The sequence below is a fragment of the Drosophila busckii genome, chromosome 3L (genome assembly GCF_011750605.1).
Source record: "Drosophila busckii strain San Diego stock center, stock number 13000-0081.31 chromosome 3L, ASM1175060v1, whole genome shotgun sequence".
NCBI lineage: Eukaryota > Metazoa > Arthropoda > Insecta > Diptera > Drosophilidae > Drosophila > Drosophila busckii.
Genome location: NC_046606.1, coordinates 17,306,400 through 17,430,989, shown reverse-complemented (window position 1 = coordinate 17,430,989; position 124,590 = coordinate 17,306,400). Strand labels below are relative to the sequence as shown.

The following is a 124,590-nucleotide window of genomic DNA, read 5'->3' as shown; positions in this document are numbered from 1 at the left end:
AAACGCAACAGGCAACAAACAAGATATGCTGTAGACAGCAAGTTGAAGTAGGTGCACATGTGATGTGTGATGTGGCGCCCTAAAAAAATTCAATATAAAAATTCAAATCATTCAATTATCTGCGGCTCAGCGCGGCTTCATAGAAAAGGCAAAAAGTTGAATCAATTTGGCAATTGAATTTTCTAACAAGCAAGCAGCAAGAGCGGCACAAGCATATTCGTTATAAATAAGTAAAATAAACGGCTTTTATCAGAAACAAATCAAATTTCCGCTTGCAACTGAGCAGCCTAGCAAATGTACACGCTGTAAAGGAAGTGGGCGGCACCGCCCACTTTGAAGCAAATTTCGGCCATTTAAAGCGAGCTGTGTACAGCAAACAACAGTGGCAACTAACTATATAGCAAACATTTTCTTTTTTTTTTTTTGGCAAACATGTTTTCAATTTGGAGCCACATGGGAGAATATATATATGTATATATATATAGTATGAAGGATATGTGTGCTGGTTAAACAATGCGCTAAATAAACAATAAAACGGTATTGCGTTTAAAATTGGAAGCTAGCGAAAATCCAAGCGAGTGAACGTGCATTGCTTTTATTAGCTTTTTATATAGAATCGGCACCCGTATTGCTCAGTTGAATGTTATCTACGGCCATTGTCAGTCATTGGGCGTAATGAGCACGGGCAGGTAAACAGAGGCTATGATTAGTAGTAGTTATGTTTGGGTGATTGAGCTATAGCAGTCTGCGTAAACTGGCAGTGCGCGTGAGAGTTGACAGTTGTTGCTGCTGTGTTGTTGGCTTAATCGACAACAATCCATATGTGTGCGCTGCGGTTTGGCTGTCATTATGCCACTAGCAACTCTTGACTCAACCCCAGCGCAACAATGAACAGCGCAGCGACTGCAGACACAGCAACTGCCAACTTGCTGTTGGGTGTGAGCTGAGGCAGCTACTGTGTATCTTTGTATCTGCAGTGCGCGCTATCTCTATCTGCATATCAGTGCCCGACTGAGCCTCAGCTTAGTGCGCTTGCATAAACAATGCGCGTGTGTAGCAACTGCAAATGTAACTGGGTGTGTGTGTGTGTGTGTGTGCTAAGCGGATTTGCTCGTTTCATTCGACAAACGCATCCTTTACAGTTGTCGCTGGTAAGTATGCTATGCTAGCATAATTAGATAAACATAGCAATATTGCACAAGCTGTCAGGCTGTTATTTGTACCCCACGGCTGCTGCTTAGCACAATTTCATTAAACTTAAAGCAATTTGCAATGAAAACCTCTCTGGGGTCGCGCCAAATTACAAAGAAATCAAGTTGTCACGACAACCGCTGCTGGCTGAAAGTCAAAGCCGTCGTCCTCGTCGTCACATATGGCTGCCCAAGGGAATCAAGACTTTGACTTCGATTTGCACTGCCTGTTGGCGTTCGCATTCGCATTCGCGTTGGCGTTAGCGTTGGCTGGCAACCACTAGTTGCGTTTGGAGTGTAAACAATAAGCGAGCGACTGGAAGTGGATTTTATGCCAGCGCATGCGCTGCTGTGGATTTCAAGCGATTGGTTAAAATGCCAGCACATAAGCCAAGCATAAACAGTTCCTTGCGCGCTTTCAACTGTAACGGTACTGCTACGGCTCTGTGTTAGCCACAAGTGTAACCAACTAAAGTTACGTATCTTAGCACAAGCTAGGCTAAGCATTGATATCTTGGCAATTTGGCGCACAAAACTGTGTGAAACCTGCTTAACTTTTAATGTGCGTGACGGGCTAATTTTATGAGCACTGCGCTCTGGCCAGACTGATAACAGCGATAAGAACGAAAGTGAGCAAATCAGTAAAGGCGCTCGTAAAAGGCGCCAAGTGTTGAAATTTATGCGTTTTGGCCAGCACCAAAGCAATCGTAATTGAATTTTATGTGAAAAGTTGGTGGTGTCAAATCGGTTTTGTTTTGTCGCCCCGTCAGCAGCAGCAGCAGCAGCGATAACCACTGCACATTAACCAACAAAAAATACAAATCCCAAAGCAGGAAAAAAAGAAGAGAAAGCGAAACATCAGCATTTTATATATTCAGGTAAATTTACGCAAAATTTATATTATTTATTATGCGCCATAAATTTGGCAATTTTTCGGCTTGATTTAAACTGATAAAAAATGTTGAATAATATGTTAATCATAATTATGCAAAAATGTTGCTGACTAAAATTGGTTGGTGCAGTAGCAGTTGCAGTTGCAGTTACAGTTTGCCGTCGCCGGCATCAGCTATGTGTTCGCCACCTTGGCTGACACTTTGGCTGACTTTAGCGCAACACTTGTCGCATATTAAAACGCATCGAAATACATCGCACAAAGTTTCGCAAAGCTGTAAAGAAACTGCAGCGAACACGGGTTCCAGTTGTTGGTTAAAAGTTTGTTAGTCGTGCGAACAAACTTGTCAGCGGGTCGCGCGTATTGCGGCCTCCTAATGCTTGTTGCTCTCACACTGTTGCCAAAGAGTTCTTGTTAAGCTGTCAACATGTTTTGAGTGAACTCTCAGTCCTTGCTGCGTGGCCAATATTTTCCGCCTGGCTATGGCAGACTGAAATTAATTATAAACAATGCACACAAATGCTTTGAAAAGTTTATAAATTTGTAGTTAAGCGAACAGAGAACAATTTGTTTGATGAAAGCAAGATTACAATTATTAAATTTTACAAGAAACTAAGTTTAGCATACAAAGTGTAAAATAGATTTGAAATTATAAATCTGCTGTAAATTATTAATAAAAAAATAATCGAAATATTTTGTGTTGAGAAATTAATTTTTCTAAATGTATTTAATGTGGTTTATTATATACAGATATAATTAACAATTAATTTTCAGAAAGTGTTTCAAAAAAAAACCTTAATTTAGTGTATATCTTTTTGAATATATTTTTGGAAAACTAATTTATTTGAATAGTGTTTTGCGTATTGCTGTGCTATAAATAAGAATTTGTTGTTGTTTTTGTGCATTTGTCAGAACATTAAATTAAACTGGTGAATTGCTTAAATGTTTAATTGCATTTTGACATGCGTTAATTTCGCAACTCCACTGTGAAATTTTAGTCAGAGGTGCGAATTAACCAACGCGCTTTAACGCAACGCAACGCCATAAAGCCAAGCGTTGGTGGTTAGCAAAAGGAAATGTCAGCGTGGTTTGGCAGCCGCATAGACAAGGGGCTGGTGGCGTAGTGGGGCTGACAGGTGTTGCCTGTCAGTTGCAACAAAAACCAGCTAGCTACAAAGCCAACCAAGCAACCCACAAGCGCTGCCACAGGAAGCCGCCACCGCGCTTCCTGTCCTTGCAAGCTGGTGTCAAGTTAATCAGCGCGCGTCAGTTTTTCTATGTGGCTTTTTCAGCAACGGCTTTTTTATAGCTGTGGCGCAGTCAGGCAAACTTTTCATAGAGCACGTTAATAAGGTGTACAAAGAGTGTAACGAAAAGCAGAATAAGAAAAACAAAAGCTTGCCATAAAAATGGCGGCTGTTTGTTTAGCTTGGCGCTGCCTTCAACACTTTTATTTGCAAAAAGCTGAAAAAGTGTTTTCTATTTTTTTTTCTGCTGCTGCTGCTGCTCTTGGCAATGACTTTGCCAGCTTAGCCCATTCGACTAGCCCAGCAGCAGCAGCAGCAACAACAAGTGAAAGGCAACAGCATTTTTAAGCACTTGCAGTTCGGTTAGGAGCTGTTCACCTAAATGAAAAATCTTGCTTTGAAGCTTTTAAGTAAGCGGCTTCAGTTTCGCCTCACACACACACACACACACATACACAGTCAAACATGTCTATACATGTGCAATAATTCACAGCTTCAGCTTTGGAGTTGGCGCTGGCAACAGCGAAACGCTTTCAAGCGTTTGTCTTTTCTTGTTTGCCTTGTTTCTTTCCTGAGCGCGGTTACGCCCACCTGCTGCGTTACGCCCTCCAGTGAAACGCTTAAGCTACTACACCCTGCTGTTGCCGCGGCGTTGACATTTTCATTCATCGTCTTGGCAACCGTAATTAAAATCGTTTTAATTTACTTTTGCTGCACAAACACACGCACACTCACCCCACACACACATATGCAGTAACTCACACACACACGCCGTCTTGTGTATATATGTAGCATACTTATCTGGCTCTAGCGCTTTCGCCTGGTTTATGTTTATCGACTTTTGTTAGTCGACTGTTTGTTGCTGCTGCTGCTGTTATTATTTCAGTCGTTGCCTGGCGGCGCCTAGCAGCTGCCTCCAGCCCCCTCCAGCTACCGTGCTGCCGTCCGTTACAGGCTTGCTCATTATGTGGGCGTGCAAATTGCTGCATATTCATTTACCGTTATCTCTGCGTCGTCAAGTGAAACATACACATTTCACAGCGGCAGCAACAACAACAGCACCCAGCAGCAGCACCAACAGCTGCTACTGCCACTGCCTTAGTTACAACATGTCCCTTGTGTTATGCTTTAATAACATAAACTTCTTTTCTCTCAGCGCTCGGCTGAGTTGAGTTAATGAAGAATTTCCATGACGATGTCGCGCTGCCTGTCCTCGAGTATCCTTTTTGATAAGACGGCTGCTGCTGCTGCCCACCTGCTTCAGCTCATTATATTGCCATTGCTGTCTTTTTTGCCGTTGGCTCTGGCAACGAGCAAAACGTCTACAAATTTCCCCCAAGCCTCGGCGCTTAGCTCGAAAGCGCACAAAATGATTGTCGATAAGATTTGATCTTTGTTTGCTTGCCTGCTTCAACTTGTGGCACAATTGCAAGTAGCTGCTCACTTGCTTGCCATGGATTTACTTTGGAGTGTTCACCTTTCGGCATTTTAATGAAAATTTTCAGCTCTTCGAGTCGCTTTCAACTGCACCTCTCTAAGCGGCTTAAAATTGCCAAGTTTATATATGAAGTGTATGTGTGTGTGTTGTTTCAATACAAGTGTGTGTGTCTGTGAAATGAGCAGCTCATGTGATTTAAGTAGGTAAGCCCAACATCAAAATGCCCAGCCAACGAATATACGCAACAGCAGCAGCAGCAATTGTTGCCAGCAACATTTGTGCCTAACACACAGCGCCCAAAAACACACTCACACACACATACACTTGCACTTGACTACAGAATTTTGGCGTCTGTGTGCGTTACACCCACACACATTGAATAATTCGCACCAGGCGCGCAGCAAACAGCGAGCAATGCGCGAAGTGCCAAACAAACAAGCTACGCACTGCATACAGGCACACGCACACACACTCATACTTACATACACACACACACACACATATGTATGTTTATGCGACACACATACAAATGGCGTAGGACAGGCGCGCAAAATCGCAGCGCAGGCTGCTGAACAAACTAAGACGCAAATACATAGCGAGTGCTCTCTGTCTGGCTGTGTTGTGGCGCAGGATGCTGAAAGAGGACAACAGCGACACAAACAAGGTGAAGCGCACACATATAAACAGCACACATACATATATACAGCGCGAAAGGCGGACATTGAAACAGTTTTGGTTTTGGCTTTTGCTTTTGTTACGCGCTACTCATGAATTGTTCGCGGTCTGCGCAGAGTTGAGGCTGTGTGAGTGTGTGTGTGTGGGTTTTTTTTGGGCGAGTGTCTGTTAATTTTGCAACTTTTTGACGCGCATAATAAAGTTGATATGGCCAGACACTTTGAATATTTGTGCGCCTGTTGCCAAAAGAGCACCAAAAAGTAGGCAACGCTTTTTATTTGACTTTAACAGCAACGCAATTATTTTCAAGCATGAACAGCAGCAGGCTGTTAAAGAGTAGGTGTGTGTGTGTGTGTGAGTGTGTATGGGTGCTTGTGAAAGCCACAACGCAGCTGCTACAGACAATGTAATGAATGCGTCAGTAGGCTGGGAAAAGATGACAGCAAGTTGTCTGGCCTTTTTTTGTTTTAGCCTGAAAAGCGTGTCAAATAAGTGGAGCAAGCGAGCTTAAAGCGTTGTTTGCTGGGCCTGGCTTGGGGTTGATGTTGCCTGTGACGCATATGTCTGCCTAAGCGCTGTCATAAAACAAATGAGCTTTCAGCATGAGTTTGTCATTTGTTGCCTGCTGCTGCTGCTGCTCGCCGCAATTTTAAAGCAGTAATTTATGAAAGCGAACGCAGCGAGAAAGACTATGCACTAAATTTTCTTGATTACAATGCGAACAATGCACAAAAGACAGCCAGCCAGAGAGCTAGAGACTAAGGAGTGGTCGCTCAGGTAGCTGCGAAGCATTCGTCTGGCGCCATAAAATGCAAAATGTAACACAAAGTGAAGCTGCAACAGCAGTAGCAAAAACTTTTACCAAGGACGTAGCCAAGTCATTGCAATTCGCACGTTGACTGGCCGAGACGCTTTTTATGGTCAACGTAATTAATGCATACCTCAAGCATATTACGAGCAGACTGCAGCAGCAACAACGACAAAGACTGCACAGACAATAGTTAAAAGTAGTAAAATGAAGTTGTTGAGTAAATCCAGGCGACTATAGGAGTCAACTTCTTTGCCTGCTGGCAAAATCAAAGTGAGGCATTTTGGCCCAGGGCAGACTTTTGTCTATCTTTACTGAGCTTAATGCAACTGCCAGTGCCAGTGCCAGTGACTGTAGTTTAATATAAAAAGCTGCATAAAAAGTGTGGTGCATGCAAAGAGGCGTCAAAATGTGCAAATGCAGTTTGTGCCACACACACGCACACACACGCATACACTTGCAGCTGAGTGGCAAGCGCTTTTGTAAGCCATATTGTTACTTTTTCGTTTTCTGCATAAAACAAATGAATTGCCTGCTTGTTTTTTGTTGCCGTTGTTGTTGTTGTTGTTATTGTTGTTGTTGGCACTGTGGCAACTCAACTGCCAAAAAGTCAACTTCCAAACTGACTGCCTGTTCTGATAAAACTAAATGAAAGTACACTACAAAAACGATTTTAAAAATCAAATTTTAAATACAACATTTGTAAGCAAACACTTTTGTGATGGAAGCGCCAGATTAACAGCAACGTGCTCTGTTATTTAACAGTGTCAAGCACGCAGCGTTAAGTTAACAGAGCAGCTGCAGAGTTGTATATGCTTCTTAAACTTTTTTTTCGAGTGTAAGATACACACATACGTCTGCATAAATATCCGCATGCATGTGTGTGCACATGTATGTGCTACATACAATTTGTATGCTCTGCCTCACGAGCTGACTTATGCACTTTGAATGCAGTTGAGTTGCCAACAATGTGTCTTTCTGCCTGCGCTGCCTGCTATGCTCTCAAACTTTTTGCATGCCTTTTGGGATAAAAAATAACAAAACGAAACAAATGTAGCAACAACAAGTTAAAGTCACATTCACATTTTTGTTGTGGCTGGCTCTGCGGCTCTGACAAGTGAGAGGCGTGCTCTATAGTTTCATATGTTCTTACTTGCCCTTGTATGCGTTTCTATATTTTGCGTCACGCCTGCAAGTTTGGGTTGCGCCAGTGACACTGCACAGCTGCTCGTTGCGAAAGCTGTTCGTTATAGCGGTTGGCCACTGTGCCAAGCTCCTCATAATGCTCTCTAATGCATGCGCATTAATCTATGCGGCCAGCAGCATCCCTTGCGCCCAAGCCGTACCTGGATGGCCTTCGGTTTTTTCATGCTCGCTTCCGTTTCCGTTTCCGCTTTGCATTTCCATTTGCAGTCAGTTTTTGGCATTCACACGCCTCGTCGCCTTGGCACTTAAGTAATTTCAACTTGGCAACAACTACAACGAGCAAGCAAGCAGGCAACAAACACAAATACAGCAAATGTCAAAGTAGTTGTTAACATTTCCGCTTGCTGCACACCCCCCTCCCCTCCCTTGCTGCATTCAGCACTGTTTTCTGGTTTTCTGGTCTTTATACTTTGCTCTCGTTTGTTGCGGGTGCGAAAAACTTTACCCTAGCCAAATTGTAAGCCACAAGAAATGCAGTCAAGTAAAGCTGCTAAAGTTGCTGCTGCTGCTGCTGCTGCGCCACTTTTAAATTACTGACTTAATTATAAAACATGAAAGCAGTGCTGTGGCCACCCGCTCATCCACGCAACTGCAGTTGCGAATAATTTACATAAATAACTTTTGCAAGCGCATTTACATGAAGGTTACAAATCGCCACAGAGCCATCAAATGCTTAAATGCCATTTAAGCGCTTGACTTTGGTGCCAAAAAGAAATCGTAAAATGTAAAATATGAAGCGGGTCAACTTTAAGTCGAGACTTAAGCATAAACTTCAAGTCGTTCTTCCCATGACGCAGTTCATCTGTTGCTTGTCACTGGCAGCTACTGTTGTATTTACATATGTACATCTGTGTGTGTAGCTGCTTTTGACTGCAGTTGCTCATTGGTGTCAACACTCACTTCACCACAGCGCAGGACCTTGCAACGCAGCTGAGCAGAGGTGTAGCCCAGAGAATAAGACTATAAAAGGGTGCATAATAAATCAGGTCATTATAATGTAAGCTATTATATCAGTTAAGAGCTATAATACGTTATCGATACAACAGCATCGATTCTTGATCATCTATAGCGATTTTGAGAGGCAACATAAGCTAGATTGACGGACAAAATAAGTTAGAATAATCTAGATTCTAAATTTGCGTCAAAATTCATGTGAAAACCTAAAAAAAAATATCTAAATAAATGAGAAACAAAGAGCAGTGCTTGCAATTTCTTTCAATTATGAAGACATTTGACCAAAATGTAAAAAAGCTAGATTTCAAGCCATAAGCGATATCCAAATTCTATAAGCTATTTCAATTTCAAAAGAGCTAGATCTAGCTTATAATAAGCTAATATGGCAACACTGATCTAGACTACTGGCCTTCAAAAAAAATTTTTTAAATGGCATTGCTAGAATTCAATTGGTCCCCCCTTTCCTAAACTACGCTTATGATTCTGACTGTTGCTACAGTTGCATTCGTTGCATGATGTGCTCGAGCTTACTTGGCAACCACCGCATCGTTGTCCCATGTGCCGCTGACATTTTGCAAGCTTTGCGCTGCGTTGCGTTGCGCTGCTTACAAGTGCAGCTGAGCGTTGCCAAACATTGACTTTGACTTGCGTTGTGTTAATTTTCAAGTAGCGCAGTTTGCACTCCACTTGTTATCAGTCTGACTGAAGGCTGCAAAAAAAAAAAAAAAAAAGAGCCCAAGCAACATTTTAATGCTTACTCAAGTGAAGCAAATTTAATGCGTTCTTAAATTGCATGCAGCCTTTAAAATGTTTATTAACTTGTCGCCTCTGTGCCAAAAGCAGTTTATGACAGACAACGCTTGTCCTTTGCTTGCCAAACAAATTGACCCCTTGGCCTGCGTCTACTCTAATACTGTGTATGCCTGTGTGTGTGTGTGTGTGTGTGGGAGGATTTGTGCTGAGCTGTTCGGACTTTGTTGCTCTACAATTTGTCACCTCTTTTGCGGCCTGAGCTTGCAGCTTGTTTATCCACAGTAACCACGCCCACAGCTTAAATGAATATTAATGCCGTGTTTGCTGAGACGGTTTTGATATTGAAATTAGTACGTGTGTATGTGTGTGTGAGATAAGCGGCATTGGCTACACGGCTAATGAAATCGTTGGCTTGGGCATATTTGCATAAACGATTTCAGTGGCGAGCGTCGATGCCAAATATTTGAATATCAACTTAATTGTCAGTTGATGGTTAAAGGGTTGAGAGTTTGAAACTTTGTTCCAAGCGAATAGTTTGCGCTGCTTTAATATGCCAAGTCATCATCAAGAACAATCTTATCAGCCGCCTGCTTTGCTCTTAGCCCACATCCAATCAGCATAACGAATACCACCCCTCGCATAACAAAAGCTGCCCGGAATCATTTTCAATTTCATGCCTAAGCCAGCTTAACGGGCGGCCGCAAGCAGCCCCAAGTGTGGGTTGTGGGTGGTGCGACAAACCCCCATTAGTTTGCTTTGTCATTTTATTGAAGCAACAAAAATGATAATTTTGTCAATACAATGCGCTGAAGGGCACTGCGAAAGAAGAAACCACACACAGAATTCATTGAATTCGCATGAATTTCAATTTCGACTGCCGACTGGATTTGCACACACACTAACAGTTAATGATCGAACACATTTTGCCCCGAACGCTAGTTGCGAGGATTTCCATTCACAATGTAAATATGAGCTTGCGGCCTCGGGAGGGGGAGGGGGCAGGGACTGTACTACCAAACAGGCCAACGTTATTGATACTTGGTGATTGCCTTTGGTTATTTAACTTTTATGCAGACATGTGATATCCTCGTTCTGCGACTACTTCTTTCATTCTTTTTTTGTGGTCGTCCATTAGCGCAGAGCACGCAACCCAATCGGCACACCCCCAACTACCAAGCTGCGTTTCTATCTCTTGAGCTTGTTTGCCATTGTTGAGTAATTGGATTAGATTTCCAATGCTACCTGGCTTGTAAGCTGCCTGCGCTTTGTTGATAAATTTTCGTTCCTCCCTTCACCCTGTGGACCGCCTGTCAGACTTGATTGATGGATGATGTCAATATGCTCAACGCAAAATTTTCCTTTTTCGCTTTATTAAATTTGGTTTTAATGGTCGCGCAACTTGCAGCTGCCAAAAGTTATATCTTGTGCACTTTTTTTGTTGCTTTGCTACACGCAGCTTTGGGCTATAATAATTTTCTGCTTGATATCTGCAAGGCTATTAAATACGCATAAGCATTTTCCCACACATACATTACTGGCGCTGTTCTCTCTTTTTGTTGTTGCCTGGCAGCCAATGGAAAATCATAAAAATTTACGACTGCAATAAATTCATGAATTAAAATACAGTAAAACCAACAACTACTTGCTTGTGGTTTTTTTTTTGGCAACCAGCTATCTTGGGTGCTGCTGCTGCTGAAATTGACATGAAATTATGAAAAGTAAACGAGAGACTTTCAGCAGCATTGCGTATACGCAACATTGGCTGGGTGTTGTTTTAATGATGTCGTTGGTTGAGTTGGCCTGGCAGCTCTTGCGGCTGATTGACAACATTGAGATAAATGCCAGCTTTCAAAATGGTTATAAAGCGCCAACAAATTGTGGGCCACTGACAACAATTTCATGTTGTGCTCAAGCAACAAATTTCAAGTTCAGCCCACAGGCCGCATGTCTATCAACGCAGTCCGATCTGTGGCAACGCTGATAATCCAGCCACAACAACAACGACCCAAAGGGAGAGGCAAAGGCAAAGGCAAAGGCAAGACAATGCCATTCACATTGGCCCAGTTTTCGAGTAGGAGCTGTAGCCTTAAAGGCGCAAGTAGTTACAGTTTTGCATGACTATTTATTTATCTTGTTCGTTGCCAGTAAAAGTCTATTCTGTGTGTTTGTGTGTGTGAGTGTAGCATCATAATGAGCGCTTTGCACGCCACATGCCACGTTTTGGCGCATCGCCTGCGTTGAACGCATAAATTTCAAGGACGCGCGCGAGTGCTCAGCTGGCAACAGACGCAGTGTGGTGTGCCAAGCCGTCACAGGCGCTGCGTGGCGAGCATCAGCATACACAAAAGCGGAGCAAGCGAATTGTGTGCCAAGTGCGCGCGCGAGTAACAAATTGACAGCCTGGAGGTATGCAACACTTTTTTCGCTTTCTCCCCCCCCATTTGACCTAAATTCGAGCTCTCAACTAACGAGCTGTTGTGCTTGAGCCATATGGGTTGCTTGTTTAAGCCATAACTAGAAATGCATTATGGCCAACAACAAAGCGACTTTAATTGGCGGTCGGTTGTTTTAACATGCGTATGAATTATTAATGATAATACATTAAGAGTCGCAGTAGTGAAGCGCAGCTTCAATTTCCAATTTACGCATTACGCATATCACAAATGTCATTAATTGCCAGCAAATAAATCTTTGATGCAGTCGCCAGCAAAAATCAATTAAACGTGAAATGCACAATGTGGCAACAACATTAACTACAACAACCAGAGCAATGACAACAAATGCAACTGTTTTTTAATATATGCGTGTGAAATTCATATTTTAACAATGCCATGAATTCGGGTGTTAATGCGCTCAAGCATTAAAAATAATATTTAATTTGCGCTTATCATTGATGGTTAAGCTTAACTCAAAAACTTTAACTGTTGAGCTTTAAACTGTTTGCCAGCAACTCGTTCGACAGTTCAACTGCTGCGACGTGTATGCAATTTCCTTTGCGGCAAGTCTAGTACAGAGGGATGTGGAAAAACTATGCTGGGGTCATTCATCCTGCAAAGTGGCGACACGCCAAAGCGCTGGCCCGCCCCAAATGACTAATGGGCCCGAAAGAAAAGAGCTGGAACGAATTGGAGAGCACAGAGCAAGCCCCAAATAGCTGCAAGGGCTACAGGCTAGGCTTTGGCTACTGCTTACAGGCTGCTGGCAATATGCAAAATTTTGCAATTTGCCATGCCAGACGACGGCAACAACAAGGGGCCCAGAACAAGACACAGAGTACGACAGCCCAGGGCCAGTTGTTTGCTTATTCCTGCTTGCTGCTGCTGCTGCTTCTCGGCATTTATTCGTTTCGACGTTTGACTATTTTTATGACCGAATTGCGTTTTATTGCTGCCCAACAACGTCGATTTCTAGTTTGCGAAAAAATGGGGCAAGTCCAAGCGTTGCGGCTGCACTGCAGCCTCTCCCTTGAAGAAATGCTCCGTTCTCTCATCCATTACTCGACTGCTCGACATTCAAAATTAGTTGACATTTTGGTTAGACTTTGTTGTTAGGTATTCTTGGGCATCCCTTATTGATTTCTAGTTTTTTTTATTTTGTGCATAGCAAATCGCTGCCTTAAGCTGCCAAGAATTCAACTTATTCCTGCTTGCGATTTGTATAATATTGCATGTGTGTATGTATGTGAGTTGCCTTTTCTTAGACTGAGTCGCAAACGCTTCAATTGATTCGAACATTTATTGCTTGGGGTAATGTGCGACGGCGTGGGAGCTGCCCAGACAGACTGGACCTCGAGCTCCTGTTGCCCCAGAGCCGAAAGGTAGTCACATTATTTTGTTGCCTGTCCGGGCATATAAAATAGTTTTACTTTGTATGCTGTCCTTTTAAATTTGCCAGCACTGAATTCTTTGGCAGTTCAGTTTAGTTTATTGTGTCTATGAACTGTCGTTCAGCTCTCTGCTCTGTGTCATTTTGAGCACAAAACAAATTTTATGGCAACGTAAAATTGCACAATTTTTAATCAATAGTTGTGCATATTTTTCGCTCCACACCAAGTCACGTTGCAACTAAAATTTGTCTAGAATTTAAACTATTTTAAAGCATTAGCTAAGTAATTTATATTTATTTATATAATATTTAAAGATAGTTAGACAGTTGCTAGCAGCAAGGCAGCTTAACGAGCAGCTTAAGCAAGAGCAGAAATGTAAAATTTACATGCATTACGATAGTAATCGATAATTCAATAATCTTCTTATCCAACTATCTAAGCGCTTAAAGTGCACTCAAATTTTAATCACTTTGTTTGTTATTGCAACATAACAAAAGCAACGAAACTAATTAAAAATTTAAATTTTCTTTTGTTACGCTTAATTTCTCTTTTCAAACCAAATAACAAATGCGAATATTCAAATAATTTCAAACAGCGCAACAACAACATAGCACAGCTTGAAATTTTTTTTAATTTTTCGACTCAACTCGACACCTTTTTTTTTTGTTTTGGAGGGTGGCTTGCAAAAAATGTAAAACAAAAACAATAACAAAATTTAGGAGGAAGGAAATCACCCTGCACCGCCTGCTCTTTGACGTGCTGGCATTTTGTTGTTGTTGCTTTTTGCCCTGCAGCCAAACAATTTCGAAAAAATTCACATAATGAACTGAAAGCTTGGGGATGTGAGAATTTAAAAAAGGGGGCCTGACGATAAGAGCTCAAAAATACGAAAACAAGCAAACTTTAGCTCAGCTTAGTCGAATGGCATAAAAATCGCATGCCAGTTGGCAGTTTTGTTCGCTGGCGAAAATAATTATTTGCCGTGTGAAGCGCACATTATTCACTTGGGCCGGGCCACAACAGGCAAAGGCGTAACAGCAACAGAAACGGCAACAGCAACAACATTAAATATGTTAAATAACTGAGTAAAAGGCAGAGTTGGAGAACACGTTTGTGCAAGTCGAAGTAAAAGTAAAAGTGTGTTTCCAGTTTAGTGCCAGGCTTTTCATTCTTTTTAATGTTTGTCATTTCGGTGGCGCTTTGTTTTCGGTTTGCTGTGTTTTTTTTGTTGCTGATTTACTTGCGCGATTCGTGCTCGTTTTGCATGTAAATTTGTTGCCTAATTTCGGGCGCAGTGCGATTTATGTCCTTGCCCCACACCGGGCCAGAGCAGTGGCGCTCTTACTCTTTGTCGTTTGCCTTGTAATTTATGAAATTTTGCTGGCATCATCAACATGCACTCACGTTCGCTAAATTTCAACTCGCTGCTTTCTCATTGACATTATGAATGTTTTTCAATTTTATTTATGACATAAATTGTTAATAAATGCTGTTGCTGCTATCTCTGCCATTTCCTTAGCTGCTGGCCGACGTGACTGTGCGTCTTTGGGCCATGATTAATGCCAGGCATAAACGAATTGCATTGTAAATAAATTATTACGCATACGCAGCGTTATCGCCAGCTGCTAATGATGCCAGCGGCTATTTGCCAGCTTAAGAAAAACTTTTGAACCCATGCACAGCTGCCGCCTAAAAAGCATGTCAGACACAACTCTTTTTTCTTTTTATTTTGGTTTTGCCTTTTTGCACGGCTTGGGCTTGATTAAAATTTCATTAACAAAAAGTTGCGGCATACTTTAAAGCGTGTGCAAGAAATCTGCGGTGGTGTTGCCACACACACACACACACACACACGCATGTATATAGTTAACCGCACACATGTGCAGTGGCACATAAAACGCTTTGCTTGTTTTGGCCTGGCTTGCTTCACTCGCTCCTCACTACAGTTTTTTTTTATATTCATTTTTTTTGCGTTGGCTTTTTGCGCTTGAACGCTTCGTTTGTTTGCCAACTGCCTGACGCCTCTTTCAAGGATCTGCTGGCAAGGCAGTCTCTCTTTCTAGCATTTTATCGCTCTGCGTGTGCGTGTGTGTGTGAGTGCCTGTTAAATTGCTTGTTTATGTTTGCCTGCTTGCCGACAGGCTCTATGGCAATCACTTGAAAATGTGCTCATATGATTTTGATTTTGTTTTAATTTGCTTGGCGAAAAAATGAATAAAAGCGCGCGCGCTCTGAATCTTTTGTTTACTTCAGCTGAAATTACAGCTAAAAGAAACATTTTTGCCGAGCAAATGTTTTTGTTAATGTTTGTTGATTTTATTACGCAAAGCTGTTGCGATTGCTTCACTCACTTAAGCAAACGAGCGTACTTAATATTTGATGTGCGAAAAGAAATGTTAACGGATGCTGCCTTTTGCAGTTTATTAACAGTTTATGTTAATTGCAAGCATTTTGATTATTTTTTGCGCTTTTTGCTTTACACTCCGTCAGTTGCAGGGCAACGTCATAATAATTATAATGCCAACATCAGCGTTAATTCACCTCAAACCCCAAGCGCAATCCGCTTGTCCAGACCGCTAATCCAACTCAGTCAGCTACTCACACCCAGAGGCATGTCAAGCATTTAATTACTGGCCATCAGTGCAGCTTAAAAATGCTCGTCCAGCTGCCTGCCGGCAAATCCACTTCGTTAAAACAATATTAAGCTGCGACGCAGGGATGCCAAAGCCGGAGCCAAAGCTTGGAATTCATCAGCGTGCTGCGTTTTGCTCTTTGAAATGTTACGCAAAATATTTTCATTAAAATGTCAAAAATATCTGAAAATATTTTGCGCAGACACGCAAAACGAAGCAAATAAAAAGGAGCACATAGAGAAAAAATTGTAAATGGCAAAAGGCAAACGAAAAAGGATTCTATTTGTTTAACGTGCGCTGTGCCTGAATATTTTGGGTTGGGTCGCCCCCCAGTAAATCGTCGAGAGAGTCGTTAAATTGTTTTCATTATCCTTGTAAGCCAGGCTAGGCCATGCCAGGCCAGGGCAGGCCAGCCAGACCAGTCCAGGCCCAGACACAGCGCCGCAGTGGAGCAAGCTGTGCGCTCCCCTTCTCTCTCTCTTTGTCAGTTGTATTGGGGTTGCCTGGCAATTAAAACCGCAATGCAAATGAGCTGTGCTTAATGCCACTGTGTATATACATATCTCTGAGTGTATGTGTGCGTGTGTGTGTGTGTGTGTGTGTGTACACTCTACTAATAGTTTGTGGCGCGCGCATAGAAAAATTTTAATTGCGCTAGCGGGACGCATTGTTTGAAGCAGCGTTTATCCAGTCATCAGTTTAGCTGAACCCAAAGCTGCTTAAATTTCATATTGAGTTGACCTCTCACACACACGCACATAAATTACGCACAAACACACGCACACACACACACACATACACAGACATGTGTGTATTACACGCAGCAATCAACATGCGAAACCTTCGTTTGCTGCAAGCTTTGCCGTGTTTCCGTTTCATTTGTAATTAATTAAATTACTTCCGCTTAAAGTGCGCTGCCGACATGACGCTGCGGTCCAGGCTGAGACGCTGGTTACCCAATCCCTCGCCCAAGCCCAACCAATTCCAATCCCAGACCGTCGACTTCTCAATTACTACACGCTGCTGCAGTCAGGCGAACCCCAGGCCGCCTCATCCCACGCATTCTGTCGTTCAATTGGCGCTGGGCGTGCTCTCTCTCTCGCTCTCTCCCGCAAACTCTCTGGGCGACTGCCTCTGTTCATTGCGAAGTAATTAAGAAGACATTTCACCCGGGCATCCTTTAATCTGTGCGTTTTATTTGCGGCGCTCCGTTGGCTACAGCTACATCTACAGCTTCAAGCTTCTTCTTCTTCTGCTTGTTGTTTACTCCGTTATCCAACGCACGGCTGCACTGTGTTTATGCCCAGGACGAGACAGTGCTCAGTTCCTTCTGATCTTAGACTTGTATGCCTGCTGCTGTCGCTGACGATTTGCTCGGGTTTTCAACAATTCTTGTGGAAGCTCCAGCTTCAAGCTGTACACGTTGGTGTGAGCCTGTGAGATTGCCTGTGTGTGTGTGTTCAGTACTAAGCTGGTTGTTATTTCTTGGCCGGCACACGCTTGATTAGTCGCCTAATGAGGTGTTGACTATGGGCGTCTCTAATGATTGTCTTCCCCACACAAACACAGTTGACTACACAGCCTTTAAAGTCAGCTTTAATTACATCTCTCTCTCTCTCTCTCTCTCTCTCTCTCTCTCTCTCTCTTTGCTTCTTTTCGTTTTTCTCTTTGCAGCTTGCCAGCAAACGTGGCCTAGAAAGAAGACCAATGAAAAGTCTGGTTGCACTGGAAGCAACGTAAGTTGATTAGCTATAAAGCAATTACAGTTCACATTTAACTAGAGCTGCATTGTTTATATGCATTGAAATTTGCATTTAACTCTCACTAAGCTGCTTGGCCCCCGAAGTATGCAACGAAAATTCGCTTTCATTGCACTAAATGCCAAGCAAAAAGTTTCAATGCAATATAAATGCAAAGCAAAAGTTGAAAAACAAAAAGATATAAATAAATCAATATTCACATGTCTGTTTTTTTTCTTCGACTTTATTTACATGAAATTTGGCCAACACATACTGTATACACTCACAATTAAAATCCAACTATATGTTGAACTACAATTGGCTTAAACAACAACTACAACTGGCATCAAAATTGGCAACTAATTGGCAAAAAATGTTCAACTGTGAAATTGGCCAAACAACTGAAAACTGAAAACAACATAAACAACAACAATTATTGCTGTTGTTTCGTATTTATCAACCAACCCCAAAATCACTTTTAAACAAAAACAACTACAACAACAATCATCTTTATCATCATCATCATCGCCATGAATATCCTGCAAATCCTGCTATTTATGCGCTTTACAATATGACGTCATATAACGCGACCCCCGTCTGACCAAACCAACAAACCAAACCAACACCAAACCAACCCCAACCCCCCGGCCAAACACTGTGGCTGCTATTTATGTGCATTTTTGTGGCTTCTCCCCCAAAAATGATTTTCATATGCGTTTACAATTTCGCTTTCTATTTGGCTCGCCCTCTTAACGCTATTTTTGTTTATGCTTCACGCTTTCGATTTGCTTTGCTTTTATTATTGTTTTTTGCATTTTGTTTTACTTTTCGTCGTTGCCAATTTCCGCTTGAATTAATTTTGTGTTCAAATCTGCGTCTGCAGTGGGTCCAAGTAAAGCGCGACCCCTGCGGTTAGTTCTCACTGCTGTCCCCTCCGTCGCACGGCGCACGTCGCATAAACGCCAAGTGGATAGAATTTAATAAAGGCAACAGGCCGCCCAGCTCACTGGTACTGGGTACACTGTGTCTGTTGTCTGGCGGGTGGTTCTGCTGCTGTCGTCCAGGCGTGTATCACACGCAGTGCGACAAAAGCCGCCCGCAGCGTTTTTATATGCGCACATAATTCAAAAACACTGCAAAAGTTAAGGCCCCAAAGGCAACGCCACCACAATGATAACCAACAATAATTTGGATTACGCAAAGAGCTGCGTGGATTTGGTAGGCACAAGAGCAGCAACAGCCCAAGCAGCAGCAGCAGCAGCAGCAACAACAACAGCAGCGTCAGCAACAATTGCTGGTGGCAGCAATAGCAATGGCAGTGCCAGCAGCAGCACCAACTCTTCGCCAACAGCAGACAATAGCAACTTAAATCCGAATGCGAATGCGAATGCGAATGCCAACACGCATTCATACTTCAATCGCTTCGATAATCGCATAGCTGCCAATCTTGCTGCAGTTATAACTGGCGCACGCTTTCGTTCCTCCTCCTGCAACAGTCGCCAGCAACAGCAGCAGCAGCAGCCTGACAATGCCAGGCACAACCCAACAGCCGGCAGAACGGCGCAACACTATCAGCAACTGCTGCGTGGCAGAAGCTGCCTGGCCAAGCCTGCCTCACCCGCCAGCCTGGGCAGGCGACGTCCACTGCAGCTCTTCACGCAAGCGAATCTCAAGTGAGTAAACTGCCAGTCTCTGCTGCTTAGCTTCTCCCCAAAAGCTTCATCAGTCATGCTCATTGCACACACAAACACACACACACACACACACTCTTACACCTAAATGGAGCAACATAATTATTTTCAAATTTTACTAACCTTTCGCAGCTGCAATGACAACGAGAAGGTGGCGCAAACGCCCAGCTCCGATGAGGATAACTCACCCACAGAGCTCAACAATTGCAAGCGTTTAACGGACAAGCCACCACTGGTAAGTGCACCCCACCACCATCGCCCCACACCCCCCTTGGCAATCATTGCATATTTGATGTGACTTTGACAAGGGTTGCGCCATTTATTGGCTTTTTTGCCAGCGACAATTTTTCGCAAATATTTCAAATTTATGTATAAACTTATTGCTTATTTCGTCAATTCGTTTTGCTTTCGCTTTGTTTATGCCGCCTGCATTTGTGGTTGCTTATGAATTATTGGCAACATAAAGTGTCTGCGTCCAAAGGGACTTGCCCGGCTTTTAGTTAAGCTTAGTTAAACCTTTCACTGCATCTCCCACACACATACAGCAGTTTTTTGTGTGCTTTTCCAGCAACTTTGCCACAGCTTGAGTCGCTTGTGGCAAGTTAGCACAGCTGCCAACCACCAAAACCCGGCAGACCTTACAAACCATTTGATTCCGATTCGATACACTGCTGTCAAGTCGAGTATGCTCTACATTTCGTATATAGCAAATTCTTGTACAACTTTCCAAACTTAAAAAAAAAAACAATAAATCAGTCAAAGGTGTCGTTTGAAGCGGAGTGCAAAATCTGTAATATTTTTCACAAAATTAGGTTTGAAATTCTGTTTTACATTTCCGTTGGAGCGTATTCAAAAGTTTGTCTGCCTTTTAACATGTGGCCCTCCTCTGTGTGTTTTCTCTCAGCTCGTTTTGCTTTTGCCATAGCACGTAGCGACTGAAAGACGTCGAATTGTTTCACATGTGCAATGTTTATCAAATGTTTTGTCATTTTTTGTCACGTGGACTGCAAAAACTTTGCATTGCCGAACTTTTGGCCTTTCGCAAGTAGTTGGTAAGCAAAACGCCAGCTAGCTACGACTTTGACTTCGGGCACGTTGTTTTCATAAATTTAACGCCTTAAATATTCATACTATGCAACAGAAAGAGAGCGAGAGAGAGCGGCGATAGTGAGGCAGCTGCGCGCAGTCGAGCATAGTCTATGCGATAAGTACGTGCGAGTTTATTCATATGCGAGAGTCTCGAGACTTTTGGCTGGCACACTCCAGCACACACGGCGTATGCGTTATGTGTTTGTCTTATTTATGGGCAGATTGCGTCTGAGGCGCATTATGATGATTACGTTTCGAACTAATGGCTCTTAAATGGAGCAAAAGTGCAGCCAGCAGCACACGCGATAGACTATTGAAAAAAAAACAAAAAGTAAAAACGAAAAGGAAAACCAAGGCCATGTCACGCTAAAAGCAATCGAAAAGCAAAACACTCGAGTAAATTGAAACACTCTCGTGCTGAAATCGAAAGCGAAAAACCAATCAGTTGCCTCTAATGGCAAGTCATAAATATTGCCACGCTGCGGATGTACAATGTGTATGGAAAATGCTTGCCAAGGACATGACCAAACGCAAAAACAAAAACCATATGTTATAAAGGGTTCAGCTCCCGAAATTGATTCAACTGAGGGGCGCAGCGCCGTTTCCGGCTGATTTTTTTCCATATACATTTTTTGCTGCTATTGCTGTTTTGTCAATAAATCAATTTCGCTATAAACATAACACGCATACGCCACGTGGCCGCATAGGAACTTGCCTAGTTTTTTTTTCTTCTCATTCTTTTTTGTTTTGCCTTTTGGGTTTGTCTTTTTCCAATATGTCGTCTGGCTTGCCTGTCAATAACATCATTTTGCGGCAGGGTGCGGCTGCAGCGCGATAAGCAAATTAATTTTTGCCCCTCAGCTGGCGCATACTAACATTGGGGGGCTGCTACCCTAATTGCGCCCGACGGCAAAGTTGCCAGTCGTCGTCTGCTTGGCTGCCTGATTCAATTTCAGATAAGCAAAATAAAGCAGCAGGCAAGTTGCACATGCGACCAAACGAATGGCAGCCAGCGGAACGCAGCCAAAGACAAATGCGCTGCTACATTATGCACTTCGCCCGCATAACAAGGCAGCCAGCCCCACTCCCACTCCCACTCTCAGTCATCCCTACTGTGCCGGAAATGACGCGCTGTCTGTCGCTGGCGTTGATGCATCGATGCTGTTGACTGTTTGTTTAGCAACTGCACCAGCAGCGCCAGCAGGAGCAGCAGCAGCAGCAGCAGGCGTTGGCAAATATATCGTGCTGCACGTCCTGGTTGACATTGAGCGCCAACAGCAGCTCCACCACCACCACATGTGGCCAGAGCACAGTCACGCCCACTCGTCGTGTATCATGGTCATATTTTTGGCCCCAGCAGCCATAAATAATATTTTGTGGGCCGCAACCAGTCACGCCCTCAAAAGCCAATGCCTGATTTAAACGTCGCCTGACTTTTGCCAGTTTTTGGCCATTTCCGTTCAACCCCACAGCCCAAGTCAAGCCAGTTTATTAAATTTGCATAAATGCTCAAGTGGAAAATGTGGCTCGAGCCAGGCTCGCTTAGCTGCACATGGTGTTCTCATGTATTTGAAATGGCCTGCGTCTTGGCAACAGCTGCTGCCAATGTCTGCACTGGCTGGCAGTTCATTAAGCCAATGGGGCAATTAGTCTTGCCCACACGCTTGCTTTATGGCCAGCTAAACTGAAATGTTATGCAGCAAATGGCAAAAATCAAATTACGTTATAGCCTTATGAAAATCTAATTTGCTTCGATCGAAATAGATGCAGATCGCGAACTCTAATTGCTAAGCGGACATTTAGAAGCAAATGAGATACTTTATGTGATAGTGAGTCTAGTACTCGGTTATGAGTGATAAGTAAGAACGCACTTTTTGATGTCGATTGGTTACGCCAAAAATTAAAATTTATGTGCCGGATGTTTGTTTCATTATTCGCAATGGCGCAATGTTCATCCTGTTCACTGTCTTGTTTTTGTGTGTTTTTGTCCTCGTTGTGATCATTTACAGCACCGCGCCTGAGTTAGGTGTTAAGAACTTGTTTGATATTGACGGCGATTGCACCGTGATTTTGATAAGGCTGAAATGACTTGATTTTCTGTTGTCATTTCCTTTATTTAGTGCTCTATGATGATGCTATCCTCCTTACATGTATTCATAATGAAACATGCTAATGTTTTTGTGTGCGGAAGATTGTATCGATCTGCAATATTTAAAGCTGTTAAATGAACGACATTAATATAGATATTGTGGCCAATTTATGTCTTGTTCATATACGAATATTAGTTCGATATACTTTCATAAGTGAAATTAGTTTAATCTTGCTCAGTATAATATATGCAGAATATATGGCTAAATTATCTTGTGTCTAGTTTGATTTACCAGCTACTCGGTTACAATGTTTTTAAGGAAGTACAAAAAAGCAATGGACTTATATGTTGCTCTTTCAAGTTCTCCACAAAATTATAATTTTCCCACTGATTGAAGGATTGATAAAGTTTCAGCATGGGGCAGCAGCATGCAAAGTGTTTAAAAATGAGCTTCAGCTTCAGCAAAATCACTGTGCAATGCGCCGTGAAATATGCAAACAATGTTTGCTTAAGCAGCCTAAAACTTGCAGCGCGTGGCTGTTAAATTATGCAGCAACGAGCAAACAATTGCTGTCAGACTCGCCAGGTGAGGCAACCGCTAAATGTTGAATGCCTGAAAAACTGTGCGCTTTACCTTAGCAGCGCAGCCAGCTTCTCATTGTCAATGTCGCCTTAAATTATGCCACACTCACACACACACACACTTACAAGGGCACAGCGCTAGTCTAGTTTCAGCCTTGCCGAGCACACACACACACAGCCATTGTGTTGGCAGGCAGGCAGACAGACTTTTCAAAGCCACTGACCCCAAAAAGAGAAGCACTGTGAAGAAATGAGAAAGAAATTTATATTTAAAGAGAGGGCGAGGCAAGGCGAGGCGAGCCGAACACGATCTCAACATGCGCGCACAAGTGCAGCTGAATTATCGCCGCCTATTCTCAGTTTCCTTTATGTTCGCATAGCGCTTTTTTCATTTTCTTTACGCTTTTATTTGCCGCTATTGTATGTATGTGTGTGTGTGCTGCAGTTAGTCCTGCGGCACATTTCCGCTTAGCACGCCACTTCCGCATCCGTCGCATCCGAAGAAGCCATGCAACATTTTTAGCGTCCGTCTCCCTCTCTCTCTCTCTCTTTCGCTCAGACTCTCACGGTCGCGCGGCGTCTAGTTCCATGTCTAGGACTAGCTGCTGCTTTGCTGTCTGCAGGCCTCCAATTTATGCGCCTTTTATGGCCTGACTCGGGCCGTGCCTTTTTTCTTTGGGCACTTCGCTCGCACTTCGCCGTAATTCCAAGTCCAAGCATCCGCTTCCTGTTTAAGTGCAGGCGCACAAAACTTTTTCGCCTCCGCTACGCTTTTTGTCTAGTTGCGGTTTTTGGTAATAAATTCTTTTTTGCTCGCTCTGACTGCAGGGCACAGAGCCACGCCCACTTTTTGCTGAGCTTACAAGGTGTTTAAATTGTAGTTAATTTTGTTGCCACTTGAACGCATTGCCTTGCCCTAATCCTTTAAGCGTGCGCCACAGACAACTGCTAAGTCCACAAGCTTTTGTGCTCTCAACTGCAGGTTAAGCGCCTGACCATGGGTCTGCTGCGTCACAACGAGGAGTCGCGCCCACTAGTGGGCAACATAACGCCGCTAAGTGCGGCTGCATTGCAAGCCGAAATCAGCCAACCCATCTACTCCAATGGCTACATCAACGAGGATTCCTACATAGACAGCAAGTTTGGCGACTCCTGCCGGCAATCCCTGACAGCAATACCCATGCTCGACAACGTCAATCTCAATGACAACAGCGAGTTTAATCTCAAGAAGCGTTATCTGCGCGAAACCAGCAGCGGTAAGCTTAAGCCTAATGCAACTTTACAGCCAATTCAATATATTTTCATTGTCGCTCACACAGCCAACTCTAGTCCCAAGATCTTTGCGAACCGCCTGCGCGTAAACAACGCTGCTGCCCAGGCAGCGGCCAATTTGGCTGCAAATCAACGCAGCAGTAGCCTGGTCAGCACGCATTGCACCGAGGAAGAGTCGGATGCTGAGCTTAAGGATGCCGGCTGGTATCAAGCGGGCATCTCTCGCGACATTGCCGTTGAGGTGTTGCAAAACAAAAGTCCTGGCGCCTTTCTAGTGCGCAAGAGCAGCTCCAAGCCCGGCTGCTATGCGCTGTCCTTGCGTGTACCCTCGCCGCCAGGACCCAAGATAGCCAACTATATTATACTACGCTCCGCCCACGGCTATAAGATCAAGGTAAATTTATAAGCTACCCAATGTTAGACAAGTTGTCGAGCCACTTTTTTCATTTGCAGGGATTTCGCAAGGAGTTCTCCAGCTTGAAGGCGCTCATAACCCACCATTCTGTCATGCCGGAGCTGCTGCCCGTGCCGCTGGCCATGCCGCGACCTACCAACATGTCCAGCTCTCGACGCAATCTGGACGACTTTGATACGTACGATTCACTGCAGATGCTGCTCAAGTATCTGCGCGCTAAGAATCTGGAGACGGAGCAGTAGCATTAGCAATTCAATTAACTGACACTTTAAATTTTGCATTTCATTTGGGCAAGTGGGCAAAATAATTTTGCTAGCAATTCTCTAACAAAAATGTGATACTCTATAAAAAAAAACACACGCACACACACACACACATGCGCATACGCACACATACACTTACACAAATACTACTGCAAATGAAACGCCTAGCTGATAAACGGTGAAAATAATTATAGTTTAGTTCTTATTTACGACAAAGCAAAAATTGGCAAAAGCAAAAGCTTAGTGAGCAAAAGCAAGTCCCACTGTACTACTTTCAACTTACAATTAGTATTATAATTCAATGTCTTGCACAGCCTAGCAAACAAGTATATAATAATAAATATTAATTGAAAATTAAATTATATGCGCGTATATAAAAAGATTCTATGTTAAATGTTGTTGCTGCTACAATTGTTAAGCATAAATAAATGTACAACTTAAATTTAAAATAAATTACACAAAACAAACACAATTGCATATTTTAAATTAAGTTAATCAAAATATGTAAATAATACACACAAAACCCCAAATAAAATCGAATAAATAAAGTTGTTTAATTTATATATAAAAAAAAGAGAGCTTTAAATCATATTAAATTTCACATTATGCAAATAATTGTGTGTGCTGCAGCAGCTGCGCACAAAAAATTATTTTCTCACGTTAATTATATAAAGCGACACAATTTCGCAGGGAGCCACAATGGATTTTCATTTTGGTTTTCGATTTAAAACTTTATAGCCAGACTCTAATCGCCGTCATTATGCAATTTTAATTTGTGCAACTTTTTAAGCGAATCGCGCGTGCAGACAAAGCACAGCACAGCTAAAAATCAAAGTCTGACCAGCCAAGTAATCCCTTTTTTAATTGCAGCTTTTCCCACAGCGATCCCAGTCCCAATTCGTTCAAAGTTGTGGCAAATCTTGGCGCGGCAAAACTTTTACCAGCCAAAGGCAGTTTTTGCCTTTTTTTTTTGTTGGTTTTGGCGTGTCAAAGTGTTGTCTACTTTTCGCATTTGCTTTTATGTTGCTGAAACTTTTTGCTTTGTCGCAATTATTGGCCTCGCTACACGCGAATGCGTGCGTAAATACGAAATAGGAAAGCCAAACAAAACATTTGAATAACAGTTGACAAAAGAGAGAAGGCGGCCTAAAGTATTCATGAGACAGCACTTGGCAAAGTTTCAACTTATTTGTCAGTTATTTTAGCAAGGTGGGGGCTATACTAAGGGTAGGTAGGCGCAGCTGTCATTCACTTGCCTGTTTCTGACAATTTGCCAATAAATATTTAATAAGCCAAAGTGGCCGCGAGACAACAAACACAACAACCAAAACAACAACAATAACAAATGTTCAAAATCAATTACGTGGCTGTTTTCAACTTCAACTTGCATTGAGCTTCTTATAAATCATAAGTGGTTTATGTGCGTGTACTTTGCTTTATTTTCCCAGCACGAAAAGTTTTTTAATTTAACATTTTATGCCGCCCCGCCCCCGCAACCGACGGCGCCATTTACTTAATGAGCGCTACTTTTACAAATAAAGCGCTGCTCGATACCGAAAGCCATTGACACTGCTGCCGCGGCGTTCGAGGGTGCCTTTGGCCAATTGCAGCAGCGTCTTTCATATTTGTATTATTTACAAAAGTCTTTTCGCTTTTGCCTTTTGCGTTTTTCATTTGTCGCATTTCATTGTTTGTGCCGCAGACAACTCCACCCTGCCGCAGCTGCAGCTGCAGCTGAACAATGACAAAAATTATTGCTCGCTTATTTGCGCTGCGTTTTCTTCATTTGTCAGCTGCCGTCGCCTTTTGTTTGCTGCAGCTTCGAGCGCTAAAATTGCAAAAGATTTCGTTTTTTTCTACATTTTGAACTTTTTCATTAGCCTAATTAAAATTGTTGTCGCTTAGGGGTTGGCGCATTCTTTGCCAGTTTCAAGGACTGTCATTGTTAAACAAGTTTTTGTCGTTTATAACACATGGCGTATGCGCAATGGATACCGATGCCTGAAGCGAAGCACTCGCTGTTTGAAATTGTTTTTTTTGTTTTTTTTTTTTAATTTTATAAAATAAAAGCTGTTTTTTCGTGGATTTGTCAGCAATCAAATGTTTAGCAACATTTCAAAGACTGTCAGAAGTTTTTGGCCCAAGCAAAAGTTCGGCTACTGCGGCTCAAAACCACAGACCTGTAAAAATATAAAATGCGAAACTTTTTCAAGTCCAAAAAAGTTGAAGCGTCGCGACGCCTTCACTGACATTAAGGCGACAATTTCGAGTGCTTGTCATTAAAACTACAACAAAGGCGACAACAGAGTAGCTGCCAAAAAGAAATAATAAAAAAAATTATGCAAGCAAGTACAATAAAAAGCAACAGCCAAGAGTTTTTGTGAGCCGCATGTAAGGGAAGTTTAATTTTTTTTGTACTGTTTTTTGGCAAGGATACGCTTAAGTGGCAGTAACAGTTTTCATGCAAATATTGTCTGGGGAAATGTTGGGGCTGTCAAAAGAGCGCAAAATGCAAAGTGCAGAAATAAATGTGAGCGCCAAGGCTGCCAACAAAATGCTAATCTGGGCTTAAAGTGTGCGAGCCATGTTTAAGTGAGCCAGCGAAATTTGGTTCAATAGCAATATTCCCCAGCTGGCGCGCTCAATTACAAAGCTGCAACTGCAGCAGGACACAATTGGTATGCGCTGTGATTATGCCAGGACACCTCATTAATTTGCCAGGCTGCGGCAATAACAATAACGGCCATTTTGGCTCATTGACTGCCTGATTTTATGGCCCTCTGCACACTGCAGTCATCACAGCCAGCGGCGGCTGTCGTCTCATGTCCAAAACCAACATCAACATCAGCAGCAGCAGCAGACTCATTGAACCAACAGCCGTTTTGTGGTGCCTCCCACTCTTGAAACGCTGCTGCTGCAGCTGTGGCGTTGCCAAATATGTTTTTGTGGCATTTTTGGCCAATTGGCAAAGCTTGCCATAGCCTGGGGCCAATCGACTGCAGTAAAGTCAAATTCCCGCTCACGTCCACGTCCACGTCCACGACCATGTCCATGTCCATGCTGATTATGCCGCAGTGTTTGCCAGGCCGCCATGTTTGCCTAACCCAAATTGAGACTGCTATTGACCGAAATTCAACAATTTTCGAGTGATAAGGTAGCTACTCCAACCAATCTCATGCTCGCATTTCGCATTAACTTTCCAGAGCCAACTGCACTTGAAAGTTTCGCAAACACTTTGTCAGCCATTCAATCGAGCCCAGAGCCGAGCCGAGACCAAGGCACATTTCAAACAGAACATAAAACAATAGCAATACGCACGACAAAATGCACGAGTGCATTTCGTTGCTCTGGTCACTTGACGGAGCGAACGGCAAACGGGGTTGAAGCTGAAGTTGAAGTTGACACAATCGTTAAGAAGAATTATGCTGCTGGAGTGTGCAGCGTAATTGAAATTTTTCAACATGCAAATGAACTCATGAATCAGTTTGTATTAAAGACAGAAATTCAGAGCTGTTTATAATTGAAGAATTTCAAATCGTGCGCTTGCAATTTAGAAGCCTTACAGGCCATTAGAATTTATTAAAAATGTAATTCTTGCAAGACGTTCGAGACAAGGAATTGTCTGCCATTTAGAGTTATTTCCTTTTTTCGTTGGGCTTAGCGCTGGGCCATGAAATAATAAAAGAGGCGTAGTTTTTTATATTGTATAATAAGAAGTTGACATTCTTGTAATTCAAACTCAAAACGTTGCCACTTAACTTAACTTAACCAAACATTTGATGTTAACAGCTCGCATTCAAATATAACATTTTCTTTTAATCGAAGATACACAATTTTTACTGTAAGTTACAAATATTTCAAACTATACACATTCTAGAGCGAAAGATTCGTATGGACTTTATCTTAAAATTCGATGCATTGCGCGTCAGTTTTCTGAGCAACCTGGAGCTGAATTGTTTTGGTTTTTTAAAGACTTATATGAAAGTTGCGCTTTAAATTTTTGAAGTTGACTAGACTTTAAGTTTTTATTTTGAACTAGCAAGAAAAGCCATCAACTGGCAAGTATGCACATAATATATATGAAATGGAAGCATTTATCCATTTGCAGTCAGCAGTCAGATTGAACAATCTGTGCTCAGATCAAAGTTACACCTGAGTCCTCACTTAAATGGGTCTGCAGTGAGTGCAAAAAAGAATGAAACAAAACTGTGAACTATATTTAACATTTGCCGCCCACTCAAGCTTAGCATGTGTATGGGTATTAATGCACTGCAGTTGCTAATGCAACAACAGCAACAACAACAACAACGCTCCACAGCCATCAACATGTGGAGATTGGAGTAGGGAGTAAGAGCAAGCAAACAAAGGCAGGGCTAAAGCAACAGTAGCTGCCTTCTTAGCAGCCACATGCCCACACATACAACAGCACTGACATACTAATATAAAAAGAGCACACACACACATATACACACACATGCACACACATTTAAGGACAGGCATTCATTTTTTACTATTCGCTATTGTTGCAACTGCTTTTGTTACTAATGTTGTTGTTGCTGCTGTGCTTATTGTTGCCCTAACACACACACACACACACACACACACACACACACACACACACACACACACACACACACATATCAGTAGCCTGGCTTTTTGTTTAATTCGTTTTTCTATTGTTCACAGGCAAGAACTTTAGTCCAATGGCTCTGGTAACATTGTAATATGCATAAATGTGTTGCTTTCTTTATCTCTCTCTGTCTCTCTCTCGCGCCAACTCTTTTACTCTTTCGCTCGCTAGCCCAGCAGATTTTGCATATTACAAAGCATAAAAGCTGAAAGCGAGGACATTATTGAATATGCGCTGCTGCTGTTGTGTCCCATTGTTGCCCATACTGCGGGCCGAGTAGGCGTGGCAATCGACACAAAGGTGCGGCTTAGCACGCGCTTTGACCATTAAACATTTATGCGCAACTTTCACACATTCTCCCTTCCGCGCCATATTAAAGTTAAATTGACAATTTCGAATGCAAATGGCGAAGAAGGGTGCTGCCAACTCGGCTTAAAGAGCTAGCCAGACTGCCAACCTATGCTGACTGCAGCTCAGCGTAGCGCTTATTTATGTTTTGCTGGCGTTTGTTTGCCGCTTGGACTAATAAATTAGCGGCTTTACCTTTTGGCCCAAACAGCAAACCAATCGCAATTTATCGCCACAGCAAAGAAAGGCACGTACCATTTGAAAGGGGAAAGTGGGCAAGGAGGCGAAGCTAGGTGTGTGTTTTATATTTTCAAATGTGCTCACCTTATCGCCGGCTTAAGCGACACGCACACTAAGCGAGAATGAGAGACAGTACAGCATGTGCATGCGAATGTGTGGCCAAAACGACTGTCGAGGACGAGGACTTAGCAATAGTTGTCCCGACGCTTCTGACTAACGAGCCAACAATAAAAATGGCTCTGGCAATCGGCACATTGCGGTGGCAAGTTAAGGGGATTTGTGATTTTAAATTATAGTGGCGTATGCCGCACACATACGGATTTGGGAAAAATGAGAGCGTCTGCAGTACAATTGAAATTTAAGGTAAGCAAAATTCGAATTCTATTGGAATGAAATAGTTTCTAATTGCGCAAGTTGAATGGCAAAAGTTCAATAATTTCATTCTATTTAATAATTTCAATTAACTAGTCAATAAGGAGTATAGAATACCAAATGATTTTTAATCGATGCAAAGCAAAATGAAGTTCGTTTCGAGCTTCTGTCACGATCACTTGCAGTTCATATAAAGCTTGAGCATCTTCTCCACTCTTCTTCATCGCAGTTCGCTAAAGCAGTTTCCACATAGAAGAGCTCTTACGCTAGCAAATAAGATATAATCGTCCTCCATTGTCTTTAGGTTGAAACTTCAAAGTAGTCTGCAAGTCCTTTAAGGCTCATTTAACAGTGAAGCCGTAAGTTTTCTAATTATGCTGCTAATTTCTGGGGCATCTTTTAGAACTGGCACGCTCGGCACGCTGAGCTAAATTGAAAACCCCAGAGCAGTGGTGTGGGCAACAAGAAGCTCAAACAAAAGATGAATTTCGATTGCGTGCTTCTGGCGTGGGATAAGCGAACGGAAACGCTTGCCAAGATTTATCGTGCGTCCATTACAAGCGGAAATTAAGCGCGGCAGGTCGCCAAGCGACGCGAGAAAGGCGCTGCACAGGGGAACACGGCGAGGCGAGCGTGCATGAAAGCGTTTTCCCGGACTACTGGGCTGCCTTGGTCATAAAGCAACAGAACCGACAGCAGGCGGCGCACCTAAAATTCCAACTGACCAAACCAAAGCCATTGTTGCTCGCTGTGGCGCTCAAGCATGCCAGTCACGTGGCACGCAACGACAACTTGGGATTTGTTAAGTGGCGCCGCGTTTTGAGGTGCCAGCCACCCACAGTCCAGCACGCCCGTTACATTTTGTACATTTATATATTTTTGATTTCTCTCCTTTTATTTAGAGCAGCCTTTTTGTTCGCCTGTCACGTGTGCGGGACATTTTGCACATAACTTGTTTTTAACATTTATTGCCAACTTCCGCTTTGCATGTTTGACTCGGTTTTGTTTTTGCTCAGCCACCTTTCTGCTTAACGGCAGCTTGTAGAGTCCTTCGCCCCCACTTGGCACCTTATGGCAAACATCATTCAGGCATGGCTGATTCGATTTTCCGTTGTATACCTTGCTCTTAGTGATTGAAATCTCGCACATTTTTAAGTGAAAAAGCGCACACAGTAGTGCACTCAATCATTCGTCACGTGATCCATTTGCTTGGGCAGTGTGGCTTGCCTAGAATGAACACACATACATACGTATGTGTGTGTGTGTGTGTATTTGTATAAAAGATTACGTCACTGCCAGCAGCATTGCTGCTTGAATTGTCAATGGAGCAGTGGAAATGGAAATGAAGCTCGCTGGCTTTGTAAGCGATACGATAATAGCACGTAAGTGTTGTGAATGGGAAATCAATAGGAAAACAACTTTAAACAAAATGGCCAGCCTCTGGTCATAGAAATTTAAAACCAACAGCAAAACTTTTCTAATTTTCGCTTTATGAAAATTATCTGCTATCAAAAAAAAAAGAAAAAGTTAAATGCTCAATATGCCGAAAAGGAATTTTGGCCCTAACCATTAAGCTCTTGGGTATGGGTTTGGGCTTGGGCTTGGACGACAAATGCTGCAAAGCATAAAGAAAGCAAAAGCAAGTAGGAAAAAAATGATGTGGCAACAAAACGCCGTGAAAACTTTTCCATTAAGAAAATTAACTGAGATTAAGTGTGGAGCATGTTTTAACTGGGTAAAAGTTTTATTATTATTTTTTTTTCCTTGCTCCTTTTATCGGGGACATGCTGCTGGGAAATGAGCACAATTTCAAGGCATTTAAGCATTTGTCACACACAGACAACTTCACAGGCAGACTGCATGTTAGGCCGCAAGCCGGAAGTGAACCCTGTACGCCTTCACAATAACGGATGTCGAAGCGCCCAAGCCCAAAAAACTCTCACGCACACGCACGTTCGCTGAGCTGTGGGGTTTATTTGCTCCTTCCCATCCTGAGACTCCCATCCTTACTCACACTCACACACAACCATTGCTTGTTTGCCGCCGTCGATACTAATCTAATTTTATTGATATTGACACAATTTCTGCAGATTTCCGCATAAACATAAAAACAGTGACGATGGCGACCGGCAACGCGAGCAAAAAGCCGAAGCGCCGAAGCTTTCACGTAGCTTAGTCTAGTCAACAATAACGAAAAAGTTGAACAAATGAAAACAAATAAAAAGTGGCAAGAGCATGGCATAGAGAATAGATTGTGTGTAATGTAGAATCAAAAATAAAATCAGTTTATTTTAAAATATACGACTTTAAATTTCGTCTTCCTAATAGCAGTAGCAAGACAGTATCTTTAAATCTATCAACATTTATTGCTCTTAATGTAAACTTGTATGGCTCTGAGCAGCTGGGGATGTCATAGGCAGAAACCCATTCATTCTTTCTTATTCTAATTCAATAACCTAAGATTCAAATATGAAAACGAAGTAGCGTTGATCACTGAATCACAATTGCTTCCAGCCATACTAAAGACTGGAGACGGTGAGAACAAGTGCACTTAAGTTTTATTAAGTAGAGCTAAGAATTAATTCGACGATTTACCAAAACAAAAAACAATTCAAGATATTATTTTTAATAAGAATTTTAAGCTGAAAATATGTTAATCAATTAGAAAATATAAACAGATAAGGGAAAGACTTTTCAAATTTAAATAGGTTAATTCTGCGTATTCAAGAATCATTGATAAGATTGCCCCAATTGTTGATAAACATAAAACTAAACAAAATATAAATTTGCTTTTTCTATTAATAACAAACCTATTGCTTGCCAAGTAATTTTTTTGCAATAACGCAGACAATGAGCAGCAAAATATGCAATTAAATACAACCTTGCGTATACGTAATTAAGAGAGCAGCAGCTACGAGCCTTGGCTAAAGCTATTGAGTTAAAGTGGGGTGCTTTGTAAGTTGTAAGCGAAGGCCTGAGCAACTTAATCGCCAAAACGTGCAGCAATTACATGAGCCAGTGTAATTGTATGCCAAGCAGCTGTTGTTGCCCAGGCAAATTCAATTAACAATGAGCCTGACACGTGCCGGGCTATAAAAACAACAAACTACTTCAGTGAAGAGCCCACACACTCGAAGCAAAAGCGATGAGCAAGTCGTCGCTGAAACTGTATTGGCTGCTATTGTGTTTATTTACAAGTCAGGCGCAGGCGTGGCACGATGAGACCTATGCAGATGAGCCAGCTGCAGACGAGGAGCAACTGCTGGTGCAATTTCAACTGGGCTATGAGCAATGGGAGCGGCAGTGCGAGCCGTATGAAAAGCAAGCGGAGCCAGCGGTGAGCACGCGCATAGCTCGGGGTCAGTTAGCCGAGCCAGGCATGTTTCCCTTTCAAGCGGGTTTGCTGCTGCAGTTGCGCAACGGCAGCTACCGTCAGTGTGGTGGCTCGCTTATAAGCCTAAGCTTTGTGCTCACAGCGGCGCATTGCCTTAAAGATGTGGCCAGTGGTGTAGTTTACCTGGGCAGCAACAATTATGCAGTGGCCGCCACTGCTGCTGAGCGGTTCGAAGTGCAGACTCAGCAGTTTATTATTTATCCTGGATACTTGGGCTTTGGCGGCTATAACGATCTGGCGCTCATACAGTTGCCGAAACAGGCGCAGCGAACAGCTAAAGTGCAGCCGATTAGGCTGGCGCAGCGCTTTATGCGGCAGTCCTACCTGCAGGGTCAACTGGTGAGCAGCGCTGGTTGGGGCGCATTGGGGGATGGTAAGGCAGAGCGCCAGAGCTTGGAGCCTACAGCTGAGGATAACCTGCTGCACTATGTGGATGTGCAGGTGATGGAGCAGCAGCGTTGCATTTGCTATTTTCTGCCTGGTTTGGTTAGTGCGCATCGGCATATTTGCACTGATGGGCGTGGTGGGCGTGGCGCCTGTGATGGCGACTCGGGTGGCCCGCTTGTCTATCAGTGGCGCAATGTTAGCTATTTGATTGGACTAACCACATTTGGCACTGCGGAGGGCTGTGAGTTAAACGGTCCCACTGTCTACACGCGCCTAACTGCCTATTTGGAGTGGATTTCAGCTGAAATGGGCTTACACGTTCACTAAGGCAACAGTCAACCCAAATGCAATTAACGCCTAATTGTTGGCCATTAATTGCTTAACAATATAGCCAGCAGCAGCAGCAGGCACTCTGGTCCTGGCTATGACAATAAAACCAATTAGTTCAACACTAACATTGCTTTACTATGGCCTTTTATGGTCTCTTCTTTGCAGCCAAATTGTTGGCTATAAATAACAATCAACAAAGCCATAACAACAACAACAACAAGAGTTTATATTCAACAAATCGAATTTGCTGCTGTATTGAACTGTTGACTCCCAGCTTAAGTTCAAATTATCTTTATTTTATTTACTTTTTTTTGCGGTTTTGTGCATTTGTTAATCGCCTTCAATTGAGCGTTTTGAATTGCCAATTAACCGCAGTTTGACGTACGTTTATTATTGCGGCGGCAAACCACTGCTGCCACCCTCCGTTTACCACCCCTTGTCCAACCAAAAGCACCACTCAAAGTAGCGCAATCAAACGCCGTTGCCTTGATAAGCAAAAATGAGCGAGCAGCTCTTGTGATTGGAACAAACTGTGTCTGGAGCTTATTGATCACAGTGTGTACCAAAAATAAGTGCTCAATTATGTCAAAAATTAAATGTGCGATTTATTTACAAATCTTAGTAGGCTTCAATTTAATAAAGTCGCAGGTAATTTTTAAAATATTACACTAAAACATACAGAATAATTTCTCATTAAGTGGAACGTCTTTTATATAGAAAACAATAAGAAACTAAATAAATATAATTGTACAGAATTATTTCTAAGCCGATTGTAATGTAAACCTCCCTTTTAGAATTTGTTTCATAATTCAACAGTCTATAAGTTAGAGTCTTCTCTTATAATACCATACATAAATTCATCAAGCTTTGCTGCTGACATACGATTGCGAAATCTGTTAATTATTACGCCGTACTGAGTAAACAAATGAACTAAGATATCAGTAGAACAGTTAAATGCAGTTAAATCAAGACCAGGGATTGTGACTATTGATGATTTTGTAAATAAATAATATGGCGAATTTTTGTTATTAACTTTAATAAATATTATTAAATTATTAGTAAATTAATTAAATTGATAAGTTGTATATACTAATAAGCAATTCAGTATTTTGCAATACAATCGTTATCTTAAATTTGTATTATAAAAATAAAAAATAAGGAATGTTTGTACTATTTTTTATATAAATAATTATTTAAATAATACAAATTATAGTAACATGTATTTATTTAAACAAAAATGTTGCATGTATCCTGGTACAGTATACAAAATTAAAATATCTACATATTAATCTTTAAAGTCACTTGTTTGGCTTAATTTTCCTCCTAAGTCTGACTTGCTATCCCTGGTATAGGCACAACCACTAAGTTCTGGTATTATAGTGTTACCGGTATTAGAGTTTTGAGAATAGTTGGACGGAACCGCCCGCCTAACTGATTTATTGATAAGATACAATAGCTTAAAGTACGCGTACTTAAAAAAAAACTAAATATAGCGAGCTTTGTCTAGAAGAAAACATTGCCAAGCCGCAGCATGTCTCAAGTATCTCAACGATCTAAGAGTTTCATTGATAATTCAGCTATTTAGAAACTCAAGAAATAAATAAAAATAAAAGGTAAAAATTTCAATTGATAAATATCATAGCCCAGCTGCGAGCTATGTTTTTGCGTGAATACGTCTCACTGCCGATATCGGGGAAATCAGCTATAGCAATGTTCGAGCTTATTGCTGAAGAGATAAGACGACGCACGCTCCTATGCTTGACCACAACATGACGTGAGACGTCGCGAACCTATCTTATCAAGACGCTCTAACGCATTGGCACAGAACTATATTCTTGGTCAGATTTCTGTGTATATAAGGGCTGTAGTTGCCGGTCAGTCTCACAGTTGAGTGTTAAACAATCAACATGAAGTTCCTGATCATTCTTACCTTGGCCGTGGCCGCCTCTGCCTTCCCCGGCGAGCTGGTTCACCGCAACCGCGTCATGCCCGTGATGGAGGACAGCATTGAGGGTCGCATCACTGGTGGACAGTTTGCCAGCGTTGGCCAGTTCCCCTATCAAGTGGGTCTATCTCTGAAGGTAAGCGCCACCGGCTCTGCCTGGTGCGGTGGATCTTTGATTGGCAAGGAATGGGTTCTAACTGCTGCTCACTGTACCGATGGGTAAGTAAAAAAAACAACAAAAAAAAAAAACATTTTTCCCTATTAACCAATGCTGACTTCCAGTGTTCTGTCCGTGACTGTCTACTTGGGTGCCACCAAGCGCACATCCCCCGAGGTTAAGCACACCGTCGATAAGGCCAATATCATTATCCACTCCGGCTGGAACAGCAAGAATCTGAGGAACGATATCTCCCTGATCAAGATCCCCTCTGTTTCATTTAGCAGCAATATTCAAACTGTGAAGATTCCCGCTGTGGCCAGCTCCTACAGCACCTACGAAGGTGTGACTTGTGTCGCTTCAGGCTGGGGCAAGCAGAGCGACTCGGCTGCAGGCGTTGGCGCTAACTTGGCCTATGTCGATCTTGTTGTCATTTCAAACACGAAGTGCGCTCAAACTTATGGTACCTCCACTGTTACCGCCAGTAACGTTTGTGTTGCCACCCCCAATGGCCAATCCACCTGCAATGGCGATTCCGGCGGTCCATTGGTCGATAAGTCCAGCAAAGTCCAGATTGGTCTGACTTCTTTCGGTGCCGCTGCCGGCTGCGAAAAGGGCTACCCAGCTGCCTTCACCCGCTTGACCTCATATTTGGATTGGGTCAGCGCGCACACTGGCGTCAAATATTAAGCCACCCAAGGAACTTCTAAACTGCAATAATAAAAACGAAAATTTCATAAAAAAAAATTATGTGCCCCGTTTCTTAATACAAATGAATAGCAAATGGGCAACAAAAATGGGGGAAGCAAGCGCACATCGAAAGTTTAAATTGACATTAAACGACAATTGCAAATGTTTATAGGGAGGTGTGGCAAGAACAGCTGTTGCCACATGCGCCCCAGCACATAAGTTTTCATTAAAATTCATTAAATTCGCGTCGCGCAATAAAAGAAGAACTCAAAGAAAATGTCAACAAAATGAATAAGAACAACAACAAAGCTGTCGTCAGCAAGTGGGGGCGTGGCACAGTCCTGACAATATGTCAACATTTAAATTATTACAACAAATTTAAATAATGGCCAAAGTTTGTCGCTTTTACTTTTGCAGGGCCTGAGCAAAAGCGATTTAAGAGCCAAAAGTCTGCAAATTGTTAAATTTAAAACGCAATGAGAATTCATAGTACGAAATAAATACACAACTTTAGCAATTTCATGCAATATGCATAAGAGCGTATGTGTGTGTGTGTGTGTGTGTGTGTCACAACATGAATATGAAAAGAAAAACAGCGTGCAACAAAAGTATAGTGCTGGTGGCAGGAATAACTAGATATACGCATATGTGACTTGGCATATAAAAAGCATTTACTGCACAAAAGCCAAATCCAGCTGAGCTTGAAAGTGAGGAGCGGAGCGGAGTGTGGCCGCCTGACTGTGGTTAAATATCAACTACGCTATAGAGGACACTGCTGCTAAGTATCCTCTCGTGCTGATAAATGTTTGCATTGCGCAAATTTATGACAGCAGCAAAAAGTTTCGCTCGCATTTTGTGGCTTAGATATGGCAAAATATCACACACAAACAGTAGCAAAGGAAAAAGTTTGCGATTTCAGTGCTTTTTATGCTTTGCTTGCGGTCAGAGTTAGTTAAATGTCAAGTTGATGGGACTTTCTCTATTGGTCACTCATACGCCGCGTGCGTCTCGAAGCTAAATCTAATTGCATTTGCTGATTGCACAAAGTTGCATTTGGCAGTTGCCAAGACAAATTTGCAGGCAATTGAAATTGATTTTTGTTAGGCCAGTTGACTGACATTTGGGGTCAGTATGTTGTGCTGCTTTGTAGCAATAAATTATTTTGGTCTGTATGCTTGCCAAGCTAATAAAACCAATTTGGTTTCGTTATAAACTTGTTGGTTGCCACAGAGCCAAAATCAATTAACGAGCAGTCAAATCATCAATTCACACATACGTTTATGTGCGTGTGTTGCACAAAGTGTGTGTGAGAGGAAACTTTCTGACTAAAGAGACCAGCCAATGCTGGCTAATAAATCGCAGTAAACTCAAAGCAATCATCTTAATTAACGATTTTGTTTGGGTTTGAGAGCCCACTAGTCGGCTACATAATTAATTAAGTTGAGACAGCCAAAAAAGCCAATTTTGTGCGACTGCCATGTGTGGGAGTAAAGCGAAAACTGCATACCACGCACATTTGCACACACACACACATAAACACAGACAAGCACTTAAAATAGTTTATGTACATGAGCTATGCAAGGGGGGTTAAGTATACGCGCCGTAAAACGAAATAATTCGCCACTAATAATGACATTAAAGCAGCCATGAACTGCAACTTTAACTATTAACTATTTGATAAATCAGCTGCAATGACTAGGCGAAAGCAACTATGCTGAGTATGACCAAAAACTAAGTTTGTCTGGCTGCCATGACTTTTTGCTTGTGACACTTTGAGTGATGTTTGGGTAATTAACTACCACACAATTAGAGCAAGCAAGAGAGTGAGTATGAAAGAGAGAGGAAGAGGGAGAAAGCTTCAAGGCAGAGTGCCAGCAGCAGTTGCCCTCAAGCTCTTTGTATATTTAACGTCCTGTCACTTGCGCTGACAACCAAACACAGAAAGTGTTTCTAACAATCACACACACACACATGAACTCACACACACACACACACACACACATGCGCTGGCACTGAGTATCGCACACTTAATTCATTTAACTCAAACATTTTCATTTATTTATCGCATTATATCAACTTTACCCACAGTTGAAGCCATTGCCAACATTGCTTTGTGCTTTTCTTTTTTTTGGTAGCTAATGACTTCCTGCTTTTGCCAACGGGCTCAGCTTCCGGCCACACACACACACATGTGTGAGCACCCACATATACATATATACATGTACGTTTACAGCTCGCGGTGACTGTGCATCAAGCCCATTGACTCTGTTTCTGGCATGTTGCCCGGCTCGACACCATTATTTCTGGTAACAAGATAATTGTATAATGAAATCCAAACAACACTTTGGCTTGACTTGTCTCTCTCTCTCTCTCTCTCCTGCCCGTCAACCACTTGAACTTCTACAACAATGCCTTGACGGCACAAAAGTTCGCGTTACTCACACAAAGACAAAGAATTTTCTTGCGTTTGGTTTTGATTTGGGGTTTTTGTGCTCTTTCTGCTGATGTTGACTGATTGAGTGTTTTGGGGCCTGTTCGCAAAGTTGCCTTTGCTCTGGCTCTGTAATTGTTGTGGCTGTTAGAGCCAAAAAAAAAAAAAATGTCTTATATTGTCTGAGCACTGCTCGCTTTTTTCTTTGCATGCTTAATGTGTCCTGTCATGCTGTCATTTGAGTAACTTCTTTTATTCTGCTTCTTGATATTTAACAATTGACGCACAGCAAAGAAGTGAAACCTTGCTGAAATCAATTATGTAAAGATCAACTAAGCAAACAGTTTTAAAAGCGGGGCTAGTAGTATTTATATAGTTTAAGATCCTCGGTATTTTTATTAAAGTAGTTTTTAATCGCAATAGTAAATTGTTGGTAGGAAACCATATGCAATGCCATTAACCTGTCAAATGGCAGACATTACTCAAAGGAAAAAAACCCGAAAAGTAAAACAAAGCATAGAAAATAATGCTCTGAACTCTTCTTACATGGCAGAAAATAAAGACATAAAGCAAACAAATGCCTCAACAGGCAAACTGATGCTGTGTGTGTGTGTGTGTGAGGTAGATGAATGCTATCCTGTCAGCCTGAGTTGACTGGCATTCGAGTAGCTTTTAGTGCGTTCAAGCAGAAAAATATATAGGAAACAATAAACCGAAATTACAAACACAACACAAAAGGCAACAAGAACACACACACACACACACACATACATACAACACAACGAGCAAGGCAAGCAGGAAAAATATTGGCAAACAAAATACTCATAAGCCATAAAGCATTTGCCTTGACGCAGCTGCAAAACAACAAAAATAACAACAAAAGAGAAAATCAAACAAAAAATGTATATTTGCATGCTAAAATTTGATGAGTAGTTGTATTTTATTTTACGAGGCAGGCAGTATATTTTAAAAATATTTGTTGCCAAGCAAAAAAGCCAAAGCAAAAGTGATACATTAATGCACCGTGCGAAAAAATATATTTGAATGAATTATTTTATATGGACCTTTTTTAGCTGACAAAAATTCAATTTGAAAAATATTAATTCTGTCTGCCTAAATTTTAACAAAACAAACACGTACACAGACGTATATTTTAATATTTAATATTGTATATTAGCTATTTGCACACTGTCTGCCAGCAATGCGAATGCACAAAAGCCAAACCAGAGACAAGAACTAACAAAGGCTGCCATATACATACATACATATACATATACATATGTATATATATGTATGCAATACCAGCAGCTCTAACAAATAAAATATAATATTGCAAGCAAATAGAAAGCAGCACAAACAGTGGCATTGATACGCTCCGTCGTGTAAGCTGCCAAGTGTCTCCGGCTTGTGGCACACGCACGCGTCTGCACTTCTCTGTGCACGTATTTGTCTCCCAACCCAGCTGAGCAGCCAGCGATGCGAGCAAATCCCTCAATTTTCGCATAGCAATGCCAAGGCGCAACAAAATCCAATTGTTGAGTAGACTAAAAAGCCAGAAACACAATAAAAACGAGGCATAGTCAAAGCTATCGAAAGGGATTTGTTGTCGCTGCCAGGCATTTTTTATATTTGAATATATATTTATTTATATAAGCCAAGGCATCTTTTCATATGTAAAAAGCCAATGACGGCAAAAAAAAATTAAGGCAAACATTTGCTGTGCCCAGGCATATATCAATATGTATATTGATATGCTGAGCCTGCAGCATCAAAATTAATGGCACTAGTGTCTTAGATACAGATAGGGTCACAGCAGGGCGTATGTGTAACTGCTGCATGGTCAGCTTGTCCTCGAAAAGTCCATAAAGCGCTGCAGCTGCGCCCATAAAACTTTTTCAATGCGACGCGCATTAAAAACCGAGTTGAAAATTGCATTCGCACAACTTTGACCAGACTAAGATGTGCACACATGTACTTTGTACTAACTTCAGATACAATTAGTATGTGTGCGTGGTCGTGAGTGTGTGTGTGTGTGTGCGTTTAAATCATGTGCGACAACAAATTGCTGTTGAAAAGTTTTAAAAATGCATTTGCTGCAGCAGTGAAGACAACGACAATATCTTGAGTAGCAGGCGCTGTCAGGACAGACACATTACCCATACGCCCGGTAAGCAATGATTAATGAGCCGTCTGCCGTTGACAAGCTGTAGCAGAAGGCGTTTGTCGAAAATTTTGAATTATCGCCGGAAATGGAACTAGCTATTCAAGTGGCAATGTGATAAGTCATCAACGAATGCTCGACAGGTCAGCTGGCCCAGACAGTTGTCATTAATTCTTGGACGGCAAAGCAGCTGCTGTTGCTGTAGTCCCGCTGACCACAGCCAGAACATTTCATTTCATGACAATTTAACGCAACTATGCCAAGCTCGCCACGACCACTTGGCCAGCAACAACGAGAGGCAGGCCAACAAATAAATGTAATGGAAATACAACAAAAAAAACATACACACACAAGCAGCAGGAGAAGAAGGCAGCCAAAAAAAAAATACAGCTGAGAGTGGCATGTTGTGTACGGGACAGCGTAATCGATGCGACTCGCATTAGGTCCGACTTGGGTCTGGGTGTGGGTCTGAGCTCGTACTGCTGCTGGACTTGGACTTGTAGCAGCCAGTGACCAGCATGTCGAGTGCTGCTTTTTATCGTGTGCTGCTTCGTTTATCATTTGTTGTTCACTTGTCGAAATTTTATTGCTGCAATCTTGTTTGTCGTCGTCAAAGGAGCCCGCTGCTCTGGGACACTTGCCCCGCCTCGCAATCGTATACACATATATATATCAACTTGAGCGTCAGACTGCTAACGGACATTGTTGTCAGTGCTGGCTAAAGGATATGCGCCTAATAAGCGTTGTATATGTGCTTGTAAGCGCATTACGTATACGTATATTATAACGCAAGTTGCTGCCACTTGAAACTAAAACTAAAAGTCTACAATTTATTTGGTCACTTTAAGTTGGCAAAATTGTTGCAGTTTGAAAAGTGAGTTGACTATTTGAATTTAGGCAGCTCACGCACACAAATCGAGCAGCAGAATATGCGTGTAATGTGCTTGGCATTTATGAGCCTGTTCGAAAACTACATGTGTCAGCAGCAAAAGGCCATGAATTGTCTTTATGTGCTTATGCTTAGCTTGTCCAACCGACTCTCTTTCCCTTTTGCAGGTCTGTGTCTTAAGGCGGTCAGTTGATTTGTTTGCATGCTTAGCACGTAACGCGATTTGATTTCAATTTTCCAGATTCCAAACTGTCCAGTGCCTAGCCATTTGTTTTTATGTAATGATTTGGCAACATTGCGTATACGCAACATGACGTGTGCTAATCGCTGGGAAAATCCTACACTCTACGATCACTCGAGCGATTAGAATAAACACAACAGCGTACATCAGCTTATTTTATTAAATAAATATAAATATAATAGTAGCGCGCTATTTATTTAATTCTAATCAATTTGACGGCACTTGAACCCTTTGGCATTTAACAAAAATATTTACACTGATATGGTGTTGGGAAAAGCCAAGAAATACGTCAGCCTATTTATCTAATTTGATAACAAACAAATAATTGAATTTGACAATTTCAACCTAAAATGCGTTTCATTCATTTATCCCTTGCCTGATGTAATGCGTTTTGCAGCTAACAATTGATTCAATCGATTGTCGTCATAAAAATATACTCGAGTCTATCAATCAAGTGCGTCTTTATAGTAGATGCTTCACTTCTTGAGTGCGTTTAATTGTTGGCTCGTGCACAATCAAAACAGTCTGATATATAGAAACAATAGAAATATATAATCATAGATAACGCCTTTTCTTTATTTATGCAGAATATTTAATAAACGACGCGTCAGCAAGTCTACACTGCACAACAAATTAGCTAAACGAGAAGCAATTTCATTTTATTCATGTAAAAAAATATAAAAGTAAAAAAATGTAATGTGAAACAAATGTAAAATAAATTCATATTTTGTTATGTTTATGAATTGACTTTGATCATATTCTGCTAGTGTACTCCGAAGGGGTTCGGTAAACAGACTCCTTCAAATCAAATGCTCCGACAGATAAAGCAATGGTTTGGTCGCTGATAACGGGGCCTTACACTTGATATAAAAAGAGCTTAGGTTCACTGGAAGGGCATTCGTTAAACGACGATCAACATGAAATTGTTTGTAGTGCTTGCTCTGGCTATTGCCTCCGTCTCTGCTGGCGTCTTGCCACAGGGTGCTCCCATGCATCCTCGTGACTTGCCGGCCACGGCCTCAATTGAGGGTCGTATCACCAACGGTAAGACCGCTCATGAGGGTCAGTTCCCCTACCAGGTGGGACTCAGCTTCTCTAGCTCCAGCGGCAGCTGGTGGTGCGGTGGCTCCCTCATTGACCACCAGTGGGTGCTGACTGCTGCCCACTGCACCAGCGGGTAAGCATTAAATAGTGCAGAATCCTTCAGAGCTCGCACTCACAATTGTATTTCCCCACAGTGCTTCAGCTGTGACCATGTACTTTGGCGCCACCAAGCGCACCAGCGCTAAGGTCATTCACTCCGTGCAAGCCTTCAACTTCATCCAGCATGCCGGCTACAACTCCGCTGTGCTGAGGAACGACATCTCCCTGATCAAGACTGTCCATGTGAGCTACTCCGCTGATGTTAGAAACGTTGAACTGCCCTCTTTGGCCAGTAGCTACAGCACTTATGATAACCAGAAGGCAATTGCTTCCGGCTGGGGCAAGACTTCCGATTCAGCTGCCGGTGTGGCCAGCACTCTGCAGTATGACACCTTCACCGTTGTATCTGTCGCCACTTGCCAGAGCACTTATGGATCCCTGGTCGCAACCTCCAAGGTTATTTGCATTGCCACTCCCAACAAGACTTCTACCTGCAATGGCGACTCTGGCGGCCCATTGGTGCTGATCAGCGACAATAAGCTTATTGGTGTCACCTCGTTTGTCTCCAGCGCTGGCTGTGAGTCTGGTGCTCCTGCTGGTTTTACCCGCGTTACCAGCTACTTGGACTGGATCAACGCCAACTCTGGCGTTTCCTACTAAACGCGCTACCATTGAAAGACCGCATATATTCCAAATGAATTGATTACACAAATTATTGCACTAAAATTTAATAATTTTATTATTTCATTACAATTACTATACAGTTAAAAAGACAATTCTAAAACATGGACACATAAGTTAGCGATAGCATTAAAAGCAAGTTTGCCTATCTTGAAGCACAGGGTGATAGCTCATGTATTCAAAACTGTAATGATTTATTTTTTGACATCTCGATACTGAACAAAAAGTGAGGGACTTGATTAAGAATTAAATTTTTGATAATATCTCTATCTTTCTCTTTTGCTCTCTCTCTCTCTGTCTCTCTCTCATTCTCTCTCTATATTCTATCTTTTCTCTCTCTCTCTCTATCTCTCTGTTTCTCTCTTATACATATATATATTACTTACGTGACCTTCAAACGAAAGCGAGAACTACGATGGCACTAATCGAATTCAATAGCTTTTATCGTCAACGATTATTGGGCCTCTGACCAATTTTTTCAATATAACAAGTGGGACAGGTATAAAGTGGCGCCACCAACATTTAAAACACTTTTGACTAGGGTATCGCAACAAACACACTCATGCACTCACAAACACATACACACAAAACAGCTCACGCTTCACAGCTCGTTTTCGCTGTAGCGTCAACAGCGACGCCGCCGCGCGTCGGCAGCGACGTTTGTTTGGCGCGTCAGCAAGTGCACAACGCTGTCTATATTGAAAATTGAAATGTGAATAATTCCTAAGGTTTTTATCCGATCGATTTGAAATTTTCACAATCGGTCGAAAACATGACTAGGCAATTTTGTGATTTATTTCATCTTTTTAAAGATTATTTGTTTACTGCCTTATAATTCGTTTTTTCGATATTGCGTGGAAGGGGGCGGGTGGGGAATAAAAAAAAAATAAAAATAAAAGGTAGTGTCGTGTAGCACCACATACCAAATTGTGCTCTGCTTTGTAGTTGCTGAGGATACACGCACTCATACGAGCGGGACGGACGGAACATAGCTATTATTCGCACTCAGAACTCGTCGAGCTGATCAAAATATATTATACTTATGGTCTGTCAACGCCTGCCTCTCCCTGTTACATACATCCTTGAGCAACTTCATATACCCTTTTTTTTTTTACAAAATGTCAAAGTGAATACAATGGTAATGGCCTATGTGAGCAAATTATTTCCGATGGGGTACTTCCTAAGTTTCCCAATTAAACGCAAAGCTTCAAATCAAGTGGTGTTATAAATATAAATCAGAGCTTATCATTGAAGTGTGGCACGTCCGCAATCCAGTTCATTCTATGAATACGGCACAATCTTAGCAAAGATAATACTGGGTGCTGATTATTTTTGTGAACCAAACTAATATTTTATTAAAGATATATAAATTTTGATTAGACTTAAGTTTTATATAAAAAGGGTTCATGGTTAGTGGAGTATTATTCGTTTTAACGGCAAGCAATAGACATGAAGGTGTTCGTAGTGCTCGCTCTGGCTATAGCAGCTGTTTCCGCTGGCGTTATGCCAATGGAAGAGGCTGTACATCCCCGTGACATGCCCGCGTCCGATTCCATCGAAGGACGCATCACGAACGGCCAACAGGCTAGGGAAGGACAGTTCCCATATCAGGCTGGACTCAGCTTCTCCAGCTCCAGTGGCAGCTGGTGGTGCGGTGGTTCCATCATTAGCAACCAATGGATTCTGACTGCTGCTCATTGCACACACGGGTAAGCGTTTAACATCAAGCGAGTTACCAAGATCTACAATTATTTGAAAATTCTTCCAGCTCCTCATCCGTGAAAGCCTATTTGGGCGCCACTCATCGCACCAGTGCCAAGGTTGTCCACACTGTTTCCAGCTCAAACTATATTCAGCATACCAGCTACAACCCATCTACTTTGAATAATGACATTTCGCTGATCAAGATTCCAGCTCTGTCTTTCACTTCCTACGTCAACAAGGTTGTGTTGCCCGCTATCGCTAGCTCATACAGTACCTATGACAATCAGCAGGTTGTTGCATCTGGCTGGGGCAAGATTTCCGATAATGCTGCTGGTGTTACCAACAATCTGATGTACCAATACTTCAATGTAGTCTCCGTGGCTACATGCCAATCTGTTTATGGTAGTAAGACCGCGACCCCCAATGTTATTTGCATTGCTACTCCTAACAAGCAATCCACCTGCCAAGGTGATTCCGGCGGTCCATTAGTGCTCACCAGCAACACCAGACTGGTGGGTGTCACCTCCTTCGTTGCCGGCACTGGCTGCGAGTCTGGCAAGCCAGCTGGCTTCACCCGCGTTACCAGCTACTTGGACTGGATCAAGACCAACTGTGGCGTTTACTACTAAACACTTTCAATAAATCGCAAAATACCAAAATTATATTGTTTTCTTTTTTATACACTTTGACATTTTTGTTAAAAAATGGAAAAAGATATAATGAAGTTGTGCAAATGTATGTATCAGGGAGAAGGAGTATATATATTCTTGATCAGCAAGGCAAACTGAGTCGATATAGCCATGTCCGTCTATCTGTCTGAATGGTTGAGCGACTGTTTCTCAGCAACTATAAGAGCTAGAGCAACCAAATTTTGTATAAAGGGGCTCCTATATCCAAACCCCAAGGCTTTACTTTAAATATTTCCTCCCCACCTCTACCACAAATACGATATTAAGCAATAAAAAAAATATTTAAAAATCACAAAAACGTTTGGAAAATTTCAGGTTAATAAGTTAGGAGTTATTCACATTCTAATTTCAATATACATAGAAATATAAAAGTTGGCTGTGCCCAACTTTAATTTTTATTATTTAAAACACATTCATTTTTACGTACTAGCTAATAAATTGATCAGCTTTTATTTATTTTCTAATAGAAAATACCAGTATGCTCTTTAATCCAGTGTACATAGCTAGTAAGACGTACCAAGCCTTTTGGTGCACCAGACAAACAGCCAGCCGAAGAGCCAAAGGAGATAATGCCGACCTGAACATTTCCATTGCTTAACACCAAAGGTCCGCCAGAATCACCTTTGCAAGAGTTTTTCAAATCTGTCGATGGCAAGCAGATGTGGTGTTCAGTAAACGATTTGTAATAGCTCTTGCAAATGGAATTTGATCTGATAGTCACGTCCACATAGTTAAGATATTGACTAACACCGCTGGTGTCAGAACTTTTACCCCAGCCGGATACTATAGCCTCATAGTTCTCGTAGCTATTACAATCCGTTAAAGTTGGCAGCTCAATCTTATTAATAAGTGCATCAAACTCCACATAAGGTGTTGGTATCAAAGCTATATCACCATTTTCATGTTAGATTATTTCGTCTGCACTAACGATATGGCTGATATTCGCTACTCAATGTTTCCATAATAGATCGTCACATATTGTGCATTATCAATGCAATGCTTTGCAGTCATAACCCAAGTATGTCCAATAACAGAGCCGCCACACCAAGCATTACCATTTGGTCTCCTTACGGTCAAACCAACTATATATGGAATTTCACCCTCGACAGCTGGGTATCCGTTAGCTATACGTTCGTAGCCAGTATTACCTGTGGATACATCCTGCCAAGGCACTTGATTCTCCAATGCTGTGGTTACAGCCAAGACCACCACGAAAATTGCTATCACCCTCATTAATGTGCCCACTGTTGTCAGATGATTAAAAAAATCTTTAGGGAAAGCGTTGCTTTTATACCCAACTGATACTGTCAAAAAAAATATTATTTACAATTGTATTAAGATATATGTATAGGTTTGTTAGCCTCCAAAAGTTAGAGTGGCAATAAATATTTCAACAACGCAAGACAGTGAAGTATCCAGTGCCCATTATTAGGTAAATTCAGGCAGTTTTCATAAGTTTGTAGGCGGGTTTATTTAACAAATTTTCATTTTTTGAAATTATTTCATTTTTTCCAACAAATAATACAATTTTCTAATAATATATTTGGGAATGTAATTAAGAGTATGGAGCGATGCGCTCGAGTAATATTTTACCTATTTGGTATTCAATGTATAGGCCTGTAGGTTTGTAGGAACTGGAATCGAACGTGTTCCTAGCGTCGTCAGTGATGGAAAGGGATGAATGGTTACCGAATGTCAGTAAATGACAGCTAAGCAACGTGAAGTTGGCTTTAGCGAGACACGGTGCAACCGGCCTCTTTCCTGTTGTGCGGTCGGTCGAGTAAGACGTGCGGAAATTCGTTTCGCTTTACCAAACAAGAATAAATAAGTTAATATGGCCGCATCGGAAAATAACGATATTATTTTGGGAGACGCTCAGTCTCCGACATATATTTCCAACGAGACAATGATCCCAACAAATTGAAAGACTGCTATGAATGCATGAATATAACACAGAATTAAAGCAAAGGGTTAAGATCCCCACCCCTCAATTAAAGAAGTATATGGCATACTTCTAGACCTGAAGAAATTTCTTCTTATTAAAAGCAGACTGTTTGTTCATTACTTCGCTCGTTATCTTATACCACAATTATTATAGCAGAGTATAGATATTGAAAAGATTAGTCTTTGGTAATAGGCAATGCTACGTGGTTACGCATCAAATCGAGGAGGTTAGCGACACGCCGGAAGCCTAAGGAATGACCAAATTGACAATCCGCTCCTGACAACACAACCACAGGTAGTTTGGTGTATGCTAGTGAACACTAATGAACTGCCAAAATTACTTTGGCAGGTGGATTTCTGTTCCATTAGTGTTCACCTTTGGGTGTCACCCTAACAACAACTGTTATATTATCTAATGCATTTTGTGCTTCACACACTCATTCTTAAGCAAGCTGCGCTTGCCTTAATCATTGTCAAATCTTATTTTAGTATTGTAAGAGAAGTGAAATAAATCGGTCACGTACACTTGACAACTCGTGTTGTAAATATCACCGCCCACCCTTAAACAATTTCATGCTAGGCAGGAAAACGCTCCTGATACTACAATTATTAAATATAAACTTAAAATAGCAATATATTAACTAATGTGTTCTCTGTGGAATCGTCACTTATTTGGTTCCGCATAATAAGTCACTGGTACTTTATGGTCCACTACATACATAGGTATGTATGTACAGAAGCTCTGTACCTAATCTGCGCACCGCCGAGACACCGGAAAATATAAAAGCAAAAAAAAACATATACGCTTTACATACATAAGTGTATATACATATATGCATTTAAAATTCGTTTGACTGTACTTCGCAATGGTACAGTACCAAACTCAAAACTTACGGTTCTATCAAGCCCTCGCTTACTAGTTCCTCTTTCGCTCATCATTCGTGCTCTCAGCAGCTATACCTCTCTCGCTCGCGCTCATAAGCGCTGCATTCGTTCGTCGCTTCGCACAGCTTTAGCTCTCTCGCTGAGCTGCATCTTAACGCTCTCACGCAACTGTAAATTGGCACTCATTCGCTTTTGGAAATTTTTTCTGCACATCGCAGCCGCGTGCGCATTACTAAGTTAATTGTTGGCATCGAAACTACTACAAGAAAAATGAGTTTAGAAGAACTCAAATTACAACGCACTAATATTCGGCGCAATATTAGTCGCATTAAAGGTGTTGTTGACCCCAGGCAAAGGGAAGACAAACACCCGCCATCAGCTGCAGAATTAAATTGTAGACTAGGAATACTGGAGGCTTATTTTAAACAAATAATGTTTGTGCAAACTGAAATTGAAAAGGAACACCCAACCGATATGGCACGTGATAGACCAACAAAGCTGTTTATCAGGCATTGAAAAATTCAATCAACTAATTTGCTGCTTAAGAGGAGCCGCCCTAGAAACTGTTAAAGCGTTTCAGGTGACGTCAGAAAACTATCCCAAGGCATTAGAACGCTTGCGTCAACGCTACGACAATCCGACATTGGTTTTCTTAGACAACATATCATCTTTAATATGGTTGCCACGCATCTCAAAACCAAGCAGCATACAGCTACGTAGTTTGATAGACAACTCAACAGCACTATTCAACTCTTTAAAATCGTTGGGCAGCGAAGCCCAAATTGCACAAGCCATGCTCATTGCCACGGTTATGGAAAAAATGGATATGGAAACTAGGCGCAAGTGGAATGAGTCATTGGATTTTTCTACAATACCTTCGTGGGACCAGTGCGTGCACTTGGTCGAAAGGCACTGTCAATATCTTGAGTCACTTGGCAAGAGTGAGTTGTCAGACCTCCGTCTCACAACCGCTACAACCCAACGTAATCAGCCAACACTTCGATCAAAACTATCATTTAATTGTTCAACTCAAGCATGTACAATATGCTCCAGTGTTGACCATCGCGCAATCCGTTGCAATCAATTTAAGGAAATGCAAGTTACCCAGCGCTACGACACAGCTAAAAGGCTGGCTCTCTGCCTTAATTGTCTGGGCAAGGGCCATCAGGCAAGCAAATGCCCATCTACCAATAGATGTCGGGTTTGCTCTCGCAATCATCATTCGTTACTGCACAGGGACACAAATGACTACAAGCCACTGCCATTGCCACCAGTAACTTCACTAAGCCATGGGCAAGCACCCCCTAACGAAGCGATCACACATACACACATGAACAGCTCACCTGATCAAGTAATCTTGGCCACCGCTATCGTTTATGTAAAGGATTCGGCTGGGAACTACAGGATTGGTCGCGCGCTACTGGACTCATGTTCACAAGTTAATTTTATGTCAGAACAGTTCGCACATTCACTTCGCTTACCCAGGACAACCAGCAACATAAGAATTAAAAGCATTGGAGAGTCACAAGCACGCATTAAGTTCAGTGCTACAGCATATATTAAATCACGTCTGGATAATTTTGAGATGCCGCTCGACTTTTGCGTGACCTCACACATTGCATATCAACCGGATGCAGACATTGATATAACTTCTTGGAATTTACCTGACAACACGCCACTAGCAGACGAGAAATTCAATAAAACACGTCACATTGATATTCTCATTGGTACCGAAATATTTTTTGAAATTCTGGCAGTTGGACAGATCAAGCTAGGCCCCCAGCTACCCACACTTCAAAAAACATTGTTTGGCTGGATCGTATCTGGACGATATGAGCATACAGAAAATAAAGCTCATTGCTTTTCATGGTCAGTGGAAGAATCAATTAATCACAACCTTGAAAAACTTTGGAGTCTTGAGGAAGTACAAAAACCAGCAAACTCTTTTACTCCTGAGCAACTTCAATGTGAGCAATTGTTTACGCAAACAGTGAGACAGCAAGCCGATGGTAGAATTATCGTACAACTACCATTTAAAGAAGATTCAAAAAATTTGGGCAACTCTTATGCAGTCGCTAAACAAAGATTTGAAGCTTTAGAACGCCGCTTAGCTTTAGAAAATTTCAATACATCCTTTGGAGAGCTACGCCACATGATTCCTTGCGTACATACGAATTAAATACAGTAACGTATGGAACCGCCCCAGCGCCATATCTCGCCATACGCAGCATGACGCACCTGGCTGAACTCTATGCCCACATGGGCAACCTTGGCGCACAGGCCATGAAATCATCCTTTTACGTGGACGACTTTCTCAGTGGACACGAGACGGAAGAAGGACTTCAAAGGCTTAAGACTGAAGTCATTGCAATACTCGGCAAGGGGAAATTTGAGTTAGCAAAGTGGCACTCAAATCATCCAGCCTTCATCTGCGACAGTACCCTTAAGAACATAAACCTGAAGGATGACGCAGTTACCAGTACACTTGGTTTAAATTGGAATCAGCGTCAAAATGTTTTTCTGTTTGCGTTTAAGCCTAAACGCACCTTCAACGTTATCACCAAGAGGACAATGTTATCACTGGCATCATCATTATTTGACCCCTTAGGACTGGTAACGCCAGTTATTATAACCGCCAAGATAATTCTACAAGAGCTTTGGTTACTAAAGCTGCAGTGGGACGAAACTTTACCGCAAGTACTTTGCCAAGCATGGGCAACATTTATTTCATCACTTCCGCTTATTGAATCAATTACCGTACCACGCTATTGTTTACAGCCCAACAAGCAACAGTTACAATTGCATGGATTTTGTGATGCGTCAATTCGAGCCTATGGTTGCTGCATATACGCAAGAACAGTAGCGGGAACCGGCATCGTCACCTCTCATCTAATTACGTCAAAATCAAGAGTAGCACCAACAAAAAAGCTCTCCCCTTCCGAAGTTGGAATTAGCAGCTGCTCATCTATTGGCGCAACTTTACGCTAAAATTAAGGAAATATTTGCGGCACAAGACACATATTTATGGAGTGACTCACAAGTAGTCCTACACTGGATTAAGCAACACTCTGCGACATTGTCTACATTCGTTGGAAATCGGGTCTCGGACATACAGGAATATACAAGCAACTGTCATTGGAGGCACGTCCCAACAAAACAAAATCCAGCTGACTTGGTGTCACGAGGATGCACGCCACTCGAACTGCAAAATTCAATTTGGTTTTCGGGGCCGGCATTCTTGACTCAAGCTCCAGATATTTGGCCAAGAGATGCACTAGAGATGCGCAACCTGGATATGGAAATAGTGCAACTGGAGAGACGCAAGGCCGTATTCACAGTAACAGCCAGTAGTAACCACTTGCTTGATAGACTACACAACATAAGCTCTCATCGACGTTGTATACTTATTGTCTGTTGGATGATGCGCTTCGCAAGTACATCAAGAAACTTAGTCAAGCATGCGTCTCTAACACCAACACCCCAAGAGCTACAACGAGCATTCCACTGCATCATTTGGAACCTTCAAGAAAAACTTGCAGAAGACGATCTTTGAACAAAAATCGACCCATATCAAGCTCTCTACGATTTCTTAACCCGTTTTTGCAGCTGACTGATGGATTTATGCTTTTGAAGGTTGGCGGCCGCCTCGAACTGGCAACGTTACCTGAGACTCAAAAGCACCCCATACTTTTGCCTGGCAAGGATGAATTTGTGCAGCGCTATTTGCAGTTTCTACACAAGCAACACTACCACGCAGGCGCAAGGCGCTTGTGTCTTGTTGCAGGCTAGCATTCTGAGCTCCTCAAATCGACTAGAGATGGGCCGCAACTATTGAGCAGAAATGGTCACGTGTACGCGTACAAGCCTAAACTAAAGGACCAGTAGCGGGGGGCATACTACCCGTACGAAGGCTAACAGATCAGACTTTTGCACCGTGGTGGAGATCTCGAGTTCTGCGGTTCCGGGTCAAACAATATACTCCGCTTTCGTGAGCAGACCTCCAAATAATTACATCTTCGTATGCTTCAGCACTAAGGCCGTACATATAGAGGTTGTATCAGATTTGTCCACAGACTCATTTCTGGCTGCCCTAAGACGTATGGTTGCTCGTCGTGGTCTACCTGTTAACATATTTTGCGACAACGCCACCAATTTTGCTGGAGCAAGCAACCAATTGAATAGTCTACGAGCTTTTTTCTTTACCAAGGAAAATCAAAACTCAGTTGTGAGTTTTTGCGCTAATGAATTTATTAATTTTCGTTTTATACCCCCTAGGGCTCCACATTTTGGCGGCCTCTGGGAGGCAGCTGTTAAGAGTGCCAAGGGACTCATGAACCGAAGCCTGATGAACACACGTTTGACATTCGAAGAACTTACTACTGTTACTACCGAAGTAGAAGCAATTTTGAACTCCCGTCCCTTGACGCCGCTTTCATCTGACCCTAGCGACATGGCTGCGCTTACACCAGGTCACTTTCTCACTGGAGACTCGCTTCGTGCTCTGCCAGAACTTCCCATCAATGAAGAAAAAATTGATCAGTTGGACCGCTGGAGACTAGTGAGTGGAATCAAACAACACATATGGAGGCGCTGGCTTGCAGAATACGTCAACGAGTTGCAGACACGAAACAAGTGGACAAAGCCACAACCAAACCTTGCAGTATAACACATGTAATTAAATTTATATTGAAACTAAATTAATTATTTTGAGCATATTAATTGATATTCAGCGTATTCGAGTCGTAGATGTCAAAACGAATAAGGGAATAATTCGCCGCCCTATACACAAGCTTGCTCGACTTCCAGTATCTTGAAAGCCTGCGACTTTCAACGGGGCCGGGATGTTGGGCCAAGGCCTTAGATTAATTTGATAATTTGAACTGATTTTATATTTGAATAATTTAGAAGACGTATTGTGTCACCCTAACAACAACTGTTATATTATCTAATGCATTTTGTGCTTCACACACTCATTCTTAAGCAAGCTGCGCTTGCCTTAATCATTGTCAAATCTTATTTTAGTATTGTAAGAGAAGTGAAATAAATCGGTCACGTACACTTGACAACTCGTGTTGTAAATATCACCGCCCACCCTTAAACAATTTCATGCTAGGCAGGAAAACGCTCCTGATCCTACACTAATGGACTGCCAAAATTACTTTGGCAGGTGAATTTCTGTTCCATTAGTGTTCACCTTTGGGTGTCACTGAGATATAAGAGAGCCATATATGTGCACTGTATTATGCCTATATGGCTTTATGGAGTACAGATCTGGGGGATCGCAGTCGAGTAACTAGTAACCAGGATTACCTGTGGATACATCCTGCCAAGGCACTTGATTCCCAATGCTGTGGCTACAGCCAAGAACACCGCGAAGATTGCTAGCACCCTCATTATATTCCAAGCACTGTCCAATGTTTAAAAAAAACTTCAGAGATGCGTGGTATTTATACCTAACTGATACATACAAAAATTTTTATTATATTACAAATTATTTACAATGGAGTTATTTACATTATTTCTGGCAAAGTTGAAGTGACAATAAATATATGAGAAAGCAAGACACTGAAGCATATCTGTCAAATATTGATTTTGTAATTGTAATTGTTACAAATTATTTTTATTTTAATTTAAACTAATAATTAAATTACTATTATTTTGATTCATTTACATGCAGATTACTAATAACGGAAAAATAATGCGGGATTATTCAAGTACATATTTCGATTTCAGTTATCTTTATTTATTTTCCTACTTAATAATAATAAATATCATAGTATATATTCAAAATATAAACTTGCGATTAACAAATCGAAAGCAAATTGTGTAAATAAATTGTTTTGTAATCATTTGTAATTGAAAAAAATGAAAATATTCAAAAAAAATCTTCTAATTCTTTTAAATTATTTTGAAATAATTAATAATTAGTACGTTAAAAATATGGACATAATATAATCATAATATAATATGGACATAATATATTATTTTCCTAAAAATATTGAATTGATTTGAATTTGAATTTTAGATTTAACCGCTAAAATTTGAGTCCATTCCTTGAAAATGTACTGGACTTATTGAAGAAAAGCGTTTTTAAATTATCTAAATTATAGTGCCTATAAATTATTGTAAATATAAATCACCGAACTGTAACATTAAAAATTGCAATCATTTCTCTTTTATTTAGCACTAATCAGTTAGTCGCAATTAGTAATAGGCAATGCCGGTGTGTTCTCGAATCCAGTCGAGGTGGTATGCCACACGCTGGAAGCCTGAAGGATGACCAGACTGACAACCTGCTGCTGACACCCAGTTGGTAACACCAACCAATTTTTTGGAGTCGTGTGTAACCAAAGGACCACCAGAGTCACCACCACAGGTAGACTTGCCATCAGGGGTACGCACGCAAAGGATATTGTCTCCCACTGTGTTTGAGCCGTAAGTGCGTCTGCACTCGTCATTGCCTATGATTTGCAAATCGACGCACTGCAGCCAGTCGGGCAAAGGACTGCCATCGTAGGTGCCGCCCCAGCCGCAGGCAACGGCCCAATAGCTGTTGAAGTCAATGTAGCGCTCGTTGTAGTTCGGCAACTCCACTTTGTTAACCATTGACCAGAAGTCCACATGGGGAATGCGGATTAGAGCAATATCAGCGGAGCCATGATTGATAAAGTCTTTACGACTGACCCAGTGAGTGTAGACGGCATTGGTACGCCAGGTGGCGCCAAAGTAAACTGTTACAGCATCAGCATTTCCAGTACAGTGCTCCGCAGTCAGCACCCAGTTGTGTCCAATGATGGAACCACCGCACCACCAGCCGCCACTGAAGCCCAACCCAACTGTATAAGGAGCTTTTCCCTCATAGGCCGGATAGCCGTTAGTAATGCGACCCTCGATCTTGTTGACCTTCTGAAGATCCTTGACATTCACAACATCCTCGAAGGCCGAGGCGGAGGCAACTGCCAAAGCCAAAATAGTAATAAACAGTTTCATATTTCAAATACTACTTGCACTAACAGAGTAAAGACAGCCATATTTATACTAGTTAGAGGGCAGACGGCGTTATCTTAGAGTTTATAAATATTCTTTGGGATCCATAAAACTTTCAATGATAACTATTTTTATTTACCAGCATTTTACTTAGACTTCTCAGATAAGGTGAGCTATGAATGCATTTTATGCTAATGCCAGATGTTGTCCTATGGTTCTCCTTCAAATTTCCAGTCAATGAGTTTCCTTATCTAACACTTAACGAATGTTTTATGACTATTATTGGGTTTTGAAGAGCGATTTATTGGGTTAGAGCTTTCTCGGTAAAATCAAGTATAAAAGCACCAATGTTGTAGCAGTTTGCAACAAGTTGAGCCTGCAACATGGAGGCGTCCATGGCTGTTTTCGTTGTAGCCTTAACGCCTGCTACCGCTGCAGGCGCCACACTGCCCTCCGAGCCTGTGGAGGCCGTGCATACGAAGGACATGTCATCAAGCCTATGAGGGAAAAGCTCCTTATATAGTTGGCTTGGGGTTTAGTGGCGGCTGGTGATGCTGTGGTTCCATCATTGGACACAACTGGGTGCTGACTGCGGATTACTTTGGCGCCACCTGGCGTACCAATGCCGTCTACACTCACTGGGTCAGCCATAAAGACTTTATCAATCATGGCTCCGCTGATATTGCTCTAATCCGCATTCCCCATGTGGACTTCTGGTCAATGGTTAACAAAGTGGAGTTGCCGAACTACAACGAGCGCTACAATGACTTCAACAGCTATTGGGCCGTTGCCTGCGGCTGGGGCGGCACCTACGATGGCAGTCCTTTGCCCGACTGGCTGCAGTGCGTCGATTTGCAATTCATAGGCAATGACGAGTGCAGACGCACATACGACTCAAACAGAGTGGGCGACAATATCCTTTGCATGCGTACCCCTGATGGCAAGTCTACCTATGGTGGTGACTCTGGTGGTCCTTTGGTTACACACGACTCCAAAAAATTGGTTGGTGTTACCAATTTTGGCTCAACTGCCGGCTGTCAATCTGGTGCTCCTGCCGGCTTCCAGCGTGTCGCTTATCACCTAGACTGGATCCGTGAGCATACAGGCATTGCTTATTACTAAAATCTGCTCAAAAAAGAAAGAAATAAAAAACTTGCATTAAATATTGATAATATTCTATATTCTATATTATAATATATATAATATTGTAATATTCTTACAATAAAAAATAAATACAATGGAAAAGTAGTTGTAGTAGGCGATTTCCATGTCCGGCTGTTTTACGATAGTCAAATTAAATGTATTGCTGCAATTGTAAAATTCTCATTGGAGATTATGCCTTAGTGGAGTTAACAATCAACAATTTATTGCCGTCTAAGGATCAAAAATATAATAAAAAAAGCTTTTAATATGGACATTATGAAGTTCAGGGTCTTTTAAAGGTTAAGTTTTTAATGTTTGCCGTTTTAATCTATACAAAGTCTTAAATACATTTAATAAATTATATATTATTAGGATACATTGTGTTAAGAAGAAGAAGAAGATATCCAAATCTTATAACTCTTTTTGGGTTTTAATTATAGATAGATTCTAAATTTATTTTGACAATTTTATTTTAAGTTCGTCTAAATAAATCTAAGTAATTGAATTATGATTATACATATTATCGAGTTTATATTTTTAATTTCAGCATCTTCCAAATATAACAAAAGCACAAATTGAACTTTAACCTTATACTTGTATATCGTTCATGTGTAAATTGTATTAACGTATTAATAATTCCAAGATTTCAGACTCAAAATAAGCCCTCAAGTACTTTGATCATAATTTATAATTTCCTTTATTTTCACTTAGACAAAAACCCCAATTCTTATCTGTAGCTTCTATCCTTAAGTTATACAGTATGCAAATGATAAGAACATTCGAATATTTTCACACGTCGAATATTTAGTTCTCTTGTACTTTTTACAATTAATTAAATAAATAATTTTACAAATATTTAAGACTGTGTTTAATATTTAAACGGCCATAAATCATTATAGACTTATTATCTTAATTTTAATATTGTTAATTTTTTTTTTTTTTTCAACATAATAAGTACGTGGTCAAAACACTTTTGACACTAGCAAATGTACTCAGTTTGTGCCGTTAAAAACAGAGTAAGACATTTATTAAAAATGCTTTAATTTATTTGCACAGATAACATAGCTAGACGAGCAATTAGATTGCATTGATTAGCGCTAAGTTCAGTGAGCTATTTTAGAATGACAGTTAATATTTTCACGAATTATCATGAACGGAAATGTTTGTATATTAGGTAGTAAATTCTCGCATAAGGTCCTGCTGTGCTCAACCTTAATTATGTCGTCTATTATATTTGTATTTTATCATGTTAAGTAAATGAACCGCGGCAAACAATAATAAAATATGTGCAAGCGCACTTCTCATACACGCAACGCTTATCAGCCAGACTTGGCTTAGACAACTTTGAAGTAATTTATGAGCAAAAATTATCTTAAGCAATGTTGTTATTTTGGTCACCAAACGTCAACCTAATACTATAATAAAAATAAAAATAATCAGAAAATAATTCAAAGTTGGCGGGCAGGCGCAATGTTAATACTCAAAAGTGCAATGTTAAATGATATATAGTCGAGTCGCCTGAAAATGAGCTAGTTCAGTGAGCAGGCTGCCCTATCGAATCAGTCGCTCTTGAAACTTCCATCACTAACAGATGCCTACCCTTTTTGTTTTGTAATTGTTTCTCTGTTGGAAATTATAATAATTCACAAATAAATGCTTAATAGTAACAGACAGCTTGTAGCTGTGCGCGATTCTCTTGTGGGGACTCCGGCAATACCGAATGTGGTACAGCTGCAATTGGCGGAAAAACGGGTAAGAGAAAGTATGTATGGCTTGGCAAATAAAAAATTAACCATTTCTATGCCTGTCTAGGTAAACACCAACATAAATAGTCCATTGCCCGCCACGCAGGGTCTCAAAGGCCGCCATTTAGAGCGCAGCTTAGACACAGTAGCCGAATCCCTAAACAAACTGGCGCTGGAGCCACTGACAGATTTCGCAAACTGGTCACAGCTTCAGACGATGCCTGGAAATGCAATGCCTAGAGCAAATGCTATGTCGGACGATATGGTGGACTCGGAGAGTGACTGCACTAGCAGCAATGATCACTCAGATGAGTTAGATTCACAACAAAGCCGTGGCGAAGAGGACGACAGCGACTGTTGCACCAACTATGGCGAAAGGCGCAGTGGCGTTTCGCGACGCCGCATGCCGTCTCGCATCTCTAAGGATAACTTCAATCGCGTGCGCAGTGCCATCATGAAACCCAGCAAGAAGAAGCGTTCCGAACTACACGCAAACTCACAGACGCTAAAAAGTATTGAGAAAATTTACACAAGTAAACGCATGAAAAAGTTTACGCCGGCCAATTTGGAAACCATATTCGAGGAGCCGAGTGATGAAAATGCAGCGGACGCCGAGGACGATAGCGAGGAATGCGCCATCACTAGTCAAGTGCGTTTGGTAAGATTTGGCGCGCGAAAGTTGCGTCGTGCCGTCTCCTTCAGCGACGGACTCAATAAGAACAAGTCACTGATCAAGAAGCGTCGCTTGAAGGTTAAAAAAACATTCGGCAAGCGATTTGCGCTTAAAAAGATCTCAATGAGCGAATTTCACGATCGTCTGAACAAGAGTCTGGACAGTGCTATGAGCGAAGATGCTGCCGACGATGGGAGTGAGGCGGAGCCAACACGGTTCACAGCCAAGCCCATGGATGACATGCAGTTGGTAACACGCACGTTGCAGTCGTCAGTGTTCGACTAGCGTGATAAGCAGTTTTCTGCTTGGTGAGAAATGTACTGATTATCAATTACATACTGTTTTAGTTATAGTAGAAGAACGCCGTCTAATTCATTTTCGTATGTAGATATCATCTATTTAATATAAGAATAAAATTCTGAATATCTTAGTGTTTACGGTAATCCTAATAAATATCAGTTTATGCTATATAGGAAATGCGTTTGGTTTTCATTATTTGTACTGCCGCAGCATAAATAAAAACAATTCCATACAAAATTACAACAATTGCGCAGTAAAAAAGAGATAGCAATACAAACAACAACAGGTTATACTAATCAGTTGGTAAATAGTGCGATATCGTGGTGCTAAATTGAATAACGGCAAATGCATTAACAAGTGCAATAAAATGAAAATATGTGCTTATTATTATTAAATATATGTACATTGTATATACAACATGCAACACAGAGTGGTAATCATAAAATCATAATTCGTGATTATGCATTGAATATCCACGAGCAGCAAAAAAACAAATCAAGAAACAAAAACACAAGAGCGAACTAAGCACACCGAAGCTTTAATACTTTAACAGAGAAGCCAAAATATTTTGTTACAGCTATTAACTATGAGATAAAGTTGTGGTAATCTGTGCCTGCGCTCTTTAAGCAATTTCTGTGTGTGCCTCTTATTTCCATGGTGATAAGCTTCGACTCTGGCTCTCTTGTAGAGTATTAAGTAAGCGACAGCCGCAAAAGTTGGTAGTGAAGAGCAGCGGGAGGTATTTGCATAATAGACGCTGCTAACTGCTAGGCTCTACTGCTGTTTATTGTTGTTGTTGTTGGCGCTGATTGTATTTTGTTATTGTTATTGTAGCCTCATTACATTCGAACATATCACCGATCGCTAGACAATTTGATTTATTTGCTTCGCTAGGCAAGCAAAGTGAGCCGTAATTTCCTAAATAGGTAAAAACAATAGTAAGGCTGGGTAAACCAAGAAATACTTTCAACACCAAATTAAAGTTATTTCAAACGAATTAATTTAATTAAAAAATAATATTAAATTATGGCGGTTGCATGCAATAACTTTCTGGCTGGGGGTCGGCAACAATTTCCTGCAAAGAATACTTCACAGCGCTGCATGCAACAAATAAAACAATGTTGTAAATTTGCTTATGGCCAACATTTGTATGTAAATAACTATGGGCACGACAATAACCTTGAAGCTATGGCCAAACGTCAACAATTGAAGATGATGCCGATGTACAGTGGGTTGCATGCATCTAAATACGCCTGCGCATTGGATGCATTGGGATACAACCAATATTACTTCAGGCTTGCCCACTGTCTTTTCATAATATGCATGCAATCTGTGGCTAAGGTAAAGTGCGAAGAAAAGGGAAAGAGTGGGCTATGCTAAAGATAAAGTGCAAACACAAATGTATCGTGTAATATTTTTGTTTCACTTACAATTGCCGACGACGACGACAACAACAACATCAACGGAATTAAGTTTTTTCTCAATGAAAGCATTTTGCCGCATGCTGCGCATTCAACACACACACAAATACATACGCATGAAGAGAAAGAGCGCAAAAGAGTTGACGTGATGTAATAGCTCCAAAGCGAGCTGAGGATAAGTAACTAGAGTTACAACTTTGCTTGCTTTTAATATTTAAATGGTAAAAACAACAACAACAACGAGCTATGCAGTAGTTGCTGATATTTCTGTACGTGCAATACATCATCCATTCTTGTTGAAATATAATATTTATTTATCAGCAATTTGCGAATAACTTCAGCTGCATAAGGGCAGCGCAATTTTGACTGCATGACAAGGTAAAGTACGTAGCAGCATAATGAGAGCAAACGAGATGGAGCTATAGTGGGTGGCACAAGTGCATGCATATGCGAATTGAAAGAGATAAATTAAATCATCAAATAATAAGTAAGACTTCAAAACGTAAGCCGGAAATCGAATGCCCTAGCATGCGCCTGGAAACAAACAAAAGTGCAACTTTTATCGCTGTACTATGATAAGCCTTCATTATGTATCTTTTAACAACTTGTATTAACACTAAGACAAACACTATTTATGACAATAAATTATTTTTACAATAAAATTTCAATAATGCATATTTCCTCAAGATATAGCTAAGATGTAAAAAAGCTAAGCCGATCATACTCTTCACACCTACATCGTACATAGTATGTACATACATTTGTACATACATATGTATGTATGCATGTATGTATTACATATCCATAAACGTATGCAGAGAAGTAAGCGCTGGCGCTAACGCTGACGCTGACGCAGACGTCGACGTCAAATTAATGCAGCAAAATAGACGAAATAATTAAAGTGGTTGCAAGAAATGGTAGCACGAGAGTTTATAAAAGTGTTTGCAACATGCGCGCGCCCCAACAGTTGTAAGCAAGACGCTGACACAGACACCGCAGCCAGTGGCAGCCACTAGTCCAAGTCCAACGAAAGTAAAATTAAGTAAAATAAAATAAATTTTCGCGCTCGTTAAATAATAACTACGCTACGACTTTTCAAACTGAGCGCGTATTTAAGCAAAGAGGAAGTAGAGACCGTGCGTGTGCATATGTGTGTGTGTGTGTGTGAAGTGTGTCTAAATTAAATTTAATTAAAAATTAAATGCGCGCGCAATCAACTTGCAAGAGGCAACAACTACAACAACAACAACAACAATCGCAGGAGCAACAACAAGGCAAATGTTTACACAATCTGCTTGGAGTTCACTTTTTACCACATTGACAACACAAAGGCTGTTGCAACTACCGCTGCTGCAGATGCTGCTATTGCTGCTTTATGCAGGCGGCTCAGCAGCAGCGCTAGACTGGCAACAGGTTAAGCCAATGTATTTAGTGTCCATGTACCCAGGCCCGTTTGGCATGGCCTTGTCGCAGGCACAAACCACTTCGCTGTCAGCCGAACTGGACGCGGAAATGAGCGCCAGCAACACCGACAGTCGCCTCAACGATGACAACAGCGAGGCAGTTGACGATAGCGCACAACTGTCAACAGAGCCAGAGCCGCTGGTGCTTAATCTGGAGACGACGCCGCTGCTGGAAGCAATGTTACCAGAAGGCGCCATGGCTATGGATCGCATATTTGGCGGCGATGTGGGTAATCCACACCTCTTCCCCTACCAGGTGGGAATGCTGCTGCAGCGACCCAAAGGACTCTACTGGTGCGGCGGCTCTCTAATCTCCGATAAGCATGTGCTCACAGCGGCGCACTGTGTGGACATGTAAGCCATAAGCCAGAACTAAGCTAATGCATTCTTTTATTAATGTTTTCACATTTTATATTTAGGGCCAAGCGAGCTTTAGTGTTTCTGGGTGCCAATGAAATCAAAAATGCCAAGGAATCGGGTCAAGTGCGTCTGATGGTGCCCAGCAGCAATTTCGACATTTACCCCACTTGGAATCCCAAGCGTCTGAAAGATGATATTGCCTTGGTGCGTCTGCCACATGCCGTCAGCTTTAATGGTAAGCTACCTCCCCACTTTAACAGCCTTTACTCAAGAGTTTGCTCCTTACAGAGCGCATACATCCCATTCAACTTCCCAAGCGACATTACGAGTACCGCAACTTTAAGAATAAGCTGGCCATTGCCTCCGGCTGGGGACGCTACGCCACGGGCGTACATGCTATAAGCACCGTGCTACGTTATGTGCAGCTTCAGATCATAGACGATCGCACGTGTAAGCGCAACTTTCCGCTCTCCTTTCGCGGTACAAACATCTGCACCAGCGGCAGAAATGCGCGCTCCACCTGCAATGGAGATTCTGGTGGACCGCTGGTGCTGCAGCGACGTCACTCCAAGAAGCGTGTGCTGGTGGGCATTACATCGTTTGGCAGCATCTATGGCTGCGATCGCGGCTATCCAGCTGCGTTTACTAAAGTGGCCTCATACCTAGACTGGATCAGCGATGAGACGGGTGTGCACTCCCATCAGGAGACCACGGAGGCCATTTTCTTTGACCAGTATGTCAAGCAGTATGCCAAGCGGCACCAAAGTCGCAAGCACGCCTACACCTCCCATGCTGACCTGTCGGATGAACTCGACGTGCAAGACGATGGGTACAGCACGCATGCAAAGTCCAAGGCCGAGTCGGAATTTTATTTCTTGTAGTTTTAGTTTTCTTCAAAATAAATCTTTATTGTTTAAGCACATAACTTTTAGAAAGCCTTGTTGACAACGCCGGAATGTTTCTCAATCCAATCCAGGTAAGAGGTTATGCGAGTGAATACACCTGGCCAGCCGGACTCACAACCGAAAGAAATGCCAAAGGAGGTGGCACCAATCAGTGTGTTGCTGCCATCAGCCAACACCAATGGACCACCAGAATCACCATTGCACGTAGAGACGCCACCAGTTGTCTTAATGCAAATGTTGGTGCCGTGCACCAGACCCACATACCAAGGAGAGCAACCAGAGTTATTCATAATCGGCGTGTTGATGAATTGCAGTATATCTGTGGCTCCAGTGGCAGCTGAAATGAATAATTGATTAATTGATTGACAAAATAATTGATTACAAAAGCTCAACTTACCATCGCTTGTCTTGCCCCAGCCGGAGGCAATAGCGGTCTCACCAGCATAGGTGTTATATTTTTCGGACTTGACGGGCAACTTGGCGGGCTGAATGTTCTTGTTGAACTCGATAGGCACTGGCAGTTTAATCAGAGAGATATCGTTGGTAATGGTATCGGGCTTCCATTCTTCGTGAACGATCACATTCTTAGTCTCGACAAAGACGATCTGCTGACCCTCCTCCTTCTTGTTGGTGCGATCCCAGGCGCCCAGATACACATCCACACCAGTTGTCAAAGCATCTGTGCAGTGAGCAGCAGTTACAATCCAACGGTCACTGATCAAGGTGCCGCCACACCAGGCAGCGCCTCCATTGACGTACAACATTAGGCCCACTTGGTAGGGGAACTGATTACGACCAGCAGTTTCTCCTTTGGTAATGCGACCATTTGGCGCATCATGACGACGAATCATGGGCACTTTGGGCTCAATGTTCAGGTTCTTCACGGACGACCAGTCGACGGCGTGAGCCCCCACAATGGTGGCCACGATTAGCACGGTTGCAATAGCGAATTTCATGTTGACTTCAACTGAACTGAAGAGTGCAGATGAAGTTCCTTTTATAGGAACATTCTGCACTAGCGAAGTGTATCATAAATCATGTTAAATACATACTTGCATATATCTTATCTCGCCCAGATTAGACTAAAATAATACATTTGATTTACAATTGGAAATTAGCTAAGAATCATTCAGTAAACCAACTACAAAACAATACAACTCAATTTAATCTAGGCATCTTAATGCTTTATCACAGACTTATCAGTAGCAAATTCAGAAGTCGATTTCACTGCTATATTTAAGAATGGGTTTTTGCCCAGGGCAATAAATATATAAATAATTTTAGCATTGTTTTTAGTACAAACATACATATTTATAACTTTTTGGGGAGAATATAAAAACGCAAATTCGACAATATTTATATCAAGTAAATAGTCAATCAATGTCATGCTCTATGAATCTAGGACTAGCCGATTACTTTATTTATTGTACAATGTCGCTCGTATAAGAGTTAAACTTGTGGCCCTTATCAATATTTCTCATGAGTCACAGCGCAATGGATTCCAATAGTTGACCAATCAGATATCATTTCAGCTATAACTTTTTTACATTTATTTCTATTCACTTTGACATTTTTATAAAAATGGGAAAACGGTGTTATGAAGTTTTGCAAATGTATGTAACAGGGAGAGGGAGGCGTGGCAGACCCCATAAAGTATATATGTTCTTGATCAGTAAGACAAACTGAGTATATATAGCTATGTCCGTCTGTCCTTCCGTCTAGAGCTAGAGTACGCAAACTTGGTATGGTGCTCCTATAACCTGAATAAATCGCTTTTATTAAATTTTTTCCCCTATCGCATGTGTTTGTGCGTGTGATTGCTGCTTTGCTTAAGTCAAAATGTGTAAAAAAGTTGGTTGCCTCCAACTTTAATGCGTCCACTTGTTAGATTTGTTTAAAAAAAAGGGTATTTAAAATCATATGCAACAAAGGCTAGCAAAGAGCTAAATCGGAAATAAGTTTGTTTAAATGAAGGTTACGTCAATCTGAGCTAAGAGCAACAAAATTAGACACCATTTATCCTAAGTTCAACGAACTTTGTATGTTCTGTAGTAGTTTGAACTTTGTAGCAAGCATAAAAGTAATGTTTGGAAACTCTGAATACTTCAAATATAGATTAGTATTTTATTGAATTATGGCCTTTGTTTTTTTTGCATAATAAGCATTTATTGTTCTTTAAGCATTTAACATTTAATTGCCCTTGTTGACAATGCCGGTATGCTCCTCAATCCAGTCCAAGAAGGAGGTGATGCGAGTGAAGACACCTGGCCAGCCGGACTCACAGCCAAAGCCAATGCCAAAGGAGGTGGCACCAATCAGAGTGTTGCTGCCATCAGCCAATACCAATGGGCCGCCAGAATCACCATTGCAGATGGAGATGCCGCCAGTTGTCTTAATGCAGATGTTGGTGCTCTGTACCAGACCCACATACCAAGGAGCGCAACCAGTGTGCGACATAATGGGTGAGTTGATGAACTGCAGTATGTCCGTGGCTCCAGCGGCAGCTGAATAGAGTTGAAACATTTTTAGCAACTCTCAAATTATTTAGTTGTAGTCCTTGACTTACCATCGCTGGTCTTGCCCCAGCCGGAAGCTATGCCTGTCTCACCGCTATAGCTGCTATATTTTTCGGACTTGACGGGCAACTTGGCGGGCTGAATGTTCTTGTTGAACTCGATAGGCACTGGCAGTTTAATCAGGGAGATATCGTTGGTAATGGTATCGGGCTTCCATTCTTCGTGAACGATCACATTCTTAGTCTCGACAAAGACGATTTGCTGACCCTCCTCCTTCTTGTTGGTGCGATCCCAGGCGCCCAGATACACATCCACACCAGTTGTCAAAGCATCTGTGCAGTGAGCAGCAGTTACAATCCAACGGTCACTGATCAAGGTGCCGCCACACCAGGCAGCGCCTCCATTGACGTACAACATTAGGCCCACTTGGTAGGGGAACTGATTACGACCAGCAGTTTCTCCTTTGGTAATGCGACCATTTGGCGCATCATGACGACGAATCATGGGCACTTTGGGCTCAATGTTCAGCGACTTGACGGACGACCAGTCGACGGCGTGGGTGCCTACTACGGCGGCCACGATAAGCACAGTTACAATTGCGAATTTCATATTAACTTCGACTGAAGCCAACTAGGCAGTTGAAGATTGTTTTATAGCCGTATTCTGCACTAGCTCTCCATATCATATATCATGATAAATATATATCTTATCTCGCACAGATTAGACTAAATAATAATACATTTAATTTACAATTGGTAACTATCTTCGAATCATTTAATAAGCCAATTGTATAAGGCATACAAATGTGATTAAAAATAATTTGGGTTTCGTCGTTGCAAATTTTGGAGGCAATGGAGTGTTAAAATACGAAAATAATATTTTCCTATTTCAAAATAAACTAAAGGTGACAATCTGCTAAAGTTTTATAATAAAAGCAATCAATTAAATGGTCAATCAAGGTTATCATATTCGTAGAATCTAGGACATGTCATTTATATAATTTACAATGATACTGTTAATAAAAATTGAACGTGTGCGTCTTATCAGTAAGTATTGCCCATTGAGCATTGATTTAAAAGTTCCTCAATCATAATTCAATTTAAATCCAACCTTTTCTTTATGTTAAAAATAATAAGCATTAAAAGCAACAAAAGCGAGCATAGAGCTAAAACGGAAATACGTGAATTGCTATAATATTTGTTTGTTTAATTGAAGGTTGCATCAATCCAAGCTAAGAGCAACAAATACATAATTTGTTTAAAGCTTAACGAACTTTGTATGCTCTATAGTATAGTTGGATTAAATTATTATTCTACCAATAAAATGAAAATGTCTAATTGGATATGTCACATATTTGTTACCCAAACATAACATGCGGTTTATTTATTTATAGTCTGGATCTGTTTTGGCTATTAATTAGCAGGATTATGGCGACTTGTGATGAAATAATTGTTTGTTAAGAACTTTCTAAAAATTAAAGCAAGGCAAATATATCAAATGACACCTGCCGTATTTAGTACATGCACCATAATCAAATACAAATTAGCCTTATGATGCTATCTAGATATTAAGATCGAGAGGTAAACGAAGTGAGGGGTGCTTTGAGCTGAGACAATGTCCTTGGTTTGCACTACAAATGGCGCTAATTAAAACATTAAATGCGTAGCAAACTGTGCGAGTTGCAACTAAAATAATATTTAATGTAACTAAAGCGAGCTTAAACTAGATTTAAAACTGCGCTTAGCGTCTAAAGCAACAGCAACAACTTTCGCGCTTACAATTAGAATTAAAACATGTTTTGAATACTTAAACAGCTCAAGCCCAATAATTCATGCCACTAACAAATAACTGTAATTATGCAAACACTAGCTAACTAACTAATACTAGTCTAAGCGATGTCAAAGATTGTTAAAAGCCAAGCTTAATGGATATAACATGGTATTTAAATTAAATTTTAGACTGTTTTGCAGCTGAAAATATTTGTTCAAATTGTAGAATATAGTTTTGAATTTTGTTTTTTTTTCAGTGTACATAGCTGGGTGAAAACTATAAACAAAATTGTTTGTCAAATGTATCTTTGTTTTAGGGGAAAATTTAAACTTGTTTGCATGAATCAGATACAGGGCGACGCATTTGACTTGGTAATCCCCCATTTGAGACCGTTTTGCCATAAAAGTTGTGACGTTTTTAAGCCAAATTGTTAGCAGCACGTCATTTGGCAAAAACACGAATTTTGTTAGCTCGCCAAGAGTTTCTAGTCGGGCGGATCAACCCAAGACCGGTTCAACAGCTGTACTAGCGACGACTAAGCCAAACAGCTGTTGGACTTTCGCTGCCGGCAAAGCTGGTGCTTGGTTCTGAGCTGAGCGTAACGGCTTGGAACGTTGTTTGGGGCTGAACTGAGCTGAGTGTCTGCGATATAAAAGCTCCATCCGGCGCGCGTGCTCAGCTCAGTTGAAGAACAGAAACGGAAACGCGCGCGTGCGCATTAAGTTAACGCCTATCGCGTATAGTTTTGGCCATTTGCCATTTGAAGTGAATTTCTTTACAAGCCCCAAGCAACTGAAGCAGTCAGCAAGTGACACACATAGAGCCAAGGTCAACGCAGCTATCAAAATGGAAGGTCAGGCCAAGCAAGCATACTTCGTCAATGAAGCATTTAATAACGAAGAGCAGCAGCAGCAGCCCCATGGAGCGGGCGGCGGCGGCGGTGTTGGCACGGATAATATGCCACGGCGTCGTAGCAAAGATTTGCATTTAGATCTACACGCCAAAAAGGCACAGGAGGAGCAACTGTCAGCTGCGGCGCCAACTCTGGACTTTGATGACATTTTGCCCTTAATTGGAGAGTTTGGACGGTACCAGAAAATACTTTTTCTGCTCATGATACCCTTCGCCTTCTTTGTGGCTTTTGTTTACTTTACGCAAATATTTCTGACACTCGTACCCGAGCAGCATTGGTGTCATGTGCCCGAACTAGATGCCCTCGATGTGGAAGCCAGGTGAGTAAGCTGCCATCTGACTCATGCACCACAGGTTTTCCCGTCAATTTTGGCCAACAACAACTTAAGTGCGGGCGGGGGGAAGCACCAGGTCGTGCAGCTGCTACACTATTCAAATTGAATGAGTTTATTTGAGTTGATTACGGTTCAACTTGTTAATTACTTTATCTGTCGCTAAAGTATAAACTATACAAACTCGAGCTTAACCGACTCGCTTTCAAATCAAATTAGAATCCAAATGTTCATAACTTTATATTACTGATGGAGCTTTATGTTGATTCTGTTTGATTTTATTGTTATGATAATGGATTTAATAATGCAAGATTTATAAACAAGCAGCTGCTTAATAATAATTAATGATTGGCATATCAAGGACAAAGTTGAAGTTAAGCTTTTAAAAATATGAATTAGTGTTAGGTATAATAAGTAACATCTAAAAATAATTTATTTTATAGTCTCTGTTTCTATAGCTAATTGATAATTTTTATGAAAGCTTTTTGTCAAATGGTTTCCGAATATCTCAATGCAATTTCTTGACAATGTCAATGTCTCAGAGTCCCTGTAATTATTGTTTAAGCTTTTACGGAAATAATTATAAACTATTTGTGTGTGTGCTTGTGTTTGTGCGTAGGGTATTCGCAATATAGTTCCGATAACTTTCACAATGGCCTTTGTAATTTGCAATATTAATAGCTGACTGATCGCTTTTAATTGCAACGCCTTGAAATCGACAGGCTTAGCTTTGATTTGATAGACCGGTTTGCAGTGCGTACTCCGGTGGGCTCAATTGGCTTTCTATGAATTCGAATTCTATGCCAAATTATAATAACGTGTTTGGTTTGGCGCAGCGCCAAAACGTTTTTCAATTCAAATCGCAACTAAACGAAATCGTTTCAAATTCGAGTGCTCTGACCAAAGTCATTAACTCGTCTATGTGTTGGAGCTTAGAATGCCGACTAACCTTGTGCCATGATTGCTTTTCAGTCAAGCATCGGCTTAATAAGGCAAAGAACCTTACTAACTGGGCATCCGACATTCAGGGGCAAGGGGAGCCGCCAACAGTCCAGCTACTGTCAGTTGGTAAACAGTGGCAGTTAGATAACAGCGCTGCCAAGGGGGCACCTAATTAGCAACAGACACACCACACACACAAGCACAACTGTTGCGCCAGCAGTGAAATAATTGTGGCAGCAACAACAACTAACCAAACTCTAACTAACTGACTAACTAATGTTGTGTGGCGCTGTTCACGTCAGCGTCGCGTCGTTGCTTAGTTTTATGCATATTTTTTTTTAATCTCATTTTTTTGCATTTTCGCATTATGCCAAGCACAAGCCAAAATTATATTGTCTATAAAAGAGAGAAATTAACTGATTTTTTTAAGACTGTAATTAAACGAAGCCTGAATACACTTAAGGTATCAATGTAACTAGTCAATGCTTATACAATAGTTTCGATTTTCACTTTGACTAATTTAATTTACAAATAAAATAATAAATTTATTATCGATAAAAATTAAATGTTAATATTATTTCACAAAAGCATTTGATTAGAAAAGTTAAACAATGTGTATATTTTTTAAGACTATCCAATAATTTATAAATCGGTTTTTATTTCATTCTCTTATGTATGTATGAATGTATATTCCCTAAAAATTGTTTATGAATTTCATTCCCAATATCGACCGAATTATTCGCATTGCCAAGATCACATTTACTCTCTAAATTTTCTGCACTAGAAAAATATTTAAAGTTCAATAAAATCAATTATACACACATATTAGCAGTTATACATAGTAGATTGTTAAAATGTATGCATTCACTTTTTATATTATTTAGTTGTTGTACAAGAGCTACACATTTTGAAACACACAGCTCTCAAACCATAATTCAAATAATTGTCATTTGGGCAGGTCCCGTCATAGAATTGGCAATTAAAGGGGCACTACTGAGCACTAACCGCATGACATATCAATTGTGCACTAATACGACAGCCCTTTCCCCACAGCAATCAATCTTGCATGGCTATATAATTGAAAAACTAGTAGACACGATTCGCGGTGCAAGCAGCGGATTTAGTCAAGATCATGTGATAATTATGCTGGCTAAATATATGTATATTCATTTATACATGGGCACATATGTTTTCATAAGCTGTGAGTTGGCGCAGAGACAATATAAAGTTGACCCTGGGGAGTTAATGACTCCCAAGCACTTAACAGTCGAAACAATGCGTCTCAAGACTAACCCAATTGTTGCACATTACCTACAGATTGGCGCTGTCTATACCGATGGCGAATGGAGAGTACAACAATTGCTACATGTATGATGTTAACTATACGGAAGTGCTAGCCAAAGGCATGATCATGGCAGATCCCAAATGGCCGCAGATCAAATGCCGTCAAGGGTGGTCCTATAACTTTACGGAGATACCCTACTCCACAGTGGCAACGGAGCAGAACTGGGTGTGCGATGATGCCGCGCTGCCTACATATGCGCAATCAATATTCTTCCTGGGCGCCATTGTGGGTGGCCTGCTGTTTGGATGGGTGGCTGATCGTTTTGGGCGCATTCCTGCGCTCATTAGCTGCAATATGATGGGTCTGGTAGCGGGCGTTGCCACCGCATTTGCTAATAGCTTTTGGCAATTTGCAACAATGCGTTTCTTTGTGGGATTCGCCTTTGACAATTGCTTCACCATGATGTATATATTAGGTAAGGCCAAAGTGCAATGCCCTCGATGCTTAAGCAAATCTTGATAAATATTGTTGTTGTTTCTGTTTTTGCAGTCTTGGAGTATGTGGGTCCCAAGTATCGCACGTTCGTGGCCAACATGTCCATAGCCATATTCTTTACAGGCGCTGCATGCCTGTTGCCCTGGATTGCTTACTATGTGGCCGACTGGAAGTTGCTGACAGTTATAACATCAGCGCCGCTGCTTCTAGCAGTGCTCACACCACTCGTAGTCCCAGAATCAGCGCGCTGGCTTGTCTCTCAAGGCAAAGTGGACAGGGCTATTGGTATACTCAAGCGCTTGGAGCAGCGCAATGGACGCAAGGTGCCTGCCCAGACTTATCAGCATTTCAGTGACAGCTGTCGACGCTTGCATGATCAGGAGCAGGCTCAAAATGCTAGTTACTCTGTTTTAGATCTCTTCAAGACGCCGCGATTGCGTCGCATCACGTTACTACTTATTGTCATCTGGATGGCCATATCTTTGGTATTTGATGGTCATGTGCGTAATGTGGGCTCGCTTGGTCTGGACATATTCTTTACATTTACGGTGGCCAGCTTCACCGAATTGCCAGCAGACACGCTGCTCACAGTGACCCTTGATCGCTTTGGACGTCGTTGGCTAGCATGCGGCTCTATGGTGGCCAGCGGTATCTTTAGTCTGCTAGCCACAGTTGTACCAGTCGGCGTCTACTCTGCAACATTAGCAATCATGGGACGTTTCTTTGTCAATATTAGCTACAATATTGGCTTGCAATATGCGGCTGAAATTTTGCCAACTGTTGTGCGTGCGCAGGGCGTGGCATTTATACATATTATGGGATATGTAGCCAGCATTATTGCGCCATTCGTTGTCTACTTGGCCAATATATCCACAGCACTGCCTTTGATAATCTTGGGGCTGTTGGGCATAATTGGTGGACTGCTATCGCTGCTGCTGCCAGAGACACTGCATCACGATTTGCCACAAACACTGACCGATGGTGAGGAGTTTGGGCGTGGCCAAAGCATTTGGGACTTTCCATGCCTGGCCAAGCAGCTGGACGATGACGTCGATAAATGCAATGATGTGGAAGATATGCGCTCACAGGCCTTTGTGCGTGGCACACAGACAGGCGCCTCCCTAAACGCCTCCACACGCGGCGAGTTGCGTTCCAGCATTTTGCGACGTTCTGTGCAATCGCGTAATTCCACCAAACTTTAAACTTTTTTAACGCAAGTCATTATTAATTGCTGTAGCTGTACAAGTAGTATTAATACATTAGTTTAAGCGTTTGTGATATTATTTCTAAGCTAATTTGTTGCCATTTTGGCCAAATAAACACTGTATAACGAGCATTTTAAACTCGATTGTAGCGCGCTAGCAATAATCGATGTATCGATAGGCAATCGTGAAAAATGTGCGAAAGAGAAGGCAGTTGCTTTTTTCTTTTGAATTAACGGGCGTCAATTTATTTGCACTTGCAATTTATTTGTTAATATTATCGCAGCCACTGCATCTAGGCCACAAGTTTAAGCCCAATGCAAATATCCGTTTGAACTACAAATAAAAGCCGCTCCAAATGGATTACTATAAATGCCAACTGCAAACGGTTTTTAACGCAAATAAGGGCAATGACTACTTACTGCTTACTATGTCTGGCGTTAGTCTTAACAGGAGCTGTGGAGGCTGCTTCTAGTCCGGATAACAGTAAGCTTCTCACTGTGCTAAACTCAAGTCTTCCGACGGTGGAACTGTTGCTGCATATAGGCGTCGTAGCTGCTGAGAGCGCTCCTTTAAGCACAACTGTAAGTCCGCGCAGTTTGGAGTCCATTATACGCGCTGAGGTCAATGGCAGTTGGGAGCGGGGACGCTTGGTGCTACAACTAGCCAGCCAAGCGCGCACTCTGGAGCTAAAGCATGCTATATACGAAGCTTTATGGCAGGAGCTACAGCAAACCAAGCAAATCTATGATCCCTTCAAGCTGATGGATTTTTATGAGGAATTGGCACGCTTGGGAAATGTGCCGGCGACATTAATGATGGAGGTCTATCAAGTATTTGTGTCCCGCAGTGCACAGTTGCTTTCGGCTCCATTCCACACGCCCACTCGCAACGCACGCTTTCCATTGCTAGTCGCATTCTTTCAGCGTCTCACTTTAAGCACTTTGGACTATCTACGAGATATACTCAATGCGCTCTACGATGCAGTGCTAACGTTGGAATCTACTTTGAGCGTGGTGCAGCGTCTGGGCAACTTTAGTGGCGCCAGTCTGACGCAGTTAACCGTGGCAAACCTTCAGCTCAGCCAACGCGAGGAATTAAAGTCCGACAATGCTGCGGTGCAAGCAGCATTGGAATCCAATCTGCGCCAGTTACTTGAGCAGCCGAACTTCCAGCAAGATGTGGAGCATTCCTGGCGCCAGCAGCTCTACACCAAGCTGCCCAATGATGAGCGTTTGCTATACACAGCTCAGAAGGTGTGTCTGCGTAATGTGACCAATGACAATGCCTATATCTACGAGTGTCCACAAACCTATCTCATCTGCACCAACGCACGCGATCCCAAGAAAGCCGCCTATTACGTACAGCGTGGTCATGGCCGGAATAACAACGTTCAGTTTGCTTTCTACAGCTCTTACTGGCGTAATCGTTATATTCTGCATGAGCCTAGCAATCAAACTGCTCCGAATGCTATTAAGAAGAATATTTATAGTCGTGATGCTATCGACTGGTGGTATGTAGTGCCTGTGGCTGGTGGCGTGGCACTTTACGATAACTCATCGCTATATTTGCTTTGCGGTGGCGATACCCAGCACTGGGATGGTGAAGAGAAACATGTTTACTCACGCAATGCAGCGGATTTATATACACATCGGAATGAGTGCGTCTGGAGCATTGAGGATTGCAGTGATGTAGCCTGAAAAAGCAGGTAAAAATTTAGCAACAGTTGGTTTTCATTTCATTTTCTTATATTAAAAATAAACATGTTTGTAATTAACAATACAAATAAGCAAATATTAACACAAGACAAAAAAGCTGCACCAACAAATAAATAAAAATAAGCATAGAGCAATTTTTAATATCTCTCTATTATTGTCAGATTTAAGGCACAGGCGGAAGATTCAACTAATATTGCTTAAAGTCCCAAGGGATACAAACAATACCATCTGTGAGCACAGAGTAGTAGTTACTTATATGCAGTTTAAGGTCCTGAAAATTCTGTGAGTGATTCAGGCGTAAATCCCTTAGCGCTGAAATCATTTTATCCGGCGTTATGGCATCATCTTTGGTCAGAGACTGTAGCTTAAGTAGATTAGTACACTCATCTATAAGTTCTTGCTCTATGTGCTTGTCCTCCTCGTATTTATGCATGCGTTCGCGCGCTTGCTTCATATGTTGAGTAATAAAGTCAACCAGTATGGTGCCGGGGCAGGTGGCGGGCGTAATAAATTGTCCTGTGGGACTGACCATTAATGGGCCCGCCTCCGATTCCACAACAATTGTGAACTCTTTTAGTGAATCCGGCCAGATTTTGGGATATTTTTGCTTTCCTAGATAATCGTTGAGTGAGGTAGTCACTTTCATGAGGTAGTTGGCATACCCGCTGGCCTGCTGCTTGGGCATAAACTTGCGGCGTCCTATTTGTATGCTTCGCAGCACCTGCGAAAGCGTCTGCTCATACACGGGCACGATTTTCAAATAGGCATCCTGTTGTGGAATGTTTTTAATAAAGTCAATCCAGTTGTTGAGAACATCTCCCGTAAAAAGCATCACATGACCCTCTAGACTAATGCCAGTAAAGGGAGCAAAGACCACAATACGATTGCGCAGAGCATTTAGTTCGTTGGCATGTGTCTGGGCAAGTCGCTGCAGGGACTTTAAGCAACCACGATAATGTTCAATATTCCAGCCGCACTCATAACGCGCGTCACGAAGCCGCAGATCATTCACAAGGACTTTCTGCAGCTTGTCAATCTCTGCCTGTAGCTCAGATGTGTCTCTGGCACGCTGTCGCGCCTTAGCTCCATTCTCCACCAGCCATTCTGATAAAACAGGTCGCTTGGTAGCACGTTCCTAAAATAGATCCCATTAAATTACTGTTTGTTTAACAAATCTGTTTGTTTACATTGCGAAACTGCGTTTCAAACTCGGCAAATTCCGCATCGAATTGATAATCATGGCTGGGCTTGTTTCCCATGCTCTCCTGTGGCTTTGGGGGGGCCATTGTCTTCACTGTTTTTATATAATCCGTTGATAGATTGCACGATTCCAACAGGCCTTGTATAAACTTTTTTGGATCTCTTGTGCTGCGATCCATACGTATCTGCACAAGCCTGAATGAATTTCGTTTGTCCGCCTCCATGCCTTCGCGCACGTAGAACTTAAGCACCTTGGTGTCATCACTGCGATAGCTGTAGTCATAGAGCGATTCCAGGTGTGCGCTGAGCAGTTTCAATGAATTCTCGTTGGTCTGTCGCTGTTCAGGGTGCTGGCCAAAAAGATCCGGGTGCACAGCAAAGTAGAAGGGACGCAAGGCGGCAGTTAGTTCGGTGTTAAGGCCACGCCAAGGCACATAAAGTTTCCTGATCGTTGCAAAAAGACAGCTTTGTCGCATTATTGCTGCAATTATGGCATTTTAAACAAAAACGATTATGTATGCAAATGTCAGCTGTTTGCGAGCTGCATAGTTTGAGACAAGTTGGCAGCACCAGCACATTAAAAGTTAGCAGCGCTGCACTGTAAAACAGCTGCTGATAAATAGATTTTTTAATTTTGAAGTTGTTTTTACGAGTTGTGCTACGAAATTACAATGTCCACCTACTATTTTGCAATTGTAGGGCACAACGATAACCCCATATACGAGAAGGAGTTTAGCACCGTAAATAAAGAGCAGCGCGTAAGTTTAAAGATGCAACAACAATGCACCGACTAAGTTTCTGCTTTTGCAGAAGGAAGATCACAGGCATCTCAGCCAGTTTATTGCACACGCTTCTCTTGATTTGGTAGACGAACACAAATGGAAGACGGCAAATATGCAGCTGAAGTCTATAGATCGCTTTAACCAGTGGTTTGTGTCCGCCTTCATCACCGCCTCTCAAATACGTTTCATAATAGTGCATGACAACAAAAACGATGAGGGTATCAAGAATTTCTTTAATGAAATGTACGATACCTATATTAAGCATTCCATGAACTCCTTTTACAAAATTAACACCCCAATTAAGTCGCCCATGTTTGAGAAGAAAAGTGAAATCTTTGGGCGCAAGTATTTGTTATCTTAATTTATAGTAAATATACATAAATAATAATGTAAAAATTTTGAAATTGATTTATTTAGAAAACTAGTCTTGACTTTTAATGGATCTGTTCAACTCTTAAAACAAATCTAAAACGATTTAACGCTCGTCGGATCTCTTACAATTCCAATTGGAACTAAAGTATGTTGAATGTGTTGTTCTTGGGATGATAAAGCAAAAATGTTTTACGGAATTGCAGTGGGTGGAAAATCTCTTAAAATGTTGTTCCAACTTAGCGACTTAGTGCTTCTTGTTCTTGCCATGGCGCTCGTATTTGCTCTTCGACGAGTGCCACAGAATGAAGGGAATGGCCAAGGACGGCAGTGTCATGATGGCAAATGCCACCCAGTCAAAGAAGTGGGAGGAGAAACGCTTGTTGTACTCGTTCAGGTTGACAATGCCGCCCTCTCCGGGCTCTGAGCTGATGGCCAATTGCAGCTGCAAGACAATAATGATTATCAATATTTCAATTATTTACAACTCAAACTCTTACTGTCTCAGCCTCTTCAACAGGCTTGTAAGAAACCTCAGCGGCGGTGAAGTTAAAGTAGCCGAAAGCCTTGGGACGCACAACCAGAACATGAGTGAAGTTGGTTTGTGGTGCAATGCGATCCACAGTAGCTGTAGGTTGGCCACCGACAACCTCAAAGGCGTCGGGATGGAAACCATTATCGACAAGCTGAACACTTGTTGCGGCACCATTGCCTACATTGAAGATTGTATAGCGCACCAGCACATCACTCTTCTCCACCAAATATTTGTTCAGGATTTGCTTAGAGACCAGCAGGCGAGCGCGCGTCTCATCTTCAGACACGCAAACACTCAGTACAGCAAACAAGGCGCAAAGGGCTAATGTTTTTCTCAACATGCTGCAATAGAAAAGAGATTGGCACGTTTCACTTTTTTTGTTGACGTGGAAGGGTCGCTCTACCGCACGGCAAAAGCCGCTCAACTTTGACAACGAATTTTTACACAATCTTAACACAAGCCCTGTTTGCAACAACTTTGTATTGATGTGGAATACTTAGAGGTAAACTTTACCACAACTTACTTGAGTATTTGTTATTTAACTTTCAGCTTTTATAATAAACTAAGCGCAACCAACGACTGCGACCTGCTTTCAGCTGAGCTACTTCGTGACGTGTAAACTGTCGTGTGTCGGCTGTCAAATTTCGTGAAACTTCGGGCCAGTGTTGAACAAAACTAAACAACAAATATTCGATTAATAAAACGATTTTAAAAAATTGTTTAAATGGAATCTCTCTCTCCGCTCAGGTGGTAGTAAAGGTGCGAGCGTGCGTTTCGTTTTGCTTTTGTCGGCTTGCTTGCGATAAAAGAAATAACTGTAGCACTAGGCGCTGCCGTCACGCTATACGGTCACACACTTTACTTTACAGGAACCATTTAATAACAGATTTCGAGCATCATTAACAGAAAAATAATAACATTTTCTGTTAAGACTGTGGCCGCCACAGTGTCACTATGGAAATCACTTATTCACAAGCGAACCATTATTTAACACTGGTATTGGGCGGCGGCATATTTTGAAATGAGATAACAGAGAATATATTTATTTCGTTTATTTTCGATTTTAAATTGATTGATATTTGCTAATTTAAATGTTAAATGAATAACTTTAATGTTTTCAATGTATTCAATAAGTTAAATGAATTATCATATGAATTTCTTGTATTTCATTTATTGCCCATTTACAATTTACAAACAAGAGAAATAAGGAAATATGGGTTAAATACGGGTTGAGATCGAGTTCTTTTTTCTGTACAGTTTCGCGCGCAACGAAACTTAAAAAATTGAGCTATTTGCAAACAAGGAATAAAAAAATTAACGGTTACTCTTCTCCGGTTTTTATCCGCCATTCCTTTTCCTTTTCTTCTTGCATGATGATTGCTCAATTTTTAACTCAAAGCCTTGACCAGAGGATTGTTTTATAATAATGCACATATACACACACACACACACACACACACACATATATATATATATATATATATATATATAAAGCAATCATTGTTTTCTTGCAAATAAAATGTATGTATATATATATATATACATATATATATATAATATACATATATTGTATAAATTAAATAAATTGGCGTAAACACTCAACGTGAAAAGCTTCATCGACAATGCAATATTGTTTTAACTTAAGTCAGTGTTAAAATGAAAATGTATTTTTGTACATATGCATACATACATACATATACAATTTGATTCATTTTTTAAAATTTAGAATTCTTTGACATTATTTTATATTAATAATTCTAAATTATATAAAAGGTACATATGTATACATAAAGAGAGAATGTCTTATTAGGATCCTGATTTATTTTATCTTAGCGCGATCGTATGATTTGTGTTGTTACTAATTAAGCATTAGTCAATTATCAACATAACCATAACATCAACACAAGAGGGGGGGATGGGAAAACGAGCGCAAAGGAATAATTGTGAAACAGCCGTTGACCTTGAAATTTCTTATTTGTCTTCTTTTTGCGAAACCAGAAATTGAGCATTTTCGTGGGCAGAAGACAAAGACAAAAAAGAATAATCAAGTCAAAGAAAATGCAAAATTCGGCGGCGAGGGCGCGGCTTATTCTAACACACATATGCATTTGCCATTCCTTTGCCCATATATGGACATATGTATTTGCAAAACAGGAATAAGAAAATGAAGGTCAACGGTTTTTAACTTTAACTCAAAGGCTTCACGCACTTGCATTTGCATTTGGATATTCAGTTCAATTTGTGCTGTGTAAGTGAGAGTGCGGGCAAATTGAATTTCCAAACCGCAATTTTCATTGCGACATTGTGCGAACGGCGAAGTTGAAAGTTTTGAAGTGAAAACGCAATTTCCATGGCGAGTGAAGTTAAATTTTTGAAGTGAAGTTTGTGAAAGTTTTGGTGTTCAATTTTTTAAGTGAAGTGTGTGAATTTTTAGTAAAGTGTGTGACAATTTTTAAGTGAAGTGTGTGAATTTTTAGTAAAGTGTGTGACAATTTTTAAGTGAAGTGTGTGACAAATTTAAATAACCGTCCGTCCGTGGGTGCGTGTAGTGCTAGTTTAAGTTTACTTTCAGGTTTTATCTATTTGCAGTTTTTATATATCAATATGGTGTGGCTGGACACAATTATGTAAGTATATTTAAAATACTATAATTTTTGTTCCCTACCTTCTCTACCCCACCCTACCCCGACCTACATTGTTATTGTAAAATAATTATATGCATTTTTTTTTTATTTCCAGTCTTGGCGGGAATATAAATGTTGGCGATTTGGTAAATATCATCAGCCTGGATGATCCATTATTTGATGAGGCTAAATTGGTGGAAGCTATTCTGCACACAGCATGCAAGTAAGTAAATAATTTTGTCTGTGAGACACATGTTGGCCTTATGGATTTGTTCAGATACGGGGAATATTTTTAACTTTTCACAACCAGTTGGAAAATTGTGGGTGTGGGTGACACGCTCTCAATGTGTTACATTTTCTCAATACAAAATTTCTTGATCTCCAGATAGTCGTCTTGTTGCATAAGTGCAAAGGGCGGGTAAAGAAAGAAAGCTGCCTTATGCCACACGCTTAAGTTTGGTAACCACATTGAATGCACATTTTCAATAACATTTTCTTTTAGGCATGCAACGGATTGCATGTCTGATTTGCACGGCCTGGTTAGTTTTGCACAGAATCCTTTTCCATGCGCAGCGTTTTCTTGGCCTCACAAATTTCAGCTGCTCAGCGCCGCTTCAGCTGTCATTGCTGCAGTTGCTGCCTGATCCACCAGCTTGGTTTTGACCCAACGCGCTGCGCTCGCTGCGGCTGGTTGCTGTTGCTCATACGCCTATTGGGCACCTGTGCCGCCTCCATGGCAATATCTTTGGCCGAACTGGTTGCCACCGAAAGGCGCTGTTGTTGCTTCCTGATTGCAGTTGTCGTTGTCGTTGTCGCTGTTGTTGTTGTTGTCAATTGCAAGTGCGCTTTGCGTTTGGCTGGGCGGCAACATTTAGCGGCAGCATTAGCGTCAGAGTTAGCAACAGCAGCGGGTATGTTGAGTGCCTGGTTCAGCTGTGCAAAGCGCATAACTACGTGAGCCTTCAAAGTTGCAGCAAGTTTATTTTTCCAGTTGGCGCTTGAGCATTTTTTACAGTAGAGTAGAAAAAAAAAATTAAATAAAAATTGTTTAACAAAGTTGTTAGCAATAGCGCTACAAAAAGCATAATGGCAATGCCAAGTCCTCACGCATAACTTTTACGTAACAATTTGAAGAGTTGGCGCTTTTGAGCTCCCAAGTGGCATGCGGTGCTCAAAAGAAAACTCTTTTAACAACTGCAAGTAGGACTACGTTGCGTATGAGTGCTGCGCTCCAAAATTGCAAATGCAAATCGTATTAAATTAATTTACTAAGAAAGTGTAACGAGCAAATGAATAACTAATGAATTTCAAAAGTTTTCTTTGTTATATTTTTGAAATTAACTCAACTTCAATCGATATACAGTAAATTTCAACTCTTGTTTTCTTTGTTATATTTGCATTTAACAGTATCATGCTTGGACCAAAAATTAATAACAAATTCAATAAAGAATAGTGAGAATTATTAAGTAATAAATTGTTTAACCAAGTTTAAGTTTCATTTCATTCAGCTTTAATCTAAATTTAAATAGCTATCGACTGAGATCAAGGGCAAAAATCAAAAGCAATTAACAAATCAATTTGCAGTTTCTGTTTGTTATAAATATTTCACATATTTGAAAATATAGACACCAATTAGATTGTCGTAAGCTTAGTTTGCCTTGCTGGCCGTTTTGTGTTTAGGCCGCCTAAGCTCTTTTGTTTTCCTTTATGCCTCAATAGCTTTAAGACCGCTTATGCGTTGATCTGCTAATCCAAAAGGGTTGTCGGGCTTGCTTTGGTCTTGATTGAACCGCAACTGTTAGCATTAATAAGGTGTAGATGGTCTTGCGAGTAAATCGATTCAAAGGCTAACCTGTCTGTCAATTAGAAGCCGAGCGAGTAGCTTAAATTTTTGGCTTGCTTTGAGCCACTGCCAAATGGACATTGAGCAACCGCAACCGAGCCAGCGAGAGTTGCAGCCATTGGCAGCTGTACTTGTCAATGCAGACAAAATTCATTTGCTTGCCACATTTTCTTTTCTGCTCTTTTTTGCCCACAGCATTTGCACATTTGCAGCGCCGCGTTGTCCTTGTGGCTGGCTGCATGGCTGTCGTCCTTGCTGCTGTCACTTGCATGCACGCTTTTGCGTGGCCAAGTGCATGTGCTGAAGTGTTTCGAATGACACTACGTGTGGGCGTAACATGTGTACATGTGTGGTCTCTCTCTCGCTCTCAGCCTATGATGCTGCTGCATTGTATGAATAAATGTTAAAACACAATCGAGAGCCGTAAATTCCAAAGCAGTCGGCAGCTGAGCTGCAGGTGTGAGCTGAAAAAATAAATGAAATAGCAATTTGAACAAAAAGCGCTCTACTTAGCCTAGCCTATCCAGGGAAACAATGCCCGTGGCCCAAGGCGCCCGTCTAATTAGTATAATAAAATGTCATAAAAGGAAAGAGCATTACAAATGGTCCACAGCCCAGCAGGCAGCAAGTAAGAGAGAGTGTGTGGGGCTAAAGCTGCTGATAGATTTTAAAGGTGCATCGAATTGAAAGGACTGCCCAGCAGTGAGCAAATAAATGCGCATTAATTTCTCATTCTTTGGCATATAAAAGGGTAGAGCACAGATTTTTTTGTTCCAGCCATAACTTCAAGTTCTATGCGCACTAGTTTTCAAGCCTTAAATATTTCGACTAAAATTTCCAATTACAATTGCCTGCCCCCATTTGCCTGGCTGTTTTATATCGATGGATATCAATCGTCAATCATAAATCGTCACTGGCAACAATGCGCTGGCTGCCACAATCAACAAAATTAGTTTTAGGTTCGAGGCAAATGACGCTGGCAGTTCGGTCGACAGCAGCCCACATAACAAACTGCGCTTTGAGCTTGCTGTTAACGTTATCTCTCTCTCTCTCTCTCTCTCTCTCTCTCTCTCTCTGAAAAGACGCTGGGGCCAATGGCAGTTACGTCTGAGCTGCTTTGTCCCCCGCCCCTTACCGCTGGGCATGGAAAGTAATGCGTTGGCGTCTGATTTTGATGGCTGCCTGGCATTGCTTTTGATCTCTGCAAACGCCTGATAAATGATAAGATGCCAAGTAACGGCAATGGCAACAAAAATAAAAAGTATAGAAAATGGCGCCGCAGGTGTGTGGCCGCCAAGCGAGAGAGAGAGAGAGAGAGAGAGAGAGAAATGTTGCTAGTTGAAGGGCTTTAATCAAAAGTGAATACAAAAAATTGCACTAAGCCAAGTTAGAGAAAAAAAAAATTAGCAAAGCCAGCCGCAAGGCAAATAATTAAAATTTGTTAATAATGTTGCATTTATTATGCACGCTGTGTTGCTGCCAATTAACAGCTAATTATTGCATGAACTGCGCCTGTCTGTCTGTCTGTCAGCGCCGTGCGCTTTGAATAATGCCTGTCTATAACAGACTTTTCCATGTAGCTAGAACTGCAATACAGTAAATATGGCAGATAAACGATAAATTGTTGACCTGGCTGCAAAGCTTTAAGCTTTTATTGTTGCAGCTATAGTAGATAAGCTTTATAAGCCTGTGAAAAAACATCACTCATACGCCACCAGTGCATGCTGAGCTTACAATCAATATTTTTCATTGGCTAGTTTACAATTTATTTCATACAAGCTTTTGTATATTGCACAATTAAATAAAAAATAATATTTTTACTACATCAAACTTTCCTTTGTAATATTCAATTAAAAATCTTGTTTATTTTTTGTACACAACAAACAAATTTGTTGTGCAATTTATCTGTTTATCCATATTATCCGTGTTATGACGCTCCTCAGCTTCGTTTTTATTTAATTATATTTTATAATTTTAACAGATTGCAGAAGCCTGAAAGATATGAAGAAAATTATGTAAATGGGCATATTGATGGGCGCAAGAATATAATGCATATTCCGCCGGGTGGGTTTTTTTTGCTGATAGATGAGTTTAAATATACTTGCAAAGGCTTTAGTAATCTAGTGACAGTGTTTCATTTGGTCGCAATGTCGACAAACAAGGAAGAGTCTTTACGACCATTATATTCTATAATAAATATAGGGCAGCAGACTAATTCTTCGGCTACAATGTGCTCTATTCTCCAAATTTGTATAGATGAAATAGAAAATCAGCATCGTGGCAATGATTTAATTGCCATTATAAGCGATGCCCTCAATTCTAATTTATTAGCAGTGAAGGAATTTCGCATGTTGCTGAATAGTGACTTGCCTCATTTACGATGCTTCACGCATCTAAAAAATCGTTGGTATTTAAATGGTCGTAGGTCTGAAGATAAATACCTCAACGGTATTTATTCTAATAATTTGAATAGAAATTTCCGAGCCGAACTCGCGCTAGCCAAAGCAGGATCATTAAGAATTAGTCATGTTAGTTACCATAGGGTAATTTGTGAGGAGTATGAAAATTTAGAAAAAGTTTTAATTAAAATGTTCGCCGATAAGTCGGTGGAGTCCGTCAATATGAGTTATATTAACAATGATAGATTAGAATACTTGGGCGGGGGCTTATTCAGGGGGATAATTGAAATGTGTATTTTTTACACCGAGCCAGTAGATTTAGAGAGTGAAGATTTAGTTAAAATTTTTTTCCATAATTTAATTAAGTTTCTTTTTAATATTTTTAATTGTGAGGCTAGTTAGAATATTTTTTGTCGAGCATCAAAAAAAACTCCCCCCCCGATATGCCCTTTCCCACAATATGCCCGTAGTAGTGCCGGCCCTGCACCGAAAGGTGCCTCTGTAAGTATTAATGTAATTGAATTAATGTATGTACTATTTATTAAAATTATATATTTTCATTTATTTCATATCAACGAGCTCTAATTACACCGGGGATTTAGTGAAAGACCACCAACCAGCCACACGTGTGGCTCATGATATTTATATTATATTTATGTAACTTTATTTACTGTAAATAAAATAATAAATTATAAATATATATTATAAATTATATTGTGTCATGTTTTTATTTATTTGACAACTTTATTTGTCCACTTGGTTTTATAGTTATATTTTTATATCTTAGAATTAAAATGGAGGAAATTCAAAAAAAAAACCTATGCTTACAGAAACGCAATGAGCACTTGCGTTCCCAAATATTACACTAACAGGCCCAAACATACAACAAAACTCAACACAAAACAAATCGACAACCCAAATTTAACCAAAAAACAAATCAAAACCCAAACAAAACAACAACTACAACAACTTCAACAACAACTACAACATCAACTACAACAACAGCAACAACAACTACAACTCCAACAACAACAACATCAACAACAACTACAACAACAGCAACAACATCAACAACAAATACAACAAATCTATAAACAATTTAATATTCAGCAACAGATACAGAGCGAAGACTTTGTAGAAGAGGCGGCGTCGCCTCAACTACAAGCTGATGTAAGTTATTCTGTAGAGTTTGTAGAAGACGCGGCGTCCCCTCAACCCGATGCTAGTTATGGCTATGCCGAAGACGTGGAATACGCGACGTCCCCTCAACCCGATGCTAGTTATGGCTATGCCGAAGACGTGGAATACGCGGCGTCCCCTCAACCCGATGATAGTTATGGCTATGCCGAAGACGTGGAATACGCGGCGTCCCCTCAATCCGATGCTAAATATGGTCAAAAAAATTCATCTGATAAAAGAGCGACAAGTTATTGCGTGAACTGCAATAGATGCTATCGGCCAGGGAAATACAAAGCACACCTTGAGAAATGCCAACTATTTGAAGGAAAATTTCATGTGTAAGTTTTTTTTTAATTAATATTTAGCTATATATATGTATATTGATATTTATTTATTTTTTTATATTTCCAGTTGCGAACTTTGCGCATCTAAATTTTATACAGATGCAGACTTGAATCGACATCGTACAGCTTACCATGGTTTCCAAAAAAAAAAAAAACAATTTTGATCAGAGTTAAGAAGGCTCTAAGGTAAATATATTTTAGATATGTTATTGATTATATAAAAGCAATTAAATTTATTTCAGTCCTCCAACGACCGAGTCGGAGATGATTTAATATCAAATACTCAATACAAATCAGCTCTCACTTGGCGGACTGCAGCTGTTGATTTGGAACGTGCAGCTCTAGATTTAATACAGCTAAAATTTCATAAGCACTGCGCAAAACACTTGGACATCGTTGTTGTTGTTGTTTTTTGTTGTTGTTGTCGACACATTTGGGCACGCAAGTGCTCATTGCGTTTCTTTAAAAATTGGTTTAATTTTCTAAATTTGTTCACGCCAATATGTAATATCGGCTAAACCGGCATCACTGGCACTCGTTTACAGGCTCTCTTCACCACACGCCGCTCTCCGCTCTCTTCCTACCTACCGCCTAAGTACTTTTGCCCTTGAAAATTGGGTATGCACTGTAACCATTACTTTCTCTCAGTTTCGCGACATTAAAACGTGCAGTTGTGAAAACCAAAGTCTTTAGTCTTTTTATTTCAAGTGAATTTTTCAGCTAACTCTCTGCCCCCCGACGAAACAAAATTCCTCCATTGTAATTCTAAAATTACAAAATATAACTAGAAAAACAAGTGGATAAATTAAAGTTGTTTAAATGTATAATAAAAGCATGACACAATATAATTTATAAAACTTTAAAACTCTTTCTATATTTTCATTTTCCTCACAATTAAATCTATGCCACGATGCTGATTTTCTATATCATCAATGCAGATTTGGAGAATTGAGCAGATTGTAGACGAAGAATTAGTTTGATGACATATGTTAATTGAAACAAATATAAAAAGTTCGCAATGGAAAACTGTCACTAAATTGCAAAAACCATTGCAAGTTTATTTAAATTGGTCAAGCATTAAGAAAAAGCCGAAACGATAATTATATATGAACATGAAAATAGCGGTTAATTTTTTTTTAATTATTATTATTTCATTACCATCTACTACTGAAGACTTGCAACCTAACATAATGCATGTTGACAGACTGGACCGACTGATCGAATTGTTGATGAAATATCCTATGCCTATGGTATATATTGTTACTAATTCTTAAAGATCCTGCTTTGGCTAGCGCGAGTTCAACTTGGAAATTTCTATTAAAATTATTGGAATAAATACCGTTGAGGTATTTATTCCCATTCCCAGAAGTCTGGTATTTCTAAATATTTTTTTTATAACATTTATTAAAAATAAAATAAAATATATGCTAAAAGATTTGTTTTAATATATAAGAAAGCTGAATGTTGGTATCAAGTCTGCTCTGCACGATGCCTGAGAAAAGAATGGGAAGAGGCCAGGGACCGGATGCGCCCAGGCCAGGGCTTGTGGCTAAAAACCAGGGTTCCGATCTCGATAACAAAGCTTTCGGTGGCGGTAGGTAGATCGATAGCTGATCCCAATCCGTCGGATGTTTAGCTGATTTCGATTTCGTACAATAACAATATGAGATTTATTGCATTTAAGGCCTTCGGTTAATTATGATCATGGCTAGATATAATTAAATAGTAATAAGCCACGAGTTGTGAGAAATGCATTATTAAACTTGCCTTCCTTTGTTTGTTTCAGTTCAGTTGAGTTTCAGCGCTGCCACGCAATGCGATAAAGAAGCAGCATAATGTTTTCATGCTCTTAAATAATTTGTATATACACACACACACACACACACACACACACAAACAAAGCTTTGCTATTTGCCAATTCCTGCAATTATCGGGTTTTATTGATACTATCAAATGAATACTTATATAACTTATTACAGCAAATATGCATATTGCTTTTCATTAATATTCCTAAAATTTGTCACATACAATACAAATGAATGTAATTTCGGTTTATCTCTCTGATTATGAAAAGGTATACAAATCTCATATTAAAACCAAATTTTCACTTACTCTTTCTTCTTCTGTTGCTGTTTCCTTCTTCTTGGCGCTCATGCTCATCTAACAAAATCTTCGGCCAATTAATGCTCAACTAAACACTCAAACCATTTTTCACTCAAAATGCTTCACCATTTTTCACTCAAAATGCTTCACCACACTTTTTGCCAATAATTACCCTAATTACAAACACGCAAGAAAGGCTTTTGAACAATGTCATTGCATTTTTCTATAATTTATTTAATAAACTCGATTCAAACAACACTTAAATTAATTAATTTAAGTTTCAATTTTGCATTAAAAAAATAATGATATATTCTCTGTTATCTCATTTCAAAATATGCCGCCCAATTACCAGTGTTAAACAACATTTATACTTTCTTTCGCTGTGATTTTTCAAAAAACACCGTGACTGACTGTGGCAAAACCACAGTGACTGACTGTGCTAAAATTTAATTTTAATAATTTTATAAATATATATTATTATAAATACAATTAATAGATATTCCACAATTCTTTTTTATTTAATTCCGCTAGCCAGGGATGCCAGACTGCGGGAAATTATAAAGAGCCGTCACGATAGACTTATTAAGCACGAAGTAACGGGTGGGTACATATCGCCAAGTGCTTGGTTAAACAGCTGATAGACAACAAAGCTAATAAAAACAATCAGCAATAAAATGTTAAGAATTACTTTATAAAGCTTTATTTAAATATTAAAATGCTTGTAAATTTTAGTTATCTTCTTACCACACAGTAAATTACACATATCTATGTACATAGCAATAATGGCGGAAGAATATTTGTGCCGGCATAAGTTAATGCCCTTGAATGACATTGTCACCCTTCACAGAACAGCTAAGCTCTATAGACTTTCAATTGTGACTACACTTAAGGTATGATACAAATTCATAAACTTAAATTATTTATTATTTTTCAATTAATTTAAGGTATTTGAGAACAAAATGCACAGAAACAACAATAAGCTGATAATGTGAGCACTCGCACTTGCATGTCGGCGACATGATAGCGCTTATCGGGTGCGTTGCAGCCGAGACCAAAAGCTTATCAGTGCGGGCGACGCACAGCTCAGTTCGCTTTTCATCGTCGTGTCGCTTGCAGTTAGATTTTCACCAGCAACTGGAAAAGTTAAATTAGCATCATGTCATTGAGCGTGGAGACAGTACAAACTACGCCCTATGAGGGCCAAAAGCCTGGAACCAGTGGGTTACGCAAAAAAGTTGGCAACAAATATTTATAGAAATAAAAAAATAGTGCTTTAAGTTTTGCAACAATTTCAGGTAAAAGTGTTTACGCAGCCCAACTACACTGAAAACTTTGTACAGTGCATTCTGGATGCCAATGAGGCCGCGGCGCTAAACGGCTCCACTTTGATTGTGGGTGGCGATGGTCGTTATTACTGCAAAGAGGCAGCTGAACTTATAGTGCGTATCTGTGCTGCCAACGGAGTCGCTAAGTTGCTGGTGGGTCAAAATGGCATACTCTCTACTCCAGCAGTCTCCAGCTTAATACGTCACAACAAGGCGCTGGGTGAGTACAAAAATACATATATGTATAATGTTGCCTAATCATTGTTAGCATTCGTTTTTAATCCTAAAAGCAATCACTGATAACCATTACCATGTAGTAATTTAAGTAATTATATTTTATTAACAAACATGCATATGTTACGTAGTTAATAGCTCGCTATAGTTAGCAAGGTCAAGGTCAAGACAAATTATTATTAGAAATATTTTTTTTATATTATAAATATAAGTACGAAATTAGAGTTACAAATATATTATTTAGACTTTTTGCTTAGTTAAAAGCATTCTAATGACAATTGTTTTTCGGCCTAATTTAAATTATTTCATCTTGCAGGTGGCATTGTTTTGACTGCTTCGCACAATCCTGGCGGTCCTGAAAATGATTTTGGTATCAAGTTCAACTGCGAGAACGGCGGACCTGCTCCTGATGCCTTCACCAACAAAATTCATCAGCTCTCAACGATTATTAAGAATTACAAGCTGGTGCGTGGTCTGCAGATTGACATCTCCAAGGTGGGGGTAAGCAATTATGATATTGCTGGCAAGCCATTTGTTGTCGAGGTTATTGACTCAGTGGCAGACTATGTGCAACATATGGAGGAGATCTTTAACTTTGCCAAATTGCGCGAGTTCGTGAGCGGAAAAGCTACTGGCAAGCCGTTGAAGATGCGCATTGACTCCATGAATGGTGTCACTGGTGCCTATGTGCGTGAGATATTTCTCAATCGTTTGGGAGCTGCAGAGGCTTGTGTAGTGCACACCACACCGCAGCCTGATTTTGGCGGCTTACATCCAGATCCTAATCTGACCTATGCCAAGGATCTGGTAGATACGGTTGCTAAGGGAGACTACGATATTGGCGCGGCATTTGATGGCGACGGTGATCGCAACATGATAATTGGAAGCAAAGCGTTTTTTGTGACACCCAGCGATTCCTTGGCTGTAATTGCTCACTACTTGGAGGCCATACCCTACTTCCAGAAGAATGGTGTGCAAGGATTTGCTCGCAGCATGCCCACAGCTTCGGCTGTGGATCTGGTCGGCAAGAGGCTGGGCAAGGAAGTGTTCGAGGTGCCTACTGGTTGGAAATACTTTGGAAATCTTATGGACGCTGGTCGCTTGTGCCTGTGCGGTGAAGAGAGCTTCGGCACCGGCTCCAATCACATACGTGAAAAGGACGGCATCTGGGCAGTGCTGGCCTGGATTTCTGTCATGCAGCACACTGGCAAAAGCATTGAGGATATACTGAAGCAGCATTGGTCTGTCTATGGACGTAACTACTTTACTCGCTACGACTATGAGGAGTGCGATCTGGAGCCCTGCAATGAGATGATGGCCACCATGGAGCAAAACATCACTGCCGCTGATTTTGCTGGAAAAAGCTTTACCAGCGGCGGAAAGAGCTACAAGGTGAAAGAAGCAGACAACTTTAGCTACACGGATCCCGTCGACAAATCGGTGGCCACCAAGCAGGGATTGCGCATTGTCTTCGAGGATGGCAGTCGCATTGTCATGAGACTCAGCGGCACGGGCAGCTCCGGTGCCACAGTGCGGTAAGTGCAGTAGCAAAGGCATGTGTAAGATATTTAACTATTTATTGTTATTTATTTGCAGCTTGTACATTGACTCCTATGAGAAGGAAAATGTGTTGGGCCAGGCCAGTGTCATGTTAAAGCCTCTTATTGATATCGCTTTGGAAATCTCACAGCTACCCAAGTTCACAGGGCGCAGTGCGCCTACAGTTATTACATAGGTATATTAATTGTAACTCAACTGCCATGCTTAATGTTGCCTATCTCCAACTACTTTGACACCGAATTTGTTAACTTTTTAATTTAAACAATAAATAAAATGCTTCAAGTTTCGTTGATAAAAGAAGTTTGTGTGTGGTAGGGTTAATACCTTAAATGCAAAAACATTGTTGTATGAAAATAATACAATGTGAACAAATCTAGAGTAATAAAATAAAAAAATTCGTTTGGCTTAGTCGACACAAATAGCATAATTATTTTATTGGCATCATCACGAGATCAAAAACAATAATTTTATTTTTAAGTTCAATGTTTTGAAAATATTGGTTAATCAAGTATTAACATATAAAAATACATTATTTCGTTCCTTTCCCAAGGACCTGATCGACGTATCTGATCGTCCATATTAAAAAGACAATTTGAAGCACTAAAATAGACAAATATTAGAAATACAATAAGAATACAAGCTTTCATATCTGCTACACGTACCGAAGGGGATTAAAAATAAACCTGTCGAAAAAAAAATACCAATGGTACCAATAATGACACCTATTATAAGGAGAGTAGCTATCTTCTAGAAGGATAGCAAAAAATTAATATCTTTTATAAATTGAAAAAACAGAAAAACAAACTTACAAAAAAACGTCCCACCATTTGCAACAACCCTCCCAAAAGAGTAAAGGCTCCAATTGATAATAAAATTAAGTACAGAATTCGCCAGTCGAATAATTCAGTTTTTGTTTCTTGCCAATACGTTGAGCCATTCGGACGCGTAACCCATTCACCATCATACCACCACAACTTTTGTGGTCCAATGAAATATAATATTAAACCTGGCAAAAAAGTTGCGAGTCCATTAAGCAAAACCCATATAACAGCGATAATTGACTTAATCTTTAGGCCACAACAACAACCGTCACATTGTTCGCAATAATCCTTACTGCACATCTTCAAAAGCTATCAAGCTAAAAATTATTTTATTATATTTAAAAGCTAAGTATATGTATATATACATATATATTTACTGCTGCGTTTTCTTGCCAACTAAAACTTAGACATTAAAGTCGAAGTTTGTGTGTTTATAGTTTTACAGTAATTAACTTTAAAATGATCAAAAACCTGGTAGATTCAAATCATTTGTTAATTTAATTCATCTTGAATTAAGATATTTTTGAATGCATTAATTTTTATGGAACTAATTTCTTTTACAATACAATTAATTCAAACTGAATACATTTTTTGAATTCTAATTCAAATTAATATCTAATTCAAATTGACTGCAGTTTTAGGATTCTCATAATTATATTAAATGCTGATGTATTATAAGTCTTATGTAAACTGATTTCCTCTTACTTTACTGGCGTGGCCAGATAATCATATTCACTCAAAATAATATTAGGTATACGCTGCTCCAGCACACTCAGCGGAAGGTTGGCCAAGCGCAGGAATGTTTGCAGAAAATGTATCATAGTAACCACCTCAGTGCCAATCACTTCTTTATCTCTACAAGAATAAGCTCAATTAGTTTTAATACTATATAAAGATTAATTAGCAAACTTACAGCAGCTGTGCCTCTGCGACCACCACAACATATTGACACATGTACGAGATATAAAGCATTTTGACATTTTTGTGAAACTGCTGTAGTATGGTCAGCAAACCTAAGATCAGAGGCACTGCGTCAATGGTATCTTTGGGAGATTTAGGAAGTAAACAGTCTGTATTGGAGGAGTGCTGCAAGCGTGAGACATGTGTAATGCTAAACAGAAATAGAAATAACGACATATGATGCGTGTTCTTAGTGGTTATAAAGATCTGGTCCAGAGGCTCAAAGTTGCCCGTATAATAAAGCATTTCATTGAGAGCCGTAAGCATGCCTACACCCTGCTCTGTGCAAAGTTTAGTGTTGCTGTTCAGCTCCACCATTAAAGCACTAAAAATAAAAACAAAATTAAATTATAAACTTAAAATAATTGTTTACTATATGATTTACCGATTGAGTGTATCTGTGGTATTCTCCAGCAGCTTGGCATCGCATTTGCTGCTGTAGCTTAGTTCGCTGGCGATTTGTTGACGTAGCAGCTGTTTTTGTCCCACGGATAACACAAAGTCTAGTAGGGTAGGCCAGACTTTCAGCCAACGCTGCGTATAGTTTTGATAATACTTCAGAGGCTGCTTGGCGATTTCGCCTGGAAAGTCACGCGATTCTATTTCTTTCGTCATAGCACTTAGAGCCTCGCACCACATGCGATCTGTTGTTAGATTCTTCTGCAGTCTTTCCACATTTTGCTTCATCTCATGCGTTAGCATGTGCGCATAGAGATGTTGCAGCCCCACCAGACCAGCTGGTGCCATTGCCTCGCGCAGCATGCTAAAGAAACTACCGCCAGCAAGCTGCTCTTGATGTGGCGACCGCTTGTCATACCAGCTGCACTTCAAATCTATATAAATAGTATGACGTGGTTCGGTACAGACCAGCAGCATGTGTGCCAGGCGGCCTATGAAGTTGTCCGACTTGCTGGAATCTCCTTGCAGCGGCATAAAGTTGGGTATGGGTATAGTTAGAGATTGATAGCGTGACTGCCACTCCTGCACCTTGTTGCGCAAAAAGCAATTGCACTCCTTTTCCACATTGTAGTTGATGATGCGCTGTGATTCCTCCAGCAATATGCTCAAGCCTTGCACACGCAAATAATCCTCTATATACTCAAAAGATCTGCGATATCCTTCTATGGTTTTGCCCAACGCATGCAGCTTGCTTTGTAGCAGCTGTACATTCGACTTGCCCTTCTCAGGCGTAAAAATAAGGCCTAGATTGTAAGCATTGGCCAAATGATTGACCAGCTCCTTGCGTATTCCATCCTCCAGCAGCTGTTTGGGATCAAGCTCAATAACGCCCACCAAAGTGGTTTTCATCATGAGAATACCTTTCGTAAAGATAGCTATATCATTGGTCAGTTGCGCCACTTTGGCGCGCTCCTCAAACTGAGCATAGTCGCGCAGCTTGTCCTTCTCTAAACGCGTGGGAAACTCCTTGATAACATTGGTCAGCAGCTGTATTATACGAGCAAGTATATTGAACATGGTCTCGGGCACAATTTGCAGGACGCGTCGCAAAAAGTTGGCCAACTCGGTGCTATAATAATTGGACACCGACACCAGATCTTCACTTTTCGCCTGATTAATGCGCATCAAAGGCAATTCCAGCGTACTGGCAAGCTTAAGAAATACAGCACGTATGGCAATCACAGCATTGGGCTGACGCTTGATATGATCCTGCATAATCGGCGTAAAGTCACGCTGAAGTAACTGCCAGGCATAGCTAAAGTCGCTTATCATTTGAATTTGAATTTCCATATCTTCTTTTAGATTGAGCAGCTGAGAAAGATGAGAGCTTATTCATTTATAGTAAGATAAGTGTGCTGGCTGACTTACCTGTGCCATGCGGTTTAATAAATCCCTTGTTTCCTGCAATTGCTGCTTCACCAGCATATTGGCATAGAGATTATGATACTCTTGTACTTCATCCAGCGCCTGCATTACTTGTATAATAAGTCTTCCCGATTTCTGAGGCTTTGTTATATCCAGCTTCTGCAAACGTTGCGCCACCTGGCCAAACCACTGCTCCAACTGTGGATTAACATCAATTTTGCTAAGCGCCCGTTTACCGGCAAATACTTCACTAAGCTCACGTAGATACTGCATGGCCTCATCGCGACTTGTACTCCAGTTATGCGTGCGTTGCTTTTGCACTTCAGCCAACAACTCCCTGAAGCTTAGCTCCATTTGGCCACAGTTAAGCATTAACGTGTAAATCTTGTCTCGCTCAAACTGCAGTTCATTTAGCACCAATTGGCGTACTGCAGTCGCCGCCTGTTCAGATATAACAAGCACAGCCGCACTGGTGTGCAGGCAATGCCAGCGCAGCAGCACATTAGCCTGCCGCATGAGCACAATTATGTTATTGGCATGCTCCAGGACGAATCCTTCGCTCAGAACTCCCTCCCGAACAATCTCCTTCGTTTTGAGCAACGTTTTTTGCAGACCTTCGCGCTGTTGTTGACAAAGCACACGCAAGGCACTTGGTGACACTACATTTGTTATAGCGCTGCTTGCTGCTTTGAAGTTCGCCCAAGCGTCGACCAAGTTTACAGTGATACCCATGTATACAGACAGCGTCCAGTTGTCACAGAAGAATTTGTCTACAATTTCCCGCATTTGCGCATTTTGATTGTGCAGCAAATCGGGGGCAAAGTATAGACATACATAGAGACAAACCGCCTGCGAGGCAAATGCTGTAGTTCGATGGGTAGGATGTGGATAGATGACCATTTGATTGTAGATATCATCACAACGCAAACGTGCTATAACCAAATCTATAAAATTGCTATCAAAGTGAAAGCGCGAAAAATATGCTTCAGGATATCTCTGCACAGTGGCAGGCGCAGCTTGGCCAGCAGCCTGCATAGCACGTGCTCTGGCTGGCTGCACAAATCCTGTGGAGCGAAGCAGCAAGCAAACCTCGTGGATATTGCTCTCATCGCTTCCGGGCGTGCTGTCGCCACCACTGTAACGATAATACGCCACCAGAAGACGCTCACGCACGTCGCCAGGTATATGAAAGTCCAAAATGAGCAGTATAACACCAAATAGATAGAGCGACTCGCACTAGAAGCAGTAGGTTAATCATCTGAGATGTTACTTTGTAAACTAATTAGCTACTTGCCAGCAATTGCTTGCCCTCTTCATCCTGAAGGACTGTTTCCAGGGACTGTTGTATATAGTAGCCGCTGTTTAGCTCCTCTATGTACTGCTGCAAATCGGTGGCATAGTGATGTATGCTTTGGAATGCCAAGTAAAAACGAGTGATGAGTGTTATATGATTGGTGCGTGTTTCTTCATCCAAGTCGCTCAGTTCCTTAAGAAATTTTTTCTTAGCACAAACATTTATTTTTTTATTTACAACTCACTGCATTATTTTCTATTTTTGACTCTTGTGCCTCAGCTACTTTGAAATACCTAAAATCTAATATTATATCAGCGTACTTCTTTCTGTCGGCAGTGGTCTCCAAGCTACAAAAGCAAAATCCATTATCAGTGAATCGCAATATCAATACAGTAGATATTAACTATGCAGATGCAAAAAAGAAAATGCAAAGTAATGGTTGCATTTAACTGATTTGATACACTAAAATCGGTTTTGAATCCCTTGATTTGACGCCTTCTTTGAGGCGATGCGTCATATACATAGTCGATATCTACTGATTTGAATTAATTCAAAGTTTACCGATACAGGCTCGGCACGTAGTTTTTCAGGCGTAGGATTTCAGCAATAATGGAATTTCCTACTGATACTATATTAAGTAGATTTTGTCCACAGGCATTATTTTCAGATAGGAATTCGCTCATTTTCTTCGCAATTTGCTTATTGCCTTATTGTTATTATTTTATTGACAGCTGTTTTTCCCTAGAGATGGCAAACTAGTCGCTAGACTATCAGTTATACTAACGAAATTATCGATTAGATATTATCGATTATATAATCAAGATGATAAGACCAAAATTTAAAACTAAATACCATTCAAATACCATTATCACCAACATTTTTTTTAACCTTATGTGTTGTGCCTCGTTTTGTAATCGCGAGATTAAAAACAATACTTAGTACAAGTACCTACGTTAAAAATGTTGACTAATCAAGTATTGAAATATAATTCAACTTGAAATTTTCAAGTATTGCAAATGATCAAAAAGCTGGTAACTTAATATACTAAAAGTCTTAAAAAGAATATAGCTTACATATGTATGTAATTAAATTTGATATAGTTTGAACTATCTTTTAATACTGTCAAAAATACCGAAGATATAAAAGGTTTCACACAATTTTTTTTTGTTTAATTTATGCATTTTCCTTACTATACTAAATATTAGAATTTTAGGCAATATTAAAACCACATTATAAGACACCAATAGGAAAAAATTTCGCCGGTTAATCATATGTTAATGTTAACGTTTCGGTCCGTTTATCCTTTAAGTAAATAAATTGTAAGTGAAAAGTAAATAAAATAAATAATCAAATCAGGGACTGTAATGGTAAATTAAAATATTAACAACTAAGAACTTGCAGTCTTAATTATTTTGTCATATTACTTCGAAATTAATCCGATGTTTTATATAACATCGATGCATCCCTCAACACCAATATTAACAGCATCGGAAAATATCGTTGAAATCATCGATGGTCGAAGCATCGATGATTTTGTACATCATTAATATATTACAACAACCCTATTATCGATACATTTTGCAACAAGCGTCGCCGCGCATTTTTTTTGCAAAAAAAAGTCTGTCGGAATTTGCAAAATAGATGCGTTTATTTATTTAAAAGTTCGTGTAGTCTTAGAACGAGTCAATAACAATTAAACAAATAGCATGTCGAGCTTTGTGTTGGATAAAGAGGCTTTCGTACGGCGAATAAAGCGTCTGTACACAGAGTGGAAGGTAAGTCTGCCGGGGACTTATTGAGGCAGTGATTCCACCCGGTGCGCACATTTTAATTTTGCCGACATTGATCATGACTTTTTTTTGTAAATAATTGTCATTGGCAAATATTATGAAATCAGCTGAACATCAAAACTAATAATAAATTAAGCGTAGCCTCAAGTTAGGTTAGACCGCGTGAACAAAATAATGAGTCTGATATTTTCATACTTCGAATGTTCAACAGACGCCCAACATTGACCACGATGATGCACTGAGTAATCTGGACTGTATTATGAGCGTTGTTGGTGTGGATGAAGATGTTATCTATTCAAAGTCTATGGCGCTGCAGCTCTGGCTACTTGGATATGAACTGACGGACACAATATCCGTGTTTGCCTCGGATGTGATCTATTTTTTGACTAGCAAGAAAAAAATAGAGTTTCTTAAGCAAGTCCAGTCCATTACTGAGGAGGGTGTGCCAGAGATAAAGCTACTTGTGCGAGATCGTGTAAGTATTATAACGCCTTATGCTTATAAGAGCACTGACAACTATCAATACTATATGTTCAATAGAATGATAAGGATCAGGCCAATTTTGGAAAGCTCATAAAAACCATACAGGACTCGCACAAAGGCAAACGTCTTGGTGTTTTTATCAAAGATGCATTCGCGGGCGAATTCTGCGAGTCTTGGAAAAAGATGCTCACGGCTGCCAACTTTGAGCATGTGGACATAAGCGTGACAATTGCATATTTGATGTGCCCTAAGGATGAAACCGAAATAAACAATATACGTAAAGCGTCATTGGCTTCAATGGAAGTGTTTAACAAATATCTAAAGGATGAAATAATGGACATTATTGATTCTGATAGGGTATGAATTTGATTTTAATAAGACTTATGTCGCATATTATGGACTAATGATGGCTATTTTGTTTTCAGAAAGTAAAGCACACAAAACTCTCAGATGGCTGCGAGGCGGCCATTGGCGAAAAAAAGTATACTAGCGGCTTGGATCCTAGATTACTTGATATGGCGTATCCACCCATCATACAATCAGGTGGCGCCTACAGCTTGAAGTTTTCAGCTGCTGCAGATAAGAACAATTTGCACTTTGGTGTGATCGTCTGCTCACTAGGTGCTCGCTATAAATCCTATTGCTCCAATATTTCGCGCACGTTTTTAGTGAATCCCACAGAGACCATGCAGGAGAACTACACGTTTCTGGTAAATGTTCAAGAAGAAATACTCAAACTGCTTGTGCCAGGAGCCAAGCTGTGTGAAGTTTATGAGAAATCTCTGGCCTATGTGAAGAAAGAAAAACCCAACATGGTGGATAATTTGACCAAGAGCTTTGGCTTTGCCATGGGTCTGGAGTTTCGAGAAAACTCCGTTGTTATTGGACCCAAGTGCAAGGCGCTTATTGAAAAGAACATGGTTTTTAATTTGCATGTGGGCATCTCCAATTTAATCAATTCCGATGCAGCCGATAAGGAAGGCAAAACCTATGCGCTGTTTGTAGGTGACACTGTGCTAGTGGGTGAACAATCGCCGGCTAGTATAATGACGCCATCTAAGAAGAAAATCAAGAATGTTGGCATCTTCATCAAGGACGATGATGACGAGGAGGAGGATGTCGATGATAAGAAGGCATCCAAAGGAGATCAGGGCACTGAAATTTTAGGACGCAGCAAACGCAATGCTGTGCTGGACTCCAAGCTCCGGAACGAGATTAACACTGAGGAGAAGCGCAAAGAGCATCAACGGGAGCTGGCTAAGCAGTTAAATGAGCGCGCACGCGAACGTCTTGCCAAGCAGGGTAATTCTAAGGAAGTGGAGAAGGTGCGCAAAAATACAGTCTCCTACAAGTCCATGAGTCAAATACCACGCGAACCCGAAGTCAAGGAGCTTAAGCTTTATGTTGACAAGAAATATGAAACGGTCATAATGCCCGTGTTTGGCATACAGGTGCCTTTCCATATATCCACCATTAAGAACATTTCACAATCTGTGGAGGGCGAATACACATATTTGCGCATAAACTTTTTTCATCCAGGCGCCACCATGGGCCGCAACGAGGGCGGTCTCTATCCACAACCGGAGGCCACATTTGTCAAGGAAGTGTAAGTAATTTGACTTTCTTTAAGTAACGGGACACTAATCAAATTATTTAATTGCAGCACTTATCGCAGCTCGAATTTAAAGGAACATGGTGAGATATCCGCACCTTCAGCCAATCTGAATAATGCCTTTAGGCTGATTAAGGAGGTGCAGAAACGCTTTAAAACACGTGAGGCCGAGGAGCGTGAAAAGGAAGATTTAGTTAAGCAAGATACGCTCATCCTGTCGCAAAACAAGGGCAATCCCAAGCTCAAGGATCTGTATATAAGGCCAAATATTGTGACCAAGCGCATGACTGGCAGCCTGGAGGCGCATACCAATGGATTCCGCTATATATCTGTGCGCGGCGACAAGGTGGATATCCTTTACAACAACATCAAGAGCGCATTTTTCCAACCTTGCGATGGTGAAATGATTATTTTGCTGCACTTTCATCTCAAATACGCAATTATGTTCGGCAAGAAAAAGCATGTAGACGTGCAATTCTACACTGAGGTCGGCGAGATAACAACAGATCTGGGCAAGCATCAGCATATGCACGATCGCGATGACTTGGCCGCCGAGCAGGCAGAGCGTGAGTTGCGTCATAAGCTTAAAACTGCATTTAAGAGCTTTTGCGAGAAGGTCGAAGCCATGACTAAAGCACAGGTGGAGTTTGATACGCCATTCCGTGAGTTGGGCTTTCCTGGAGCGCCCTTCCGTAGCACAGTCACACTCCAGCCCACGTCAGGATCATTGGTCAATCTTACCGAGTGGCCGCCATTTGTCATCACGTTGGATGATGTGGAGCTGGTGCACTTTGAGCGCGTTCAGTTCCATTTGCGCAACTTTGATATGATATTCGTATTTAAGGAGTATATCAAGAAGGTCGCCATGGTGAATGCCATACCCATGAACATGTTGGATCACGTTAAAGAGTGGCTAAAGTAAGTTGACCAATTCAGTTTTTAAAGCTAAATATTTATCTATGTATTTCATTATTACAGCTCTTGCGACATACGTTATTCAGAGGGTGTTCAATCACTCAACTGGCAAAAGATTATGAAAACCATAACTGATGATCCAGAGGGATTCTTTGAGCAAGGCGGCTGGACATTTTTGGATCCTGAATCTGGCAGCGAGGCTGAAAATGAATCCGCCGAATCTGAAGAGGATGAGGCCTACAATCCCACTGATGCCGAGTCAGATGATGAGTCCGATGAAGATTCGGAGTACTCCGAGGCTTCTGAAGATGAAAGCGATGATAGCGAAGGTAGCTAAAAGTACAAGTGCACAAACACGTTTTACTCACCGCACTTATGTTGTATTAGATCTTGGTTCGGATGAGGAATCTGGCAAAGACTGGTCTGACCTGGAGCGCGAGGCGGCTGAAGAAGATCGCAACAATGATTATCCTGTTGACGATAAGCGCAATGGCAAATTTGATGCAAAGAAGCACAAGGGTTCAAAGCACAGGTAAGCTGAGAATAACTTGCTTATATTTTCCAGATATGTAAATCCTAAAAAGCCATTTACAAAAATACAAAACTTCTACCTCTTCTATTTATTTATTTATATTTATCTCAATTAATATCTATTACGCATTTCGCACACACACAGTCGTCGCGAGCGTGAGGAGCAGCGATCGTCGCACAGTAAAAAACATAAGTCAAACTCCTCCTCTTCTTCACATTTAAAATCCTCCAGCTCCAAACATGGCAGCTCATCTAGGTTTGTTAACGTAATTCAGCACACACACACACACACACACACACACACACACACAGTCACACACACACACTAGCACACAGTCACACACACAGCAACACCACACACACATAAAAACGCATACACAGACACAAACACACAGAATATGAATATTAATGCTCACGCACACACTCATAAATACATTTGATTTATAAAAAAATTAACAAATTAACAGTAAATTGATCTGGCAAATTGGTTGTAAATTGGTTTCGAAAGGCATATTATATAAAGTAGTTTAAGAAAGAAAATGGGCAAAGCTTCAAGTAATAAAGGAGCCATTGGAATCTTGTAAAATACTTCATTATTTATGCCAAATTTACTCTTTTCTAAATTCTAAGCTTGCTGTACAAATTCTTCGCAACTATTAACTTTTAAGCTAAATCAAATAATTCTAATATGATTCTCAAACTTATTTTATAGCCCATCGAAGTCGTCCAAGGACAAGTATCACAATCGGGACAAGCATCATTCCTCCTCGTCGTCGGGACACAAACATAACAGCAGCAAAGATAAGGATCGCAAGCGCTCGCGTGAAGACAGTCGAGACAACGGTCACAAGTCAAAGAAGTCGCGACACTAAGCACTCGAAGAAACTAAATACCTTACGTTAGGTTGTCTATTAACTTTTTTCACAACTGTCCAGTAGAATTTTAATTAATCACAATTGTGTGTTCTCACACTGTCATTAATTATCCCGCGCCCTCACACTACAAATGTTTGATTACACACACAAATAATTAAAATAATGCGTATATTTGTCTGTAATAAAGTAAAACTGTAAGACCATATTGTGCTATTTGTTCCAACTACCCAGCAGATGACGAAAGGTGTGCACCTCGTTGCTGTCCCTACGGCGACGCGGGTGTTGATGATAGTGTTGCTCTTGCTGTTGAAGAGTGGGACTGCGGCTGCTGACAGCGGCCACACTGCTGCGCCTGCGTGTGGCATCAAACATGTTGCGTGTCTTGTTGATGGGATAGCGCATTTTATTTTTTAGCCAGGTGGTAAAGGCTCGCTCATTATCCTGCATCTTCTTCAGCTCCTGCTCGTTGCGGTTTAGGGTTTGCTCCATGGCGCAGCGCTGTTTGCGTCGTGCTTGCTGATCCCGCTGCAGCAATTGTTGCTCGCTCAGGCCGTATTCGGACATGTAGCCCGTATATCTGGGCAGCTTGTCCTGCAGCGCATGGCGATGCTCACAGCATATCTTGTAGTTCAGTTTGACATCCGGCACAGCTGTCTGCTCAGCTGGCGCTTTGGGCGTGGCACGTCGCCGAAAGCTGAAGAAATTTTTAGTTTTTATGTGGCTTGGGGACACACTAAGCTGCTTTTCAGTTTGTTCATCGCTTTTATAGTAAATGCTGCGCTTGTTAAGTTCAAAATTTTTGGGTATATAGCTGGCTACGATAATAGACAAGTCATCGTCTTCGGTATCTTCCTGGCCATTAGCTCTTGGCACATCCGTCAGCTGGTTTAGCTTGGCCTGCTCGTCGGCATCCAGCGTCTTGTATAGACTCTTATAGGCCTGTTGAAGCTTAAGTCGCGCCTCGTTCAAAGTGCGCTCTTCGTCCTGCTCTTCGCCATCGGAGTCTAGATTTAATAAATTAGTTAAGCTCTTCTGGTCCGATTCACCCTCCTCGGGTTGCTCGAAATGGCAATCAAAAGTATTTTGACGCTCCAGACGCTGCTGGGGCTGTACTGTCGTCACCATAGGCTCATCCTCGCCAGAAAAGTCCTCGTCCTCATACAAAAGGCTTGCTTCTGGCTCTATTGGCGTTGGCGTTGGCATCGTTTCCATCACGCTTAGATCGAAAATCTCTTCACAAATTTCATCTTCACTCTCCTGGTGTTTATTCATTTCTGTGGGATCCTCCTGTGGCTGTGGTTTGTCGCCAGGCTCCTCTTCTGCTATAGCTTCAATTCGTGTGCACTCTGTAAGCTTAAGCTGAGCTAGCTGCTGTAAGAGCTCCTCTGGTGGACTGCTAATGGGCGGGGCCTGCTCAGTTACCTGCGTTGCAGGCTCGTAGTTTTCCAGATTTAGCGCAAAGGTCACCTTGCGATTGTTGCTATTGACAGTGGCAGTTGCATCAGCATCGTCCTCCGCGGCAAACAGCTCCTTGTTGGCCTCCTTGATTTTGTCCACAATGTTGTACTCGTTAACAGGCTTCAGGACTGCATGGTAATCCAATAAAAGCGACATGATTAGGCTACTGTGTGTAACGTTCACGTTATAACTATGGCAAATTACTTACAATAGACCTCGCAATCCTCGTCTGACTCTGGCTCCTGTTCGTACATCTCTGCGCGCTTCGATTTGTGATATGCGTATTTTTAGAATTTAGCTATGTCGCTGGCGAAAACTTTCCATTTCGTGTCATGGAACGCTTTGTGCCTAGCCGAGGCATAGACACATAGCTTCAGCCCCAAAGTGGCGACCATTAGAGTCTAATGAACTTGGTAAATTTATGCGTCAAGCTGTTGCCAGGCTAGCTTTGATTGCCGGTGTTTGATCGATGCCAGGTGACAATTTATCTTCCCCCAGCAACAAAACAGCCACAACAACAACCAAAACTAGAGTAATAACAAGCATTTTATTTTTTGGCTCTTAGTTTCATGAATTTTATTTCTTACGTCTTACTTGGCTAACCACATTTAAAGCTTAATCATCGAATTGTTCAAAGATAAATATAAAACATAGGCTATAAAAGTAGCATAATATTCAATACAAGTAAACATCATATATAACTATATACCGTGAACTCAACATCCGCTTAAAAATCACATCATTTTTATAGAGTAGACTTTTAGGCGCTGTAGCGTTTGTTCCTGAAAGTCAGCAATACACTTGGATTTAGAAACTGGAGCTGAGCAATGTGACATCGTTTAGTCTATATAGAGTATATTCTACTTAAGTGTATTGAGCATTTTATTGGCCAATTGATTTGTCATCAGAGCTAAAACTTATAGCTAACCGAATAAAACAATGAACAGTGCTCTCATTTTCACATTCGCTCCAATACCACAGAAACGTTTACTTTGTTTTAATAAATATTAATTTTACTAAGCAGATTTTTCCACTGAAGTAAGTTGCAGAACAATGTATGGAATTACTTTGAAAGTGTAATTGAAAACCGTTATAGAACTAAAGAGAATGGTAAAATATGCGCACTGATGAACATTTAATTTCTAAATGATTGAAGCCCATGTGGCGTGGTGGATGAGATTGTATAATGAATGGGAATTGCGTGGAATGTTATCTCCCAAGTTTTGCTAAGTAAACAAAAATAATAAAAATCACGTTCAATTGAACTTGACTAAAATGATAAAGTACTTTAATTATCGCAATTGATATTCAACGTAATTTTAAATAACAAAAAGTATCAGAATGTCAAAATTATTAATTCGCATAATAAACAACAATAAAAAATTACAGCAAAAAATTTATAATTTTACAATTCCTTTTAAGTATAGCATTATAATCATATTTTTAAGCTTGTTAAATTGTTTTTTTTTTGTTTTTTGTTTATTTTAGTACATACAACCATATTCAGCAATGCTTAAAAGAATAGAGCATTAAAAACTAAACCGCGATGCGTGTAAAAAATATATACAATTATATATATATCGTGTAAATAAGATTTGTTGTGTTGGGTGAGATGCAAATGTAATCAGTTGATGACTGTGTATAATTTTAAATAGTTAATTTCATTTGAGGACGGGCATATTGGAGAGGTTTGAACCAAATCATATATATATATATGCAATATACTAGAGCGCCTGAATTTTTATAGCTAACTCACACGTCCACATATATATATATATAATATAATATTTAATATAATATATAATTGCATAATATCAGCGCTTCAGTTAATATCACTAACAGAGATTGTTTTGGTTTTTGTTAACTTTTTAAAGTGTGTATTCGTCATTACAAATTTGTAAATAATATTTAGGCAATGTACTATGAACTAATTGTTTAAGGCGCGCTCCTTGGCAGACGCTCGCTAATCATATACATGTATACGTATAAGTTAATATAAGTATATAGATTCGTGTTCGAAAATCGTAAAACAGTTGCTATTCTCGATTTTTTTTGTTATGTTATTATAATCTGTTTTTGGTGCAATCAAATTTCAATAAATTACATTTGTATTTTTAACACTAACGCGCTTTTAACATGTAGCATCATATACAAAGTCTTTCGTTTTTTTTTCTTGTTTTTAAACCAATTTTGAATGTGTGTGACCGTGCGCGTTTATACGTATTTTTTGCACTTTTGAGGGTATACCAAACATTTGTATAAATAAGAATATGTAACAAAAATACATGCATACATTAGAGCTAGGATTCGAAATTTAGACACACACGCACACACATAACAAAAGTATTAAACGCTAAACGAGAATTTTAGTAATTATTATATATAGAAAAAATAAATTTATATATAAATATATATATTTATAGACAGAGTTTGCTGATTCTATTGGATCAACCAATGCTTTGCACATTGCATTTCTCTGTTTGCTTATGTAAACAAAGGCAAGTGATAAAAGTCAAACCCTCGATAACCTTTGGCCGCCAACCAAATATAGACTACATGATAGGCCCCCGGTATAAAGCAGATGAGTCCAGCCACAAAGAATACAACCCCTTGTGATGTATTATTTGGATTGGCAATGGCAAATGTGCCCATCACAAAGAGTCCAGTGCCAACGACCAACAGAGTAAACGCGGCCAAGACTGTTCGCCAGTTTTCACGCACCTTCGGGTGTCGCCAGCAATACGTGTTGGTCTCATCCGTAGGTAGATTGCCGTATTCCTGTATGAGTGAATCGCTGTCCCGCGATGTAGTGTCTTCGGCATATTTGTTGTAACCCCTACAAATTGACAAAGGAAACAATGGAATAAATAAATATATGGTTATTGCCAGATTTGCATACTATACATATATGTATATATCTTCATATGTGTTCGTTTGAATATCTGTTTGCGTGTGTGCGCATTACTCAATTACATGGAAGCTGTACAAGTGCAGTTGCCGCTGCTGATACGACCGCAAACGAAGGCCAGACACGAGCTTGCAAAACTCTTCAAGGAATGTTGAAATTTATGCGCAATATTTTTTTTTTACAATTGAATGCCAAATTAGGCTCTGGGATGCCAAGTGAGACGTCCAAGCTTGATGTTGTTGCTGGTGTTGCTGTCTTTGTTGTCTACTTAAATCGCCATAATTACGCCGTTGCCAGGCGGCATGCCATGCATGCATAATGGAAACACTACATAGGGCAAGGTGAATAGAGGAGCTGAAGATATTGTAAATGTTGTCTGAATGAAAGAAACACGCACGCGCTTTTAGCACTGCAGTTAACTCAAGTGCCCCAACACACACAGACACACAATCAAACTTGAAATGTATGCAAATGTCGGACAAGCGTTTCCGGCACTGGGAAGTAACAGAAGCGCCCAAAATATAACGACTAATAGAAAAGATAAGGGCCATCGACCGAAACATTGACTGCAACAGCTGGCACAAAGTTCATGCGTCTTTAAATTGATAACAAGATTTCAGTGACAAGCATACACACAAAGCGCAATTTTGTACAACTTGTTATTAAGAAATTCTAGCTTTGGGTACACAATCTCTTCCTGCTAGTGAATCATGCTAAACGACCAAAATGGTGTCAGCAACTGTCTCAGAACAGCTTCCCACGCATCAGCAACAGCGCTATGCACAGATTAGCAGGCGTACTTGTTTTGGCACTTACTTGGGATCCTGTATGCGTATGGATACATCTTCGGTGGAGCGACCTTGTTTCGAGCCGCCACTGGTCATTCCACCACGCATTGGCGTGGATATGACTGTTGAGCCATAGACACGTATCGCTTCTTCTTCCTCCTCTTCGAATGCGTCGTGTATGGAGAAGCCTCTTGTGCCGTTGTTGTACATGTTTGTGGTTGTTGGTTTGCTGCTGTCTTGCTTTCTTGTTGTTGTTGTTTCTGTTATTGTTTGCTGGCGATTGCACGTATGTGAGCTGTTTTAGTTTAATTCACTAGCAAACACCATTGAACGCTTATTACAACATTGTCTATATTTTATGATACATTCAACTCAGTGATATTAACCTCTTTTTAGTTGGTTTGTAACTATTTTCACTGTTTTTCTTAATATTTTACGCGACACAAAAGATAGTCCGATAGACAGTCCGATATACTTAAAATTTAACATTGCACTTAACAGTCATACCCATTGCTGCTAGCTACCGATAACCAATAGTAGCTAACAGTTGGATATGGTTTTCGTTTCCCTCAATTTATCTATATATTTCAATAGAAAATTTTGTAAATAAATAGATGTAAAATAAAAATTATTATTATTTTCACAGTTCTTAATCTGACATGAAAATGGTTAAATGGTTCTTAAATAATTGAAATGTTAATTAACAGAAGCCTAAACAAGATGAAAGCAGGTTGGCAGCTTCACTCACAAGTGCTTTGCAATTTGACGAAATTCTACTTTGATTTATCAATCCAAAATATTGCGAAATAAATTATAGACTCCGTTGGTGCTTAAGTTTATAGGGCCAACAAGATGTCGCGCCACAGAATAGTACGCGGCATGGACTACAGCGATGAATATGACGGTTACAACGATATTTATGGCCATTCCGTAGATGACGATTGCGTTTCGCCCACAGATCAACAGTGGCTCTTCGACAGGACTGGAGCACGCGGCCAACAGAGCATCTCGGCATTTATAAGCAAAAACAAAGATATACAAGAGGAAGCAGAGCAGGGCGATGATGATGATGAAGACGAGGCATACCGAAAAGCCAGGCGCGATTCTGAAAGTTTTCAGATGCCTGAGCTGACTGATCTAGATCAGGCAAAGCTAAGCTCATGTGTGGACGAGGTGCGCAGTGTAGTCGGAGACTCAGTTTCGGAGCGTCGGATAGTGGAGACTACCATGCGCTTTGACTACAACATACAGAAAATACTGGATGAGATACTGAATGAGGAAACAAACAAGATAGAGAGGGAAAAACAGTTTCCAAAGCCGAAGATAAGCGCTAATATCAACAAGGTTACTACTGTAGTTACTACACCAAAAACACCACTCAAAGTTACACTGGCAACCCAAAAGGAACCGAAGAGGGGCTTTGAAATAGCCTCGCCTAAAGTGCCTGGCTCTCCTGTTGTATCTGGTCGCAACACGCCTGTGGATATAGGTGTAGGCGGAGACGACGCAGGACGCAGTGCCACATCTATCTTTAAGGTATCCAAGGATCAGGCACACCGAAACGCGCAGCAGCTATATGAACAGGAGCGCTCCTCCCAAAAGAGTCATATGCACATGATAGTCATTGGACATGTGGACGCAGGAAAAAGCACGTTAATGGGTCACCTGCTGTACGATACGGGCAATGTGTCGCAGCGCGTCATGCACAAGCACGAACAGGAATCCAAGAAACTCGGAAAGCAAAGCTTTATGTATGCCTGGGTATTAGACGAGACTGGTGAGGAACGTGCACGTGGTATTACCATGGATGTCGGTCAATCACGTATTGAAACAAAGTCAAAAATAGTCACATTGCTAGACGCTCCTGGTCATAAAGACTTTATACCAAACATGATATCTGGTGCAACACAGGCAGATGTGGCGCTGCTTGTGGTAGATGCCACGCGAGGAGAGTTCGAGTCTGGCTTCGAACTGGGTGGACAGACGCGAGAACATGCTATATTGGTGCGCTCGCTAGGCGTTAACCAGTTAGGCGTGGTCATCAATAAGCTGGACACTGTGGGTTGGTCCAACGAACGCTTCACGGAGATTGTCAACAAGCTAAAATCCTTCCTTAAACAGGCTGGCTTCAAGGAGTCAGATGTTAGCTTTACGCCCTGCTCTGGGCTAACCGGCGAGAATCTCACCAAACCCGCACAGGAACCTGCTCTCAAGGCCTGGTACGGCGAGGGTCCACATTTGTTGGATATCATTGATCACTTCAAGGTGCCAGAACGCGCCATTGATCGGCCACTGCGACTGTCTGTATCGGATATTTACAAGGGCACCGGGTCTGGTTTCTGCATATCTGGTCGGATAGAGACCGGTGCATTGTGTCTCAACGACAAGGTGCTGGTAGGCGCTAGCCGCGAACAGGCTCAAGTGAAATCACTTTCAATGGATGAACTGTCGCAGACGAGTGTTTTTGCTGGAGATCAGATTTCTGTTACGCTAGCCGGCGTCGATATAAACAACATCACGGTTGGCTGCATCATATGTGATCCACAAATGCCCATACCGGTAACTACACGCTTCCAGTGTCGAATTATCGTTTTCAATGTGAAGGTGCCAATAACAATGGGTTATCCAGTCCTCCTGCATCATCAGTCACTCATCGAACCCGCTGTGGTCTGCAAATTAACTGCATCTATTCACAAGAGCACCGGTGAGGTTGTTAAGAAAAAGCCGCGCTGTTTGGGAAATAACTCGTGCGCATTGGTGGAACTAGAGACATCGCGCCCAATCTGCATCGAGCGCTATGCCGACTTCAAGGAGCTAGGACGCATTATGCTGAGGGTTTCCGGTGTCACAATAGCCGCTGGCATGGTGACAAAGATTCGTTAAGACAGAGCTTGCCTTTATATATATATAATTAATTATATATATTTATATATATATATATATTATATATAAATTTGTACGAAATTTTAGTTAGTCTGTTATTTTCGTTTATTTTGTAAATAAAAACGTAAGCGCTAAGTGCAACACTGTGTCATCTAGCGCAAATTTATCGATATATATCGACAATCCTAATAAAAAAAATGAATCATACACATGTTGAGGGTTGATTTTATGCTGAGTGAAAAAGTGCTGTAAATTCCTAAAAACAGCGTACCAAAATCAAGAACCAAAACGAAACAAAGCGAATTTATAGTGCTGCTTAAAAACCAAAAGAAAACTATTGCTTTCTTACTTTCCACTGTGCTCGCTCGGTATAAACGGAAGTTGAAGCGGCAGAGAGGCGGCAGCGCTAGTGCTACAGTTATTTCTTTTATCGCAAGCTAAAGCAACAATTTGACGACAAAAGCAAAACGAAACGCACGCTCGCACCTTTACTACCTGAGCGGAGAGAGAGAGAGCGACAGTGCGAGAGTAAGAGCAGCAAGCACACAAACACACATAAAAGCATATAGAGCTGTTTGTTGGCACAAAGGTTATCACCACAAATAACAAAGAAGAACAGCGACACCACATTAAAAATAACTAAAACCTAAAAGTTAATTGCACGAACTGCAACTGCAACCCAGAAGCAATCGCCGAACAACGCCTAAAATAAGTGATTTTTGTGTTTTAAGCACAAGAGAACGGAGAACTGAGAGCCCAACTAGTTGAGAGGGAGTAAAAGAGTGAATGCTGTCGTCGCGTTTAAAATAAACATTTGCACAACAACAAAAACAACAGCAACGGCCCGCAGCAGCATCGACAGAACCACCCGTCTCACCCGCCTACATCAGTAACTACCTGCGCCTTGTTTTAAAATATATTTACTATACGTATACACGTATTCACATACACACACACGTACATATACTTGCTAATCGTCGCCCACATCACAGGCACAGCGGAAGAACAACAACAACAGTAACAAAATGCGTGAGTACAAAATTGTTGTATTGGGCAGCGGAGGAGTGGGCAAATCTGCACTAACGGTGCAATTTGTGCAATGCATTTTTGTGGAGAAATACGATCCCACCATTGAGGACAGTTACCGCAAGCAGGTGGAAGTTGATGGACAGCAATGTATGCTGGAGATTCTGGATACGGCCGGCACGGAACAGTTTACAGCTATGCGAGATCTCTATATGAAGAACGGTCAGGGATTTGTGCTAGTCTATTCGATAACAGCACAGTCGACGTTTAACGATCTCCAGGATCTGCGTGAGCAAATATTGCGTGTAAAGGATACGGACGATGTGCCAATGGTGCTGGTGGGCAACAAGTGCGATCTGGAAGAAGAGCGCGTTGTTGGCAAGGAATTAGGCAAAACTTTGGCAAATCAATTCAATTGCGCCTTCATGGAGACCTCAGCCAAAGCCAAAGTGAATGTTAATGATATTTTCTACGACTTGGTCAGGCAGATTAACAAGAAGTCACCCGAAAAGAAACAAAAGAAACCGAAAAAGACCCTATGTGTTCTGCTATAAGACTTCCAAAACAAAAAAAAATTAAATACAAAAACCAATAAAAACGGAGTAAAGTAAGCAGTAAAGGTAACAAAAAAAAAGCATACAGAGAGCCCAGAAAGAGTAAAGATTGTCAAAATTGCAATAACCTAGAGAGAGCAGGCAACAACAAAAATAACAAAATAAAAAAAATTAACTGACAATGTTTTTAACTGTGCAAAGTTTTTTGTAATTATTACGTACTACTATTACTACTACTATTATTATTATTATTACTACTATACTATTTTTGCTGATTAACAATTATTATAAAATTATATTTGTCGTTCGTTTTTGAGCCGTTTTTTAAAACCACAAAACCAAACAAAAAACATAAAAAAGCATTCGTAACTAAAAACATTCGTATTTATTTTTTTTTCGATTGATTCCCGTCTTTTATACATTTACATATTATATACATGCATACATACAATAAATATACAAAAATACATACATACATATATCTATAATTCCACCATAGAAGTCCCATGACTACACATAAACACAAATGTCGTTGCTCTTAAAATAAAAAAACAAAATCAAATTAAGCTAAACGTAAATCTAAATTTTCAATTGTATGCCTAAATCATAAAAATACCACACATATTTTATAAAAATATTGTATGCAAATGAGATGTCAAAATGTTGCAAACAACCAGAAAAAAATGAAATCCATTTTTAGTAATTAGTTTAAAACAAATTTACAAATAATTGTTTAAAAATGATCAATTTCTGTGTAAGTAAAGGAATCAAATTGCACACATACATGCGTAAGCACACATGCGTAAGCCCATACACATATACACGATTACGCATACACTGACACTCCGGCATGCTCAGAGAGCATGCATCATTTATAATTAAACAATAAACCAATACAAAGAGAGGGAAAGCAAGCGAGAGTTATAGGAAAAGTGCTCTACAGAGCAATGGAAATTTATTCAGTAGAGATAACGATAAAGTTGAATTTTGATTGCAATTGCAATTGTTGCATGTAAAACGATTTAAATCCTGTTATTAAACAATATATAAAATAATACCAACAATCCCAACAAATATATAGCATTCAAGCATGAGATTCCGATTCCTTGTCGTCGTCACGTGTCAATGTCAATCCAAAACGAAAGTAGATTTACAAAGTGGTGAAGTAGAAGGAAATATATAAAAAAGAGAATAAATAAAAGAGTATTGCATTGATAAACATTTATAAATTAGCTGTAACAGATACGAGTAACCAATATGCCCTTAAATAAAAGTCAAAACACACAAAACATACATAAACACAATGATGAAAAACCAACGGTACTCCGTAATAAATGTATTATGTTTATAAAAAATAAAAAGCAAAAAAATTTAAAAGCAAAAACAAAATAAAAATTAAATAAATTCATGTAAAATGTTGTGCATTTTATTTACACAAATGTTGAAATGAAACGAGATTCGGGAAGACTTAAGCTTGTTTATATCCACAAACGTCAGTTTGTCGCCGTTTCCTTAATGCTGGGCGTGGATTTGAACGCAAATAATAAATGCATTTAGTTTTGAAATAATTATCTGTATTTTGTTTTACTTGGAATACGAGTACAATAGATCTTTAAATATGTATGTTTTTTATAATACATGTACAATTACAATCAATTAGTTGGTTAGCTCTTGTCCATATGTGTATATAATAAGTATGGATAGAGAGTAGAAGCCAAGCACTGGCGATATTTATGTGTTAATATTCAAATTTCAGTTAATGGGGGACGTCACATGCGAATATTTTAAGATTCATCAGATTACTATAAATAAACATTTTTGAGTTGACTAGTTTTGCGTTAAGCAGTGCTCTAATAACTTTAGTTTGCTTTAAATTTTGTTTCACAATTATCAATTAATGTGTTCAGAATCAGTCCAACATCATGGGTACGGTCATTTAAAATTAATAATAAAACTTAATTATGCTAATTTGGCAACAACGAAAGTGGCGGAGAAAAGACAATAATACAATTTGTTAAAATAATCAAAAATATATATAGTACATTTAGTTAAGAATATTGCACACTTAAATGTGTTTCGGGGGTAAAATTGCACTTTTGGTTATTACACGACATTTAAAACTAGAATCATAATAAGTATATATAATATGCTTTTTGTATGGCGCTATTAAGCATTGCCAAGACATTCTTCGTTGAGATTACTACATGGAACGGGAGTGAGATTGTGACCTTCACTTGGATTTATGGCCAATGAGATAAACTGAGATATTAAGATAAGTATAAGATAACAAACAGTGGAACCCCAGCTAGAAGGAGGCTCCACTTTACTTTCGCAACTGCAATTGACCCTGTTGCTGCTGGGATGGGCTTTGCTGCTGATGACTTGATTGCTGTGTTTGCTGCTGTTGTTGTTGCTGCTGCTGCTGAGCATCCTGATGATGATGATCTTCATCGTCGCTCGGCTCTTCGCGCAATGGCAAGGAATCGATTTGCTTAGCAGTGGTTACCTTTTTATTGCGTTGCCAAGTGAAAACACGAGCCATTTGTAGAAACTTCTTACGCGACATTTTACCCATGTTCTTGAGCCGTTCTTGGAATGGTGCGTCGTCTTCGCCCTTTGCCTTGCCGCTTTGCTCTTTCTCAAGCGCACTCATAAAGTCCTGATTCCAGCGCAGCTGATTCATAAACTCCTCGTTTTGCAGCATCAAGGCAAATTGCTCATCGGGTAGTTCAAAATCCTGCTGTCCAGCAGCAGGTGCTATACGCAAAAATCCAACTGGTAATGCGCCCAACAACGGAGGATTATTCCAGCGACGTGTTGTGCTGCCTTGACTGCGTTTTGTGGGGGTGCTGCTGGCCCCCAAGGGACGTTGTTTGGGTGAGGCGCCTGTGTTGTGTGCTGGCGAAGCGCTTGCTGTGCTCGGTAATGGCAGAGTGTTCAAGCCATCTGGGGTGTCAATCTGGTTACGTCGCAATTCCTTGTCCGGCTCGTTGAGATTGATGAGACTCTGCTGGGGCGACACATTAGCATCCAACTCATTGCGTAGTTTCTCATTCTATCACATGCGATTAGTGTTAGTCAGCCTGTGGTTAGTTTGTTAGTATACAAACACGCTATTGCACTTACCTGATTATCCACAGTCATCGCAAGCAATTGGTCGACGGTTGCATCCACAGCGCCCATATTTGAGCGGAGCACTGCCTCAATGACTTCCCGATCTATATCCGGAAACATTTTTTTGAAGTCGGCCATAGCTTGTGAGAATTCTAGCTGAAGCGTAGATGTAGCCATGGTTTTTAATCTAAATTGCAGTTAGATTTTGTTTTTGTAGTGTTTTGCCCAGTCTTAAAAGAATTAATGTAGTGATGCGTGTTTGGGTCCCGATAAAATGCAAAACATCGATTTAATTACTTACTTTTTCGATACTTATGCCTGGTTCGATAACTTTTTGAGAAACACATGAATGATTTGGCGCGCGCATTTGAATTAGATGAGAATATCAGAATACTGATTGATTGATACTAATAGTGCTTTTTGTAATTATCGAAAAATTATAATTCCCTAACGTTTTTCTTACATTGTAAGCATGCCGCATCGGACCCAAATATATTTCTAGCTTATTCAGCGCAGTCTGCATATGAATCATGCTTCTATTATATGTATGTTTCGATGTTTGTTTATCTGCAGACTGTGCATTGATAGGCAAGTTTGAAATAATAACTGTCAATTAAATCTGATATGCTTTGCTTTTTGTGACACACAAACATTTTTGAGCTTGTAGTATGTGTGCCAGGTATCCTTATCAGAAAGTGCGTGTCTAGCTGATGTAATTGCAGGGGGCGCATTTCCATAGTCAATTGAGTTGTTACCGGCCATTATTTAACTTGTAGCGAGTCTTAATTATAAAATCATAATAAATCAATATCTTGGAGGATTTCTTCGACCTTTTCAACTTTTTTGAAAACACCCAAGATGACCCATGCCAAGATCCTTTACAATACTGCCCTACTACTACGAATTATCCATTTACAATACTTTACAATCATAAAAATTAAATAAACAATTGTATCAGACCAAACATACTAAACTATAAATTAAAAAAAAAATGTAAGCCATATTTCGGTACGTTGTTGGCATTGCTTAAGTTTTATAAACATTATTTTCATTAAATTAATTAATGTTCTTTAAAACATTTCGTTATGAACACTGTGTAGTAAAGAAATCAAAGAATCTCAAATATTTCACATTTTTTATAGTTAAATGATTTAAATTGTTTTTTACTTATTAGCTGCAAAATTATTTATAAGTTTGCTTTTCGTTAAGAGTTTTTTTTTGTGGAAAAATTCAACAAATCTCAAATTTATGATGTAAATTTTGTTAGATATTGCGTCATAAATTCCAATAAATTAGACGACTCACTATTTTATTAACTTAAATTAACCGTCTTGGGAATACTCTTAAATATCACGCCACCTTATGGCCCTAAGATTACGAGAAACCGATTGTTGATTATTTCTAGAGCAAGACCGAATTCGGTATGATTTAAACATCCGTTATGTTTGAGCGACATTGACCTAATTAACATTTAAACATGCAGCTAAATAATTGTGAGTTTATTGACTCTAAGTGGAGAATGGGGGATACTGACCCTTGAAAAGCATTGCCCATAAATTAATAAAAATTTGCCTTGAATGCAAAAGGTTCATGAACCTGCAGAAAGTCCAATTAGTTGTTATAAAAATTATAAAAAAAACCTCTAAGAAACACTAAAAATAGTAAGAATTTGATTATTACAAAGTTCCTGATAGCTTAAATGTCTGAACTCGTATAGCGTATGGCTATAATCTTATAGACACACATTACGTACACTTGATCGTATTTATATAGCTTTATAGCGAACGCCATAAATCTTAGCATTATCGGACGATTTGTCAAAAGCGTGGCACAGCAATCTTTCAGTTTACTGAGAGCAATAATCAGTAAACATTCGTTTATGATTCTCCTGCCAAATCGTAGCACAAGATTAGTTCAAAAGCGACCGAGAAAGCATAAAGTAGTGCTCAAGAGCTTGCAGCTTGTACTACACATATTTATAACTGTAATCGTAGTGTAGTAGTGTAAAGCGCGAAATTCGATTGCCACCAATGACAAAAGTTTGAAGTGCAACAGCGACCACATCATCACACCTACGCCCAACGCGCATCATAGAGCCCGCCCACCGATTTTGCACGCTTTGTTGCTCTGACATACGAAGTTAAAAGTCATCGTCGTCGTCGTTACAATCGTTGTCGCACTTGCTGTTGTTGTTCTTTCTGTAACTACGTGTAATTGTATGCGTAGCGGTGTCTTTGTGTGTGTTATTTGTGGCGTTGGCGCTGTGCTTACTGTACCTGTTGATTTACTCTTTTTCCGTTGGTCTTTAACGCCTGCCAAACGCCTATATAAACAAATGCGCGATACGGACTTGCGTTTATTCTGCAGTGTGACACCTAACGGTTAACAATTCTGGCCAGCGAAAATATTTGAATATTCAAAACGTTAAAAAAAATATTTGGCCAAAAGTCTATAAAGCCATTGATAGGAAAGTGTGCCTATTCTCAGATTGCAAATCGTTTTCAAACTTTTTCAAAGGTAAGTCAAACGAAACACGCGATTACTTGCGCAGTTATCTACATACATAGCCATACGCTTATTCACATTCAATTCACTTCAATCTTGGGTCATATAATGGCGCCTAAGAAAATTTTAATATGCCCATTAATAATCTAGCAAATGTTTATTTTTATTACGAGTAGAATTATCAGCAAGCATTTTCAGAGTGACTTCGAATTGATTTATTGCGATTGCAGTACAGCTATAAATACACACAAACACAGACACATATATATAATTTTCTAAAAATTAACATAGTCGCCTTATCAGCGCAAAATCCAGATTGAAAGGGAATTTGAAATAGAGGGCACTACTCTTTTCAATTGCGTTGCCAATTTCAGACGATTAGAATTGCGATAGTGAGTTAGCTTTAACGAATACTTATTAATGAAGCTGCTCCAAAAAAAAGAGGGCGTGTCGTAGATGCGAGTTATTATAGCAGATAAGAATTGGGTTTTAATATGCTTGTGATACTTTTTTAGCGCGCTGATGACGCACTTGAATTCAAGGAGAAATCGGCAATAGCTTGAACACTGACTACTAAATACCTTGCAGTTTATTTGCTAATTGTTTACAAAATTTCACATTGTTTATTCGTGAAGTGTATTTAGAATTTTTTTTATATTTTTACGTAGCTTGTATGAGATTGAGATTAAGTTAATTGAGATGACGTGGTGTGACGTTTATTCTGGACGCGTCTATCAAAACTTAGTCTAATGGAATTTTTAAATGTTTTTCTACAAAATGTCCCGATTTTCCAAATATTGTCGAATGCATTTCTTTTGAGATAGACGAACTGCCTAGCACCATATCTATGCTGATCTTTTCGGTCAATAATTACACTTAAAGCTACACACGCTTAATGTGGCGTTATGAGGCGTTCGGAGATGTCAGATAAATTCTACAACTGCCCAGCTGCCGAATACTTTGAAGGGTTAGACATAATACCTGTTATTAGTAGTTATAATGTGAGAAACGCTTTGCCCAAATGACGAAGTAGTGGGGCGTGGCAACAGCAGCCTAGCACCTGATGCCTAGAGAGAGAGCGAGTTCAATGGCACTTGTACGCGCCAGACCTTGACTTCGATTTTAAAAATATAAAAAAAACTGTGCTGAATCTGAATCTGGCTAGCCAGGGCAATCAGCATAATCACTTATGTGCTTGCAAATATAAATGTACCTATGTATAGACGCGTATACTAGATGCAGTTGAATATTATCAGCTTGCTGGAGGCATAAAAAATCCGTTTGTTAAAAGTCAAGGTCGCTCGTTAATCATTGAAATCAAACGCGAAGCATGTCAGATTTGTTCACAGTATAAATATATAATATAAAGGTCAGATACGCTGATCAGCTTAACTGCATTAAGCTTAACTGTCACGTGCATGAAGTGTAGCAGTTACAATTTTGCTGTAGAACAGCCCAGTAACAAGCATCTGAGGGAAGGGTAAGAAATTCGTGACAAATGTTAGCCATAAGCTGTTAAACTTTGAACTTTTGCTGCTGCGTATTAACTTGCCTAGACAAACATATTTGAAATGAATGAGCTGCCATTTTTTAAAGCTCAATCTAACCTTTGAAGGTGGCGTTTGGCGTCAGCGTTGAGCATAATTAGGCATTAATATTTCATTGACGGCAATTAGGGCGGTTGGACAACGCGTAATGGACGCGCGCACATGCAGTCGACTGTCCAGGGCCCCTCCCTTTGAGGCAGAGGCATAGCACTTGGGGCTGCTGCTTATTTTTAGCGAGTTATGCGCAGTAGGGTAAAGCTTGAAGTGGCCCATGCTTTAGATTCCTAGAAGAGCGCCTGTGATTGCAACGTGACTGTTTGAAATATCAAACACCTTGAGACTGAAACCCGTTGACAGCGCAAGTTACTTGCGAAATTCTTTATACACATTTCTTTTTGTGCATATTTAAGCTCGTACAACTTTGTGTGCTGTAATAGGAAACCTTTTTGCGTGAGCTCTGGGGGTGGCTCTCTGCTTAATTGTCTTTGGCCCACTTGAAAACAAATCCACCCCAGCTCTCCACCCACTCACATGCATGCAAACAGGCGAGCGTTGTTAACTGAAAAATAAATATGTTGTTGGCTATTTCGCAGTTGACATATAACGATGACGACGGGTGCAAAAACATGCGGTTCTTCTATCGGCCATCATCAGCTGGGCTTAGCCATTGTGCTGCTGTCAATGGCGCTGTTGTTGCCAGCACATGCAGCGTTGTTGCCGCAGGACTTGAGAGCGTACAACGGGGTCCTGGTGAGTGGCAATGCTTAAAGGTCAGTCGGCCAAAAGTTAACCATTGATCCGTTAAAGTATGAGCCAGCACAATTAGCAGCAGTTAGGCCGGATATGGGGCTCGGACGTTTTCCATCACTCAACGTAATGATGATACCTGATTCCGGTTTCTACGAAGGAACACTGATGGACCGCCTCAATCGGATTGCATTGGATGATAAACTCCTTAATGACGTCAACAAACCAGCTTTGGTCAAGAAGAGTGTGCAATGTAAGTTATTCCACAAAAACACATACACCTACACACACACACACAAGCACACAGTTACACTTTGCACGCCTAACATTCATTTTGTATGTTGACTTATTCTATTATTTTATTTTATTTTATATGTTGGTTTCGTCTTAAACGCACATTTGTAGTAAATAGTCCTCAAGACTGTAAGTGTCTGCATGTGGCTGTCCTGGCAACAACAACGATCTGAATTCACTAACATTTTGTTTCTTCTCCCCCATCCAAACAGACATGCAGCCTTGCCTTATGAGGATCTGTAACTTCGGACGCAAGCGCAGCGTCGGCGCCTATGTGCCCTCCAACTAAAGCGCCACGTATTCCATAGTAATAATATTGTGGCACGAAAGAACATTTCCAAATACACACATATAAATATGTTATGTGCATAACAAAGTATTGTTTTAATGGTTCTTAGAGTTGAAATAGAAATATGCATGTCATGACTTATCTAAAAGTATATATAATTGCGTTACGTGCATGTATACTATAAATACTTACTTACTTTATACAAAGAGTATTCCTTGTTAATTTAGTGCAGTATGCCCAAGTTTTGCTTTCGCACCGATTCCGCCAGCTGCATTTGGTTGGTTTTGCTGTGAAAGCTGCAATTAAGTCTAGCGTTGGATATCAACAGCTCGTCATAGTATTAAGTTTAATTACACACACCTACAGAAATTATATAATATTGTTATATTTAAGGGCTTATCTACAAACTATTTATTTAACTAATACTACTATTTATTGAAAATGTTATAATTGTATATTCTGTTATTTTTTAACAAACTGCAATTTACAATTTGTTTTGAAAATATATAAAATAAATAAATACATTTGGCAAACCGCTGAGAATTATGCAAGCGCAAGCTATGTTTTAAAATGAGTTATCTAATTTTGGATTGTTTATATAGGTACGGCTCACTTATGAGCAACTAGTAACTTCATTGGTTACCGTTCAACAGTTAATACTCAAAAGTCAATTCATCAACATGCGCCTACTTTGTTTCTTATTCTAAACAATAATTTCGAATGCGAATTTTTAAACAAACCTTCGAGTTCTGCAATATTTAGCATTGGTTAATATACTGATTTAATGATGAATTCATTAAATGGCAATAAATTGTCATTGAAAATAGCTAAATACTTATATATAAGTAAATGTTATGATACGGTTTATGAAGAATTCAAGTATCGCCTAAAAGTTGAAAAACAACTTTTTAGAGTAATATTTTATTTAAAAATACAGGCTTAAAAGCATGCAACAGTTTTTTAAACTTGATAGTGTTTTGTTTATTTGTGTGCTGCTCTAATGAGTTTCCAGTTGGCAATGACGGTAAACGAACTAAGTGTTATAGAGAGTATGCCAGTTGATAAATCCAGAACTTAAATAATAATTTGGTTGTATAATTTGTGGCTTGGACACTAAAATGCGACTTAATTTTGTACGGCTATAAAGTAAAATAATAAAAGTAAGCTACAAATACTCGAATTTTAAGCATCCATGATGAATTTTTATAACTGCGACTGCAACATAAAAGTAACTATAATAACAAGTCGACGCCTTTGCTTTTAAATTATGTCGTGCATTCTTAATGCCAGTGCTCACGCGTTCAGCTCCAATTCTGTCAGCTAATCTCGATCGACTCCGGGTCGCAGCTTAAAGGCCAAGTGCCACTGCAATTTGTACAAGCGCTGGGCGTTCAGTGTGGAGCACCGTTTGCGGAATTGACTACGGGATATGAGAAATTGAAATCGATCGATCGGCGTCGGGCGCGCTTAGCTTTATGCATAATGTCATGGTGTTGCCCGTTAGTCATAAAAACCGAACACGCTGTCTGAGCAGTTAGCAGTCAACACTTGGAACGCCCAAACAGAGCTCGCTCTGCTTTGGCTGTTTGGTGGGAAAATGTAAACAGCTGGCTCGCGGTTCTTGGCCCCGCCTGTCAGTTCGCTCCATGACGCAGTTGAAGTTGACCGTTCGCCAACGCCGCCGCTTTCGACCTTCGGCAATGCTTCACATTTTAATGCGCTGTTAACGTGCTTACACAAATGCAATTTTGTTAAGCCAGCGCTTCAAAGACTTGGCAACAGTTCAGCGCAGTTCAGTTTAGTGTGATTCATAGAACTTAGAGACTAGTGGAGACTTATGCAAATTCTAGCAAATCGTTAATTAAAGCCAAGCAGTTGCGACAAATTGTTGCTGAGCTGACTTTGATTGAAGAAATATGATCCACAACAAGTCAATTTGTAATTGTCGTATTAAGTTTTTCTCACGAGTGTCAGCTATGCAAAAAATTAAGCCAACTAATGGCATTTTGCTAGTTTTTATCAGGCCTAAAAAGCAATTTAATTCAAGTTAATTAAAGCTGCACTGCTTAGTAAGCGTTTTGGCGTTAAAGTCAAGGTCAGGCGCGCAGAGTTTAAACAGTTTGTTCAACGAAAGTGAAGCGTAAAGCAAAGCAAATAGATTAAATACTTGCTCGAGTTGAGCACCCAATTAACTTAATTGAGCGGTTAATGGAACTTTCAAAAATACTCCAAAACAAAGCAAAATAGCTCACACCTTGCCACGAAACGTTAACAAATCGTTGAGAATTAATTAATATTTGGTTTTGTTATAATAATAAATTGAAATCTTAAAAACCTGCACTCAACACAAATTGCGCATGGACTTTGTGGCCGCTGCGGGGTCAGGCATATTTCTCACTCTGTTTCTGCAGCAGCTTAAATATAAACAACAAGACAACTGCAGCAACAGTAACGGCAACAGCAACAAAAACAAAAGCAACTAACATCGAACTACAATTGCAATTGTTTCAAATTTTGTTTCTTGGTACGCTGCACCAAATAAGTTGCTGTTGTTGTTGTTACTGCTGTGAATGTGATTTCTCAAGGCATGCAACGGCATTGACAAGGCCACTATATAACGACGTGGTGGTGTTGGTGGTGGTGGTGGTGGTGGTGGTGCTATGATTGCCATTTGATGTCTTTC

The 124,590-nt window shown here is 40.5% G+C and overlaps 25 protein-coding genes and 1 pseudogene across 31 annotated transcripts; 16 read left to right on the top strand and 10 right to left on the bottom strand.

Annotated features, from left to right (window-relative positions):
- The first annotated feature begins 18,531 nt into the window (after positions 1–18,531).
- Positions 18,532–25,120, top strand: LOC108597964 (tensin-1). The gene is made up of 6 exons (XM_017984579.2): positions 18,532–18,579; positions 18,670–19,034; positions 19,185–19,287; positions 23,795–24,068; positions 24,132–24,478; positions 24,538–25,120. Exons 1-6 carry the CDS (start codon positions 18,532–18,534, stop codon positions 24,739–24,741), a joined length of 1,341 nt encoding a protein of 446 aa, XP_017840068.1. The 3' UTR covers positions 24,742–25,120.
- Positions 25,121–28,086: 2,966 nt separating this feature from the next.
- Positions 28,087–34,539, top strand: LOC108597968 (brachyurin). Its single transcript, XM_033293714.1, has 4 exons — positions 28,087–28,141; positions 29,254–29,320; positions 33,256–33,272; positions 33,490–34,539. Exons 1-4 carry the CDS (start codon positions 28,087–28,089, stop codon positions 34,458–34,460), a joined length of 1,110 nt encoding a protein of 369 aa, XP_033149605.1. The 3' UTR covers positions 34,461–34,539.
- Positions 34,540–36,341: 1,802 nt separating this feature from the next.
- Positions 36,342–37,315, top strand: LOC108598463 (serine protease 1). The gene is made up of 2 exons (XM_017985107.2): positions 36,342–36,627; positions 36,691–37,315. Exons 1-2 carry the CDS (start codon positions 36,371–36,373, stop codon positions 37,253–37,255), a joined length of 822 nt encoding a protein of 273 aa, XP_017840596.2. The 5' UTR covers positions 36,342–36,370; the 3' UTR covers positions 37,256–37,315.
- Positions 37,316–43,889: 6,574 nt separating this feature from the next.
- Positions 43,890–44,991, top strand: LOC108598398 (serine protease 3-like). Its single transcript, XM_017985020.2, has 2 exons — positions 43,890–44,154; positions 44,216–44,991. Exons 1-2 carry the CDS (start codon positions 43,895–43,897, stop codon positions 44,778–44,780), a joined length of 825 nt encoding a protein of 274 aa, XP_017840509.2. The 5' UTR covers positions 43,890–43,894; the 3' UTR covers positions 44,781–44,991.
- Positions 44,992–46,230: 1,239 nt separating this feature from the next.
- Positions 46,231–47,164, top strand: LOC108598382 (serine protease 3-like). The gene is made up of 2 exons (XM_017985002.1): positions 46,231–46,510; positions 46,570–47,164. Exons 1-2 carry the CDS (start codon positions 46,251–46,253, stop codon positions 47,132–47,134), a joined length of 825 nt encoding a protein of 274 aa, XP_017840491.1. The 5' UTR covers positions 46,231–46,250; the 3' UTR covers positions 47,135–47,164.
- A 472-nt stretch (positions 47,165–47,636) lies between these two features.
- LOC108597970 (serine protease 1) lies at positions 47,637–48,429 on the bottom strand. The gene is made up of 2 exons (XM_017984586.2): positions 48,343–48,429; positions 47,637–47,836 (listed from the first exon to the last, which is right to left on the bottom strand). Exons 1-2 carry the CDS (start codon positions 48,425–48,427, stop codon positions 47,655–47,657), a joined length of 267 nt encoding a protein of 88 aa, XP_017840075.1. The 5' UTR covers positions 48,428–48,429; the 3' UTR covers positions 47,637–47,654.
- Positions 48,430–56,175: 7,746 nt separating this feature from the next.
- On the bottom strand, positions 56,176–57,016 carry LOC117134784 (serine protease 1-like). The gene has a single exon (XM_033293550.1). The coding sequence runs from the start codon at positions 57,011–57,013 to the stop codon at positions 56,228–56,230; it is 786 nt and encodes a 261-aa protein (XP_033149441.1). The 5' UTR covers positions 57,014–57,016; the 3' UTR covers positions 56,176–56,227.
- A 375-nt stretch (positions 57,017–57,391) lies between these two features.
- Positions 57,392–58,179, top strand: LOC117134788 (annotated as a pseudogene).
- Positions 58,180–59,729: 1,550 nt separating this feature from the next.
- Positions 59,730–60,986, top strand: LOC108599029 (protein tantalus). Its single transcript, XM_017985767.2, has 2 exons — positions 59,730–59,905; positions 59,966–60,986. The coding sequence occupies exons 1-2, from the start codon at positions 59,807–59,809 to the stop codon at positions 60,854–60,856; spliced, it is 990 nt and encodes a 329-aa protein (XP_017841256.2). The 5' UTR covers positions 59,730–59,806; the 3' UTR covers positions 60,857–60,986.
- Positions 60,987–63,562: 2,576 nt separating this feature from the next.
- Positions 63,563–64,999, top strand: LOC108600600 (chymotrypsin BI). Its single transcript, XM_017988279.2, has 3 exons — positions 63,563–64,109; positions 64,175–64,350; positions 64,404–64,999. Exons 1-3 carry the CDS (start codon positions 63,571–63,573, stop codon positions 64,994–64,996), a joined length of 1,308 nt encoding a protein of 435 aa, XP_017843768.2. The 5' UTR covers positions 63,563–63,570; the 3' UTR covers positions 64,997–64,999.
- Positions 64,997–65,983, bottom strand: LOC108600601 (brachyurin). The gene is made up of 2 exons (XM_017988280.2): positions 65,418–65,983; positions 64,997–65,357 (listed from the first exon to the last, which is right to left on the bottom strand). Exons 1-2 carry the CDS (start codon positions 65,974–65,976, stop codon positions 65,044–65,046), a joined length of 873 nt encoding a protein of 290 aa, XP_017843769.2. The 5' UTR covers positions 65,977–65,983; the 3' UTR covers positions 64,997–65,043.
- A 1,177-nt stretch (positions 65,984–67,160) lies between these two features.
- On the bottom strand, positions 67,161–68,151 carry LOC108600842 (brachyurin). Its single transcript, XM_033293548.1, has 2 exons — positions 67,587–68,151; positions 67,161–67,524 (listed from the first exon to the last, which is right to left on the bottom strand). Exons 1-2 carry the CDS (start codon positions 68,143–68,145, stop codon positions 67,211–67,213), a joined length of 873 nt encoding a protein of 290 aa, XP_033149439.1. The 5' UTR covers positions 68,146–68,151; the 3' UTR covers positions 67,161–67,210.
- Positions 68,152–69,993: 1,842 nt separating this feature from the next.
- LOC108600253 (organic cation transporter protein) lies at positions 69,994–74,734 on the top strand. The gene is made up of 3 exons (XM_017987691.2): positions 69,994–70,538; positions 72,810–73,252; positions 73,327–74,734. The coding sequence occupies exons 1-3, from the start codon at positions 70,153–70,155 to the stop codon at positions 74,472–74,474; spliced, it is 1,977 nt and encodes a 658-aa protein (XP_017843180.1). The 5' UTR covers positions 69,994–70,152; the 3' UTR covers positions 74,475–74,734.
- Positions 74,735–74,878: 144 nt separating this feature from the next.
- On the top strand, positions 74,879–76,189 carry LOC108600255. Its single transcript, XM_017987693.2, has one exon. It carries the CDS (start codon positions 74,885–74,887, stop codon positions 76,172–76,174), a length of 1,290 nt encoding a protein of 429 aa, XP_017843182.1. The 5' UTR covers positions 74,879–74,884; the 3' UTR covers positions 76,175–76,189.
- Positions 76,190–76,354: 165 nt separating this feature from the next.
- Positions 76,355–77,953, bottom strand: LOC108600254 (T-cell activation inhibitor, mitochondrial). Its single transcript, XM_017987692.2, has 2 exons — positions 77,380–77,953; positions 76,355–77,327 (listed from the first exon to the last, which is right to left on the bottom strand). The coding sequence occupies exons 1-2, from the start codon at positions 77,866–77,868 to the stop codon at positions 76,380–76,382; spliced, it is 1,437 nt and encodes a 478-aa protein (XP_017843181.2). The 5' UTR covers positions 77,869–77,953; the 3' UTR covers positions 76,355–76,379.
- A 33-nt stretch (positions 77,954–77,986) lies between these two features.
- LOC108600257 (probable trafficking protein particle complex subunit 2) lies at positions 77,987–78,868 on the top strand. Its single transcript, XM_017987695.2, has 2 exons — positions 77,987–78,150; positions 78,203–78,868. Exons 1-2 carry the CDS (start codon positions 78,064–78,066, stop codon positions 78,533–78,535), a joined length of 420 nt encoding a protein of 139 aa, XP_017843184.1. The 5' UTR covers positions 77,987–78,063; the 3' UTR covers positions 78,536–78,868.
- On the bottom strand, positions 78,579–79,704 carry LOC108600256 (translocon-associated protein subunit beta). Its single transcript, XM_017987694.1, has 3 exons — positions 79,602–79,704; positions 79,044–79,419; positions 78,579–78,988 (listed from the first exon to the last, which is right to left on the bottom strand). The coding sequence occupies exons 2-3, from the start codon at positions 79,416–79,418 to the stop codon at positions 78,791–78,793; spliced, it is 573 nt and encodes a 190-aa protein (XP_017843183.1). The 5' UTR covers position 79,419; positions 79,602–79,704; the 3' UTR covers positions 78,579–78,790.
- Positions 79,705–90,655: 10,951 nt separating this feature from the next.
- On the top strand, positions 90,656–92,976 carry LOC108601068 (phosphoglucomutase). Its single transcript, XM_017988961.2, has 4 exons — positions 90,656–90,804; positions 90,866–91,115; positions 91,446–92,664; positions 92,726–92,976. The coding sequence occupies exons 1-4, from the start codon at positions 90,727–90,729 to the stop codon at positions 92,862–92,864; spliced, it is 1,686 nt and encodes a 561-aa protein (XP_017844450.1). The 5' UTR covers positions 90,656–90,726; the 3' UTR covers positions 92,865–92,976.
- Positions 92,977–93,151: 175 nt separating this feature from the next.
- On the bottom strand, positions 93,152–98,317 carry LOC108600984 (WASH complex subunit homolog 5). 4 transcript variants are annotated; one of them, XR_001915208.2, is made up of 10 exons: positions 98,150–98,317; positions 97,833–97,935; positions 97,589–97,780; positions 96,298–97,530; positions 94,856–96,240; positions 94,424–94,795; positions 94,216–94,365; positions 93,499–93,695; positions 93,352–93,436; positions 93,152–93,289 (listed from the first exon to the last, which is right to left on the bottom strand). XR_001915208.2 is itself a non-coding variant. In XM_017988847.2 (7 exons), exons 1-7 carry the CDS (start codon positions 98,269–98,271, stop codon positions 94,212–94,214), a joined length of 3,561 nt encoding a protein of 1,186 aa, XP_017844336.2. In that variant the 5' UTR covers positions 98,272–98,317; the 3' UTR covers positions 94,143–94,211. The 4 variants fall into 4 exon arrangements, 1 of the variants encoding a protein (XP_017844336.2); XR_004458851.1 differs by having other exon boundaries at positions 93,352–93,433; XM_017988847.2 differs by lacking the exons at positions 93,152–93,289; positions 93,352–93,436; positions 93,499–93,695 and having other exon boundaries at positions 94,143–94,365.
- An 890-nt stretch (positions 98,318–99,207) lies between these two features.
- LOC108600718 (FACT complex subunit spt16) lies at positions 99,208–103,860 on the top strand. Of its 2 annotated transcripts, XM_017988454.2 has the most exons (9): positions 99,208–99,363; positions 99,590–99,853; positions 99,919–100,218; positions 100,287–101,467; positions 101,525–102,391; positions 102,452–102,717; positions 102,776–102,920; positions 103,065–103,175; positions 103,632–103,860. In XM_017988454.2, the coding sequence occupies exons 1-9, from the start codon at positions 99,295–99,297 to the stop codon at positions 103,789–103,791; spliced, it is 3,363 nt and encodes a 1,120-aa protein (XP_017843943.1). In that variant the 5' UTR covers positions 99,208–99,294; the 3' UTR covers positions 103,792–103,860. The 2 variants fall into 2 exon arrangements, with proteins under 2 accessions (XP_017843943.1, XP_017843944.1); XM_017988455.2 differs by lacking the exon at positions 103,065–103,175.
- An 85-nt stretch (positions 103,861–103,945) lies between these two features.
- Positions 103,946–105,651, bottom strand: LOC108600719. Its single transcript, XM_017988457.2, has 2 exons — positions 105,461–105,651; positions 103,946–105,380 (listed from the first exon to the last, which is right to left on the bottom strand). Exons 1-2 carry the CDS (start codon positions 105,504–105,506, stop codon positions 104,005–104,007), a joined length of 1,422 nt encoding a protein of 473 aa, XP_017843946.1. The 5' UTR covers positions 105,507–105,651; the 3' UTR covers positions 103,946–104,004.
- A 2,028-nt stretch (positions 105,652–107,679) lies between these two features.
- Positions 107,680–109,158, bottom strand: LOC108599018. Its single transcript, XM_017985798.1, has 2 exons — positions 108,977–109,158; positions 107,680–108,088 (listed from the first exon to the last, which is right to left on the bottom strand). Exons 1-2 carry the CDS (start codon positions 109,156–109,158, stop codon positions 107,737–107,739), a joined length of 534 nt encoding a protein of 177 aa, XP_017841287.1. The 3' UTR covers positions 107,680–107,736.
- Positions 109,159–109,696: 538 nt separating this feature from the next.
- LOC108598467 (HBS1-like protein) lies at positions 109,697–111,840 on the top strand. Its single transcript, XM_017985112.2, has 2 exons — positions 109,697–109,852; positions 109,907–111,840. Exons 1-2 carry the CDS (start codon positions 109,801–109,803, stop codon positions 111,829–111,831), a joined length of 1,977 nt encoding a protein of 658 aa, XP_017840601.1. The 5' UTR covers positions 109,697–109,800; the 3' UTR covers positions 111,832–111,840.
- Positions 111,841–112,010: 170 nt separating this feature from the next.
- LOC108598598 (ras-related protein Rap1) lies at positions 112,011–113,568 on the top strand. Its single transcript, XM_017985292.2, has one exon. The coding sequence runs from the start codon at positions 112,857–112,859 to the stop codon at positions 113,409–113,411; it is 555 nt and encodes a 184-aa protein (XP_017840781.1). The 5' UTR covers positions 112,011–112,856; the 3' UTR covers positions 113,412–113,568.
- Positions 113,569–114,079: 511 nt separating this feature from the next.
- On the bottom strand, positions 114,080–116,773 carry LOC108598443 (CUE domain-containing protein 1). Of its 3 annotated transcripts, none has more exons than XM_017985078.2 (2): positions 116,538–116,773; positions 114,080–116,421 (listed from the first exon to the last, which is right to left on the bottom strand). In XM_017985078.2, the coding sequence occupies exons 1-2, from the start codon at positions 116,700–116,702 to the stop codon at positions 115,735–115,737; spliced, it is 852 nt and encodes a 283-aa protein (XP_017840567.1). In that variant the 5' UTR covers positions 116,703–116,773; the 3' UTR covers positions 114,080–115,734. The 3 variants fall into 3 exon arrangements, with proteins under 3 accessions (XP_017840567.1, XP_017840565.1, XP_017840568.1); XM_017985076.2 differs by having other exon boundaries at positions 114,080–116,466; positions 116,538–116,772; XM_017985079.2 differs by having other exon boundaries at positions 114,080–116,418; positions 116,538–116,772.
- Positions 116,774–118,895: 2,122 nt separating this feature from the next.
- On the top strand, positions 118,896–121,981 carry LOC108598915 (maker646). The gene is made up of 5 exons (XM_017985678.2): positions 118,896–119,042; positions 121,171–121,327; positions 121,385–121,577; positions 121,730–121,747; positions 121,831–121,981. The coding sequence occupies exons 2-5, from the start codon at positions 121,184–121,186 to the stop codon at positions 121,905–121,907; spliced, it is 432 nt and encodes a 143-aa protein (XP_017841167.1). The 5' UTR covers positions 118,896–119,042; positions 121,171–121,183; the 3' UTR covers positions 121,908–121,981.
- The last annotated feature ends 2,609 nt before the right edge of the window (positions 121,982–124,590 follow it).

Coding starts and splice junctions, on each gene's coding strand:
- LOC108597964 (XM_017984579.2), top strand. CDS start 18,532: ATGATAACCAACAATAATTTGGATTACGCAAAGAGCTGCGTGGATTTG. Junction 19,035..19,184: donor TTCACGCAAGCGAATCTCAA/GTGAGTAAACTG, acceptor AACCTTTCGCAG/CTGCAATGACAACGAGAAGG. Junction 19,288..23,794: donor TAACGGACAAGCCACCACTG/GTAAGTGCACCC, acceptor TCTCAACTGCAG/GTTAAGCGCCTGACCATGGG.
- LOC108597968 (XM_033293714.1), top strand. CDS start 28,087: ATGCACGAGTGCATTTCGTTGCTCTGGTCACTTGACGGAGCGAACGGC. Junction 28,142..29,253: donor CGGAGCGAACGGCAAACGGG/GTTGAAGCTGAA, acceptor CACACATTTAAG/GACAGGCATTCATTTTTTAC.
- LOC108598463 (XM_017985107.2), top strand. CDS start 36,371: ATGAAGTTCCTGATCATTCTTACCTTGGCCGTGGCCGCCTCTGCCTTC. Junction 36,628..36,690: donor GCTGCTCACTGTACCGATGG/GTAAGTAAAAAA, acceptor GCTGACTTCCAG/TGTTCTGTCCGTGACTGTCT.
- LOC108598398 (XM_017985020.2), top strand. CDS start 43,895: ATGAAATTGTTTGTAGTGCTTGCTCTGGCTATTGCCTCCGTCTCTGCT. Junction 44,155..44,215: donor GCTGCCCACTGCACCAGCGG/GTAAGCATTAAA, acceptor ATTTCCCCACAG/TGCTTCAGCTGTGACCATGT.
- LOC108598382 (XM_017985002.1), top strand. CDS start 46,251: ATGAAGGTGTTCGTAGTGCTCGCTCTGGCTATAGCAGCTGTTTCCGCT. Junction 46,511..46,569: donor GCTGCTCATTGCACACACGG/GTAAGCGTTTAA, acceptor AAATTCTTCCAG/CTCCTCATCCGTGAAAGCCT.
- LOC108597970 (XM_017984586.2), bottom strand. CDS start 48,427: ATGAGGGTGATAGCAATTTTCGTGGTGGTCTTGGCTGTAACCACAGCA. Junction 47,837..48,342: donor TTGGCAGGATGTATCCACAG/GTAATACTGGCT, acceptor TGCCATCGACAG/ATTTGAAAAACTCTTGCAAA.
- LOC117134784 (XM_033293550.1), bottom strand. CDS start 57,013: ATGAAACTGTTTATTACTATTTTGGCTTTGGCAGTTGCCTCCGCCTCG.
- LOC108599029 (XM_017985767.2), top strand. CDS start 59,807: ATGCTTAATAGTAACAGACAGCTTGTAGCTGTGCGCGATTCTCTTGTG. Junction 59,906..59,965: donor TGCAATTGGCGGAAAAACGG/GTAAGAGAAAGT, acceptor ATGCCTGTCTAG/GTAAACACCAACATAAATAG.
- LOC108600600 (XM_017988279.2), top strand. CDS start 63,571: ATGTTTACACAATCTGCTTGGAGTTCACTTTTTACCACATTGACAACA. Junction 64,110..64,174: donor GCGGCGCACTGTGTGGACAT/GTAAGCCATAAG, acceptor TTTTATATTTAG/GGCCAAGCGAGCTTTAGTGT. Junction 64,351..64,403: donor ACATGCCGTCAGCTTTAATG/GTAAGCTACCTC, acceptor TGCTCCTTACAG/AGCGCATACATCCCATTCAA.
- LOC108600601 (XM_017988280.2), bottom strand. CDS start 65,976: ATGAAATTCGCTATTGCAACCGTGCTAATCGTGGCCACCATTGTGGGG. Junction 65,358..65,417: donor CTGGGGCAAGACAAGCGATG/GTAAGTTGAGCT, acceptor TATTCATTTCAG/CTGCCACTGGAGCCACAGAT.
- LOC108600842 (XM_033293548.1), bottom strand. CDS start 68,145: ATGAAATTCGCAATTGTAACTGTGCTTATCGTGGCCGCCGTAGTAGGC. Junction 67,525..67,586: donor CTGGGGCAAGACCAGCGATG/GTAAGTCAAGGA, acceptor AACTCTATTCAG/CTGCCGCTGGAGCCACGGAC.
- LOC108600253 (XM_017987691.2), top strand. CDS start 70,153: ATGGAAGGTCAGGCCAAGCAAGCATACTTCGTCAATGAAGCATTTAAT. Junction 70,539..72,809: donor GCCCTCGATGTGGAAGCCAG/GTGAGTAAGCTG, acceptor CATTACCTACAG/ATTGGCGCTGTCTATACCGA. Junction 73,253..73,326: donor CACCATGATGTATATATTAG/GTAAGGCCAAAG, acceptor CTGTTTTTGCAG/TCTTGGAGTATGTGGGTCCC.
- LOC108600255 (XM_017987693.2), top strand. CDS start 74,885: ATGACTACTTACTGCTTACTATGTCTGGCGTTAGTCTTAACAGGAGCT.
- LOC108600254 (XM_017987692.2), bottom strand. CDS start 77,868: ATGCGACAAAGCTGTCTTTTTGCAACGATCAGGAAACTTTATGTGCCT. Junction 77,328..77,379: donor TTGAAACGCAGTTTCGCAAT/GTAAACAAACAG, acceptor GATCTATTTTAG/GAACGTGCTACCAAGCGACC.
- LOC108600257 (XM_017987695.2), top strand. CDS start 78,064: ATGTCCACCTACTATTTTGCAATTGTAGGGCACAACGATAACCCCATA. Junction 78,151..78,202: donor CCGTAAATAAAGAGCAGCGC/GTAAGTTTAAAG, acceptor CTGCTTTTGCAG/AAGGAAGATCACAGGCATCT.
- LOC108600256 (XM_017987694.1), bottom strand. CDS start 79,418: ATGTTGAGAAAAACATTAGCCCTTTGCGCCTTGTTTGCTGTACTGAGT. Junction 78,989..79,043: donor CTGTTGAAGAGGCTGAGACA/GTAAGAGTTTGA, acceptor ATTGTCTTGCAG/CTGCAATTGGCCATCAGCTC.
- LOC108601068 (XM_017988961.2), top strand. CDS start 90,727: ATGTCATTGAGCGTGGAGACAGTACAAACTACGCCCTATGAGGGCCAA. Junction 90,805..90,865: donor CCAGTGGGTTACGCAAAAAA/GTTGGCAACAAA, acceptor CAACAATTTCAG/GTAAAAGTGTTTACGCAGCC. Junction 92,665..92,725: donor AGCTCCGGTGCCACAGTGCG/GTAAGTGCAGTA, acceptor ATTTATTTGCAG/CTTGTACATTGACTCCTATG.
- LOC108600984 (XM_017988847.2), bottom strand. CDS start 98,271: ATGAGCGAATTCCTATCTGAAAATAATGCCTGTGGACAAAATCTACTT. Junction 97,781..97,832: donor CAAAAATAGAAAATAATGCA/GTGAGTTGTAAA, acceptor AAATTTCTTAAG/GAACTGAGCGACTTGGATGA. Junction 96,241..96,297: donor TATTAAACCGCATGGCACAG/GTAAGTCAGCCA, acceptor CATCTTTCTCAG/CTGCTCAATCTAAAAGAAGA.
- LOC108600718 (XM_017988454.2), top strand. CDS start 99,295: ATGTCGAGCTTTGTGTTGGATAAAGAGGCTTTCGTACGGCGAATAAAG. Junction 99,854..99,918: donor AGCTACTTGTGCGAGATCGT/GTAAGTATTATA, acceptor TATGTTCAATAG/AATGATAAGGATCAGGCCAA. Junction 102,921..103,064: donor CACAAGGGTTCAAAGCACAG/GTAAGCTGAGAA, acceptor GCACACACACAG/TCGTCGCGAGCGTGAGGAGC.
- LOC108600719 (XM_017988457.2), bottom strand. CDS start 105,506: ATGTACGAACAGGAGCCAGAGTCAGACGAGGATTGCGAGGTCTATT. Junction 105,381..105,460: donor CGAGGATTGCGAGGTCTATT/GTAAGTAATTTG, acceptor ATTACCATGCAG/TCCTGAAGCCTGTTAACGAG.
- LOC108599018 (XM_017985798.1), bottom strand. CDS start 109,158: ATGTACAACAACGGCACAAGAGGCTTCTCCATACACGACGCATTCGAA. Junction 108,089..108,976: donor ATACGCATACAGGATCCCAA/GTAAGTGCCAAA, acceptor GTCAATTTGTAG/GGGTTACAACAAATATGCCG.
- LOC108598467 (XM_017985112.2), top strand. CDS start 109,801: ATGTCGCGCCACAGAATAGTACGCGGCATGGACTACAGCGATGAATAT. Junction 109,853..109,906: donor CTACAGCGATGAATATGACG/GTTACAACGATA, acceptor TTTCGCCCACAG/ATCAACAGTGGCTCTTCGAC.
- LOC108598598 (XM_017985292.2), top strand. CDS start 112,857: ATGCGTGAGTACAAAATTGTTGTATTGGGCAGCGGAGGAGTGGGCAAA.
- LOC108598443 (XM_017985076.2), bottom strand. CDS start 116,702: ATGGCTACATCTACGCTTCAGCTAGAATTCTCACAAGCTATGGCCGAC. Junction 116,467..116,537: donor CGATGACTGTGGATAATCAG/GTAAGTGCAATA, acceptor CGCATGTGATAG/AATGAGAAACTACGCAATGA.
- LOC108598915 (XM_017985678.2), top strand. CDS start 121,184: ATGACGACGGGTGCAAAAACATGCGGTTCTTCTATCGGCCATCATCAG. Junction 121,328..121,384: donor GAGCGTACAACGGGGTCCTG/GTGAGTGGCAAT, acceptor GATCCGTTAAAG/TATGAGCCAGCACAATTAGC.